We start from the raw sequence: 143754 nt of genomic DNA, 5'->3' as shown, positions 1-143754 counted from the left end.
GCAATATATAAAAGATTCAAAATTCAGAGAAAGTATAATAAAAAGTCTCAAACTTTATGAACAGCACATGCAAAGCACAAAGTTTGAGAGAGAGAGAGAGAGAGAGAGAGAGAGAGAGAGAGAGAGAGAGAGATTGTTAGTGCAATACTACCTCCCAAGCCTTAAGTGAGAGAGATTTACTTTTTGGATATCCCTTGCTCCTACAACAGAATTGATCTCATTTTAGCTCTTAGATATGCTTATTTCTTAACATTCACAACACGACACAAAAAATTGCATTAAGCAGAGAGATACGCACTTCCTATGGGAATATCTTGAGCAATTCCGTCACATTTAAAGGAAAGCTCATCATTGATAAAATTTCAAATTGCCCATTTCATGAAATTTAATTGGTCAGACCACATAATTTGAGCTATAATATGTTTTTAAGTGTTTCATTTTCAACATTGCCTAAGGGATAACTATCATCCTCAATAAAAAAAAATCTTTACTTTGATCATATCTTCGGTTGAGAGGGAATTCTAGGCTATTTTTCAAATAAATAGTTTGAATATCTAATGAATCTTTGAGCTCTAAATTTGATTCCAATCTACTTTTGTAAGAGAAGATGCAAAGCTGTATCAAGGAGATTGGCAAGTATACACTATTGATTCACCACTCACATTACATGTCCAAATTTAAGGTCCCCCCTTAAATGGTTGTTGAGGAAGATGAATTTTCACTACCTCCATTGCTGAGGTATTGTCAAAAGTTTCAAAAACCTTTAATCTATCCCACCTAAAGGAGTTTTGTATTTTGTATTGATCTTATCAGACACCCGATTTGTTTGATAGTGTAAAGCTGGATTAGGTTTTGGTTTAAATCAAGAATTGTGAGGATCCAAGGATTTTCCCACACATCCAAATGAATTGCATTCTTGAAGTAGACTGTGCGTCTATTGTATCTGCTCTCTCTCTCTCTCTCTCTCTCTCTCTCTCTCATTATGAAACATTCAATTAACTCTAAATTGAATATAGACACTTGCATTGGCAATGTACCTTGCTGTAAAAGCTGAAGTAGATGAAGGCAAAAAATAAAAAGTTTGTCATCTATAAATGAAAACGCTTTGCCCCAAATTTGTAATCGACAAACAAGATTACACCAATAGCAATGATTGTGCAACATACTTCAACCACTTCTTGAGTGTTGAGAGGAAAAGACTTCGGCACATGTACTGGGATGGCTAGTGTAGCAGCCCAAAGCGGGTAAATGCAGAGAAAACGAAAAACTGTAAATGACCAGATCTGTCTTGCTTATGAATCTGTGCCTTCATCACGTCTGGAACCTAACTTTCCGAGAAAATCTCCAGCACCAGCCTCTGAGCTATCTTGTTTGCTTCCCTGCATACCAAACAAATTGCTTCCCTGCATGGCCTGATACATTCCCCCAGGTCTCAGACCCATCTGCCCTTGGAAGAATTGCTGTTGCTGTTGCTGTTGCTGTTGCTGGAGATAGTGTTGTTGTTGTTGTTGTTGTTGTTGTTGCTGTTGCTGTTGCTGGAGGTAGTGTGATTGTTGTTGCTGCTGACGCTGATGCTGATGCTGATGCTGATGCTGATCATTCAACTGGAAAGGCAACTTCGGGGTGAAAAGACCTGGTTGCTGCTGAGACATTGTTGCCTGGGGATGCTGCATGAAAAGCCCTTGTTGCCCTGTGGGTTGTGAGGGCATCTGCAAATATTTTAACATGATAAGCACAAAAAAAAATGCTTATCCAATGGTATGTTTTGGAAGGGGATGTATGATTTACCTGAGAAGGCGCTGGTGGCTGTGGATGGGAATCAGCGATTTTAGCTAGATATGTTAAGTTATCCTGAAGTCGGGCTTGATACCTAAATCATTTAAAATGTCAGATGATGGTTAGACAGGTTCACAATGCATGGCTGTGCTGAAGATGATGATCCCAGGAACATAAGCCAACATATATTATCCTTAAAAAAAAACAAAGATTGAAGCACCTTAGTTTTGACTTGAGATTCAAACAAAACAAACAAATCATGCACCTTTAAACACTATTCTGATCCTGAATCTCATGATAATTTTGAATACATTTGAGATGTATTAAATGCTATATAATTTCTAGATGTCCATTGATATTATTACTATGAAAACTAATGGTGAAGTTGATAGGAACTTAAGACATCATATATTCTATGTCTCTGTTTAGATGCTGAAGCACCGACCAAGTAGGAAACGCAAAAGATGGTAAAACTTGTGCAAATACAAGAAGATATATTGCACTCAAATTTCAATATTTCCATGAGTTACCATGCAAATATCATAACTACAGAGATTTGTGTTGATATAGACAGCTCTAGACAAAAATAGGCTTAAAACCCAACAAAACCGTATCTTAGTAACCTTGAATACAGAAGTTCTTTTGACCATGTAACTAAATTTATGGCCACATTGAATAGGTCATTAGTTGCCAAACTTAGGTCTCTTGCCCTTGTACTTGCAGCACCTTTGACTGAAAAGAAAATGGTCTTTGTTCAACAATTGAACTGTCTCATCCTACTTTCATATCTAGTGTTAAATTAGTGGTACATTTAATGTCGAACAAATGCATTCATTCCTTTATATATATATTTGAAATGCATTCATTCATCCTTTCTCATCCTACCACTTATCCATTTTAACAACTAGGTTCAACCTTCATTTTATGGCCATGCAGTTTCATGATTGTAAAACAGTATTTGTAGTAATAGCAAATTTTTTTATCCACGCATAAGCTATACAAGAGCTAGCCTTAAGCATCTTTTGTCCCTGAATATTTACTAATCCCTTGTTATTTCTAGCTTTCTTGAACTGCATGCAATACAATTTCTTAAACTAAAACATTTCATTTTAGGACCTCTCTTTATAGTTTTGAGTGAGCATTTACATCAGCAATGAATTTGTAAGCTGAAAACAACATCATTAGTATATCAAAGTACACCAAAAAAATATCCAACCTGTTCAACCATAAGAAATGGGAGAAAAAAGAAAGTTCAATAGTTAAGTCTTATATAAGAAGAATCCTGCTTGTTTCTCCAGTAGTAGTTCAAAATCTGATAAGCTAGTTGAGTCCATTTCATCTGAAACCCCCACGTAACATAATTACAGAGCCCATCAAGTATGAGAAAATTTATTCCTTGAATTTTTTTGATAAGTGGCCAAACAATTCTCTATGATTGTTCTCATACTTTGGTCTTTCCCAAATAATTTTGCTCCTCATTGAAGATTCATAAGTAAGTTATGACATGTATTGGCCAAGTTTACATATTCAAGTTGGTATGAATGTCAGTGACATATATATGCTAGTACTAGCAATATCAAAATTTTCTGGAGAAGGGAGCTCTGGCTTAAGCCTGTTTCAAACTTTAAATGAGAAGAAGGTAATATATCCAAATATGCATGTTCTTATTTGGTTTTTCTGTCTTTAGTAGGTGTCAGATTCCTATTTTGTTTTTCAAACTTTAAAGAAACCTAATGGTTTAAGACTCAACAAATACACAGTAACCGAGGTGCAGAAGTGAGATGCTGCTGCTTCCAAACAGTAAATGATAGATCTTCTTTTCCTTAACCCCAAAGGAGCGTATAGAAAGTCAAAATAGTTATGGGACACAATTTGACCAACCAAAAGGAAAAAAGAGAAAAAAAGAGAGCCTATGCTTATTAAGGAATTCAAATTTAGCCTGAAACAATCGGCTCACAATAAAAATTTGAAAACAATATGGAAGCTACCATTAAGTGGAATATTAGAAAGAAGCAAAAGAAAAGCATCCTAGTTAGTTTACCACTTACTGGGCACACTCGGCAAATTTTCCCACGTTTTGATTTTCCATTATTGCCAGAATCAAGTCTCTATTCTCGTCCAGGTACTGCACCAAGCATAAGAGATCAAAATCTATAAATGAGTGAGTAAAAGGGAGTTCCTTGTTCAATGCAAGGCAAAGTGAAAATTTCTACTAAGATATCATGCCATCAAAGAATTTTTAAGTTGAAACAAATTGAACTTGTACCAAAACATTTCTGTCCAGACTTCTTTATGATCCAATTCTAAATGATATGAGAAAAATTTAGAAAATTTGAGCTTGTTATAGACAAAACCATTAATCAGATACCAGCAATAAGGAAAGAAACGCGGAGGGCAGTCTTCAAAACATGCTAATATATGAAAATCCACCACTAATGGAGTAATAAGGAGGAAGTGCTAGCTACATCTATGCTATACCCTAAAATAACTGGTTAAGTTACAATTGGGGTTTCTTGTAATCACTTATATAGTCTAGTTCAATCTAGTAAATGCGAAATGTGGGACTCAACACACGCTCGTGCAACACACACTTATCAAATCAATATACATAATCTAAGGAATCACAATCTCCTTACTTAAATTCTTGACGTCATCGTCAGGTCTCACATTGTGTTGTAGTACCCTTGAGCCACATGGTGTTACCAAGTTAGCTCTGATACCATTTGTAATGAGATGATGAAGTGTTATCCATATTTGTTCTATACCCCAAAATGACAAGTCAAATTGCAGTTGGGGAATCACTTATAAACCTCACTTCGGCCTAGCAAGATGTAAGACTCAACACACATGTATCCAATCCAATCCACATAATTTGGGATATTACATGTGGATACTGCATTTGATTGAAAATTCATGCATATAAAAACATTAATAGGAAGTATATAAGTACATAAGTTATATGCAAGCCCACTTGAAAAATCAGATTGAGACACAAATTGCCATATGATGAATGCCTAAACACCTGCATTTCTTGGCAAAAACTGCTTCTTTTAGTGTGATTCACTAAGCCACCCATCAGAATATATATTAAGGAGCTTGCAGTTCCCAATTTCGGAAGCAATACCCACCTACCCAAACAAACTTATAGTGTCACTTTCTGTGCGCCTTCAATACGGACCAGAAAACCACAACCAGTGGTCCTAGATCAATTAAATACAGACCCCCTCACAAATTACCTTTCTCATCAAAGTTACGCAATTGAATAAAAGCACACGGTCCAGGGCGCTGCACGTGAGACAAGACAGTCCAAAACCTCTAGGAAAGAAGTGGATTTTATACAATCAATATATCAAACAGCTCAGGATCATTTTCATGGTTCTTGCATTAACACCTCAACACCCCCAATTAAAAAGAAAAAGAAAAAGAAAAGAGATCACCTTTTAAAAAAAACTAATACCCATCAAGAAAAATCAATAGGACTCATAAGATTTCAACACATAGCTAACTGGGTTCTGACACAACTTGTATCATATTGCGTATCTTACATACATGCACACACATATAACACATACATAAAGACATTGAAAAAAAAGTGTACCTTCTGAATCTGCTCAGTGGTGATATTAGTATTTGCAGGAATTGAAGGTGCAGCATTATTCAACATATCTGGTGATTGCTGCTGCATTTCTGTCCTCTAAAAATAAAACAAAAAACCAACCCTAGACCTTGTTTACTTCAATGGGACCCCCACGCACACCCAGAGCCCACAGGTGAAACTGTTTGTATTATAGAATACTTCTTAGTACTATATGGTATATACTACTACATAGTCGCCGTACTCTACTACTATTTTCTTTCTCAAAAAAAAAAAAAAAAACTACTATTTTATTTATTAAAAATCTCCTGCCAGTGACAATAGCAATAGTGAATAGCTATAGCTTTAGCCCCCCAATAAAACAGTGTTGCCAAGGCAATATTTACTACTTCCAAGACAAGTTGACAAACACACCCTTCCTTTGAAGACACGGTGTCGTTTTAGTGACTCTAATAGTATGTACTGTGTACTATATAAGACTAAAAAACCTGTTGTGCTGTCGTTTTGGTTGGTACGAGTGCTATTACCATTTTATAACATTCAGGCCAGAAACTTAGAGAGAGAGAGAGAGAGAGAGAGAATAAAAAGGAAAAGAAAAAATGGGTTTTGTTCTTCGAGTGAGATTGGCATCGTTCTTCACAGGAGCTGCAGTGGCGTCGTTTCTGGGGCTTTACATTCTTCGCAATGATTACAAGGTTGCCCATGACTCCATTTCCCAACAGGTATAAGCAAAACCCCAAAAGATCAAAACTTTTTTTATATTTGTTGGTGGGTGTCGTTGAATTTTGCTTGTATGAATGAAATTTTCGATTTTTGAATGTGGGTTTTGAAAATTTTTACTTATTTTGTAGTATTTCACAAAACCCATTTCGTGGATTATGGGAATTCTAACATTTGGGAAGAATAGAAATATATATCAAGAAGTGAAGTTAGAAATTAGGTTGATAATTAGTTGATTGATAAATCATGAATTTGCAAATAATAGGAGACTATGCTTGGTGCTTAGCAAGTTTTTTATATCTAAAAAGTTGTATGAATGTGTGGATAAATGGTATGCTTCATTTTGAAGCAAGCTAGATAGACTAGGTAGTTGGGGATTTGGGAGGAGAATGATTGTTGAGACTTGAGAGTTTGAGATAACAATCATTTTGGCTTGCTTCCAGATAGGCTTTGTTTATTTTTTTTGTGCGCTTTTTGCCTTTTTGTGAAACTAGAAGTATGTGGGGGAATTTGTGTGTATTTCATGTTTGTTTAATTTGGTATTAGTATTGGAGGTGGTGAATGTTTGCTTGTCATGGTTCAGTAAAGGCGAATATGTGGCATGGAGTCTGATACTGCATAAAATTCTTACCTTTTTGGAATCCGATTTATGGCATTGGTTTTGTGGTGCACACTGCACAATCAACCAATGGAATCGGATTTTGGACTTGGGTTAGGTTGGGGATCTTCCTCCGGTGCATGATAAAACACCATTTTGGATTGAATAGTATGGATTTGGAAAATTATGGATTTTTAATTGGTGGATTCCACATGCACCCAGTGGATTTTGAACTCATGTCCTCACCTTTCACCTTGCTCTTACTGGGGAAAGAGGTGCAATTTGAGTTAGAGCTCATTGGCTTGGAAAAGTAGGGATTTGGGCAATTAAAAACCAAGCCATGTCGGTAGTAGTAAATGAGTAAACCAAGAGGCTCAATAAAACTGAGAGATGCAATGGTATTTAACTGGTAGCGTTAAGTCATGTTCCTGATGTGTTTTCAACCCTATACCTATATTCATCCTTGGACTATGGAAGTGCTTACTCTTTATTAGCAGTTCCAAATTCAAATTTGGTGCTAGTGTGATTAGGCAATGCATAACTGTGTTTTTAATATAATGTGACTGAAATGATTCATCATAGCATGCCAGTGCCTATGAAACTAAACCATTGAATGCATATATGGAGACATGCATGTATACAGCAATGCAACCTGTAAGAATCCAATTACTTCTTGATAAACAAAACAGGAGTAGATTACTGAAAGAGGCTCTGCGATATAATGACAAACTGCCAAAATTTATTAGTCTTCGTATGAAACTGTATTGGATGTCCTTTTTTTTGTTTATAATGATTTTGAGTGAGATTGTATTTGGAGTAAAAAAAGGAAAAAAAAAAATTGTGCATTAGAAAATTCATTTTGCATCTTTTGTCCCGGCCTAAAGCATGTGGTACAAAGAGGGATTGTTTCCATTTTAGGTCAGTAACGTCTCTTGTATTTTCAGGCTATATGAACCATTCTGAAAATTATTTAGGCGTTTCAATGGGTGGCCTGAATAAAAATGACCTTTGTTCTTTTGTCTTTTGCTTTTCTCTAAGAAAACATAGCAGTAAGGTCTCTGGTTTTTTTTTGGCTATATGAACTATACCGAAATTTATTTTATGCATTTCATTGGGTGGCCTGAATAAAAATGGTCTTTGTTCTTTTGTCTTTTGCTCTTCTCTGAGAACATATTTGTATGATCCTTAATTATTACTCTCTCTCTCTCTCTCTCCAGGTGAATGGCCTCACTGAGTCACTGGATAGACGGATTTCAGCATTGGAAAAGTTGAAAGAAAATGAAACTTCACAAAGTGTGGAGGCAACAGAATAGGTGTATTGAGGCCCACTTTTGCAGTTTGCTGTTATGGCTCCAAGCATTATTTTTCTTAGTATGCAAATGGTTGCTGAGTAGTTAACATCCCGCCACCCCCTTTTTCTCCCCTCCCTCTCTTGAGGAATAATTACTTGTCTTTTGGCATACTTGATCTAATATAAAACTTGAGTTCTTGTGTTTGTATTGGATGAAAACTTCTGCTGAATTTGAATCGTGATGTTCACGGCATTCAAATTGTGTTTGTTGTAGCTTTTGTTCTCAGCAGGTATCTGCAAGAAGTGATGCACCATCTCCATTAGTTATTTTATTTGTGGTTGAGGAGTTGTTTAATGATAACAAAATTGCACTATAAAGTTAACCGCTGCATCTGAATGAGCAAGACATCCCTGAGATTGGTAATGTATAAATAAGATGTAGAAATATTCAGCAGCCTGAATTTATGAATCCTTGCAAATAATCAGTAAATATCTTGAGTTTAATCATGTAGCGATGTCAAATGCTTCTTAAAAGAAAGTGTGGCTGCCTTAAATGCCATGTGATGCACAGTTTTGGGTGCAAAGATGGTGTTAGTTGAGGAATGCAGATGATGTATCCATTTGGGGGCTAATTGTGCTCAGTTCTTCTAAAGACGGAACTTTTGTCACAACTTGTTTAAGTAGTGACTATGAGTGGTTAACAATCGCTTTGACATGAACATAATTACTTTTCTACCTTTCACATTCCATCACTTTATCAAATTGTGGCAAAAGTGGTCTCCCTATACTCTACTGTGGTATCGTATTGCATGCTTTTCAGTTATAAAGTGGTAGTATCTGGATTGTGTACGCCTCCATTCTAGATTATGGGGAAATTAAGCTGGAAATGTATTGAAGGACCAACCTTATCTTTGCATTCTTTGACGGGGTATGCTATTAGCATGTATCTCCTGGATTAGAGGCATCGTCACGTAGGAAATGATCCTAAAAGCTGATGGCTAATTTGTTCATACTTAAGGAGGGTACACCTCAATATCTTATAACCCTTGAAAGCTAATGGTGAATTTGATTGTGTAAATTTCTAGTGAAATTGAAAGAATATGTGAATGATGGAATCTTAAACCTTCAACTTTATATATATAAAGGAAGTTATCATACAAATCCATGGAAAGTTTCAGGAGCAAAGGCCTGAGTGCATGATGCGTGTCAAAGCTATCCTTCTATTTTAAGAAGCTCAGATTCGCTTGCGTTGCAGGAAGGCACAATTTATTAGTGAATTCACTGTTTTTTTTTTTTTTTTTTTTTAATATTGTAATTTTCTTCACATAAAAAGCAACGTGAAAGCTGTAGAAGATTTTGTATCAAATTCTATTCTAAACCCTTGAACTCTGTCTATCATGTATGGTTCTTGCATGCTTATCGTTCATCTTGATAAGAAATGCTACTACATCTCTCATGGAGGGTCTACTGTCTGCCATTTGTTCAGTGCACTCAAGCGCCAAGTCTAACAGCTTCAATGCCTTCTGTTGTTCATCTTCATCCCAGTAACTGATTTCCTCATCAAGGAAGCAAATGCACTCATCATTTTCCTGCAGGTTCTTCCTTGTCCAGGAGACAATATCGAGGCCTTCTTCAAAGCAAGGGTCCACTGGCAATTTTCTGCAAAGAAGCTCTAGTAGAATGACTCCATAGCTATATACATCACATTTCTCTGTCAACCGAGTGGAGTATGCATTCTCTAAAACATAAATGAAAAGCATAAATCAAAGAAGACAGAATGTTAGCTTTTATTATCAATGTATCAAATGTTGACAATAAAATGTAAGTCATTATACTGATTTGTGACCAACCTGGTGCCATGTAGCCTAAGGTTCCTACAATTACAGACCTTGTGGTTGTGGAGCTTGAATCAGAATCGTTAACCAATTTTGCCATCCCAAAATCTCCAATCTTTGGTTCCAATTCAGAATCCATTAGAATGTTATCTGATTTGATATCTCTATGGATAATTTGTGCCACACAATCATGGTGAAGGTAGGAAAGACCTTGTGCAATACCAAAAGCAATTCGATATCTAGTGTCCCAGTCTAAAGACAAGCAGGGATCACTCTGGCGTAGTACATCAAAAAGGGTTCCTCCTGGCATGTACTCGGTGACAATGTAGCCATATCCATCTTTGATGCAATACCCTGCCATTCTTACCACATTCCGGTGCCTAATTAAGCTTAATGTCCTCAGTTCATGTCTAAAGCTTGACTTGGACAAGTCCACCCTCTTGACTGCCCAATGCTTTCTGGAGTTTGCAGATTCTGTGCGGTAAACAGTCCCGTGTTTGCCTCTCCCAATCACATATTTGTCACTCAAGCCTTCTGTGGCACGCATAATGTCTTCAAATTTTAGATCATCAGGTAAATCTTCGGTCATTGATCGACAATCATGAAGAAGAGATTGATCAGGAGTAAGTTTCTTCCCGAGGCCTCTAACCATTAATGTGTAAATTAGAGCACAGAGTAGTGTCACTGAGATTACAACACCAATAATCACACCAGCCAACACTTGCCCCCTTTTATGACTATTTCTAGCTTCAACACAATATTTCTCTTCAATACCAAGCAAGCAAAGTCCTGTGTTTCCAAGGAAAGATCCTGGATATGAAGCCACCAATTTTAACCAAGTAGAGGGGAGTTTTCCTGAGATGTTATTGAATGATATGTTCACAAATGTAAGGGAGATCATGTTGTTTAGTTCAGTTGGTATCTCACCAGAGAAACTGTTACCTGATAGGTCAAGAATTTGTAACTTGTCCAGATTGCCAAGACATGCTGGGATATTACCAGAGAGCCTATTGTTGCTTAAATTGAGAACTGAACTGAAATGATGAAGTGTACCCAAACTGCAAGGAATAGTGCCTTCTAGCATGTTGCTTCCCAGTTGCAATTCAAACAGACTATGTGGAGAAGAGAAAGAGTCAGGAATAGCTCCATTGAATTTGTTCTCTTCAAGGTGAAGGTTTTGCAGTTTTGTAAGTGAGGTGATCTCCAAAGGAATGCTTCCTGAAAGATAATTCTTGCTCAGGTCCAGTTTGATCAATCTTTTACAATGTCCCAACTCAGAGGGGATACTTCCAGCCAGTCCATTGGAAGAAAGTCTCAAGATTTGAAGATCCTCAAGTTTACTGAGCTCTGGAGGTATGGTGCCAGATAGACTATTTTCTGAAAGATCAAGCATTGTTAAATTGCTCCAATAACCTAATGCTGGGGGTATTGTTCCTACGAGCAAGTTATTTCGAACTTCTAAGAAAGATATTCCAGAGTTCTTACTCAAATCAGCTTGTATATTCCCTTGTAAAAGATTGTTACTAAGAATCACCCTCCTAAGAGATGAACATTTTTCAATGCCAATTGGAAAACTTCCATTAAACTGGTTGTTTCCCAGTGCCAAAACCGAAAGATGATTGCCAGTACATATAGTAGAAGGGATTGGTCCAAATAGATTGTTCCCAGTTAAGTCCAATTTAATTAGACCAGGAGAGTTGTTCTTCCCAAGCTTGGATGGCACCTCTCCAATGAGACTATTATGAGCTAAGGACAGGAATGTGAGCCTTTTCAAATGGATAATTCCAGATGGGATTCTACCAGTCAAGCTATTGTTATACACAGCCAACTCCACAAGACTACTCATTGTACCAATCTGTTGAGGAATATGGCCTTCGATATGATTATTGAACAGAAGAAGGACCTCAAGATTCTCAAGATTGCAAATTTCCGGAGGAATTGTTCCTCTGATTAAGTTATTTTGAAGCCTAAGTTCAACAAGTGAAGAACAGTTTCCAAGCTGAGGGGGTAATGAGCCATCAAGCATGTTATCAAAGAGAAACAGATTGTTCAAATCTTTCAAGTTTCCAATTGAAGGAGGAATCTGACCCACCAGCTTATTATCAGAGAGAGCAATAGTTGTTAGCCATTGGCATTGAGCAATTCTTTCAGATAAAGTTCCATTTAGCTTGTTGCTTGAAAGAACAAGCTCTTGCAATCTTTCAAGACCCCACAAAGTCTCTGGTATTTCCCCTTCAATATTGTTTGCATTAAGATAGAGAACTTCAAGTTGCAAAAGACCCTTGAAGATCTCTGGTGGAATGACACCTCCAAACTTGTTATTGGATGCCATAAACATAGTGAGGCTGTGACAGTTGCTCAAAGTATGAGGTAAAGATCCAGAAAATGCATTTTCATGAATCCAAAGATTAGATATTGCACATAAAGGTGAAAAATCTGATAAAGATCCAGTAAAGTTGTTTGTGTTCAAATAAAGATGCTTCATTTTTGGTAGATAGAATAGTTCACTTGGAAGCTCTCCATTCAAATAATTGTTGTACAATCCAATATATTCAAGGTTGATGCAGAGGCTTACCTCAGGAGGAATATTACCAGAGAGAGAATTATAGCCCAAATCAAGCCGTAAAAGTCTCTTTGATTGGAAAATCTCAGGAGGGATTGGTCCTTGGAAGCCATTGTCATTGAGAAGAACAGTATTCAGTTGGCCACAGTTTCCAAGCAACTGAGGGATGCCACCAGTAAAATTGTTGCCACTGAGATCAAGAGAGAGCAAATTTTTATGGAGGCAGAGATAGGAAATGGAATGGTTTAAGACACCAGAAAGTCCAAAGCCTGAGAGGTTTAAGGCCTTGACTTGAAAGCCATTGTTGTGGTAGCAATAAACTCCTGGCCATTTGCAAGGTGAAGTAGGTGAATTGGTCTTGTTCCATGGCAAGAGATTCTGAGAATGTTTGGGAAGGCTATCACGGAATTCGAGAAGGTATATGGCTGATGGAGCTAATGAGACGGACAAAGCTAACATGAACCTAAGAGAGAATAGAACATGGTATGAAAAGAGCAACATGGTACAATCTCTAGACATAGTGGATGAATAAAACGAACATGGTAATTCTGTTGATGAGCTAATGAATTTTCTTCTCATGGGGTTTGGTTGCTAACTCCTTGTATTTGCTATTTGTGGGTCCTGAACGAAGTCTTCATAGTGTTGCTAATGCTAAATGTTTTCCTTCTTTGTTTTTCTGTTTGTATTTCTTTTCCGAGAGGAATATTTGATGTGTTTCCACAACTTTTAAGAAAGCGTGGGAAGCTTTATGTGAGTGAGAGTGGGTGGAAAATGGCAGCAGCTTTAAGAAACATGCACAACATCTTAGGTTGGTCGCACTCTGTGGCACTCAAATCAGAACACTGAGTATATTGCCAAAAAATGATATCAGAATATTGAGAGTGTCACACTTGGATTCAAAGAAAAGTCTCTATGATGGGCCAGGTTGGCGAGCAACAGAGAGAACATGATGAAAACAAACACGACTCTCTCTCTCTCTCACACACACACTTCATTTCATGGACAAAAGCCTTTATGTTAAATTGTTTATGGCATACTTTTCACCAGGATACTTTGATATGGATTAATGTTGAGCATCTCTACTTTATAGTTTAATCTTCTAGATTGGATGCTCTTAACTGTTGAAATGAAAGTGAAGTCTTTAATGGCCATATTATTACTATATGCTCCAGTATGTGTATAGTGGATCTTATGCTGGGTATATTTTGATACTAGGAGCTAGGCCTAGGGTTAGTCTTAGATGGGCTTACAACATAATTAGGCATCTTGGGCAATCAATCAATCAATATATATATAAAAGTAGAGACCTCATGTGGGAAAGTATAACGTTTTGCCAAGTGTCATATTGTATAACATCCTTCTCATTTAGGCTTCCACCTTACCTAAATTTATCATTTATGTCAACCTATTAAGTAATGGCAAATGCATTTATTTCAATGTATTAATAAAATTTTAAGAATTTGTATATATTTATAACTTTACATACTTTGAATTGATATAGATGGATTTAACAAGTCATGGGAAATGTAGAAATAAAATTCAAAGAATTTGTATACATTTATAACTTTACATGCTTTGAATTGATACGGATAGATCTAAAAAGTCATGGGTAAGGTAGGAATGAAAAAAACTTCTCAATTTTCAGCATAAAACTAACTTTGAATTTTATTCTTACATTTCCCATGACTTTTTAAATCCATCCATATCAATTCAAAGTATGTAAAATTATAAGTGTATACAAATTCTTTAAATTTTATTAATACATTGAAATAAATGCATTTTTCATTACTTAATAGTTTGACATAAATGCTAAATTTAGATGAGGTGAATGCCTAAATGAGAAGAATGTCATTCAATGTGCCACTTGGCAGATTGTCATGCTTTTCAACATGAGGTTTTTGCTTATATATATATATATATATATTGATGATTGATTGATTGATGTGGAGACAAATAATATTTGTCCTATTCATTGAATTCAACTCTTGCAATTTTGCATTGAAGTTAGTCTTACGTAGAAAATTGAAAAGTTTTTTTAATTCCTACCTTTCCCATGACTTTTTAGATCCATCCTTATCAATTCAAATGATGTAAAGTTTTAAATGTATACAAATTCTTTGAATTTTATTCTTACATTTATAAATGTATACAAATTTTTTGAATTTTATTAATACATTAAAATAAATGCATTTGCCATTACTTAATAAGTTGACATAAATGCTAAATTTAGATAAAGTAAAAGCCTAAATGAGAAGGATGCCATATAATGTGCCACTTGGCAGAACCTCATGCTTTCCCACATGATGGCAAATGCATTTATTTCAATGTATTACTAATAAAATTCAAAGAATTTGTATACATTTATAACTCTACATGCTTTGAATTAATACGGATGGATTTAAAAAGTCATGGGAAATGTATGAATAAAATTCAAAGAATTTGTATACATTAATAACTTTACATGCTTTGAATTGATACAAATGGATCTTAAAAGTCATGGGAAATTTAGGAATCAAAAAAAAATTTCAATTTTTTGCATAAGACTAACTTCAATGTAGAACTGCAAGAGTCGAATTCAATGAATTGGACAAATATTATTTGTCTCCACATTTGTCCAGTATAAATCTCTATTTCCATTGGACTTAAAAATTAAACTTCCATAATTTTCTCACAATATCTTTGTTTTACTTTCTGAGAGGTATGTTAATTTTTAAAATATTATGTTCGTCTTAAATATTTTGTTTATATTTTATGTATATGGTTTTACTTATGTAGCATTGTAATTTATTTAGACTTATTTTTTCTTATTATGTGCCAATTTATATTTTTGGTTTTCTTTATGATACGTATACTTGGTAAGGATCTATTTTTGGCTACTTTTAGTTCAATTAAAATTGGAGGTTAAATTGTGATATTATTGCATCACTATGACATTATTTTTTCTATTGTTGTATCATGAAATTCTAAAAGTTTTTATAGCTAATTGATATATAAAACATATATAATACAAGAAAGACACGAAGGAGCCAATAGGTTTGTAGGTGACAATTTCACTATGATCTGTTAATATTTCTTGGTTGCATGAGTTAGAGGAATTTTCCCCCCAATGTATTTAGTTTTAGTAGAAAACCTCATAGATTAAGTGTGACTAACAATAATAGTATTCATGAAATCAATGAATCATAAATAATTGTTTATAAAATTTATCAAAATACACCGCGCATCGCGCGGGATATCAGCTAGTTTAATTATAATAGTGTTGCTCACAAATTACGTTGGTCAGCTAGGGATGGCCAAAGCTAGCTTGGGATACAGCATGTCAGCTGAAAATGGATGTATTCAATTTAAGTAGCAGTGCCTATTTTTTGGTTGGCTTTTTTCATTTAACTGTAGTTGAGCTTCAGTCTACCTCAAATAAACTGTATCTTAATATGTTATGCAATTTTTTTCCTTTTTTTAAATTTAGTAAATAATGATTTTACTGCATAAATTAATAGACAAATTGACAAACGAGGAAGAGGTACTAAACCCAACATTACTTTTATATCCCAAATCCTCCAAATTAAAAAAAAAAAATTACATATATAGGCAATCATTTTATTTTATTCTAGTTATGATTGCAAGGGGATAAACATAGCAAAATGACTAGTGCTTCAAGGCACTTACAAACAATTTTTTTTTTTCTAATAATTGTCACCTCCAAATTCTTTCTGAAGCTCTTCAACCACATTTTTGTCGAGTTGGAAGGCCTTGGTGAGAACATCAGGATTAATTGGAGGATTGGATCCAAAGACAGCATCTGCTATTGTGATTACGCCTGCATTTTGGCTACTTAAACCAGAAATGGCAATTGCATTAGTTTTTCCCACGTTTAATTGGAAGTGAATGAGACCAACTGGAAAGACAAACACATCCCCCTTATTTAGAGTTTTGGTGAAGAGGCGATTCTTTGGGTTGGATGTTACAAAACCAACGAAGAGAGTACCCTCCACAACTACTAGAATTTCAGTGCCGCGAGGGTGAGTATGGGGCGGATTTTCTCCATATGGTGCAAAGTCAATTTGAGCTAGGGATATGCCAAGAGTATTGAGGCCTGGTAATGTGTCTACATTCACGGTAGTGACATTTGACCCAACTTTATTATCTGTGTTCCCAGCAATGTTCAATCCCTCGAAGAAGAAATCTTCAGCTTTGACAAGCTTTGGATCCTTGCAGAACTTTCCATTAACGAATACTGCATAAATGAATTTTTGTTATGGACACTTTAAAAAGAATGCCTAAGACTTCGATGCAGAAAATAGTAAGGCCAGGTAGCTAATAATATTTCTTCCATTAATATTTTGGTTAGTGTAGATTGTTCACATGAGAAAAATAATGCAAAAACTTGAAAAAAGAAAAGGAAAAATATGTACCGGCTGATTTGGAGTAGTCCGAGTAGTCCTTAAGTGCAACACAAAAGTCCTGCAGGGGATCGGGGTCAGAGGCAGAGGCAAGAGAGAATGCCAAAGCGAAGAGGGCAACAGTTACAATATAAGGTTTCCTCATATTTCAGGCTAACTCTATCTTCTGTTCTATATATTTTTGCTTCGGGTTAGGGATGAGAAATGTTGCATGGAAAGCATGTCTATTTATAGATAAGACACATTGAATAGGTATATGGTTTACCATACGTCATACGTAGACTTGTTCAGTCTTCCATTATTACCAATTTTATTTTTGATTGCCAAATTATTCTTTAACTACTACCCCATGCCTTAAATTTTCAACAAATAAGACCAGTTCAATGAAAAAAATATTACAATTCTATGTGTATTCAACTAATTGGATGTGACGTACTGTATTTCTTCAAGGGGTTGTTAATAACTTAATATTTTGATGGAAAGTTTGTGTGACTTTTTTTTCTGCCTAAATTAATTATAATGGTTGATAATTACTATTGTAGAACCAATAATTAGATGGATTCAAAGCTAGCTAGGTACGAATGTGATAGTTGTGACTGCATTTCAAGAATATTCTGGATCGTATATGCCTGGGTTTCAAAATTCAGATGCTTATCTTAACTTCAGAGTGTTATCCATTGTCTTTTGGATAGCGTCAAGTTGACAACATCAAGCTATCCAGTCTTCACCTACTCCATGGAAGATAGGTTTCAATAGACTTCAGTTCAGTTTGAGCTTATGGTCAGCTTCGTTATGTTGCAAATCTGATTTAATGAAATTAATTCTGATTGTTAATGCGTTGATTACTCTCAACTTACTCTATTTTTAATTCATTTTATGCCAAAAAGGATAGAAGAAAAAAAAAAAAGATAAAGAAAGTGATAGATTTGGTTGGTCTTCCTAGCTTATTATTCATGGACAAAACTTAAATACAGTTTTTCAATGTGCCTAAATTGAAACACATGTCAATAATCTATATTTACCATTATAGTAGAAAATGTATTATATTTTTTTAAGATAAATTAAATTAAATTCACTTATATAATTGAATTTAATTAAGAAAATTTATTGCATCTAACTAAGAAATTATATCTAAGTTTTATCGATTATTTGACTTTTTTTTTTCTTCTTAATATTCTTTAACCAATTCTATCTTTACTACTTTTCAACTCACATGATGACCAAGACAAATTTGGAGTAGGCGATCTCATTACCGAAACTCAAACAAGGCCCCTGCCGCTTGCATTATATGTAAGCTATCCTTAATGCTAAAGCCACTCTAAATTTTATTACAACAAGTTAACAAATTGACATAACAATCAATGTAATTGATGGATTTCAATAACATAATAAACAATATCATTTTTTTTTGTGAGACATGAATTTATAAAAGTTATATGGTAAAATTTGTATTATTCCTATTCTCTAGCATTAGTCACTTCGAAAAAATCCATTGATTTCCATTTTCTTTTTCTTTTTTCGTTTCTTTAGCAATAAAGAAATAGTTAAAACTTTCAAGTTCAAAACTCCTATATTCTCAAAGGGGCTACACTCTCCAATTTATGCCAATAATTAAATCACTTGAACTTGATTTATTTTATAATTAAAAAAAATGTGCAGTATGAACCATGTCAATTTCAGGATCGAATATTTAGTTTACAATTTGTTATTCATGATGGAAATTAGGTCATATATAAAGAAATTTAAGGCGGCACTATGTATCGTAAGACAGCATGGAAAATTGAAGCACATGACAAAGATTAGGCTAATGATGAGAGTTCCAACCCCTTGGACATGCAGACAATTTTATTCCTCTTCTCATGATGAAAACCCATATATAATATCTCATAATAAATTTCTTGAACACAATTTCCACGTATTTCTTCTAATCCAGGAACAACAAATTCTAATCTCATTTCTATTTTAGAGACTTTTGTCACCAAGACAAAAGTTGTTAAACTTGTCTTTATCTTCAAACTTGAATTCCAAGAAATTATGATTTAGTCTTCTCGATATGTTTTTATCCATATATAATATTTTTAATCACGTAAACAAGACCCAGTAAAAATTGTTGATTAACAAGGCATTACAGGCCAAGGGCCAGCACAACACATGTAACCGATTGTAAAGTAAGTTTTATCGCTGAGAGGGCTGGTATTAGTTCCGTCAAAAAGTGAACATGCAAACGAATGGAAAAGGTTTTGCTGCATACAAGTATGCAGCAATTAGGTGATGCCGCTGTAGAGTAATTATCTGTTAATTTATTTTATGTGTCTGAGTGTATGATAGCCCCTGTAGATTTTATGTCTTACTTTGAATGGATGAAGTTTTCGGTTTTAAATTTGAAGATTTATTTTTGTTAATTTCTGTATCTACTGTGGCTGTCGATCCAAGCTAGACCAGTTTCATGTTCATCTACAATCAATATATATATAAAAGTAGAGACCTCATGTGGGAAAGTATAACGTTTTGCGAAGTGTCATATTGTATAACATCCTTCTCATTTAGGCTTCCACCTTACCTAAATTTATCATTTATGTCAACCTATTAAGTAATGGCAAATGCATTTATTTCAATGTATTAATAAAATTTTAAGAATTTGTATATATTTATAACTTTACATACTTTGAATTGATATAGATGGATTTAACAAGTCATGAGAAATGTAGAAATAAAATTCAAAGAATTTGTATACATTTATAACTTTACATGCTTTGAATTGATACGGATAGATCTAAAAAGTCATGGGTAAGGTAGGAATGAAAAAAACTTCTCAATTTTCAGCATAAAACTAACTTCAACCTTTGAATTTTATTCCTACATTTCCCATGACTTTTTAAATCCATCCATATCAATTCAAAGTATGTAAAATTATAAGAGTATACAAATTCTTTAAATTTTATTAATATATTGAAATAAATGCATTTTCTATTACTTAATAGTTTGACATAAATGCTAAATTTAGATGAGATGAATGCCTAAATGAGAAGAATGTCATTCAATGTGCCACTTGGCAGATTGTCATGCTTTTCAACATGAGGTTTTTGCTTATATATATATATATATATACATTGATGATTAATTGATTGATGTGGAGAAAAATAATATTTGTCCTATTCATTGAATTCAACTCTTGCAATTTTGCATTGAAGTTAGTCTTATGTAGAAAATTGAAAAGTTTTTTTAATTCCTACCTTTCCCATGACTTTTTAGATCCATCCCTATCAATTCAAATGATGTAAAGTTTTAAATGTATACAAATTCTTTGAATTTTATTCCTACATTTATAAATGTATACAAATTTTTTGAATTTTATTAATACATTAAAATAAATGCATTTGTCATTACTTAATAAGTTGACATAAATGCTAAATTTAGATAAAGTAAAGGCCTAAATGAGAAGGATGCCATATAATGTGCCACTTGGCATAACTTTATGCTTTCCCACATGATGGCAAATGCATTTATTTCAATGTATTACTAATAAAATTCAAAGAATTTGTATACATTTATAACTTTACATGCTTTGAATTAATACGGATTGATTTAAAAAGTCATGGGAAATGTATGAATAAAATTCAAAGAATTTGTATACATTAATAACTTTACATGCTTTGAATTGATACAAATGGATCTTAAAAGTCATGGGAAATTTAGGAATCAAAAAAACTTTTCAATTTTTTGCATAAGACTAACTTCAATGTAGAACTGCAAGAGTCGAATTCAATGAATTGGACAAATATTATTTGTCTCCATGTAAGGACCTGAGAATTCACAAACTTATTTAACTTCCTCTTCTTCGTTTATTGATCAGAGATCCTTATACAATAAATTTGGTAGAGAGGGTTCAACAACAAAAAGTCCCCCATCATAGTCTCTTCATTCCTATTTATATTGTTTTCTGCTTTCATCGTAGCCTTACACCTTGCAATCTGCGGTCCCTTCCCCATGACACTTGTCCGTCGGCAATGGAGCAAGATTCTACTTTGCGTTCCACACTGTTCAGGTCATGTCCACATTAATGCGACGGATAGAGGTGATGCTTGCTAATTAATGCGGCCAGAATGGTTGTTGCCGAGCATTTAATGCAACCTTCCAAATCAGCCTACTACATCCAAATATTTGTAACACGTCCTTTATGTAGTTATCGTCCACGCCACTTCATCTTCGGGCACACCCGGAGAGACCTCACCTTGCATACTAAACGTTGGCCCTCCTTTCTTCGGGTCCTAGGGTTCTTAGGTCCTCGGGTCCTCACAACAGCCCCTTTAATACTTGAGTTATTAATCATGAATTAATAACCAAGTTTTAAGTTTTAACTTCTCATACACGCTTCTTACCCTTCTTATATTTTCACACGTATAGACGTCTCTTCACTGCCCCATGATCCGCGTCTGGCGCCTCGTATCCCACGATGAGGCATTTATGGCGTTTGACGCTTCTTTTCCCGCGCACGTTCTACGGTTGGATGAGAAATGTACGGCTCAGATCCCGCTTTCAATTATGAGCGGGAAAGTTACCGCTCTTATCTCTTTTACCCCACCCCTATAAAAGCAAACCCTTTGGCTGGATGTAGCTCATTTTGGCATTCTGAAGGATCGAAAGAAGAGTGAGCTCCCGAGGACCATCTTTAAGCGATCTTCAGAGGTGTGTTCATTTTCCTTTCGTTTCTCTCTATTTGCTTGCTTTTCTCCTCTTACCGCGGGGACTAATGGGTAGGTACGCTAAGCTAGTAAACACGGATGAGGCAAAGGCTGCCTTTAAAAACCGATATAGAATCCCTGATGACGTAAACATCACGTATTGTGAGGAAGAAGAAATTCCACTCGCACCTCGCCCCCCTGAGTCCGTTTTGATTCCCATGATTGCGTTTATCGAGGGGGGCATGGAGATTCCTATGGGTAGAGTAACCAGGGATTTCTTAATAAACTATAGGCTTACCCCCTCACAATGTTCCCCAAACGTCCTTAGAATTTTAGGATGCGTAGACGCGCTTAACCGAAAGATGGGGACCAATTTGACATGGCAAGATGTAAATTGGGTGTACAACTGCCAAAAAGGGGATAGGACTAAATATTACATGAAATGTAGATTCCCTTCCGTTAGGCTGATCTCTTGCTTACCCGACTCGAGTAAAGGGATGGACGAAGATTACCTTGTCGTCTCGGGCAACTGGCATGACGGCTTACACTGTCCTACCCGAGAAGGGACGCCAGGTAGTGTTCCCGAGGACTGACCTGGCATTTAGGAATGACCAAAATTTTCATGTGTTCTTCTTTGTTTAACTTATTCATTCTAACCACTTCATTCCTTATTGCAGACGATTTCCATACTGCTCCGAATTTATCTGCTGTGAATCGAGCTGATCTAAACCGGATTCTTCGGTCAGAAATATTTGTACACCGGGACGGACAACTCCGAGCAGCCCACATTATCCTCAGGTACACACCATCCACTAAGCGTTTCCAAAGCCCGAAGAACGTAATCAGAGCAAGAGATCTACGTTTAGCTCGGATTGACGTTGCGGCCCCTGGATTCCTACTGCTCGCACCTCCTCCTGCAGGAACTCAAGACGCACAGCTTCCAGCTCCTCTTGCGGCCCAGTTACTTTATCCCCCCTTGGACCAGGCTACTAAACTTGTAGCCGAGGAAAGAGTTGATACGCCCGAGCCAAATCCTCCCGAGGTGACCGAGAAGGATTTTGAGGTGTTCTACCGTCCAGACGCTCCTTCCAGCTCCAATCCGTCAACCAGCGAAATGGGTTTTCAAGAGAAGGAGCCCGACCTGTTGGCCTTGCTGCAGGCGCACGCAGGCGATTCTTCGCCGGCGGTTCTGGTCCCACCTCATCCGATCACTCCGGCTACTACCCGTGCACCTTCCTCGGAGGCGACGAATAAGAAACGGAAAAGGGGCCAAAGTAGCAAGCATGTGATAGAAATCGAAGAAGGGGAGAATCTCGACCCTTCCATTAAAGATACCAGGGCTGCGAAAGCCCTTTCCAAGAAAGTTGCTCCTACTGGTTCGTCTAAGGACCCCAGTAGTGAGCCTACAAAGAAGGCGTCAGCCTGGCGACCCAACTTCACTCTCAGTTCGGGCAGTCCTGTTATGGATGATGCGAACCTGAGGGACCCGAAGAAGGGAAGCTCGAGCCTGGTGGCCGAGTGTCTAGAGAAGGCTCTATGCCTTCCAGAGGATATGGCAGAGTTACGATCCTTCCGTAAGAGGGAAGTTTTCTTGTCTTTGAAGCAGGACTTAGCCAAGGTATTTTTTAAGCCTTTGCAAAGTTTATACGTGAGTTTAACTCTTTATTAGGACTAACTCTTTTTTTTTTTTTAACTCGAATACATCATAGGCGGTCCAAGCTTCATTTATGGCTGAGGAATGGGTAGATCACTCACTGGATCTTGCCCGAAAAGCTGATCAGAATGCCGAGGCGGCCGTGAGGGCACAAAAAGAAGCTGAGTTGAACTTGAAAGAGACCCTCACGCACCTGTCCGAGGTAGAAAAAGCTCACAAAACGCTGAGTCGGCCCTGAAAAGCTACGAGTCACAAGCAAACCTTGCTCTTGAGGCTCAAAAACAAGCTCAAAGTAGACTCGCTCTTACTATCGTTGAGCTTAAGCAGGCGCAAGAGAAACTGGCCGCCAAGGAGCAGGAACAGGCCGTAGCGGAACAAGCAGCATACGATGCAGGAATGAAGAAGGCTTCGGATAGCTTGGCCGCCCAACTCAAAGGTGTTGCTAGGGCGTTTTGCTTGGAGGTATGGGGTCATGCATTGGATGCTGCTGGGGTAGCTGCCGATGCTGAACTTTGGGCTCCAGATAATGTTTACTATCCTACAGCATTACGGCTTGCTCCTGATCCCCCCATGCCACCAAGTGAACCAGCTGAGCCTGTTCCTGTTCCTGATTCTTCTGATGCAGCAGCCTCAAAAGGCCCTTCTCCCCCAGCTCAGCCCGTGGAAGGAGTAGTTGAGGGTGATGTGGCTGAAGAGCCAAAAAAGAAGAAAAAAGATAAAGAACCAGAGAAAAGGAAGGACAAGCAGCCTGCAGCTTAGTCATTCTATCATGGTTGTTTCCTTCTTCTTTTTGTTGTTTCTTTACCTTCTTCTCTTCTTTTTTTTTTTAAACGGATGTAAGGGGCCATATGATTGCCCCAGTTTTGTAACAGATATTTGTTAAGGAATTAATATTTAGCTCTTTTCTGATGTTTCATATACAAGTCTTATTACAATGCGTTGCCATTTATTTGTTATTTTGTATGCATCCAAATAAAAGCTTACTTGAATTAATAATCACAATATCACTAGGAAGTGGTTCGTTATACTTGTGTCCTTAAGAAGCACAAAAAGTTTAACCTGAGCACCGTAATCTCACCACTTGACCTTTTTTGACGCTTGAAAAGGAAGGTTGGAGATTCAATATGCTACCGAGCGACAAGGCTTGATGATTTGTTTTATGTTAGTGCTTTAGATATCTGAGATTCCTTAACCATGATCTTGTTAGAATTACAACTCTTGGGTTATGGTCCGAGGAACCAAAGAAGAAAAGAAATTAGTTTAGCACTTACATTTTGCCAGTGGTTAACTTCTCCTAGACTGGTGGCCCATAGAGCCGAGTAAGAACTAGGGTCAGCCTAATGATTGTGTTTTTGCCAGTGATTGGTTGCTCTTAGATTTATGGCCCGAGGAGCCTAACAAGAACTAAGGTCCATTTAACATTTGAATGTCTCTTAGACTTGTGGCCCGAGGAGCCAAGCAAGAACTAAGGTCAGTTTGACACTTGAATGTTTGCAACTGACTAATTTCTCTTAGACTTGTGGCCCGAGGAGCCGAACAAGAACTAAAGTCAGTTTAACACTTGAATGTTTGCAAGTGACTAATTTCTCTTAGACTTGTGGCCCGAGGAGCCGAACAAGAACTAAGGTCAGTTTAACACTTGAATGTTTGCAAGTGACTAATTTCTCTTAGACTTGTGGCGCGAGGAGCCGAACAAGAACTAAGGTCAGTTTAACACTTGAATGTTTGCAAGTGACTAATTTCTCTTAGACTTGTGGCCCGAGGAGCCGAACAAGAACTAAGGTCAGTTTGACACTTGAATGTTTGCAAGTGACTAATTTCTCTTAGACTTGTGGCCCGAGGAGCCGAACAAGAACTAAGGTCAGTTTGACACTTGAATGTTTGCAAATGATGCAAAATTGATACGAATGGAAACCATGCACAAAAGGAAATTCTTTTCTTAATAATAATAACGTCTTAAGTTATTTACATTCCAAGGGCGAGGAATCACCCTTCCGTCCAAATCTTCTAGACGATAAGCCCCTATTCCTGCTAATGAGGTAATTTTATACGGCCCCTCCCAATTAGGACCCAACTTTCCCCAAGCAGGATTTTTTGCTACCCCCACCACCTTTCTTAGCACCAAATCACCTGGTACTAGAGGTCTGGATCTAACTCCCTTGTCGTACGTCTGCTTGAGCTTTTGTTGATAACTACCCATTTTCACATTGGCTACCTCTCTCCTTTCCTCAATAGTATTCAAACAATCATACATCCTCTCATGATTGCAAGCTTCATCATACTGGTCAGACTTCAGGGTGAGAAAGCCCGATTCTAATGGTATTATAGCTTCCATTCCGTACGTCATCGAAAAGGGAGTCTCGCCTGTCGATCTTCGGGGCGTAGTGCGATAAGCCCATAATACATGAGGCAATTCTTCTACCCAGCCTCCCTTAGCATCATCCAACCGTTTCTTCAATCCTGCCAAGATAACTTTATTTGTTGCTTCAGCCTGACCATTCCCTTGAGGATAGGACGGTGTTGAATATCCATTTCTTATTCCCATTTCTGCGCAGTATCGCCGGAAAGCCTTACTATCAAATTGAAGCCCATTATCAGAAATCAAAGTATGAGGGACTCCGAAGCGAATTATAATATTTTTCCAGATAAACTTCTTCACATCCACATCCCTAATATTGGCCAATGGCTCAGCCTCTACCCATTTCGTGAAGTAATCTGTACCGACAATGAGCCATCTCCTATTACCTGGTGCCCGAGGAAAAGGTCCGACGATATCTAAACCCCACTTAGCGAAGGGCCATGGGCTGGATAACGGGTTTAAGTTACCTCCAGGTTGATGTATGCTAGGCGCAAACCTTTGACATTGATCACATTTCTTGGCATAATCTTGAGAGGTTCTCTGCATGCTCGGCCACCAATACCCTTGGGTCATGGCTCTATGAGCTAATGACCTTCCTCCAGTATGACTCCCACACACACCTTCGTGCAATTCCTCCAGCAAAGGTTCCACGGCTTCAGGATGTACGCAAAGCAGGTACGGCCCTGTGTAGGAACGTCTATAGAGTTTTTGCTCCTCTGATAGCCAGTAACGGGGAGCGCTTCTTCGTACCTTCTCGGCCACTGTTCTATCTTCAGGTAGTGTTCCGTGCTGCAAGAAAGTTACAATTGGGTCCATCCAACTTGGACCAACATGAACGCTGTGAATCCGTACTGCCGAGATGTTGGTCAAGCTAGAGGACAATAAATCCTCCACCATAACCATACGTGGTAACTTTGATCCCAGTGAAGTGGCTAGCATTGCTAATGAGTCAGCATGAGAATTATGTCCCCTTGGAACTTGTTGTACCTTGAAACTTTCAAACAAACCCAATACCCCTTGAACTCGTTTGAGATAGCTTTTCATTCGCTCATCTTTTGCCTCAAACTCCCCATTTACTTGCCCTACTACCAATCGGGAATCACAATACAATCTCACTACCTTTCCTCCCAAGTGTTTAACCATTTGGGCGCCCACTAAGAGAGCCTCGTACTCAGCCTCATTATTAGTGGCTGAGAATCCCAACCTCAATGACTTTTCAATGACTAGCTTTTCAGGAGATATTAGCACGACTCCAATCCCGGCTCCCCTTCGATTTGACGCCCCATCCGTGTAGACTTCCCAGGGAGTGACTTCTTCCAACCCAATGGACATTATTGTCATCATGGTACCTCCGTGGTTAACCTGACATTCCGTGAACTCGGCTACGAAGTCGGCAAGGATTTGCCCTTTGATAGCTGTCCGAGGCATATATTTGATATCATAAGCTCCCAGTCTGGTTCCCCACTTTGCTACCCGACTCGTGTAATCCGACTTCCTCACGATAGCCTGTAAAGGCAATTGTGTGAGTATTACTACGGTGTGAGCTTGGAAGTAATGTGGCAATTTCCTTGTCGCATGCACCACGGCTAGAAGCGCCTTTTCCAAAAGTAGGTACCGCTGTTCTACTTCCTGTAAAGACTTGCTGACGTAATATATCGGTTTCAGGACCCCATCATCATTCCGTACTAAGACAAGACTTACGGAGTAATTCGTGACAGCTAGGTAAGCATATAACACTTCTTCCTTCTCGGGTGTTGATAATATCGGTGGTCTGGACAGGTATTGTTTTAAGTCTTCAAAGGCCAAGTCGCATTCACTAGTCCACTGGAAATCTTTCCATTTGTGCAAAAGGCGATAAAATGGGCGGCACCTGTCTGCAGACCGGGATATAAACCTGTTCAAGGCTGCAATCATTCCCGCTAACTTCTGCACCTCTTTCGGATTCTGAGGGGGATGCAAGCTTAAGACAGCCTTAATTTGATCAGGATTAACTTCAATTCCCCGATGAGTAATCATGTACCCTAAAAACTTTCCCGATCCCACTCCAAAGGAACACTTTGATGCATTCAAGCGTAATTTATACTTCCGTAACACCGAGAAGGTCTCTTGCAAATCAGTCAAATGGTCTTCTGTTCTCTTACTTTTAATGACCATATCATCGATATACGCTTCCATATTATGCCCCAATTGCGCATCAAACATTCTGGTCACCATTCGTTGATAAGTGGACCCTGCATTCTTTAAGCCAAAGGGCATCACTCGGTAATGGTAGTTGCCATTAGGAGCACGAAAAGCTGTTTTCTCCTGATCATTTAATGACAAAGGGATTTGATGATACCCTTAGAATGCATCCAAGAAGCTCATTCGGGGGTGCCCCACAGTTGCATCCACCAGTTGATCAATTCTGGGTATAGGGAAAGGATCCTTGGGGCATGCCTTATTCAAATCTATAAAGTCAATACAAACTCTCCATTTTCCATTCTTCTTTTTTACCACGACAGTATTGGCCAGCCATTCAGGATAGAAGATCTCCTTGATCGCCCCGGCTTGCTTTAGCTTACTAACTTCCTCCTTAACTGCTTCGGCGTGCTCTTGAGATGCTCGCCGAGGAGGCTGTTGTCTAGGCGTCGCACGGGGGTTAATATTCAAATGATGGCAGATAACTTCTGGATTAATTCCTGGTACGTCATAAGTCGTCCAAGCAAAAACATCAATATTATCCCGCAAGAATTGGACCAATTCTTCTCTTTCCCGTACCGGCAGCCTAGATCCGACCTGAAAATATTTTTCTTCATCTACCCCAATAACTATCTTGGTTAGCTGCTCAGCAGAGCCTTCATCCTCATCTAGGCCGACTCCCCGAACAGTCTCCTTTAATTGCTATGATGTCTCAAGATAGTCCCCTTCCAAAGATTCTCGGCTTGTTCGAATAGTGGCAGATGTTAGACATTGCCTGGCTACCATTTGACTGCCATGTAATATTCCCACGCTTCCTCGCACAGGGTACTTCACCATTACATGTAAAGTAGATGAAACTGCCTCCATTGCATGCAACCAAGGTCTAGCCAAAATGGCCGTGTAAGGAGAGTATGCCATAACAACTATGAAGTTTACTTGCACTTCAGAACCCTCCACCTGCACAGGCAGCCTAATCATTCCCCGCGGTATCACCTGATTTCCATCAAAACCGATCAACGGATGGTCGTACTTTTCCAAATCCTCTTGTTTCAACTTCAACCCATTGAATAGGTCCGGATACATAATCTCGGCACCACTTCCATCGTCCACCAAGACCCGTTTCACATCGTATCCCCCAATACGCACCGTAACGACCAGGGCGTCATCGTGAGGTTGAAACGTGCCTTCTTTATCCTCATCAGAAAATCCCAATGTGGGCGTCGCCGAGGACCTCATTCTTTTATTTGCTTGATGAGTCTCCTTTATGCCCTCGTTCCCACACTTGTTTTGAACAGTCATGACCCGAGAAGGTTGCCCCAATTCTCCTCTCGGCTGGGCCAAGATGACGTTAATAGTACCTAGAGATGGTTGAGGGGCCTGACCCCAATATTTCCGAGTGCCTTGCTGGCCCCTTTTCTCGTCCGGATTAACCAATAAGTGATTGATCTTTCCAGCCTTAATCAAGTGATTCAGATGATCGCGCAACGTCCGGAAATCCTCCGTAGTGTGTCCCTTATCCTGGTGGTAATGGCAGTGGAGGTTTTGATTTCTCGTAGATGCATCTCCACTCATTTTGTTAGGTGGCCTAAAATATGGCTCATGCCGAATTTTCTCCAGTATGTGATGCACGGGTTCCTTAAATAATGAATTAACTAGAGGAGACTCGGCGGTCCTCGGATAGCTTGGAAAATCTCGTCTAGGCCGACTACCTTGAAACCCTCCTACCCGAAGATCCTTTTTCTCCAGGTACCCCTTCATTTTTGCTTTGCTCTGCATTTGATCTTCTTCCACCCGTTTATACTTATCTATCCGGTTCATGAGCTGACGCATATCTATCGCGGCCTTCATTGTCAAAGACCTCCTTAACCCGTGCTCCGCGGGAAGACCCACCTTAAAAGTCCTCACGGCTACATCTTCCACATCCCCATCAATTTCATTATACGTTTCCCAATATCGGTCAGAATAAGTTTTAAGTGTTTCCCCCTCCCTCATAGTCATGGACAATAGAGCATCCAAGGGTTTTGGAATCCTAGTACAAGTTATGAACCTTGCTCCAAATGCCCTAGTCAACTCCTCAAAAGACCTCAGAGAACCTTCTGCTAAGGCATCAAACCACCTCATAGCCACGACCCCCAAACTGGATGGAAAAACTCTGCACATCAATGCCTCATTATTCGAATAAACGGCCATCTTCTGACTAAAATGACTAACATGCTCTACAGGGTCAGTCCTCCCATTATACATAGTAAAGATGGGCTGTGAAAACCTACGAGGTAGCTTTGCCCTATTTATCCTGGCCGAAAAAGGGGATTTGGAAATTTGCCTCAGGGCTTTACCCATTGCATCACTCCCGTCATCACGATATATCCCATCTGCATCAGGCATCCTAATTTCCTTCTGCTGTTTTGCCCTAACGTCTGAAGACACACCGCCACGGGTACCACTCCGAGTAGGTTCGAGTACTGGGGGAACCCTTCCTCTGAGGCTTGCTCCCGAACTGTCACTGGAAGAGCTAGTAGTACTTATACGCCTCCGCTTCCTACTATCCATGCACTTGCGTAGATAAGCTATTTCAGATTGCATCTGTTGCAATACCTCGTCACGAGACATCTGTTCCTCAGTCAGTGATTGTCGCTCAGCCCCTTGAACGCCATCATGTGCTCTCACCACTTCTGAGATATGTCCCTTTCCTTTGTCACGCTGAAGACTTACCGCTACGTCCCTGCTTCGTGAACTTACTAATTCCTCCCCTTCTAGGTACGTTTCAGCCATCTATTCTTATACTACGTTGTTGTTCCCACAGACGGCTCCAATTGTAAGGACCTGAGAATTCACAAACTTATTTAACTTCCTCTTCTTCGTTTATTGATCAGAGATCCTTATACAATAAATTTGGTAGAGAGGGTTCAACAACAAAAAGTCCCCCATCATAGTCTCTTCATTCCTATTTATATTGTTTTCTGCTTTCATCGTAGCCTTACACCTTGCAATCTGCGGTCCCTTCCCCATGACACTTGTCCGTCGGCAATGGAGCAAGATTCTACTTTGCGTTCCACACTGTTCAGGTCATGTCCACATTAATGCGATGGATAGGGGTGATGCTTGCTAATTAATGCGGCCAGAATGGTTGTTGCCGAGCATTTAATGCAACCTTCCAAATCAGCCTACTACATCCAGATATTTGTAACACGTCCTTTATGTAGTTATCGTCCACGCCACTTCATCTTCGGGCACACCCGGAGAGACCTCACCTTGCATACTAAACGTTGGCCCTCCTTTCTTCGGGTCCTAGGGTTCTTAGGTCCTCGGGTCCTCACACTCCACATTTGTCTAGTATAAATCTCTATTTCCATTGGACTTAAAAATTAAACTTCCATAATTTTCTCACAATATCTTTGTTTTACTTTCTGAGAGGTATGTTAATTTTTAAAATATTATGTTCGTCTTAAATATTTTGTTTATATTTTATGTATATGGTTTTACTTATGTAGCTTTGTAATTTATTTAGACTTATTTTTTCTTATTATGTGCCAATTTATATTTTTGGTTTTCTGTATGATGCGTATACTTGGTAAGGATCTATTTTTGGCTACTTTTAGTTCAATTAAAATTGGAGGTTAAATTGTGATATTATTGCATCACTATGACATTATTTTTTCTATTGTTGTATTATGAAATTCTAAAAGTTTTTATAGCTAATTGATATATAAAACATATATAATACAAGAAAGACACGAAGGAGCCAACAGGTTTGTAGGTGACAATTTCACTATGATCTGTTAACATTTCTTGGTTGCATGAATTAGAGGAATTTTCCCCCCAATGTATTTAGTTTTAGTAGAAAACCTCATAAATTAAGTGTGACTAACAATAATAGTATTCATGAAATCAATGAATCATAAATAATTTTTTATAAAATTTATCAAAATACACCGCGCATCGCGCGGGATATCAGCTAGTTTATATATAAAAGTAGAGACCTTACATGGGAAAGTATGAGATTTTTCATGTAGCACATTCCTTGAAATCCTCTTTATATATTCAGGTTTTCACCTCAATAAAGTTTGCATTTATATCAAAGTATTAGTTAGCCAATAGAGTAAATGCATATACTATTAAATATTTGTTATATTAATTATTTTTAGTGATGCATTAATTATTAAGTATAACAAAACTTTGATGGCATTTTTAAAGATTTATATGAGAAACAATTGATTTGAAATTTGTTATTTTTGCTCAAATTTGGCTGCTTTTGCATCAATTGAATAAAAGTCCAACAAAAGGAAAAATAAATTTAATAACACAATCAAGAATATAATAAAAATTAATTGAATGATAGTTGCATTTTTATTTTATTGAAACACTATTTGCATTTTTTAGTAGACATAAAACATGTGTATCTGTATTGGTCACTATATCATGCAATTTTAAGTTTGTAAACACATATGATATGATTAAATCACTACACTAATTTGTCTTTCTATTTTGTTTAGAAATTAAAATACTAGAGATTAAAATTTTTTACAAAGAAAATTATTGAAATTTTTTTTTTCTATTGATAGTTGGTGGTGGGGTAATTTTAATCTGAGTGTCTCTTGTGGAACACCAAGAGGTCTTAACTAATTGAGCTCTCTTGATGAAAATTATTGAACTATTGAAGGAAACTAATAACAACTAACACCGAAATGTGATTTTAATATAAGACTATATTTAATCTTTATTTGGTTACATAGTGCATGGCAGAGAACACACGATAATAGTAAACAAATTTTTTGTTTTAATCTACTTAATTTTTTCTAATAAAACTCTTTAAAATATCATAAATATGTGTAAGCTTTCATGATTGACACATGGAAAGACAATTCCCGCAATTTATTTTCAGACACAGAAGAAAATGTTTATTGTTGAGATCACTTTTTTGATGATGATATGCAAAGAAAATGACCATAATTTATTCTCAAATACCCAAAAAAATGCATGAAGAAAATGCAGACGTTTATGGTTTCAAATTTTTGGATGTGTGTAATATTGATAAGTAGTTTTTTTTTTTTTTTTTTTTTTTTTTCCAGATTGCTGTCAAAATAGTAAATGCATTGTAAATGTCTAATTGGTCAAATACCAAAAATGATAAAATTATATATTTGTAAAAAACCAAAATCAAAGTAAACTCAACACAAATATAATTAAAGTTCAATTGGTTAATTTTTTTTTTTCTTGCGTATTTCATTTCAAACAAAGTTCATTTTCTTTGGTAGAATAGCAATGAATGAGCCTCATCTACGTAAAAATTCTGGGTTGGCTGAAGTGATAAAGCCCCTCGGTCTTTCATTGCCATCTTCTCAAAAGATTGTCGTTAGTCTTTCGTTTTCAAATTCTTGACTTTGTGTATTATCTATAAATCTATATACCAAAACTTTAACTAGATTCCATTGGCCTCCAAATAATAACTTATTGTAGCTTTTTCCTTAATATGTGGGTAGAACCAGAATTTTAAAGCAAGACCCAACAAAAGCAGAATAGAGAAAGATAGTGGAAGTTATTTACTGTTCTATCAATACATCAGATCCCATAACCTTTTTTTTTTATAAATTTTTTATACAAGATAGAATTTCTACTCTATCTTAATCTAATTGTATATGTGTGTGAAACTCCCTCCTAGAGACTTGAACCCCGACCTTTGCTCCCACACTCGCCCCCACACTCTACAAGTATTTATACTTGTGGAGTGATCACTGCACTAGATCCCATAACTTTTGAACTTAATACAATATTCCTACAACGAAGCGTGATATATAATTAACCATTTAGGAGTGCCAAATGGGCGGGTTGGGTGTGTAATTACCAATTTATGACTCGTTTATATATAAATTGATTATTCATTACCAACCTAACCCATTTAATTAGTAATACACTCATTTAATCCAATATGACCTAAATACCTCTAAGAGCATTCCCATTTGCAATTAAATGGAAAATGTAGGGGAAAAATACAATCAAGGCACAAAAAGGTGTTGGCAACCGGACTTGTAAAATGCCAGAATTGCAAATTTTTTTACAATTGTGCTACTGTGCCATTATAATGTAGGATGACACTGTAGCACAATTGTAAAAATTGTAATATATTTTAATTGATAAAGTGGAAGAGAGACATGGGAGAAGAAAGAGAGAGAGTTGTATTGAAATATATTATATTATTTTAGTAGGTAATATATATTATTTTATTGAGTAGAATAGGAAAATAAAAATTGAGATGTTGGGTGTGTTGTAAAATAGTATGGTATAATTGATAAAGTAACTTTTTGAGATAACAAAATAGGATAAGATACAATTTTTCATTGCAAATGCTCTAAAAAACTACTTGAATACCTTCTTGACCTCCAAAATTACCAAAATACTCTTAAATACCTAAAATGACCCAAATACCCTTGCACTTCCAAAATTACCAATATATCCTTGGACATAAAAAATTATTCCCAAATTCTCTAAAATGAGCATAATATTGCCAAAATCTCAAAAATGAGCAAAATACCCATGAAATATAAAAAATGACCAAAATACCTCCAATATCTCTAAAATTACCAAATATGCTCAAAAACCACTAAAATGACCAAAATATCCCCAAAATTTCTAAAATAAGCAAAATACTAATAATACTTCTAAAATGACCAAAATACCCCCGATATCTCTAAAATCACCAAATATGCTAAAAAACCACTAAAATCACCAAAATACCTCCAGAATCTCTAAAATGAGTAAAATAGCCCCCAAAAACCTCTAAAATGTTCAAAATATCCCTGAAACCTAGAAATGACCAAAATACATCCTAAAACCTAAAAATGACCAAAATATTCCCTAAACCTAAAAAATGACCGAAATACCCCCCGAAACATAAAAATTACCAAAATACCCCGAAAATCTAAAAGATGACCAAATTACCCTTGAAACCTAAAAAATTAACAAATTACCCTATAACCTAAAAAATGACTGAAATATTCCCAAAACCTATAAAATGACCAGAATACCGTCAAAACATTTAAAATGACCAACATACCCCCAAAAGCTAAAAATGAATAATGATATGAACTCCACCAACAATTGTGATGAAACTCGATAACAATGATGGTTTGGAACCCCAAGATCGTGTAGACAAGATTTGTTGAGCCTTGACCCATCATCTAATCAGATGAAAAACCAAGACTACGATGGATTGAAAACGCCACACCAAGAATTCCTAAGAAACTCTCAAGAATCAAGGTGATAAGTTTGGTTGTTTGAATGCCACAAGAATAACTTGATAAGTTCAAGAGTTCTTTTAAGAACCAAGAGGAACACAAGACCTCACAAGGAGAATAATTTTCTTAAAACCAAAATTTGATTTTTAAAATTCGTACTACCCATCTATATACCTGGAACAACCCTCCAAGAATAGGCAAAGTCATAATTACAACTTTAAAAACAGCACAAAAATTAACCTAAACAAGTTCCCACGTTTTTTTGGATTCTTGGACTTTTAAAGGCAGTCAAATATAGCTAAATGACTAGATTTAATGTATTTTAACACCTTTTAATGGCCAGACCATGCTAGGTGCAAATTTACATGCTAATTAGCCTCTTTAATTGCTTTAATGACATGGACTAAGCCTTGATTATTATCTGAGCCCATCTTGGTCTTTTCAGAATCAGCCCAATTCTCTTGGACTAGCCCATTTAGTGCTTCCTTGAAATGTTTGGCTCTAAGTCTTGTAATTGGGCCACTAGGAAGTGACAAAGGGTCATGTGCAAATTCAACTCCATTTCCACGTGTATGATCAATATGACCAGCTCCTTGATTTGCATCAACTAAAATACCCCTCGAAACCTAAAAATTACCAAAATACCCTTGAAATCTAAAAGATGACCAAAATACTCCAGAAACTTGTAAATTTACCAAAATACCCCCCTAAATCTAAAAATGACCAAAATACCCTAAAACATAAAAAGTGATTGAAATACTCCCGAAACTTATAAAACGACCAAGATACCCTCAAAACCTTTAAAATAACCAAAATAACCCCAAAACCTTTAAAAAATGACCGAAATACCCCTGAAACCTAAAAATGACCAAAATACCCCCTAAACAAAAAAAAATGACCGAAATACCTTTAAAACTTAAAAAATGACTGAAAGACCCCCGAAACCTAAAAATGACCAAAATAACCCCAAAACCTAAAAAATGATCGAAATACCTATGAAACCTGAAAAATGAACGAAAAACCCTCGATACCTAAAAAATGACCAAAATACCTTCGAAACCTAAAAAAAAGATCAAAATATCCTAAAACCTAAAAGATATTGAAATACCCCCGAAACCTAAAAAAATATTGGTTTTGGGAGTATTTTGGTAAGTTTTTAGGTTTAGTGGGTATTTTGGTAATTTTTAGGTTTTGGGGGTATTTTGGTCAATTTATAGGCTTTAGGGGGTATTTCGGTTATTTTCTAGGTTAAGGAGGTATTTTGGTAATTTTCTAGGCTTCATGAGTATTTTGGTTATTTTTTAAGTTTTAGGAGTATTTTGTTAATTTTAATGTTTTAGGGGTATTTTGATCATTTTTAGGTTTCATGGGATATTTTTGTTAGTTTTTAAGTTTTGGGGGTGTTTGGGTCATTTTCTAGAAATTTAGAATTTATATTGTTTATTTAAATTTTATATGGTTTTTAGTGGGTTTATCTATTAAGACCCATATAATTAATTAACTTAATGGGTTTTTACCTATATAACCCAAATATTCAAATGGATTGGGTTAAGACTTATCCAAATAAGGTGGGTAATAGGTGGATTCATGGATATGGATAAAAATTGCCATCCTTAGTCGCCACTCACAGTTTAACATGTATGGTAAGATATGAAACCTATTTGAGCTTAATTGTCTACAAGGTAAATAAATGATAGAACTAGTTCCACAACTCCATTGTGTTACGGTCCATAGAATTAGTCCGTGAAAAGGGAGAGGCCAGAGGGGTAAGGGAAGAACAGTTTTGATTCTATTCCTGTAATAGAATGTTGTGTATGAAATGTTGGAAATAATTCAATTGTCTTATATATTTACATGGTAAAATTACAATCCCTTATAAGCCTTAAACTCTAAAACTACCGTCTGTCCAATATGTTATTTTCATGCACTATGCAAATGATTTTCAACAACTACATCCAAAATTTGATCAAGGGATTAGTGTGGTTGCTGGCAATGTAGACAGTAACTTTGCTTCCTATTCATGACTGGGTTATTCTGGCCCGACATGCCGAAGAACCATTTTTGTGAGGCCAATTGTTAACACAAGGTAGTTAACTTGCTCAGGATGAAGCATGATAGTTTGATCTTTTGGTTGCCACACAATACAAGCATAAACCATGTTTTTTTACCATGTGAATATGTGATATATCATATATGTAATTTCTCTCCTTCAGTATTTTATCCATGTGCAGCAGTGTAGTTTGCTGGTGGAATCTGTGTTGCTGATGAAGAGATGAACATTCTGTGTTCATTCTATCCTTCATACTGATTATTCTGCAGATCTTTCCCTTCGTGCTGTTGCAACACAATTAAGCCACGCTTAAATCCAACACAATTAATACGTTTTCCTAGTTTCTGGTCCAGATTAACTTTTTTTTTTCTTCAGCAGATTTCTTATTATACACCTATAATTGCATTTCAACTTATAGAATAGAGCCATTGTCAAGATACACCATGTCATAAAGGTGAAGAAGGTGAAATGGTGAAAAAGGATCATTTTTCTCACTAGGAAAGTATTTGAATTTCGTGTATATACCTAAAAATGCATAAAAGTCAAAACTAAAAGACTAATGCAGGGAAGTCTGTTTTACACGACAAGGCTACTTGTTCTCCGGAGTAAAATTTCTTTGTTGCGAATATTGATATATAATTGAGAGCTATCTGTAAGTGTTTTAAGTACACAGGTACACTATTTTGTAATCCATTAGTCAAGTTATTAATTTTGATTTAAAGAATTCATGTTGGTGGATTGGATTTGTTCTGTGGATGATTCATTGACTCTTGACTTCTTATGACACTCCTAGTTAGATACTTCCCAAGCAGAAATTAAATGGTTGCTCCAATTCATTCAACATGCTTCTATTGAGACTTTTATCTCAATGCACAGACCATTTATTGTGAGGCTACTATGTCTGTCAGGGTTCTCCACTTCTCCTCTCCTCTCATTCATTCAAATTTTTTTATTTATTATTATTTTTTGATAATGGAGAAGGGGGGTTTGAATTCTATGTCATAGTTAAGAATAGCATAAAGTTAATATTTAGCTATATGGCTTTTAGCTATTCTTCTCTCATTCTTGTATGAGCTTTCTTCGTATTGTAAGTTTTAGTTAGTTCAATTGATATAATTTATTATCATTGAATAAAAAATATGAGGTTTAAACTCTTATTTATATTTAAAAAAAAAACTAATTGATATTTTAGTTTGATAATAAAAAGTAATTATCATGAAAATGATACCAAAGGTTAAAATTATATAATTATCACACCATATCACTATAGCGATTATTGGACAAAAATTGCTTAAAAAAATTTGGTGTTCATACTTCATACGCCACAATTCCTTGTAAAGTGAGCATGCAATTTCTTGAATAATTACTTGCAAGAACATCAGGTTCAAAAAAAGGGGTGTGGCTTGGTCCAGTGCACAAGGACCCAAGTCTCTCCCTAAAAAGAGAAAGCAGGTCATGTATATGACTATTTTCCATTCCTCTACAAACATTATCAAAAAATTTTAGTCAGTCCTATTTCTGTATAATATTAGGCCTATCAATGGATTGGCCTATCAATGGATTGGAATTTAATCTAAGCGTATTTGAAATCTATATTTTTTAATAAATTTGAATGTAGAATAAATATTCTTAACCAAAATTCGTCTTTTCCTATTCTTAAATAAATGCACGAAAAGGAACCAAACGGATTGAATTGGACTAAATTAACCGAAATATTACGCTAATATAGCTCAACCAGATTGCAATACTAAAAAAATATTATGTTTTAGATCTTAGAAAAAGCTTTGATTGAATATTTTAGAAAGGTATTGATCCAGTGACTTGATCAACATTCAAAACCGATCAAAAACAGTAAAAATAAGTCAAATATCGGGTTGAACCAAAACCTAAAGCAAAAACAATATTTTGAACCATGATTAATTTTATTACTAATGATCCTCCCTAGTTACTTAGGTCCAGTTGCACATATATCAACATGTTTATTGCCATTGTTCTTTCTAATCATTTTCTATTTTACTTTTTTAAAATATTGTGTAGATGGATTGGAAATTGAGAAAGGCCTAATAATAGAAGGGATATAGGATTAAATTAAATGACATGTGCCCCACTCTTTGATGACAACAGCCCCTAAAGAAAGAGAATATGGTAGGACAAGTAGGGTGGCGCCGTGGGGACATTGTGGTAAGGGGATTTTTTTCCTTTCACCACCCAAAAGATGACATAGGAACATGGGGTTGGGAACCAATATTCGACAAAGTTCAAAGTTGTGGGCTCGCTTGCCGAGGTAAACAATTCAAAATGGCTTCTACTACTACTATGCTAGTCTCCAAATTCAATAAATGCATGATTGATTTTTTTTTTTTGACAAACCGACTTGTTTTATTCAATATTTTTATAGATATGGAGGTGTAAAATCTTCTTTTTATATTCTTGTAAAATTTTTAAAAAATTAAAGATTAATAGTGATATTATCAATAAAATTTTAAATTGAAATTTTTTATAGTTTAAAATTATGTATAAAATATAAGTTTATAAATAGTAGAGTAAATAACATCTGATTGACATAAAATTTAACATATGTATTAACAGCGTAAAGAACATGCAATTCAAAATTTATATTAATTCAAAGGTTAGATTTTTAAAATATGTATTAATATTTATTTCATTAATTAAAAATATTATATTAAATTATTTTGTAGCTAAATTTTGTTCGAAACAAAAATTACTTATCCAAACCCTTGGGTTAATGCATGGGTGATCTTAATCCCCCTTCGTTAACACGTTCATTATCAAACATTTCCTGACCGTCTGATCCAGCATCAATCAAGACAAAGAGGTGCAGTACAAGTCACGTTTCCAACTCTCGAAGTTTGTAGATACTAGATAGTAATAATAAATAATAAATAAAGAGAAGAGGAAAAGGAAAAGGAAAAGGAAAAGGAAAGGTTTTTGAAGACAATAGGAGATAAGAGAAGAGAAGGAGTAGTTTGTTTTTGTGCATGCATTTGATATTGATAGGGACAGCCCCCATTTGCAGCTACAGCTGTCTCCCTTTACAACCCCACCAATTTTTGGACTCTCATCAATGCTAGGCTAGAGAGTCCTAATCCTATTTGCCTAGGTGCCACGCCTTTCCCTTCCCATACTTTCCTCAATCTTCCTTGGGAACCTACAACTCCTACTCTATCAATTTCTATCTTTTTGGTCTCTCAAATTTCAAAATTGTTATGAAAGGGAAAGTTAATGGATTGATTTAAAAAAATAATTAATAATAAAAAGAGTTTTATCAACAGATATTTTTAAATTAATTGTTAATAAATTATAATAAAAAAATTTATTATTATTTTTATAAAAAATATAAAAAATTATCGATAATATTTATTTTTTTATTATTTTTCTAATAAAAATTTCGATTAATATTTCTCTAAAAAAAATTAATTATATATATTTTTCATAAAAATAATATTAATTTTTTTTAAAATAACTCATTAATTAATACCTTAGGAGCATTTATTAACTAAACCTAATTATTAATGAGCAATTTAAAGAGGAGCTCAGGAGCACACTTTTCCTACATTTTCTATATTTCATATAGGTAAATTCAACTTAGGTTCTTATTTTCAAATGAACATTTACTACTCTAATGGAAGTGGCAACATCAACTTGATGTTGGACCTGTTGGTGAGGAATGTCATGTAGTGAACGCTAAAGATCTTTTAATGGAATGAAAAGTGAAAACGGTGGAGTGATGTCGACTTGATATTGTATAAATCTAAGTTTTTTTTGCATTTGCATTGATTTCCAGCAATATTTCCTAAATAATTAACATTAAATTTTAAAAAATATAAAACCCTTTAAAAAAAAAAAAAGAGTCAATTTGGTGAAAATTTCGGTTACTCAAAGCGTGCCAATAGTTATTATTAACTTTTTGGCCATAAAAAATTGTTACTTACATTTCTATATCATTATATTTGCCTTTTTGATATGTAAAAGTATTCTATGTTCTATATTTGCCTTTTTTTTTTTCTTCAGAGGAAATTAAGCTCACTCTAGAAGGAAATGTCGGTGAATCCAACCCACATACACTCATTTTCGAAAGGGAGATTGATGTACAGTTTAAACCAAAAATGTCTTCGGCACATGAATAAGTTTGTAACATTGATTGATGGGCTTAGTATCAGTCTAGTTCCCTCCAACATTTCCATGTAGTGGGTCCCATGTACTTTCGGAGTCTACATATTATGAGAGTCCACTTCATGTACAATGCACATAGACGATATTGCTTCTATAGCTCTGGGTATATATACATGAGTCTTCCCCTTTATATAAGGGTGGACTCTATAAGAAGTATGATATATTTTTTGCTCTTTATAATACAAGATTACAAAAAAAAAAAATGCACACAATATATGAATTTTTTTTTTGAGAGAGAGTTTCAACCTATGGCGTTCGTTTTTGATAATTACTTTTTTTTTATCAGACTAAATCACCAATTAATTTTTGGTGTAAGTATTGAACCCCAGATTTCTTATACAACTATCAAATATTTTACCAGTTGAGTTAAGTGTAACCCACTTAAAGATATTTTTCTATGATGTCTAAATAAGCAATATGGAGATTTTGATCAAAGACAAGATAGAGTTCATTCTCCCTATAGCATGAGATGCAATCTTTTCTCAGACAAATTCTATAAAAACCTTGCAAAAATTATCAACGGTTATTGGTGGTGTGGGGAGTAAAAAGACCCTGATGGGGATGTGGGCCTTTGGGCCATGCTAAGGAAGGTCGACCTGCTCTTGAGTTTAGAACCTGTTAGTACTACGGGTCGGCCCATACGCCGAGGATCCGAGGATCCAGCCGAGGGTGAATTTCCTTTCGGACGGACACCGGAGAACCCGGGACTTCATGGTAAAGGTTAGGGAATGACACGGTCAAGACCAATGGTTAAAGGGGGTGAACCCTTGAATGTCCTAGAAGCACCGATGTTAGAGAAATACCAAAGATAAAGGCTGCCACCTCCACATTAAAGACCCTGCACCTACCACCCTGGCCGCATTAATGGGGAAGTGACACATGAACAGTGGAAGGGACACTTCTGGTTACTATTCAAAGGCACTGAGAAAGGAAATATCTAGGCTAAGGGGGAGTTGGGGCAACACGTGTACAAAGTATCAAAAAGATGAGTATTTAAGAAGCAACCTAGAACAGGAATGGGGGGCTCCGTTTTTTGTAATCGAAAAGAAAAAGAAAAAAGAGAAAGAGATAATATAAGAACAGCTCTCGGCTTACGTCCGAGCAGGTTGATTTACAATATTCCTTGTTGTTTTCAAGTGTTTGCAATCTTTGGCTTGTCATTTAATCCTCAGACACTTCTAACCTGGGTTTCAAGCCCACACTCTACAAATTCATATTGTTTAAGGCTCATTGGGCCTGAGCCCGTAACTGTTCTTGGGGCTAGGTGCAATTGTGCACTTACAATTGGCGCCGTCTGTGGGAAATCTAGTCTAGAAGAGGTAGGGATATTATGGCAGGCTTAGGCTCTCACCATGCAGAGTCACAGGGATCACAACCGGAGGACCATTTCGAGTGTCTTGAACATCGAAGGGATCGTGAGGGAAGTGTCCATACAGAGTACCCAGGCGCCAGCCACACTCATGGTGGGGGTAGCGCCCCCCAGGAGGACGGTTCTAAAGCCATGTAGAAGGAGATCAACCGTTTAAAGAGAAAGCTACGCCGCGCCAGACGTAGACCTTCATCATCCTTACCTAATCCTTCCTCGGAAGAGGATAGGCGAGCTGGCTACAGTTCGAGATCGTGCTCACCTGTCAGCTCAGTGTCCTCCGGTGAGGAGGACGACCGGCCAGCTCGCAGACGCAAGAATCTTCCTTCTAGGGGCTTAGGCAACGACGCTATGAGTAGGGCGTTACACCAACTCTCCAAATCTCCGTTTTCACAGAGGATTGAGAGGGGGAGGCTTCCTAGGAGGTTCACCCAGCCCACCTTTACCATCTACAATGGCCGGACTGATCTGGTGGAGCACGTGAGTCACTTCAACCAGAGGATGGCAGTGCACTCTCACAACGAGACTCTAATGTGTAAAGTTTTCCCCTCCAGCTTGGGACCTGTGGCTATGAGATGGTTTAACGGTCTCAAATCGGGGTCTGTAGGCTCATTCGGGGAGCTAACTAGGGCATTCGCTTCGCGGTTCATTACGTGTAGCAGAGTCCCTCGGCCATTGGACTCGCTGCTATCCATGGCCATGAAGGAAGGGGAGACGCTGAAAGCATACTCCGACCGATACTGGGAAATGTTTAATGAAATAGATGGTGATTTTGATGAGGTGGCGCTTAATACCTTTAAGGTAGGTCTTCCTACTGACCACGACCTAAGAAAGTCTTTGACGAAAAAGCCCGTCCGCAGCGTACGCCGCCTTATGGATCGTATTGATAAGTACAAAAGGGTAGAGGAAGACCAGCAGCAGGGGAAGGGAAAGGAGAAGGTTATCCCGCAGGAGAGAAGGGATTTCAGGTCGGACAGATATCACAACAACAAGCCGAGGAGGGATTACTTCGGGCAATCCGTCTCGGCAGCACCTCAGGCTGTAAATACTGTGTTCCGAGAACCAATGCATCAGTTACTAGAGAAAGTTCGTAAAGAGCCCTTCTTCAGATGGCCCAGCAAGATGGCAGGAGACCCTGCGAAAAGAAATCAAAACCTCTTTTGTCAGTACCATCAGGATATGGGCCACACTACCGATAACTGTCGGACCCTGTGGAACCATCTGGAGCAGCTCGTCAGTGAGGGAAAGTTGAAGCAGCACTTGTGTCAGCCCACTGGGCAGGTCAGTCAAGTTGGCTCAAACAACCAGAGGAACAATTCATCTCGGCCAGCATTGGGAACAATTAATGTTATCTTCGCTGCACCTGGTAGGACCAGCTCAAGTCCCACTAGGGTGATGGCGGTTTCCCATCCTCAGGCCGAGGATGTGGGTAGCAGGCCGAAGAGGTTGAAGGGCACTTTGCCCGTCTTAGGTTTCTCCGAGGAGGATAAGGTAGGGACTATCCAGCCCCATGACGATGCTCTTGTGGTCACCCTCAAGATAGGGAACTATGATGTGAGAAGGGTAATGATAGATCAAGGCAGCGGTGCAGATATCATGTACCCTGATCTATTTAAGGGGCTAAGGTTGGAGTTGGAAGATCTAACTCCTTACGACTCGCCGCTTATAAGCTTCGAAAGGAGAGCCGTTGTGCCGAAGGGACAGATCCGTTTACCCATTCAATCCGGCTCAGAAACGGTTGAGGTGGATTTCATTGTGGTTGACGCGTACTCTCCATATACAGCCATCCTCGCCAAGCCCTGGCTGCACGCGCTTGGGGCTGTCTCCTCTACCTTGCACGTTAAAGTCACATTCCCCTCGGGGGAATGTGTTGAGGAAATCCTCGGCAGCCAATCGGTAGCCAGGCAGTGCATATCGGCTGCGGTACTACATCAAACAGAAGCCAAGTCTTCGGCTTTAATCACCAAAGACTTATAGCAGTTAACGGCTCCTGATTCATCTGGAATGGTGACAGGAGATGAGACACATTGCGAGGAGTTAGAGAAGTTTCCAGTAGCCGATGACCCAGAGAGATTCTTCCAAGTCGGTGTACTTTTGCCACACCAAGAGAAGATGGAATTGTTAGAATTCTTGAAGGACAATGTTGATATTTTTGCGTGGGATCCTTATGAAGCTCCAAGCGTGGATCCGGGCTTCATTTGTCATCACTTAAATGTCAACCCAGCTATTGTTCTGAGGAGGCAGCCACCTCGGCGATCTTCCAGAGAACATTCTGAGGCTGTGAAGGAAGAGGTTCTTAAACTCAAAAGGGCGGGGGCTATCAAAGAAGTTTTCTACCCCGAATGGTTGGCTCATACTGTTGTTGTTAGAAAGAAAAATGGAACGTGGAGGGTATGTGTGGACTTTACTGATCTGAACAAGGCCTGTCCTAAAGATTCGTTCCCAATGCCACGTATTGATCAACTGGTGGATGCCACTGTCGGACATCCTCGGATGAGTTTTTTGGACGCCTTCCAGGGTTACCACCAGATTCCCTTGGCCTTAGAGGATCAGGAGAAGACTGCCTTCATTACACCGACGGGGAATTATTATTATAAGGTCATGCCATTCGGCTTGAAGAATGCTGGGGCTACCTATCAAAGGATGATGATCAGAATGTTCGAACAGCAAATGGGGAAAACCATTGAAGTATATGTGGACGATATGGTGGTGAAAAGCAAAACAATACCCTCACACGTGAAAGATTTGGCCGACACTTTCCAGATACTGAGAAAGTACAAGTTGCGCCTCAACGCCTCAAAGTGCTCTTTCGGCGTGGGGTCTGGAAAGTTCTTGGGATACATGATTACTCATAGAGGCATAGAGGTAAATCCGGTGCAGGTCAAGGCTATTCAGGACTTGCAGCCTCCTCGGAACCCAAAAGAAATTCAAAAGTTAACGGGAATGATTGCCGCCTTGAATAGGTTCATATCTCGGTCAGCTGACCGGTGTCGTCCTTTCTTCCAACTGTTGAATAAGTGGAAAGGGTTTCAATGGACCGAGGACTGCGAGTTAGCTTTTCAACAGCTCAAGCAATATCTTTCTCGGCCACCCATTCTGTCTCGTTCGGAGGCACATGAGATTTTGTTTGCTTATCTGGCAGTGGCCGTCCACGCGGTTAGCTTGGTCCTGATAAGAGATGATAACGGGGTGCAAAGACCGGTATATTACGTTAGTAAGTCTTTAGGTGATGCCGAGGTGCGTTATCAACCCTTAGAGAAAGCGCTCCTGGCCGTGGTTCATGCCACGCGAAAGCTTCCCCATTATTTTCAGTCCCACACAGTGGTTGTTCTGACCCAATTGCCTCTCAAGGTAGTGCTGCGTAGCGTCGACTACTCAGGAAGGATAGCAAAGTGGGGGACCATCCTGGGGGCTTTTGATGTTAAATACAAGCCTCGCACCTCGGTGAAGGGCCAGGTCCTCGCTGACTTGGTGGCGGAATTTGCCGAGCCATTGCTGGAAGAAACTCTAAAAGAGGCCCACATGGGTGAAAAATCAGTTGGTATGATCACAGCTGCGGTATCTCCGATTTGGGAAGTGTATGTGGATGGGGCAGCTAATCAGAGAGGGTCAGGTGTTGGACTTGTCCTGACGTCCCCCGAGGGAATTGTTTTCGAAAAGTCTTTGAGATTGGCGTTCTCGGCCACTAATAATGAGGCCGAATACGAAGCGGTCTTGGTAGGCATGAAAATGGTGCATAGAATGGGTGGAAAGGAAGTCCATGTCTTCTCGGACTCTCAACTGGTGGACAGCCAGGTCACGGGGACCATGGAGGCTAGAGATCCAAGGATGCAAGAATATTTGGCCCAGATCAAGCGCCAACAAACTGAATTTGACTCCTTCGCCTTAACTCATATCTCACGGAGCGGAAACACCCATGCAGACTCCTTAGCCACGCTGGCAACGTCCTCGGCTCAAGGTTTACCTAGGGTTATCCTCGTTGAGGATTTACTAGAACCCTCTCTTGTCATTGCCAACGCGCCTCGCATTCATCTAATAAGGCCTGGACCTAGTTGGATCGACCCGGTCATATCTTTTCTTAGGAATGATGTCCTTCCTGAGGACAAATCTGAAGCAGATAAGATACGCCGAAAGGCGCCACGTTTCTGGTTGTCCGAGGACCAGAAACTGTACAAACGATCCTTTTCAGGACCGTACTTGTTGTGTGTACACCCTGACTCAACGGAAGGGCTTCTAGAAGATCTGCATGAAGGGATTTGTGGCAGCCACACTTTGGGAAGATCCTTAGCCCACAGAGCTCTGACTCAGGGTTATTGGTGGCCCAATATGCAAAGGGAGGCTCAAGACTATGCCAGGAAATGTGATCAGTGTCAGAGGTTCGCCCCTAATATTCATCAACCTAGAGGAGTTCTTAACCCCTTTCCGCCTTGGCCCTTCGCACAGTGGGGACTAGACATAGTTGGGCCATTTTCCGAGGGCAACAGGTAACAAAAGATGGCTTCTCGTGGGAACGTACTATTTCACTAAATGGGCCGAGGCCGAGCCCTTAGCAAATATTAGAGATGTTTACTCCAAGAAGTTTGTCTGGAAAAACATCGTCACTAGATTCGGTATACCACACACACTCATCTCAGACAATGGTGTTCAGTTTGACAGTAAGGCTTTTAGGAAGTATTGTGGTGACATGGGTATCATAAATAGATATTCCACCCCAGCTTATCCTCAAGGAAATGGGCAAGCCGAGGCCGTTAACAAGGTCATTGTCAGTGGGCTGAAGAAAAGGTTGGACGATACGAAAGGCAGATGGGTAGAAGAGCTCCCTCATGTTCTGTGGACGTATCGGACCACACCGCGCAGGTCCACTGGAGAAACGCCATTCTCTATGACTTATGGCGCCGAGGCGGTGATACCTCTGGAATCTGGTTTTTCCACCCTAAAGACGAGCACTTTTAATCCAGAGAATAACGCGGGACTCCTGGAGAAAGGTCTAGATTTGCTTGAGGAACGGCGCGAGGCAGCTATGGTCCAAATGGCTTATTATCAACAGAAGCTAAAACAGGGATATGATGCCCACGTGAAGCTAAGGCCACTTGCACCTGGTGATCTCGTACTAAGAAAAGTTGTGGGCACCTCTAAGAACCCAGCTTGGGGTAAGCTAGGACCCAACTGGGAAGGCCCCTATCGCATTGTTTCAGTAGCCGGCATAGGGTCATATCGGCTAGCTGACCTAGATGAAAAAATTGTACCACGCCCATGGAATGTAAACAATCTTAGAAGGTATTATTATTAATAAAATGTGCTTTTGTCAGTGAACATTTTAAAGTTATGAGTATCTCTGACATTTGAAACTATTGTTCTTAAGAATCAAACAGAAACTTGGTTAAGTGTAGTCCTCGGACCACAAACCTTGTGGAAATTGATGTCTTGTCATTTGTTAAACAGAACCTTAGTTATGTTGGGTCCTCGGACCTCCTACTTTGGAAAAATTAACATTTGAAGCTATTGTTCTTAAGAATCAAACAGAAACTTGGTTAAGTGTAGTCCTCGGACCACAAACCTTGTGGAAATTGATGTCTTGTCATTTGTTAAACAAAACCTTAGTTATGTCGGGTCCTCGGACCTCCTACTTTGGAAAATTAACATTTGAAGCTATTGTTCTTAAGAATCAAACAGAAACTTGGTTAAGTGTAGTCTTCGGACCACAAACCTTGTGAAAATTGATGTCTTGTCATTTGTTAAACAGAACCTTAGTTATGTTGGGTCCTCGGACCTCCTACTTTGGGAAAATTAACATTTGAAGCTATTGTTCTTAAGAATCAAACGAAAACTTGGTTAAGTGTAGTCCTCGGACCACAAACCTTGTGGAAATTGATGTCTTGTCATTTGTTAAACAGAACCTTAGTTATGTCGAGTCCTCGGACCTCCTACTTTGGGAAAATTAACATTTGAAGCTATTGTTCTTAAGAATCAAACAGAAACTTGGTTAAGTGTAGTCCTCGAACCACAAACCTTGTGGAAATTGATGTCTTGTCATTTGTTAAACAGAACCTTAGTTATGCCGGGTCCTCGGACCTCCTACTTTGGGAAAATTAACATTTGAAGTTAATGGTCTAAAGAATCAAATGGAAAATTAGTTAAGTCTTGTCCTCGGACTATAAACTTGATCAAAGTTAACTTCTTATTGTGTCTGGGAGTTAGTGCCTTACCGTTCAATAACTAGGATCTTAAGTTTTATTTCTTTAAAAGTATTAAGCAAATTTATGTGAGGAAGGAGTGGTCCTCGGATCTTACATCCTACTAAAAAAAATGCTACATATTATAAGATTTTAATTGTTATATGAGGTCTTTCTTTTTTAACCAAGGCATTGTTTAAACATATTAGCCATATCACTTTTTATTAAGTTTTTAATAACACGCGAATGACTGCGTGGAGGTTATGATTGTGCAAAACTTGAAGTTAGATTTGTTTGCTCGGCCCCTTTTTGACCATGTACTAATGACAATCTTTATGACCAATATAACAAGAATAAAGTAAAATGGATGCGACATAAATGAGAATCAAACGAAATAGTTCTTCATTAATCACTTAAATGTACATTACATATTTAATCCAGATGTAGAAAAAGAGAAGTCCTAAAGCTAGGTCCTAAGCTTTTGGAGGGGGTCTTGCCGAAAGGTACCGGTGGCCTCGGTCTTTCTCAACTCCGGCTCAAAGGGAGTCGGGACTTGCTTTCCTTTGTCTGCTGTCTTCGTTGGAAGGACGTTGGGTTCCACTTTCGGCTCAAGTCCTTCTCTCGCATCCCCGCCTCCTTCCTTCTCTTTGTTGGAACCCGAAGGTTCGTAGGATCTAGAATTAGCCGTGGGACCATCGGAGGCGGAGCGGGGAGAGTTGACTCGGGGGGTAGGAGTAGCAGCGGGGAGCTTCTTCAATCTCCCGTATCTCCAGGGGAAGCCAAACGTTCTTGAACTTCCTCGCATCCGAGGATAGAGGAACTCCGGCTACGTTTAGGGCTTCCCCGTACTTTCTCGACGACTCCCGGCACAAAGCCGCGAAGGCCTCGGTCAGCTGCTCATCGGTGGTTGCTACCCCTTCCTCGTAGCTCGTCTGCTTGGCAGCCTGTAGAGAGTGTTGGAATGAGCTGGCTTCTTCCTTCATCAGCGCAAGTTCCTTTTCCAAATCCGAGCGTTCCCTTTGGGCTCGGGAGAGCTCATCATCTTTTTCGCGAAGGAGCTTGCGCTGCCCTTCTATCTGGGTCTTCATGGTCTTCAGATTCGCCTCGGCCCCATTCTTCTCTCTCTTTAGATCAGCCACCTCCGAGGTAAGCTTCTCGTTCTCAGCAAGGGCTGTGCCCAAGGACTTCTCAGTCTCCATCCTAATCTCCTGCTCAGTTCTGGCCTTCTTCCGAGTGTCTTCTATGAACTTCTCGGCTACAAAGACCTCCTGAATGGCCTGTAACAAAGTATGATGGAATCAGGAATAGTAAAAAACTTATGAATATTGTTAAAAGTGGAATCTTCCTAAAAAGGGGTAAACTTACCAGCGCTAAGTCCCTTTTTAAAGAGAGGAATAGTTGTGGCTGGCTCATTTTTTCCAAGGTTTCCATGTCCTTGGGCAGCAGAAGAGGGCGCTCCAACACTTCTGCCAAGTGATGGGCATGACCTTACTGGACCGCCCTAATACTAGACTGGCAGGAAATAGGCGCGCCGTCCAATCTTAAGTCAGGGGCCCAGGTGGCCGGTGCTCGGCGCACTTCGGCCACTTCTCTAATCTCCCCGCTTTCAACTGAGCGGGCCCTACCCTTGCCTTTGTCCAACTTCTGCTACTGAACCGGTGGAGGTTGTTGTCGTGGTTTCTTGGGGTCCTTGCTGATCGTCCCCTCGGCCTCCCCCTTTCTCTTCTTTTTGGGATCCTCAGCTGGAAGTTTTGGCTCGGCTGGAGGAGGGGGAGGTGGCAAAGATGGAAGAGCTTGGGATGCCCCCTTCTTCTTCTCGGCGACCTTCGCACCTCTCTTGGTTAGGAGATCCTGCATCCTATCCATGTCTTCCTCGGATTCGTCTTCCGGTCGGGCAACTACAAACCCTACAATTCCAGAGGCCTCGGTGGCTTCTTCCTCCTCGTCAGAAAGTAAGACGAATTGATTCCCTCGAGGTCTTTCGGTGTCTTCAAGTTGGAATTGATCTATCTCTTCGTCTAGTGTATGTGAAGAAGACACCTGCTCTTCTGGAACAACAGTTGCCTGAGAGTGCACGGCGAGGGGAATTGCCGCTATGGGCTGGTTGTACAAAATGGTGTGAGGGGCGTCAGGGAGATCGTGGTCGTCCAAAAAGTGGGGCCGGGCTACGTTTATTCTCCTTCGTCTTCGGTCACCCGCGACTATGGCGTTTTCTATCTCCTGGAAGTCCGAAGAGATGGGAGTGTACCCCAGAATCAGATGAGCAGCTCTAAGTTGTAAGTCCTCGCTGACAAACACCTCGGAGCGAAGCACTCGGTTTAGATCGGCAACGCTGCAGTGGCTCAAGCGTGGACGCACGTGTTGCTTATCTGCAAAGAAAGACGTGAAAGTGAACAACATGGTCAGATTCACACAGCAAGTGATAAACTTAAACAAATATAAATACATGTTAGTGTGCATGTTTGTGAGTATTAAAGGAAGTTGTGAGATGGGGAGGTTAATCCTAAGGTGTCGCACCTGGATCTCCCCACTCAACTGGGCAGTGGAGGCCGTCGTGCCAGTTCCCAGAGACGATCAGGTCGTCATCCTTCATACCTTTGTTGGATTTGGGCAGACAGGAGATTAGCCTAACGACGCTGGAGCGGGATTTAATATAGTAACCTACGTTGGAGAGTTTATGGGACTCGTACAGAAAGATGACATCGTGCCAGGTGAGGTTTAGACCCATTTGCTCGTTTAAAGCATCGACGCTACCCAAAACTCTAAAAGCGTTTGGGAGGCACTGATCGGGACACAACCGGTGGTTGCGAAGGTACTCCCTAGTTACAGGTTTCATTGGGAGGGTCATCCCACCCTCTATAAAGGCTATCATTGGGATGATAACCTCTCCCTCTTTTCTAGAACCGGCCACGGCTTCTGCCGGGCAATATTTTAAACCTACATCGCCGGGAATGTTATACTTGGCTCTGAAGCCTTCCATTCCAGCGGTGGTATCAACTAGACACTTAAACCTACCCATCAGAAAAGAACGAAAGGCTAAACTCTAAAGGGGAGAATATCTACGAGGACAGCCGAGGACTATATCCGAGGAGAAAAGGTTAAGAATAGAGAGAGCAAGAACTTACAAAGTTGAAGGTGTGCAAATTTCCACGGTTTTCTGCAGGTAAAGTATGATTGCTGATGTTTTGATGGGATTAGCCCCTGGGGAATTAAATGAAGGCGCAAGTTCCCGAAGCGTCACGATGTGCGGAAAAGCGGCCTCGAAATTATATTCGTCCTGCCCAAATTTTCGTGGAGTAACGAGGACTGTTGGATACCCATCTCGTCGTTGAACGTGGGGGACAAAGTGTAGCTTACAGCAATAAATGCGCGCGTTTTTGAAAATAAAACCGCCAAGTGGCATCTTCTGGGACGCGAAACGATTTCCACACGTGCAATCACTCACAAAGTGTGTGGAGTAGGTTCTCGTCAGATCAAAACCCTATTTTTCTCCTCGGACGTTGAAAATTAGAGTTTTGAGGGGCTATTGTGGGGAGTAAAAAGACCCTGATGGGGATGTGGGCCTTTGGGCCATGCTAAGGAAGGCCGACCTGCTCTTGGGTTTAGAACCTGTTAGTACTACGGGTCGGCCCATACGTCGAGGATCCGAGGATCCAGCCGAGGGTGAATTTCCCTTCGGACGGACACCGGAGAACCCGGGACTTCATGGTAAAGGTTAGGGAATGACACGGTCAAGACCAATGGTTAAAGGGGGTGAACCCTTGAATGTCCTAGAAGCACCGATGTTAGAGAAATACCAAAGATAAAGGCTGCCACCTCCACATTAAAGACCCTGCACCTACCACCCTGGCCGCATTAATGGGGAAGTGACACCTGAACAGTGGAAGGGAAACTTCTGGTTACTATTCAAAGGCACTGAGAAAGGAAATATCTAGGCTAAGGGGGAGTTGGGGCAACACGTGTACAAAGTATCAAAAAGATGAGTATTTAAGAAGCAACCTAGAACAGGAATGGGGGGCTCCGTTTTTTGTAATCGAAAAGAAAAAGAAAAAAGAGAAAGAGATAATATAAGAACAGCTCTCGGCTTACGTCCGAGCAGGTTGATTTACAATATTCCTTGTTGTTTTCAAGTGTTTGCAATCTTTGGCTTGTCATTTAATCCTCAGACACTTCTAACCTGGGTTTCAAGCCCACACTCTACAAATTCATATTGTTTAAGGCTCATTGGGCCTGAGCCCGTAACTGTTCTTGGGGCCAGGTGCAATTGTGCACTTACAGGTGGTGTCAGGGATTTAAAAGAGAATAAAATTCACTTGTTAAGCTGACCAAACTGTGCATGTCAAAAGTTTCAAAACTACGGGTTTCAAAATATTCGGAGTTTTAATTTGACAATGCCAAAGTAAGGATGATGGGTCTTAAGTGATGTTGAGTGAGGTCTTGAGTGATCTTGATACTTACTATTTGGAAACTTTGACAACCCAACAAAATTAAGGTATTCCTGCTATGTGATAAAAAGTTTTATTCAATTCTTGATTCTTAATTATAGAAACTGTATATCGTTGCATAACTCTGTTTAAAGCCACTTCAACTACATAATTCTTGCTTAGGTTGTACAAACCATGGTTTTAAAAACCAAATCAGACAAGCTGGTTCAATTGAGAATTGAACCCTAATTTGGTTCAATAATGTTAGGAATGCTATAAGCATATGGATAATAATTGTTGTATTGAGATTTAGTTAGTTAGTTAGTTACAATTTCAAGCATGTTAATCACATTTAGCACATGTTGGAATTGTTAATACACATGGGGAATAATAGAAACAATAGGATGAGGTCATGTGGGCCAATGAGATTAGAGTTAGTCTTCTATAAATACATAATTGTAATTCAATATGAGATATCAATTGAAAAATAAACCAACTTCTTAGTGTATTAGTGCATCTCTCTCTCTCTCTCTTAATCTCTCTCTTTCTCTATGAAGGGTGACTATCTCGAATTAAGTCAATTTCCCTACAATTTCCCTACAATTCATACTCATCCCTATTAGGAACCTTTCCTAACATTCTCTAGGTTCCTAACAAATAAACTCTGTAAAAATATAGTCAATTCAACCGATAATTAAACCCTTTTTTTGGTTTTTTGACTAGTTCAATTTTAAAAACTATGATACAAACAATGTAGTTATTTTTATTTTAATAAAATATTTTGTCAATTTTAATAATAGCTGTGAAAAACTTTTAAAAAAATTACCAATTTTAATCCATTTAACGTGAATATTAAGATTATCAAGTTGAATTAAAGAATGTTAACTAAACTTAAGCCACCTTAATAAAGTAAGATTATTGTAGGTGGGTGGAATGGAGAATGGAAGCCTAAGCGAAAATTTTGACCAACTCAGAGTTCAAACATTCAATAACTCACTAGTCACTAGTTGGGGAGGGGAGGGTTTATAAAAAGGAAACGACCTACGTATTAGGCCAAAAGAACAACCTGTGGGTTGGTTGCAGGCACTCCAACAAGCAAGAAAGTGAGAAAGAACACAAAATATGCTCCAATTATAATAATCTTGTATGAAGCAATATGCGAGATCTATGGCCCCAAGTCTTGGAATTTCTTTAAGTCATTTTGTACCACATAGTATTAGAAATTACTAATTACAACACTAAGTCTATTGGCTCAACATAAAATTATGAAATCTTTATGATTATATATATATTTTTAAATAAAATTGTTAGTCAGAATTCTTTAAATATTCAAGACACATGCCAAGGGAAAACTAATCGAAAAAATGAATTCTTTAAAATACATAATTTTGTATATCATGAGACAAATAGGTAATGTCGCAGTCATAAGGTTTGGAGATATTAGTTGAGAAAATAATTTTTTTTTTGGGTGAAAAGATGCTACTTAGATTTGACAAGTAGTTAAGAGATTAGAGCATTCGAATCTGTTCGTGTAATTTTTTTTTTTTTTTTGTCTATTTTAACATAAGAACTTATGCTTTTTATTTTACACACTCACTTTTTAAAATACCCTGCACCAGATTATTTATTTTACACTACATTTTATTAAAAATATCAAATTTTCTTGATTTTAAAAAAAAATGATTTCTCTTTCTTTATACGCAACAACCATCATTCATTCATTCATTCATCCTTAGGACATGTAAAGAAAAAATAAAGAATAAAATGCAAATGAATCGTATTAGTGTAAAGTTACATAGTCACTTTTGCAAACTTATAATTTCACAATCATATATAGACAAATATAGGTCATTTTGAGACAAAACCGTATAAATTTTTCACATTTTTTTTTTATTATACACTCACTTATATATGAGTACTCTTATAGGATTTTAAACAAAACTTAGGTACAATACCTTAAGTGCTGTTCCTTAGATTCCCCATTTCAAATTGAGCCATGTGGTTACTTAACTAAAAAATACACTTCAATCTCATGAGAAAAAATTCACATGACAGAATTTTAAAAGAGGAACCTAAGGAATAGCACCTAAGTACTGTACCTAAGTTTTGCCTTATGATTTTTTATTTTCCTTTATTCTTAAAGGCCCGTTTGGTAATGTTGTTCTAGTAACATTGTTTAAGTATTATAAAAATATATGTTGTGTTATTTAAATAACAAAAACTGTTATTTAAACAATACAACTAAACATGGTCTAAAGAACCATTTGTTAATATTGTTCTAGTAATATCGTTTATATTTTATTAAAATATACTTGAATGTAAAAATGTATAACAATACATATAATAATGTTTAAAAACTAAAAACATACCGTTTAAAACCTAATACCAAACCGCCCTAAGTCATTTAAAACATCTGGCGGAATATTAACAAATCCATGCATTGTCAACCCCTATCAAGGACCGATTTCTCACCCAATAAGATCCAAGAAGCCACCAGTAAGTCCATGAGAGGGAGAGCATCTTAAAGAAATGTATCTTTTATCTTTGAACTTCTATTTTAACAATTCCCAATACAACTCCAATCAAAATCTTAAAAAAAATTGTTATTCTATATAGCCTAGCTCAAAGTTTCATCTCTTTGTCATAACACATAGTCCCCACACCTCATGTCTTGTCTTGTCTAAAATCTCGTCCAAACACACCAAAACAAATTACCCACACTCTCTATCATAGAGTTTGGTTCACACTTACCAATCAAAATGCATTTGTCAGAATAGGCATGTTTGATTTTTGGTATATAAAGTCCTAAAGAGAGAGTGGGAGTGGTGGTGGAGTCCAGTTTTTTTTTTTTTGTGTGGCTATATGGGTGTACTATAAAGGGTAATAATCCACGAGACAATTAGTTAGTGCATCACGTCTACGGCCCAGTGGGCCCAATCAGTGCGTTTTTCGAGGCATAAAAGGGTTTTGAGTTTTGACGGTGCTTTTGAAAAAGATGAAAGTACACCGTTATGAAACGCTACCAATTAAGTGCCCAACAACAGATATACTATAAAGAATATCTATCTTATTTCGTGAATATTATAAATTGGTGAAAATGACCCATCCAAAAAAAAAAAAAAAATGGTGAAAATGAATTTCGTTTTTAAAATTTTTTTAGCAAAAAAAAAAAAAACATAATACTTAAAAAGTTATGAGATCTATGAGTTCCAATGTTAATTTAATGGTAAACATCTTTCAATAAAAAAAAAATATTGACAATTTTGTTAATGTGTGCCTTAAGGGCACACAATAATAAATCACTTTTAAAAATATTTTTTCGAGAATTGAAAAAGTATTGACAATTTTTTCAATTTTTGAAAAAATATTTTCAAAAATAAAAGGCTTAAAGGCACACATTAACCGAACAAAAAAAAAACATAAAATATATTAAAGATATATTTTTGATTATCCATATTTCATAATAAATTTCAGTTAATATATGTCATAATCATTTATTTTAGAATTTTTTAAAAACAATTTTAAAAAAAATTATTTTTTTACTTTCTCATAACAAAAATTGTAAATAGTTTAATAATATATATACTATGAACCTAATTAGTCTACGTAAGACCCTTTATAATAAAACACCCTGAAAGTTTTAGTAGTAACAGTCTTATTATATTTTACTACTTTTAGTACAAAAATAAACTAACTATAAATAGATTAGTGACAACTCATATCTTATAGAAAAGAAACAAAGCTCAAATTATTTCATATCTATACCTCCCAAAAAAGAAAAAAGAAAATATATACTTTTAAATTCATCAAATAGGAAAAAGAAGTTTCATTGAGTAGCGGTTAAGAAATTCTTCTCATTGGCCTTGGTTCACTAAACGAATTCCTTCTAGTTATCAAGTCTAGAAACAGCTATAACCATGGTAAGTAGATCACATATATTATTTATCAAATATTTTTCATGTGCTTTAAATTTATTGTATAAGTACACGTAACATACCGTTTATTATAACATAAGAAATAGTACACCTAATCCAAAACAAAAAAGAAATCATGAATGAAGCTTTAGCCCATGTGTTTGCGTAGAAACTATTGACACTCTTAGTCATGTCCATAGAAAAAGAAGGCAACTATGGATGCATTCAAACCTGAGTATATTACATCTTTAGACTCGGCTTAAATAAGTAACGAGAAGTGGTCAGATTTGGTTTAAGCCTGAGTCACCCTTTGACCACTTGTTTGCAGTGGCAGCCCTGTTTGTATTTTTCTAAGGAAAATTAATTTCAATCCATCAAAGTGTTTGAGTTTAATTAAGAAATTTAATACACTATGTCTAAATGATTGTATTTAAGCCTACAAATGTTCCTGCTTTATTTACTCTAAAGGATGATTGCTCTTATTATCAATTTAAGACACTAATCGGTATTTAGTGTAGGTAAAATCCGAACTTTGAATCCCAAATTTTTTAACAAGAAGAAATTTTATTAATTAAGTTAATTAGAACCACGAGAAATACTTTATCTTTATTAACTTATTGACAAATCCATATAGCACAAAATTGCAATGAGGTTGAGATCTTTGAGGGGTGACTGGTAGTTGGGTAATTAATTAAAGTAGCTGATTATTCATATGGGGCTCAAGTCTCAAGCTTGGATCATTAACTAAGAGTTTGTTTCTTTTAAAAATAATTCACTTGAGCTCAACTCATTAACTAAAAACTAAGCTCAATTTATTAAGCAAAACAAATGTAAACAAACTACATTGCCCAATGGGGTGGCTGTTATAAAGAAGGGTGTGGGGGTGCCCTAATAGTACTATTGATCATTGCCCAATATAATAATATTTTATAAATATGGGGCAAGTGGAAGATTTTTAGTACAGGATTTAACTTATATGCATAAAACGATAGGTACCACAATGCTGATGAGAGAGAGAGAAAAAGAGAGAGAGAGAAAAAGTCTTTCTTTTTCTACTTTGTCCACTAGCTAGTATGGTGCGAATGTTGGAAGCATGGAGGCAAAACAAAGGCCGAGGATGGCGGCAACCCATTACTCGATCATAAAATCTCACATCCACTCTACCCCACAATACCACTTCAAAAAAAAAAAAATTGTACCGGATTTGCATTAAAGAGAAAGAGAGGCATAAGAAAATCCCATAAGCATAAAGCTATCTTTTTTATTTTTGTGTGCAGAAACTCAAAAAAAGTTGGTCTGGTAGTACTCTAGAAGAGAGTTATGTGTGTGGTGACTGGTGAGTGAGTGAGTGAGAGAGAAGGAAAGTTGTGGTTTTTCTATTTGTGGAAAGTGGTTTGTAGTATTATGATTAGGATGGATAGCTTAGGCTTTGTGGACAAGGAAGCCAAAAGAGAGACTAGTAGTGTGAAACCGCAAAGCAACAATACTGAGGAGACATTTACTAACAAGGTGATTATGTTTCATCATGGAAATCACCACCGTCCATTTTCATCACCATCACCATCACCATCACCATCATATGAGGTAAAGGTTGGAGATGGTGGTGATGGTCCCACATGTAAAAACAGGTCTATAATAAGTGATGATACATACGATGTTGTTGTTGGTCGTTCTGGTTCTGCTTTTGCTCTTACACAACAACATAGTAGTGGTGGTGCAGGTGTAAGAACTGTGCAGGCTTTTGACACTGCTACAACTCCTCACACCGCCTCCAAATCCCCAGGTTTTTTGTAAATATGTTTTTTTGCTTTTCCTTCCCAAGTCAATGCAAAGTTCAATTTTTTTTTTTTTACCTTCTTGCTGATATTCATTAATTAAAGAGAGAGAGAGAGAGTAAAGGTGGTTTTGTCTGAGACAGGCATTGAAGATATTTGTGTGTTTTTGTGTGTGTAGCAGTGAGGATGGCAGCATCTTTGGGGTTTCCTTTTACAAGTGCACAGTGGAGAGAGCTTGAAAGACAAGCTATGATATACAAGTACATGATGGCTTCTGCTCCCATTCCTCCTGAGCTACTCATTCCCACTTACAGAAACACTTCTGACCCAGCTGCGTCCCACTCTCACCGTAATTACCCTTGTTCTCTTCTCTGTTTTTTCTAACCCTTTTCTTCTTCATTCTCTGCTTATTTTCATGATGGACTGCTCCATTCTTGACTGATCTGATGTGGGTCTTCTTTCTCTTCCCCAACAAGACAAGCACACACGCACATACACTAACACACGCCACCACATACAGTATCCCTATTCTTTTCCTCTTTTGGGTCTCCTGTACTTATCTTTTGGTGATGGGTTGTTTTATTTAATTGCTGTTTGATATGCGTGTGTTTATTATTTGTACTTCTCTCACACAAGAGCAAAGTTTTGCTCTTCACTTTGATATTTCTGTTGTCTTTCATAAATGCTTGTTTTTCTTTTTGGGCTGTTTGAACTTTTATGTGGGTTTCTTAATTTTTTCCTCAGTGTGATTGAATATATGTGTTAAAGTTTGGGCCTTTTGTTTTTCAATTCACTAATTCCTACAATCTTTTAGTGATGGGTTCCCTTTTTTTTTTTTTTTTCTACTAGTTAATATGCCCAGGTTCAACTTTGTGTCTCTGTAGTCTCTACCATATCTTTGAAATTTTACAATCTTTGATTTGTGGCTTAATATTTTGGTGGGCAGTGGGTGGTAGTGGTTTTAATCTGAGGCTGTCGAACAGTACAGATCCAGAGCCAGGTAGGTGCAAGAGAACAGATGGGAAGAAATGGAGGTGCTCTAGAGATGTGGCACCTGATCACAAGTACTGTGAGCGTCACTTACATAGAGGCCGTCCCCGTTCAAGAAAGCCTGTGGAAATTCATACCAAAAATGAAAACATCATCAACAGCAACAACAACAGCAACAACAGCAACAACAACAACAACAACATAATCAAGAGGACACGCCGTGAAGATTATCATGTTCTTCCTACTACTTCTTCCCCTCTTACTATGGCTTATCCTAACCCCACAATCAACACCAATGGCTTTCCATCTCAGTTCCTTGGACCTGCTCAGCCATACCATCAGCCCACTGTTGCATCACACAAGGAACCTTGGTGGGTATTTTTTTTTTTTTTGTTCTTAAATTGGGGTTTCTTATTAGTATTTATCATTTTATGATTCTGGTTTAGTTGTTGGGAAAGTTGGGAAAGAAAAGAGGGGAGAGAAAAAATTTAAGCTTAAGTAAGTTTTGTTGTTTTGAATCTCAAAAATTGAGAAGTTCAAGTTGTAGCATGATGATTGTGTAAGGCTTGGCTTGTTTGATCTTCTTGGGATATTATGTTCAAATCTGAATTGAATGTTTGATGTAATTAGTGTTTTCAATTTTTATAGGGGCTTGGACTGGATGGTGAAAGGAGCATATGTTCCCACGGCTACCTCTGACCAACAATGGTACCCTATGATGGAAACGAAAATGGGATTCACCTCTGGGAATTCTTTCCCTAACACCAATGCTCCTGTCTTCAAACAAAGATATGCAGAGGAGCCTTTGAATCTGAATTTATATGAATGTTTCAGAAACTATGAACATTCACGCAACAAAGATTGCACTTTGTCATTTAATTCAGATATGGTTTCTACACAAAAGCCTGACACAGGAACTACAAGGGGTTTCATTGATGCATGGTCTAATTCAATAACACAGGAAAACATAGCCAACTCTAGCACCATGTGCACTGTCTCACCAAATGGGAGGAGGCTCTCACCATCTTCACTCACTCTATCAGTGGGTGGTGGTAACTCCATTGGTGAAGAAATGGGTAAATTCCCCATGGGGTTAGGCCTATTTGGAAGGGATCAAAGCAACGACAATGGTACCAAATCCCATCTCACAAACTGGCTCACCCCTGCTTCTTCAGTTTCTTCCACACCAGGTGGGCCATTAGCTGAGGTTCTAAGGCCAAGCATAGCTGGGGCAGCATCGAATTCCTCGTCTCCAATTGCCGGAAATGGTGATTCGGGTAGTTCTCCGGTGACTATGGCCTCATCGCCGTCTGGGGTTCTTCAGAGAACACTTCCTTCATTATCTGATAGTAGTGGTAATAGCAGCAGCTCAACCATTGGGAGTTCAGCTGTCAATCCTGAAATGGCTTTGCTCTGGTTGAATTAGAGTGAATTAGGACCATGATCTTCCTAATCAACATGATGAATTATAGAGTTAATTTTTTCTTTCAGTTTGTGATAGGTTCCTTTCATTATGATCATCTTAGTTTTGCATAATTTTTTAGTTGTGCATTTTGGACTGGGAATAGCTTTTGGGGGATATTCAAAAATTCTCTGCAACTGTAAGGTCTAATGAAAGAATATCTGTTTCGGTGTTGCGGTTGGTTGTGTTGACTGACTGTTGACCATGGATTGTTATCTAAATTTTACAGCTTTTTGTAGTGTTCTTCTGTTACTCTCTCGTTAACCCTAGAAGTCAGAGATCACAATCCAGCTGATGGTTCTACCGGGTACCATTGGAGCTGGCATGTGTGTGGCTTCTCCTTTTGTCAGATAAAAATATCTATCTTTGACCCCTCTCTCTCTCTCTCTCTCTCTCTGTGTTTGGCCCACGAGAACATCAATTATTAGTCAAAACTCTGAAATTGTTTTTACAGCTTTTGCCTACAAAAGATGCAGATTGTTTCTTTACCTGATAATTAAATTACAGTAAAATATCATGATGTTGGGCTTTCTGCCTGTAATTCATCCTTCTTATATTTTTTTATTCCTCAAGTAAAATTGGTAATGGATTAAAAAGATTAGCAGGAAAAAGCAAAATTAATAATGTTTGATAATCCCCATCTCTGACCCTGTGTGTGTATAAACTGGAGTAAAAACAATGTTGTGACCTTGTGACTTTGTCTCAGTAGGACTGACTAACCAAGTTTTGAAGTACAAGTAGTCACATGAAAGGGATGATCTCATTCACACCTCTCTCTGACAAACATTTATTCAGACATCTCCAATGGACGAGAAGGTATTCCCTGTTACGGATACATGTTTTCCCAATGGACTCTTCTGGGCACAAGGATATTATGTTTTGGGTGTATACATCTCTGAGCTCTCTCCGTGTGGATTCTACTTGTGAGAGAGCAGAGTGTATACACCCGAAATATACATGATATATAACATGGAATGAAGCACATACTGTGGCTGGCTTGAAGTTTTAATTGCGTTGTTATTTTCATCTGATTTGATCACACCAAATAAAACAATGCATCAAGCTGATGCTTATTATGATCCTTATACTAGCAATTTGAAAAGGGTATTGCTACATACACCCAAATTTCACTTCCACTTGCAAAAAACAATAGGATGTGAAATGCTCGGTGTATTTTTGACGAATGTAGCAATTTTCTTATGTATAATAAATCTAGATACATGATAAATTTCACAATTGTTAAGGGGATAAATTGTGATTGGAATATGATAAAAATGATGTTAGTTGTAGTCTCATATGAAAATGACGTTGCACTAATCACAATTTGCAACTCAAATGGGAAAAAGTCTTAATATATATTTCGGTAGCTTTGTTGATGCATGTAGCAATTTTCTTATGAAATAAAAAGTCTGGATACACAATAAATTTCACAATTGTTAAGGTGATAGGTTGTTATTGAAGTACGATAAAAATGATGTTAATGGTAGTCTCACATGAAAATAATGTTATACTAATCACAATTTGCCCCATTTCACAATTGTTAAGGTAATAGGTTGTGATTGAAATGTGATACAAATGGTGTTAGTGATAGTCCTATATGAAAATGATGTTACACCGATCACAATTTGCGTGTATATATATATGTTGGAACATTATTTTGTAGCTTTGTTGCATAAGAAGAACATTATTCGGTGCACCCAAATATAGGTTTTTTGAATGATTGAATGGTTTGGCCGTTTGCAAACCAAAAAACATAAAAAGCTATATACCTTCCTCATTTTTAATCCTTGCAATATTCGTACGTTAAAAATTCTCATTTTTGAACAAATGTATTTGTTAGAGTTTGTAGACTAGATATGCTGGTATTCTCAAAACATATTAAATTTTGTTTGTATCAGTAAAATTGTGTTAGCATTAAGTATGGGTTAGAAGCAGTCTAATGACGACAAAGTTTCGATCGATTTGCTCAAACATGAAAGTTCATGATACCATTCACTGGGGTTTCAAAACCGACACTAGTTTAGCCTAATGGATGCTTGTCGCTAGGTGGTAGAGTTAGCCCATATTTCTTCCTTTCAAAAAAAAAAAAAAAAAAGATTGTAGAAATTTTGTAAGGAAAAAAAAAACTGGCAATAAATATGTGGGCCTATCCAAATTCCAATGTCACATTGTGGTCATCCTAGTAAAAGTTTAAGCCCAAAGTCTGGTCACTCTCGTACTTATTGAGTAAGAAAGATAAAACGAAGTCGAACTACAATAGCTTTTCTATGATCAATTCTGACCTTAAATTTTGAAATTTTAAAGTGCGTATACTCTAAATTTAGTTTTGTAATGATGTTAAGGTTCTGACCTTTTGTTGTCTGAAAATGTGTAGGAATGGAGCATGGGTAAATTAAGATGGCCATACATTGATTTTTATACTTTATTGTTACGTGAATACTATATGTTTAATGTGGATTCTTTGTGCTTTCGTAGCTTTGTTGTTCCCCCCCAAATGTTCAAAAATTTCCAGTGGCATAAAACACTGTTAAGCAGTACTGTTTGCCAGTGGAAATTGGTTTTGATTAATTTGAAGATGGCTTATCACGACTACGAGTGCATTAGTGCAGTAATGCATTGAACACATTAGGAATTAGGATACGAACACATATTCAAAACTAAACATGTATTCACATTCTTACGAGTCCAGTGCACAAATGCACACCAGACACACATCATCTTTCGGACCTATACCTATATGTTCATATATTTTATCTTATTTAGTTATTTACATTTTTTTGAGAGAAGGGGTTGCCTTCCAAGTTGGAGATCTAACTTTTATACAATTTCTTGAGCTTCACCTTTATTCAACTCTGAAATTTGTCGAGGAATCTTCTTGATGTCTCTTCTCGTTGTAAAACGGGATGTGGAGAACATCTGGATCCTGTCAAACACATGCTTGGTTCTCACTTTTATTGAATAAAGCTGGGCAATTCCCTAAGAAGAATCTCTATGGAACGTTGTTTAAAGATATGGTTTAAAGACTGCTCACTCCACTACAGCAAAAGATCCACTATAAAATATGCAAAGGATGTATTCAGTATTTGATCGACTTTTGAGATTATGATTGTGAAGGAAGGAATAAGGTCATGGAATGAAACACAGCTTACTTAACGGATAATGATGGTCTCACACTCCTAATGTCTACCCTCAATATACATCACACATTATTTTATTAAGTGCTTGCAAAGACACAAAGCCCAAATACACTGCAAACGTGACTTTTACACCCCTTGTGCAATAGGTTTTTCCTTCAAGTATTTATATTTTTCAAAATAATATCCAATGTGCGTAAAGTGTGGACATTAGAAGTGAGAGACAACAATTTCCAATACTAAAAAAGCAAGCATTGATAAAGCATAACAAAGTTAGAGTCGAAGATCCGAAAGCAAGTTTTTTAACCAATGACACTTAATCACAAGACTCTTGACTATTTAAGGTTTTAAATGATGTGCTTAATCAACTCAAATTTATTATCCGATAATTTTATCTTCTCTTCATATTTGAGTACAACAACGCATCAAGTCATATGATTTTTTTTTATTATAATAATTTCTTTCTTTAATTATATTCTTCACCTTTCTTGACTATGTTTTGGAAAATATGGTACAGAAATGGTACTACAACAAAAGTGATGTGTTTCTCAATGATAATGTATAAGTGATTTCTCTTTGTTAGGGTATCAGTGATTACACAGCAGCTCGATGCTTAAACGATTAGGAGGAATAGTTAGGTTGCACACTCAAATCACGTGTGCGTGTGTTGGTTAGCAGGGTGGTGATAACTCAATTTCAAGTTGCAAAGTACATAGTCGTAGCGTGGTTCATGAAATAAGATTGTTTAATTTTGCGGAGACCGAGATATAGATAATTCATTTCTTTTTAAGGACTAATGAGATTGTCTATGAACTAGTTGATGAACTGCACGTAGTTCAACTGGCATTTCGTCCTAGACTCCTAGGTGATGGTGTGACCGTGTGAGTCTGAGACTTCGGGTTCAATCTTGTTTGGATGTGTGAGTTACTACTTTACATAAGCAAAAAAAGAGCATGTCTTATGAACTCCATGAATAACTGTCCAATCATACATTCCCATTCATCATTCTCCTCTCACATTCTCACTTCATCTACCTCAAGTAATTCAGACTCTCAAGTAGAAAATGCATGATGGGCTACACATCATCAAGAGTTTTCACCTCAACCACCTCCTAAGATCATTGGTTGAAGGTAGAGATATTTCATCACCAAAGCTGTCTGTGCAACAAGATGATATGTTTGACCTTTGTTCCATCCCAACATTGCCTCCATTAATGTTCTTATAGCATGGACTCCTCGAGTTATAATCAAAACCGCCACCAGCATTGCCAAGACCACTACATGGGTCAGGAATTGGGAATGTCAAGCGTTTTTTCACTGATGATCCTGTCTTTTCTCTTTCTGGGGTTGAAGGCCTCTGCTTTGGTGCACTTTGTGATCGAAACCGAGCCTTAGCAGATGCAGTAGCAGTCATGTAGTTAGGCATTGCATGGTTGTAAGTGGAGCCTAAGCTTGGAACCTGAGGCATTGGATGATTATTCCTCTGTTCCCTTAAGCATCTAGGACTGGCTGAATGCACATGAAGATGCCTTGTTTTGGATGGGGATGGTGTGATTGGTGAATGGAGGGTGAGATTTGTGTGGGCTCTGTGAACAGGAGAGGCCACAGAAAATGAACTGTGTCTCTGTGGTTGGATTTGGTAGTAGCGATGTTGATGTGGTGGTCTTTGTGAATTGGGAGCAGAGTAGGAGTAAGGTCTATAGGTGTCAATTTCCACAGTTTTTATGGGTTCTCTTTGATCACATGAAACTCTGCCTCTGCTCTCCCATTGCTTCCTTGTTGTCCACTGATCAAGCCATTTGGGCATCTCTTCTGGCTCTTCCTCACTTGCAATTGGCTCTCTACCAGTTCTCCACATCTTTGATGGAATCATGCACAAAATTGTAACAGTGAGCTAAGAAGTGAACTAGTGCAATAAATAATATTCTGAATATGAATATAAGACAAAAGTCTAACAAACTAACTGTCATCAATTATATATAAAAAAATTTAGTGCTAATAACATTCATTGTCACATCGTTTGAAAGTTTTTTTTTTTGGTAAGAAAATAAGTAGCACTTTAGAGGAAGAGGCAAAACCTGGTGATAAAATGCATCAGCCAAGGCCTTTTCACGTTTCAAAGCAGCATCCTTTGCTTTCTGTAACATTACTTGAATCTCCTCTATTGTTTGGGGGTGGTCATCCCAATGGGTCCAATCATCAGCAGTGCTACTTTCATCTCTAGACTGCATAGAGAACTTAACAACCGAATTAAAACATAATCATGCAGAACTAGCTAAAGCTCAGTATATATACAAGAAATCTGAAGATAATTTCACAGTACCATGGATTTCCTTTCAGCAAAATGTGGTTCCCATAAGCTATTTGGTTCACTAATTGCAGAATCTATGCTCCCTTCGTTTGAAAGCTTCTTCTTACGTTGGTCACATACCCGAGCTTGGGCTCTAACCATAGCCTGCATGCACCTAAGTGTCAACTTTGCTCTCTTTCGAACATTGTGGCCCCTTACCAAAGCCTGCAGCTTTACCAGCCCCTTAAGTGCCCGAAGAGCTCTCCTTGCCTTCATGACCATAACCGTTAAGTGTGGTTAAAATTATAGTTAAATGATTGAGTCCATAATTTCCGAAAATTTAAGCTTTTGCACAATTGGTAATTTACCGGGGTCAAACCACGTTACTTTGTCTATAGAAGTACATATTGTAGAAAATAAGAAATAAACTTCTTTCTTTCATTACCAGGTATCCTCTGAAGGTAGTCTGTATGGAAATGGCAGCATAGTGTTCTCTCACAAATATGGAAGGCCTAGTGAGCCGAACAACCTCTACAGCTGCCTGTGCTGTTGCTACTGCCGCTTGAGCAGCAGCAGCAGTTGCCATGGCTACTGCAATGGCATGTCTTTGCTCATCATCTGCAGCCTCAGAAACAGGATTGGTTGCTATAGTCACAGCACTAGTGGTTGGAGTGATAGTAGCTGTGGTGGTGGTTACTGTCCTTGCTTGGCAGTGTTCTGTAATTGTTTCCTGATTCGAAGGCTTTCTGAAAATCCATCTTCGTTTCCCTCTCTTCTGCACAAAACACACAAACAAAATTTTCAACTTTGGTCATCAACATATTCTTACATGCACATTGCAGAATTCAAAAAAAAAGAAAAAGAAAACAAATCTCTTTCACTATGGTTGTTTCAAGTGGGAATGCGTTATGGGGGTACATCTTTTGAAGTAAAGTTTCAAACTTTCAATGCAACATGTTTCTCGAGGACTAATTCTTTTGGTAATGAACAAAGCATAGGAAATTGAAATTTTGTACCTTTTCTTCTTCTTCTTGTTCAATTTCTTCTCTCCTTCTACTGCTTCTCTTCCCATTCTCCTTACTAGGAGACCTAAAAGCCCTTTTAACAGCAGTCAGCCACGAGCTTCCTCCAATTTTCCCCATGAAAAATATACAGTACAGTAAACTCTATCTAACTGCATCTAAGGCAAACCCAAGTTGAAACAAAAACGAAGTGGTGCTTTTCTTTGCTTTATAGCAAGGAACTTACTTTTTGAGTAGCTGGTAACTTTAAATGCAGAAGGCACATGGATATGAATGAGAGGAAAAAAACAAACTATGTAGTCTCCAAGTTGGCGTTGCTACTAATCCATGCATGTGGGAACAAACACTACTGCATCATATAATAATGTAACGTCAATATATGCAGTACACTATATTATATGATAAAAAATTTGAGTGTTTTTTTGTGGCGTGGTAAATACTTTGTGATAGTTTTTACGACAGGCAGTTGTAGACAACATGGAAGAGTGAGTAGCCTCGAGACTGATGAAAGCTGAGAAAAGGGCTAGAGGGAAGGGTGAAGCTTTTGCTTTTTTTTTTTTTTTTTTTTTTTTTTCATGTTTCTGTAAAAAAAAAGCTGTGTAACTATCATACATTCACGCTTAGAGAGGGTTACAACTATTACATTAGATAATTGTGTTCTTTTGGGATTTGGATTTTTGGGAAAGAGATAGGGATAATGCTTGTTTCTTTGGGATCCTCCTATGGTAAAGGAACATGTAAGAGCTCTCAGGCTTATTTTATTAGTATCCAAGGCAATTTGTGAGGTGTTTTTGACATGTTGGTCTTGGACAGTAAAACTTGAAAGGAATTTGAACTTGAGAAAGGCTTACACCAACTTATGATTCTAGGTAGCATCTTATTAATTGTTGAAAGATACAGCTTGTTGATTTGGTAGACCAGTCAAGACTCAAAACTAGTGTTGGGTTCTCTTACTGTTTTCTTTTTTTGGTCTTTCTTTTTGGGCTTTTGTGAATAAGTGGTAGATTAGTTAGCTGCATTTAATATCTATTAAATTATATTCTTAAAAAAATGAAATCAAACTATCTCAAAACACACACATACAGATCAATTTGGGCACATAAATAGAAGTTTAAAGAAAATTAAATGAAAATTGTTGTACATTTGCTTAAGTGGTCCAACAGTCTTCAAAACAACTTTAATTGCAATAACTCATTATTGATACTCTACAAAGACCTCTTATACTTTATTTACATAGGCATCTCAGACTGTAAGCTTGTAATCTAGCTAACCAAGTATTAAATGATAAAACTACAAGATTAGCATGATCTTCAAGCTTGTTCTGAGCTTGTCTTGGGCTCACTTAGAACATCTCCAGCAGATTCATCAAATTTTTGTACTGTGATCAGTGACTTTTACCTTTTAACTACCTACTTTTTTAAATACACTTTCCAACATATTCTCTATCACATTTTCTATCTCATTTAAATATTATTTCTTCATTCATTCTTTATTCTTTTTTTTATCATCATTTATTCTTCCTATATTCATTTCCAATAATTATATTTTTCAATGAAAAGTGTTACATTCACAATATTTTTCGCAATACTTTCACAAGAATCACATCAAAATCTTATGTGAAAAGTTGTTACTAATTCTAATTTGAATCTACCGCTGAAATTATTTTTTATTCATCAATATTAACTAATAACAATCTATTACTTAAAATTTATTGTGAAAATATTGTAGTAACATTTTTCAATTAAGATTTTTTTAAAATTTTTAAAATTATTTTTCCTTTCGTTCAATTCATTCTCATCCACCCATGTTTTCATTTCTTTTCTTCATTTTCTTTTTTCTTGTTTTTCTCCTCTACACATGTGTCCACCTATCTCTACCCACCCCACCCGTTCTTCTTTTTTCTTTTTCTCCCTCACATTCAAGATCATTCCAAATCCAGCAGCTCATTCTCCTTTTTTTTTTTTTTTTTTTTTCTCCAGCTCTCTCTCTCTCTCTCTCTTTGAGAAGCAACGGAGATAAGAGAAAAAAAGAAGCAACAGAGAGAATGAGAGAAAAAAAAAAAAAAAAAAAATCCGGAGGAGAGAGAAAGCTTGTATAATTTTTTAATTAAAAAAATTCAATTGTTAATGTACAGTAGCCCATCAGATTTGATGAGCTACTGTTCATCAGGAAAAAAAATTTCAGGGTTTAGAAAATTCATTGGAGACCATTTTTTGGGTCTCATTCTCTATTATAGCTATTATTTTGTTTTTAGTTACACTATTAGAGATGCTCTTATAATGCTTGAACTCGAACTTTTAATGCAGTAGTTTGAGCTCAAGCTGTCAATCAAGCTCAATTTCAAACTTTAGTCACGTAAAAAAAACATACTGAGACTAAGATGCTTGAGAGGTGCCAAATATATTAACACAGCTGAATTGCTACTATCTGGCATATGCATTTTATGATACTTTTTTCCCAACCTTTAAAACATACTGACTATTTTCGTATGAGTGCTCTGTGATGGAGAAATCAGTTATGTAGAACATATTAAATACAACCAAACTAAAGATACAACGTGAAATCTTCTACTTCTGGAAAATGCAAAGAAAGGAAAACGGTTCAACTGTCCAAAATCATAGCACATCATTTTAACATTATAGTCCTGCAACTTTGACCATCAAGTGTAGTAAATAGTTACTCTATAGAGTACATTGTAGGCAAGCTACTACCATATTTAAGGCTACATTGGATGCTGCTTCACATTTAATGGTTTTTGGTTTTATCTTCTGAGTCGTTAGTGCATTTGGTGCTCCTTGGTCCTCCACTCCTCTTGAGTCTGGACACTATACGGCATAGTGCCTACTTTAGCTTATTCACGTATAGGAAACTAGGAATACTTTTTTTTCTTCTTCTTTTTTTAACCCAAATTTTACCAAACATTGAAGAACTAGATAATATCAATTAGTTCCTATAAGAAGAAAAAGAAAAAGAAAAAGAAGATAATATCAATTAGTTTTTTAATTTGCTTTTTTTTTTTAGTTTAATAAGATGGGAGGATTTAAACTCAAGTTATACATAACATAGAAAAACTAGATAATATAGTAACTTACAAAACTCTTCAAAAATGACTCTAGAACTAAACCTAAGGGCCCTTGTCCCGAAACTTTCTAAGATGGTTTTTTTTTTTTTTTTTTCAATGAAAAAAAGTACATTGCAAAGCCACCAACTCACTGCTACCTTCTTGCACGGTCCATAGCTTGCCTACTATCTAGTTGAAAATAGCTTAGTTTTGCAACCAAAAAAAAAAAAAAAAAAATCCTTAAACATAAACAAAATAAATAATATTTAGCTACAAAATTGATTGTAGCTTTAGGCTACAAATTTAATGTCTTTTTATCAGAGATGAATTTTAACAAATCCACCATTTAATTACTTTTTTTTTTATATCCTTTATACTTGCAAAATTTTTAGAAAATTAAAAATCATTAGCTATGTTATCAATAAATTGTTTAAATTACAAGTTTTTTTAATCTAAAATTATGCATACAATGTAAGTTTACAGATCATGTAGTAAATAATATCCGATTAACACAAAATTTAACATGTGTATTAAGAGTATAAAGAACATGCATGCACAATTTAATGATTAAATTTTCAAAATATATAATAATATTTATTTTATCAAGTAAATTTGTAGTCTTAGGTTGCAACTAGTTTTGTAACTAAATTTTATCCAAACAAAATATAATTAATTAATATATTATTGTTATATGAATTTTCTTATATTAAAATAGCATTTAATATACACGTGAACCACACCACTAACAAAAAGGGACAAATTTATGATATTGAAATAGTCTCAAATATGGACAATTTTTTTTTTTCAAAAATCGAATACCAAAATAAAATAACTAAATTTAGAATGTACAGTTTGTATTTTAATAATTTAGTTTTTGTTATAAAAGGCGTAGAGATATACATGAAAATTCTAAATTGTGGATTCATTTGTTTGAATTAATTTGGTAACTACATACTAAAAGGTAGAGTTTTTTTTTTTTTTTTTTAAATTTTTTTTAATTTTTTTGGGAGAAACAAAGGTTTAGACGAATCATCTATGATTCATTATTATTATTATTATTTTGGATAGATAATACTCATTATTTTGGCAGTCAAACGGAGAAACATGTAGGTGATTTTTTTGTCGGTTTCAAAAAATTTATGTTGTGATCTACAACTATTTTATATTGGTTGTAATTCCATGCCAAATTTAATTGTAATTTCTTCAATCATTTTTTCTTGTATGCATGTGGGTTTTTAATTGTAAGGGGTGAATGTGAAAGAGTGTGAAGACTCAAACTTAAAAAGATGAACAAGTGGATTTCACGAGTATCTCACGAGAAGCTTACCCGCGAAAGAGCCATATGTGGAGTACATGATTGGAAGATGAAGAGTCAAGCTAGCCCAGAGGTTTTTGCAAGTGTCTCGCGGGTAAGGCCAATTCGTGAAATTTTGCTTTACTAAATCTTTACCCATTCTATATATACTCTCATTACCCACATATTGTAAAGAGTACTTTTCAGAGAGAAAACTTTAGAAAATACACTTGAGAGTTAGAGATTGTTATACCCACAATCATTTACACATTTCCTTGTGGTTTTCCTCAACTCCTACTTCTCTATCTCTACATTATTGAGAGGTTGATAACCCAAACACTTACCACACCCATTTCGAGTGTAAAGTGAGATTTTGGTGCTGTTGGAAAGTATTGGAATGAGCCATTTATTAGCAGATGCAATCGGGCTGAATTGCGGGATCTGGAAAGTTAGAGAAGACAAGGTTCCAATAAGCCAGTTGATAGCAGGAGTTTGGAGGGCTCAAATACATGAGGTACACTAGGCTTGGAGGGTATTTTGTTATTCGTGTACTCCAACTTTATTCTCTAGTTGATCGATTTCGACGTGGAGTGTCGCGAAGATGTTTTTCGCTGAGTTCTTCGGTTTTCTCTTCGATAACACGTCTTGGTGTTATCTTGTGTTTGCATCTCTCTTCCCTACTCTTAAGCTTTCATTTTTATTGTTGACAATGGATGAATATGGTTTAGGGTAGTGATAATGGTTGTTTGTGCTTCTTTACTCTAATTCTGCACTTAATATAAGTTAGAGTAAAACCTATCTAGTCGTAATTTCAATTTGGGAGTCTAAACAAGCTCTTGTGTATTTACACAAATCCGAGCTTCCAAAAACCATAATTCTTATAATGGTTTATTAAAAATTGCCCTAAGGGCATTCATTAACATGACCTTACCATTAGGGCATTGGTTTAGGAACCATTTTTAGAAATGTTTTATTAGAAGAATGATAAAACAATAAATGTTAGGTTTTAGATCCCTGTGAACTAGATTGTTTAACCTAATTAATTAACCAAGTGGATACTTAGGCTTATTATTCAAATTTAGGTCAAACAAACATGAATCATTTATATAAAGCAACGAAAATATAAAAAACACAATGATATGATCACCTAGGAAAACCAAACTGGTAAAAAATCTGAAGAAGATTTAACCTAATTATCCTCAAGGTAAAAAGCGAATCCACTAGAGAGAATTGAAGTTAACAATAAGACTTAGACCATTAACATCCTATTGCTACCACATATAGAACTTATTGACAAGACCATTTGTAAGCTTCGAATCTACGGACTCCTTCTCTATTAGGCCTTTGCAACACAAGCACCCACACTTGTGACTTTGAGACTCCAATCAAAGGTTTATCAACACAAATTCTCCTATTTGTGACTCCAAGACCACCCTGGAAGATTAGAACTTCAACTATTGTTGATCTTGATGCAGCAACTTCAGATCTACCTGATCTTGAGATTCTTCAAGGAATAACACCGGTAGAAGATATGAGAGAGCTTTTGGGTATAAAACCCTAGATACAAAAGATGCACACTCTTCTCTCTCTGAAAAGCCTTATAAAAACGTGCTTAGTTTTCATTTATATACTAGAAGAAATAGATTTGAAACTCTAATCCTTAATGGGCTTGAACTGCTGTTTGGGCCTATTTAAAATTTTGTAGACCCGTGTTTCAATCGGTCGAACTAGGCAGATTTCAAATGCTTCTTTTTGCAGCTTGTATGTTCTTGAATCTGGACTTGTATCACCTTGAGTATTGTCTAATAATACTTATAGACTAGGATCTATATCTAAACAAGTTTATGTTTACGGTTTGCCAATTGTTCTAAAATTTTAGAACCTAACAAGCTCCACATTTGACAATTCATGACAAAACTTACATACAAAATGAAATGCTCAAATACAAGAACAACCCATACAATAAAGTGCCTAATTACATCACAAATCCCAATCTAAGACTCCTAACCTAGAAGTTGCAATAAGAGGAAAAATGTCTTGATTAGAATGTACTTGTCTTTCCTGAAAACACTCCAACAAAAACATCACCACATGTGTGGAAAGAAAGACATATAAAAAATAAATAATCAAACTAAAGCAAATAACAAATATGCAAACTAACTCTCCCCCTAAGTTAGATACATCAAAAACTTTTTATTTTCTCCCCCTTACAAAAACAATTTTATCTCCCCTAAATAAAAACAGTTAAAAACCTTTTTCAAATTTCATCTATTTCTCCCTATTTTTGTCATGTATTGACAAAGACAACTCAAACAAAGAGTGGATAGTAAATATACACAACAGAGGATAAGAGAAAATAGAAAATCAAGGAAACACAAAACAATTCAGTTCTATAGAAAATAAAGACAACTTCCCCTATGAAGAGCAACAACTCCTCCTATAAACAACATAGGTTTTAAAAAGAGCTTTCTCCCTTATAAAAATAGGAAAAAATAACACAAGTTTTGGGAAAACAGTTTTGAGGAAAATTTAGGAGGTTGGGAAAACTAAAAAGACACAAACCAAACTTTAAAAAAAAAAAAACTAAGTTGAGAATTCACTTGAAGAAAAATATTATCTCTTTCAATAAAAGCAAATTTGACACTATGTGACTTATAAACAAATGCATGAGAAGAGAAAATATTTGCACATTTATTATCTATCATATCTCTTAAGAAAAATATTTTTTTGTAGGCAGATTTCGAATTCTTCTTTCTGCATCTTGTATGTTTTTGAATCTTGACTTGTATCACCTTGAGCATTGTCTAATAATACCTATAGACTCTAGGATTTATATTTAGATAAGTTTATGTTCACGGTTTGTCAATTGTTCTAAACTTTTAGAACCTAACAATAAATGTTATTGACAGTTTTTTATATTTCCGATAAAAATGACACTAAAATTTTTCTATTATGGTTTATTAACAATTATCTTAAAGACATTTGTTAACATGACATTTTTTTTATAGGAGAATACTAGTATTATATTGACATCATTGAAATACTAAAAACAATAAAAAACTTTATATTTGAAGAATAATCGACCAATGTTAATGCAACCCAAAAAGGTGTGTAAAGCATAATTCATGTCACTGGATCCAAATAAAGTCCATTTATAATTGGGGAAATTGTCAAAATATGCACACACAAAAAGTGATTTAAAGTCATGGGTTTTAGTGCATTCGGGGCCACTTTATACAATAAACACTATCCTTCATAATATTATAGTAGATAAGTTCCGAAGCTTGTAACTTAACAACTCGGTTAACACAAACTACACAGGAAAGATTAAAAACATGTTTCGTTCCATATTATCATGGACCTTTCCCGAAAGACTTTGTCCACCTATAACATGCATACCATATTAGTAATTTTACAACCATAGATCTTTCCCGAAAGATTGAGAGACTTATATACAGAAAAAACGTCAATGTAATGAACATTGACCTTTTTGAGTGGTGACAATAATGCATGAGTCTAGAAACTTTTTCACATTCTCAAACATTCAAGACCCCTCTACAAACTTATCCCCTAGTTTTGGTTTTGCCTATATAATAATATTTCAAATCCCATCTTATTCCTAAGCAAAAACGAATATACCTCTTCCCAAAGCCAGAACTTCAATTGTATATTTTGCATTTCTTCTTGTACACAGTCTCTCTTTAGAAAGAAAAAAAAAAACACTATGGCTTCAACATTATCTTGGTCATGTTCACCTATGCTATCATCATCAAACAAAGCCATGGCTTCAATTAAGGCCAACAGTACTGTGCCTTGTGGCTATGTTGCCTTTCCAATACCAAAGAATTTTGGTAGCAAAAGGGGGACAAGGTTGTCAATGGTGAGAGCTCAGACTGCGGCTGGTGAAGAAAATAAGGACACGTCTCAGTCTGTGGATGTTCATGTCAGTAAGGGAAACCAAGGGACCTCAGTGGAGAGGAGGCCTAGACGGGTGGTGGATATTTCAAACTTTGGTGAGTCTTTCTTTTTGACACAAAGTTTTTGTTTGGTAAATTGACAGTTTGACACGTTTAATTTGCTTGTCTTTTTGTTGTGTCCATTTCTTTCCAACTCAGAAACTGGTGAATTCTAGTGGGTTCTGATAGATACAGACACAGAGTCAGAATTTGATCATCGTGTCTTATAATTAAGAAAAAGGAGGAAAAACTAAAAAAAAGAAAAAAGAAAAGTAAAAGTAATTGGAATTTTTCTGATGATAAATCTTAATCAATTGCTATGTTCTCAACATGAGTGATTATGATCCTTCATTAAACCTGTCAAGTATAACAATTAGTACGCTGATCAATCGAGATAACATGTATTCCACCCACCTAGCACCTTGCCTATTTAACAACAACAACAACAACAACAACAACAATAAATGATAGTAACACGACCATTGCTAAGTAAAGCAACAATAGAGTTTATTTCAGTTGTGCCATGAAATTTGAATTAGCTCTCTCTCTCTCTCTCTCTCTCTCTCTCTCTCTCTCTATATATATATATATATATAGTTTTTAAGCTTATATATTTTGTATAATTATTTTTCCCTTACATTTTGTCATACAATTGTATTTTTGTTAATTTAAAACATATTACTGTATCTTTGGGAACACCTAATTTAATAGATTTTGAAGGGTATTTCGGGAAAGGTACATCTAATTCAATAGATTTTGAAGGGTACTTTGGGTTTTAGATTTTAAAGGATATGTCGTAAACCCGAAACTTCCAAGTTCCATCCACCACAATTGATTCATGGGATTTTTGGGATGTTATATGGGTAAAAAATGGAATAATCTGGCCTATTTCAATGTAAAATGTTTTTTTAGTAGAAAATGTTTTCTTTTCCTGCTTTTGGCATGACGTAAAATGAAAATATTTTCTTATCTTACAAACCGATCCAATACCCCCACAATTGATCCAACCCACTAGATTGGTGCAACCTCGACGGGGTCCACCTACAAAACAACCTAGTTTGCTCAACGCTAACTGCCTCCACCCACAAAACAACACAATTGGTGCACACAACCAACATTAGCTCAACCCGAGTCATGAATTTGGCAAAACCATGTCACAAATTAGCACAAACCTAGTCACAAATTGCCACCTCCCAACGCCAATGACCATTGCTTGCATGTGACACTGCATTGTTGATTCCTATGTGTGAGAAAGAATGAATGAGGGTTGGGGGATGGGGGTTATGCGAGCCCAAGCTGGAAGAGGAGTTATGTAAGAACTTGGTAACTTTTGCTTTTTGTTTTTACTTGGTTGAATAAAGAATATGCCAAGAGCATGGAAATTTACACTTTGCTTAAGTCGTTTTCTTTGTTCAGGTTAATTAGTTATGAGAACCATAAATACAGGTAAATTAGTTATAGAAAGGAAGAGTTCTGCTTCTTCAGATTACATGAACTAGAAAGAATCACATAAAACAGATTAGGATAGGATCTGAATCTGAGGAGAAAACATAAAGCAAAAGACAAAATCAAGGCAAACAAATTAAAGGCTCGTTTGATGATTGTGACACACCAATTATATTATTCCATTTGAAATTAAAGACAAAGCATCAGGTTGTACTTTATAGTTTAATTTTTAGTGGCTGGGCTACTTTTTCAGATTTTGTTTCTCCAATGTCCTTAAAAGAGTGATATGCTATCATCGTGTAGGGTAGCTGGTCAGTATCAAGAAATGTAAAGAGGGAAATTATACAAGGGATTGTAAAGAAAACTTAAATACTCCAATTCAATTTCACTTGTTCTTTACTGTTTTGTTTGTTCCAATACTCAAAGTAGCAAATTTTGTAACATCTTTCTCATCCAATTATTTGGATAGCTAGCTAGCTTTAAATACAAATGTTTCAAAATATATGATCCAAAAAATTAAACAATGTTGCATGCAAATGTTACACAGGTCTCTGGGATCCGTTCTCCCCAATTAGGGCATTGCGGCCAATGCTAGACACAATGGACCGTCTCTTTGATCAGACCACGACATTCCCTGGAGCACACCGGTCAGCATGGGATTGGCAAGCCCGTGCCAATTGGGATGTGGTAGAAGAGGAGAATGAGGTTAAGATGAGGTTTGACATGCCTGGACTTGATAAGGAGGATGTTAAGTTGTCAGTCGAGGACGATGTGCTTGTTATAAAAGGAGAGCACAAGAAGGAAGGTAAAGATAATGACTCTTGGTCTTGGAGAAGCTTCAATTCTTATGACACACGTATTCAGCTTCCTGATAACTTGGAGAAGGATAAGATCAAGGCTGAGCTGAAGAATGGTGTTCTTTACATTTCCATTCCTAAGACCAAGGCAGAACGCAAGGTCATTGACGTGCAAATTCAGTGAAACCAGAACATATATGAGATTTTTGTACTCGTATAAAAATAAAGAAGATTGCGCGTGATAATTTTTAGGTAAAATAATATTTTACTCCTTAGACTCTATAAAGTATAAATAAATAAAAAGTTTTATCATATTTTTTATAATTTTGTTTACGTCATTTTACAATTGTTATATATTTATTGGTTAATAATTTGAATAACATAGATGTAAGGTTACCATTTATACTCAAATTCACAATGAGAAGGGGATAGGCTCAAAAAGCTAAATATAATGAAATTTATAGAGAGTAGGTTTAGAATCTAGGTTTTAGTGATGTTAAATAACTAAGTTGATGGACTTGATCATAACATTACACGCAAGGAATTGTTTATACAAAAGAATTTTATCCTCGGACACAAGCCGATGATGATTTGTAATAACTCTTTTAAAGATAAACTACAAATAAGAATGTTGATGTATATAGTCTTTTCTCTCTCTTTCCCTCCCTTCTTTTGAGCATACTACTTTCCTTTTATAACCTTCACCTTCTTCTAACCCTCTTCCCAAGGTTTTCAGACCTGGATTGTTCAATGAATCGTAAAAGAAAGAGGTTCAAGGTTTTTAAGGTCAAACTGAGGTCGAACTATGATACGTCATAATTAATTTAATAATTATATAAATATAAATAAATATATTAAATTAGTATAAATAGAAAATTTAACTAAAATAATCCAATTAAATATAAATATCTATATTTCAAATATATATTTTCTTTTACAAGACAAATAAGAAATATCAAATTCTAAGCAAATTTAAATACAATATCTATTTATTTATTTATATATTGATTAGTTAAACTTGTAATAATAATAATAATAATAATTAGAGCAATAATAGTACTATAACATTTTATACAAATTTTGACACAATTTACCACGTGTCGAGATGTGAGCAGTAGAAATGTAGACTCATAATTTTTTTTTTCATTACTAACACGGCCATGTGTCAAATTATAGTAAAAATTGTGTAATATATTGTTATACAATAATATTTTTAAAAAAGTAATATTATATACACAAACTATTTTACAACTGACGGTTGATATGACTTTAATATTTTTTAAATAATTATTATAAATAAAAATATAATATTATTTTTCTTAAAAATAGTTAATTCATTTAATGCACCTATCAATGCATGTCAAGTCAGATCACGTTGGGCAGCTGCCCAACTGAAAATTGAAGGAGGGATGTAAATCTAATGGCTGAAATTTGTTTGCTTTTATTAAAAAATTAAAACCTTTCTTCATTCCCAATGTTAGCCACGTGAGGGACTTAAGGAATTCAAAAGGTAACAAAAATCTAAAGAAAGAAAGAGAAACATAGTTCAGCAAAAAAAGAGGCAATTACAGAGCTCCATCAACGGAAAAAAGAAAGAGAAGAAAAAAAAGAAGAAGCAGCAGCAGCAGGAGACGAAGGCATGATTGGCGTTGGCAACCTGCTGACTGCTGCTTCAACTAGACGCAGACCCTGCTTCGTTGTGTGTGTGTGTTTTTTTTTTTCTGAGGAACTTTTTTTTTTTTTTCCTTACAAATCCCTTGTTCAAGATCTGAAATTATCAGATCTCCTTCCGATCTTTGTTCTTTTTCGTGTTCTTTTATTTCTTCTAGATCTGATCATAACTTCATACCGGTTTATTGGTCCAAAACTCACTGAAAAAGCTGAAACAAAAAGAAACCGTACGACGGTTCTTAGAATTGTATGGTCCGGCTACGGTTTGCACGAGTTCATGTTTTTTTTCATAGAGCAGTTCTTGATGCTAAAAAAAATCGCAAAACGGAGAGGTTCGTGGTTTTTTCGGTTAGACCGTATGATCCGGTCCGGTTTTAAAACTATGCCTCTTTCACATATGGGTCAGATTTTTAATTTGGATACTTGTCCCATTCACCGTCCTTCAAATCTTTAGAGGTAGTTACAAGACTGAACTTTGATTCCCATGTAATTCTTTTCTATTAATGTGGCCAAAGAAGCAGTTGCAGTGCATTCAATGCAGTGACGGTAATAACAGCTTTATCTTAAATATTTTTCACCGCCTTCTTCTTATCCTTCATATGTACCATGTATACTCTTATCTATAAGATCTTCTAGAATATTATCTATGGATGCTAACAAGTCATTCTCTTACCTCAGCTCTACGTAGCCAAGGACATACTTTTCCTCGAATCAACTTTTTGAATATACCTGATCAAATATCACTTCTTTACCTATTAGTATTGTTTAGTGTGCTGATATTCTCACATTTTCGGACCATTCAGTGTTCTCGGATTGGACTTTTAGCCCAACGAACACTCTTGGGCCAACTCAACACATATGCTTGAGCCCATTGACCCTACAATAGACATTAAATAAGAGGTAAAATTGTTCATTAAATTTTTTCAAATCGTGGTGTGTGGGGATGAAATGTCAAAAAAATAAATGAGATTATAAAAATTTTCAACTTTATTTCTAATATACTTTCTAAATTACTGAAGAACATCTCATTTTTAGTTATAATGAAAAATATAATTTTTCTATTTAGAGTTTGATTAGTTTTAAGTTTAAATTTTGTATTTTTATATTTAATTGTTGATTATCAATTTAATTAAGTGAATATAGTGGTTGATTTTATTATACTATAAAGTTTTCAATGTCCTTTATATAGTTATTTTTATTTTATTTCTTACTCCTCTTGGCCAGTTTTTTATTTTCCAAATAATGGTTACTATTGACGTTTGATTTAACTTCAATTTTTATTCCATCAATTATTTTCTGATTACTTTATATGTTCCCTCGTTAGTTGTTGTTTTTATAGTTATCAATAAGAAATAGATATCATAAATTATTTAAATAGTTATAGATGTAGTTACATTAATGGTATATCAAAGGTTTTTTTTTTTTTTTTTTCATTTCTGAATTTTCAAGGAAATATGAAAGACATTTGTCTAGTTTGCTCTCAATTAATTAAGATATCTATAATATCTTAACGGAAGTAATAATGAGCATTAAATATTTTTTTAATATATGAAGCGGTTAAGTTAGTGATATGTCAAAGTTAAAATAAAAAATAAAAAAAATTCCAAGGAAATGTAAAAGGCATTTTTTTGAAAAAATAAATGAAAACTTTTTGAATTGTAGAAATATGATTGTTTTAATTACCTTGTTTATAGACTTCATTATTAAGTTATAATCATTTAAATTAAAGTAGACCACACAAGATAAACATGTATAGACGATTTTTTTTGTTTGTTTTTTATTATTCATGAATCATTATTTTATTATTTACTTATAAATATCTAAATTAAAGTTTTTTTTAATCTAAATTAAAATAGATGAATATGTAGAGGTAAAATTATATGAAAAGTTAAAACTATCCAAGATGAACGTATAACCATTGGTAGATATGTTTTATTTGAAGACTAAAAGTTTGCTTGATTGCTTTACCTGAAACTATATAATTATGCAAATATTGTCGCGAATGGTTCCATCATTTGAAAATTATCAAGTTTTGTGGCCTTACATGAACTCATGTTTTGTGACAATCTTTTTTTTTTTTTTTTTTGCCAAAACAACTTAAGAATATTTAAAACTTAAGTTATTACATGTGGTAACTATAAAACACGTTAGTGATATGAAAAATAGAAATGTTTAAATTTTTAAAAAGCATTTTTAGTAGACTGTAATATAAAATATTTTTTTCTCAATATTTTATGTAACTTTTCCCATAAGATCAATATTTTTGGCATCCTTTAAAGATGATACATAATATTTATGAGAAGAAAAAGAAGAAGCAGACATGATGCTAACGCATAATATAAAATAATTAAGTTTACGTTACTTAAATTTGTGGTAAAAAAAATTAATATATCTATGATAAAGGTTTTTATCTAAATGAAATATAGTAGTCCATATTTTTTTAGTTTTGATTCAAAAAGTCCATTCTCAATAGCCTTATAAGACTACAAATTGCTCAATCTATAAGCCTAGACACATTCAAAGAGTGCTATCTAAATTATAAATTATATTATCCCTTATCACACAAATATTTTGATTCTCCTAATGTATGGAAAAGGAAGGTAAGTGTGTGTCTAGCCATTTTCTTGATTTGTGCTACATAAGTATAGAGGATGTGACTGAATTTAAAATATTGAATAAAATAAGATAAGAAGAAAAATAGCAAAAATAAAATATATAACAACTGTAAGTGCACAATTGCACCTGGCCCCAAAAACAGTTATGGGCTCAGGCCCAATGAGCCTTAAACAATATGAATTTGTAGAGTGTGGGCTTGAAACCCAGGTTAGAAGTGTCTAAGGATTAAATGACAAGTCAAAGATTGCTAACACTTGAAAACAACAAAGAATATTGTAAATCAACCCCCTCGGACGTAAGCCAAGAGCTGTTCTTATATTATATCTTTCTCTTTCTTCTTTTTCTTTCTTTTTAGATTACAAAAAAGGGGCCTCTATTCCTGTTCTAGGTTGCTCCTTAAATACTCATCTCTTTGATACTTTGTACACGTGTTGCCCCAACTCCCCCTTAGCCTAGATATTTCTTTTCTCAGTGCCTTTGAATAGTAACCAGAAGTTTCCCTTCCACTGTTCAGGTGTCACTTACCCATTAATGCGGCCAGGGTGGTAGGTGCAGGGTCTTTAATGTGGAGGTGGCAGCCTTTATCTTTGGTATTTCTCTAACATCGATGCTTCCAGGACATTCAAGGGTTCACCCCTTTTAACCATTGGTCTTGACCGTGTCATTCCCTAACCTTTACCATGAAGTCCCGGGTTCTCCGGTGTCCGTCCGAGGGGATGTTCACCCTCAGCTGGATCCTCGGATCCTCGGCGTATGGGCCGACCCGTAGTACTAACAGATTCCAAACCCAAAAGCAGGTCGGCCTTCCTTAGCACGGCCCAAAAGGCCCACATTCCCATCAGGATCTTTTTACTCCCCACAACAACATATATCAAATTATCCAAGTCATTCTATGTAACATAATAACATAATATTATTATATACTATATGTATAATGCAGTAGGATGATATTTAATAATTAAAGAGAATATAATAGATAACAACTTAAAACACAAAACTAAATCACATCAACCCAAGGTAGAATTCTAATTAACACCAAAATTCATCAACTTAAGTATGGATGCAATAAAAAAAATGAAAAACAAATTGAGAGAGAGAGAAGTAACATTTTTTTTGTGAGAAAACTATGCATAGAATGAAAAAGAAAATGTCAAATTTATAGTAATATTGTAAGAATAAAAAGAGTCAAAATAAAAGAAGATAAAATGGTAGAGAATGAATGATATTAAGGTAGAAAGTAGTGGGGAGATGAAGAGGTAAAAGGGAGGGAGGGAGAATTTTAGAAAATTAATAATAAAAATATTGGTTAAAATATAATTTAATTTTTATATAATGAATTTTTTAAGTCACCCTATTAAATGAGAAAATGTTTTAAAAAATATATAGGAAAAATTAGAAACAAAAAACGATAATGACGTGGCTGCTGAGGTGGCTCAACTGAAACGTAGTAATAATAAATACTACGCTTTAGCTTTTAGATATATATAGATATAGACTAGTCGCAGACCCACACTATGCGTGGGAATATATCATTCTCTACAAATATATCATTCTGTTATTATGAGTTTTTTTTGGGGAAAAATTGAGTGTATTTAATTGATATTATTCCTTTTTTATATATATTTTATTTTATTAAGAAGAGCTATTATTCTTTTTTCAAGTGATTTATATTCTTCAAACTTTTGTTATAGTGTGTTATGTTTTCATTTTTTATTTTTACAACTAAATATTTTTAAGAAGATTGTCATGTTAATCAAATCTCATCACAAATTTAAAATTGATATTACTCAAATAATTGATGGAAACATTCAAATATTACAATTGTTCTCTTTGATTATTAAATGTTATCCTATTGCATTATAAAGAATTAAAAACAATATATAAGATTTTTTTTGGGTTCTCTTTTATTGCTAAATGTTATTCTATTCTATTATTGTTAAATGTTATCATATTCTACTATAAAGAATTAACAATAGTATATAAGAATATAATATTATTCTTGTGGGGAGTAAAAAGACCCAAGTGGGCATTTGGGCCCTTGGGCTCTAGCAAGGAGGGCCAATTTGTTCTTGGGCTAAGAACTTGTTAGTACCGTGGATCAGCCCATACGCTGAGGATCCGAGGACACATCCGAGGGTGAGTTTCTCCTCGGACAGACCCAAGAAAACTCGTAGATTTAGTACGAAGGTCTAGGCGGAACATTGGAAAGACTGTTGGTTAAGAGGGGAAAGCCCTGAACCTCCTGGATACACTGATGTTAGAAAGGTATCATGAGCCAAGGCTGTCACCTTCACATTAAAGACTCTGCACCTACCTCCCTGGCCGCATTAATGGGGAAGTGACCCCCTGAACAGTAGAACTGAAACTTTTGGTCACTATTCAAAGGCACTAAGGGAAGAAATATCTAGGGGGAGGGGGTTTAAGCAACACATGGATAAAGTGTCAGAAAATGAAGTATTTAAAGGGGATCAGTCTGTAACTAAAGGGAGGGGATGAAGAATTGTAATCTTTAAGAAAGAAAGAGAAATAATACAGAAGTAGTCATCGGCTCACGTCCGAGGAGGTCTATTTGCAATTATCATTTGTTATTTACAAGTGTTTGCACATCTTAGCCTGTTATTAAGTTCTCAGTATTTCTATTATAGATTTCAAGCCCACACTCTACAAATTTCATTGTTTAAGGCTCATTGGGCCTGAGCCCGTGATTGTCTTTGGGTCCAGGTGCAATTGTGCACTTACAATTCTATTGCATAACATGATTTGGATAATTTGGTGTTTATTATTATATCTTTTTTGTTCTTCTCATCTTATCTTATTCACCATTTTAAATTCAGCCACATCCTCCAAATCATTAAATTATTTATATTTTCTCTCATTTTTTATTTTTAAAAATTAAACATATAATATTTTACTTAAAAGTAAATAAAATTTTCAAATTCTCACTTCCAACATATCTAAGAATTAACTCAAACCAAAACTGAATGTGATGAGAAACTCACAAAACATACCACCAAAATGCATCGACCCAAAGTATCGAAAGTAGAGTTGCAAGAAAAAAAAAAATATATATATATATATATATATATATATAGAGAGAGAGAGAGAGAGAGAGAGAGAGAGAGAGAGAGAGAGAGAGAGAGAGAGAGAGAGAGAGAGAGAGAGCAAAATTGTATAAAATAAGGTGAGTAGAAGAATATTCAAAGGAAAGTGTATAATTGTAAATAACAAATTATCCAAACTATGCTACATAGTAGAATAACATTATATAAAATCATTGGATAACATTTAACAATAAAATAAAATAAAATAAAAAAGATAACAAATTAAAATATAATCAAATGTATCATCCGAAGGTAGAGTTCAACAAAAAAATTCTTCAACCTAAATTAGATGTGCAACAAAGATTAAAAATTCAGAGAGAGAGAGAGAAAGAGTATTCACCTGTTTGTGTGAGCAAAATATAGATAGAATGGAAGAGAGAAAAGCAAATATTTATAGAAAAAAAATGGGAAAAAGAAGAGTCAAAATAAAAGGAATATAAAGGAATTGAGGAATTGTAAGGTTAAGCTATAGTGTAGTGGGGAGAAAAAAAGTTAAAAGTGGGGGAAATGTTGGAGGAAGAGTAATTGTAAGATGATAAATTAAAAAAGAGAAAAATAATTAAAAAGGAGAGATAAAATGTTAGAAATAAATGGATGATGTGGCTCAACAGGAGCATATCAACAATAAATGTTATGCTTTAACTTTTAAACACATATAGATATAGATTGTTGTGAATAGATTAATCTTCATTCCTACTTTTTTTAAATCATAAGCTTTTTATTTTGTTTCAGGTAGTAATTGTATTCTCCCCTGAAATGTCCAGCCTATCATTAATTAGTACATAACATGAGTGTAAATTTGATACATATCTTGGGGTGCCCTCGTAAAGTTGTTATGACTTGGTTAGAATAAGAACGAAATATTTTAATAACCAATTAAAAATAAGTCATTATGATTTGGTTAGAGTAAGAATGAAATATTTTGATACTGATTAAAAATTGGAGTAATATTTCAGGTTTGCTATCCATTAAAATATCAGTGTTGGTGTCCAATAGCCGAGCAGAGAAAGCCTTAGGCAATGTTGTGAGCATGGTGGTCCTGGAAGAATCTTCTTCAAGGTTTGGCGTTTTCTTTAATCAAATGATACTTTCCCCTTGAGACTTTGAAGAGAGAAATTTTGGACTGACTGAATGAAAGGCAATGTGGGCTGGTGTGTGTATAAATTAATAGATATAGATTGGGGAGGATGTGTGTATAAACTATAAACTATATTGGTTTGGAGTTTGGACCATTTGGTTTTGTTTGTTTCGTGGCTAGCTAGGATTAAGATGATGCGTTAGTTTTAGTTGTGAATGGTAAAGTGTAATAAGCAAACATTAAACTTTGCATTGTTGCAAGCCTAGAGGAAAAGGAAGCCTCCTTTGTTTCATGAAAATATCAAACTTGAAGATTTGGCTTGAACATCTTTGCCCAAGGCGTCTCCGAAGGGTTTTTTAGACCATGTGGTACATTGTCATTTGAAAGTGTAAGTGTGCGTTTGTTTTGGCTTTTAGGAGCCCAAAAAATGCTTTTTGCTACTGAAAATCCAAAATGTGCGTTTGGTGTAATTTTGGAAAAGCACTTTAATAGAAAGTCCATTGTTCCAAAACGCTGAGAAAGCCCAAATCGTGAAAGCAGCAAGGAGCTCCATTGCAAAAAAGCACTAAAGCGCATTTCATGTTACTGTTGGAAGTTGCGCAAATTTCCCAAATTGCCCACTGGTTATTCTTAAAAACCCAATTTTATCCCTTTACTTATAACACAATTTTACATGGTGAAAGTGAGCACCACAAATCAAAGATTGCAGCAGCAACCAGAGCCGATCTACAGACCATATCATTAATTCACAAACAAGCTTGATCAACAGTGCAGCCCCAGGTTCCTCTCCTCTATGAAAATTGATAAATTGAGGAGGTGAATGAAACAAACGATGAAGAAGATCTGAAGATGACAAGGGAGAAACAAGAACTTGAGAGCTCTAGTAGCACGGCAAGGGAAAAGATTTAAAAAAAGAAAAAGAAAAAGGAAGATGAAGAGAAAAGACAATGATGAGAGAAAATTGAAAAAAGAGTGTGATTTTGTGAGATTAAAAAGGAAAAAATAAAAAAATAAAAAGATGAGGTGGTCAGATATTATGTGGTGGGGGGGGGGGGGGGTTAAAAGAGTGAAAAAGGGAGCTTCCTAGTTTGCAAACATCTCTACAATATGGTTTATTTACAAAAGAACCATAATTTTTTTTCCCACACAAAGCTGATAATTTTATTTGGAATTTATTTAAAGTCTATATTAAATTCATTAATTCAAATCAGCACTTATTTTTTAATTAAAATTTTATATCATTTACCATGCTATAATATATATATATATATGACAAAGTTTAGTTACAAAATTAGTTGTATCTTAAAGTTACAACCTTACTTAATATCTTTTAATTAGAGGTGAATTTAAACAAATTCATCATTTAATTATATCTTCTTTTTATATCCCCATGCTTGCAAAATAATATTATTAAAATAATTCCAATAATATATTTTTTTTATTGTTATTATTATTAAGTAGTTTTTTTTTAGTAAGTATTATGAAGTAGTTAATTTAAGTATGAAATTAGCTTCTGTATATATATAGAGGCTAATTTACCACTCAAACCGCTACTTTTATAAGTGCTAGCCAAACACACAGCTTTTTCAAAAAATAGATTTTACCTATTTTTACCAAACATTCAGCTTTTTCAAAAAGCTCAATTTCATACCGAATTTTTTAAACCCCCACTTTTGCAAAAAGCACAATATCAAAAAACTGAACCAAACTCACCCTAAGTGAAATCATGGACTTTTACATTAGGTCCTTATTGAATTTAATCTTAATATGAATGTGCAAACTACGTCAAGTATAACACATTCAAAGTCCTTGTCTTGGGCCACTTCCTTGATTTAGCCCTTTTTTTGCAGTTGGCAACACAAGTTAAGAGGAAAAACCTAGATCAAGACTAAAACCACCCAACAAGTGACTTAGAAGTGGCTTGAAATCTTGGTCACGGATGAGGCCCCCTACCCCAAAAGGTCCAGGGTTACTTTCAGAGCAATCATCAAAGTTAATTTTTAACAATCAATTGTGACTTTAGTGGAGAAGCCTAGGTCAAGACTAAAACCACCGAACCATCAACTCAATTGTCTATGTTATGAGGACAAGATGTGATAACTTGTGTGGATAAGAAGGGATGGTGAGAGGTCAGGTTGATTAAAAATATACTTGTTGCCTGTAACATCTCATTGACACTAGATAAACACTAGGATCATCTAATCACTACAGCAAAATTACTCGCTTCCCTCGGAGATGGATTCAAGCTTTGGCTTCCAATTTCTCCTAGAATCAAAAGCATTATTACATGTTTTTTTCTCCAGCCCCGACAGAACATCTTCCACTGATGCTTGCTTTGTCAATAGCCCTTGCAGCTGCTTCTTTGTTATAACAATCTTAATCCCCCTTGCACCGTTGGCTTATTGTCTGTCAGCTATAGAAGACATATTAGCAGGACTAGTAGTACCAACTGAACTCAAACAAGGAAGCAAGTAGTATACTTTGCCTAACTTCAATTCATAATTAGGTGGGAGATGCTCTGAAGCTTCCTTGGATAAACCAATAGCCGAGCTTGAAGTAGTATACTTTGCCTAACTTCAACTCATAATTAGGTGGGAGATGCTCTGAAGCTTCCTTGGATAAACCAATAGCCGAGCCTGAAAAATTCACCAACATATCCTTACAGTGAATGGGTGAACTGAACAGTAAAATCTTTCCATCCATCTTCACAGTCTGTAGAACTTTCCTATGCTTTGCTGTAACATCTGTACTGGGTTTACAAAGAGCATAACTGATGTAGAACAAAATTTACTATTTAATTTTTGTAATTTTGGTATTTTTATGTAATTTTCATTATTTTAGGTTTAGGGTATTCATTTTATTGTTTTTCAGTGCTTTTAATGCTTTTTAGGACAAATTTGGTTCCTGTAATGGTTAGGATTTAATTAAGACTTATTTTAGAATATATATTTTTTTTTGTCAAGTTTTACGGAACCCTTAAATAGACTTTAAAGTCTGTAAACGTTTTTCAGAGATTATTATTAGGGCTAATTATAACTTACTACTTGTGGTTTGGCCGAAATTTATGTTACGTATCCATAGTTTGAAATTTGACATTTTACTCATTTGAGGTTAGTTCAGTTAGGGTTCTATACCTCAGTTCCATTAAAAAATGTAGCTAAATATGTAATCTTGCTCCTATTTTGTCTCTCTTCTCCCAAAACATAAAAAACATAAAAGAATAAAAGAAAAGAAGATCAAAAAGTGAGGGTTTTGTAAACATTAAGAACAAATATTAGTCCCATTTTTAATATTTCCCTAACCCTTTCTTTCTTTGATTGCCTATTTGTAGAAAAGGACAAGAAGGGCATGATTAATCATTACAACCTCATCCAGAAGGATTTCTTGATCAATCTCTCTTCTTGTGTTTTGTTATACTTGCGAAGTCCAAACTTCAGAGTCTTGGATTACCCCATCTACAAGGTAATATATTTTTAGTGAGATTTTATGAATGCTGATTTTGTGTACCATTTTTTTTTTTTTTTTTTTGTTGAGTTTATAACATACGGTTTTGCTTTGATGGAATTTTTTCTTGGATTTCCACATTGACCTTCATTGAGCATGTAAATCTTGAATTTTTTTTTTCAAGTTTTACTTATGTGTTCTTACAAATGTTGATGATCTTGGCAAACTTCTATTTTTCTTATCATGTGTGCAAATTTTAATTATTATCTGGGTGTTCCTCCATTTGCTTCAATCTATTCAAAGTGCCAAAAATTATAGTTGCGATTTCTTTTTTAAATTATAGTTGGAATACTCAAATTTTTTTGTTCAAGCGTGCAAGTGTTAATTATTATCTGGGTGTTCCTCTGCTTGCTTCAATTTGATTTGAAGTGGCAAAAATTATAATTGCGATTTCTTCTTAAAATTAGAGTTGGAATGCTCATGATTTATTTTCCTTAAAAAAATGGCAAAAATACTGTGGTGGATGATTTTTGACCCAGACCAAGTTTGGGCCGAAGTCCCAAGGACTAAAGGCCTTACATACAACATATAAAGGGCCTTGACCAGATCCATAACACAAACAATTAAGTTGGGGGCCCGTTAATTTGCGCTATCCCTCCTCAGGAGGGATAATAGTGCTGAGGATAGCTAGCGGGAGGAGCTCGACCAAGGAGATATGATGCCTCAGGGGAGTCCGCCATTCAAGTATAGGTCTCCTCGCATGGTACAAGTTACAAAGGAGTTGCCACAATGGCGGTATTGGGAGGGTCCACCTCCTAATAACGGATGGGATATGTTGGAACAGTAGTCCAAACCCAGAAGGCCACCCATATTCTAAAAGCGGTTGGACCCATGCAAAAGGAGAAGATTCCCATATTTGCCAGGGCACTAGTTGTAGAATATAAATAGGATAAAATTCAAAGGAAAGAGGTTGGACTTTTTTGGTGATAGAAACATGAGAGAAAGGCAGTAAAAACAAAGTTTTTGGGTAGAGGGAAAGAGGATAAACCTAGTCAAAACCATCATAAGAAACGCTAGCCATCAAAGAACCTCCTCAGGTGGCCTAATAAATAGGCCTCAATAGTCTCAGGGAAGTATCAACCTATCAGCCATTAGTTTAATCCCTTTTAGGGCCTCCCATTGTGAGCTATATTCCAGTTACACTCATAAATAGGCTGCTCCTAAATGGACACTTTGTGTTTTGGTGATTTTTTCTTCTCCCATTTTTTAAACTAAAAAGTGTCATAGAATCATGTAATTCAGTGACATTATTTAGTCTCCCTTCCAAGGAGAAATAGGATTGGAATCCCAATCTCTCTCATTTGTTAAAAATAGAAATAAAATATAAAATGAAGAAGAAAAAGAATTGAAAAGTAAAAACTTTTGAAGTTTGGGTAGGTAAGTTAGTTCAATAAAAGGCTGTCCCACAAGAGCATACGATATGGGCTAAAATGCTAGGTGACCCAATAAGTTTAAGATATTACAAATGTACAATACTACAATCACTTCAAGAGCATTAGTATTGATGGTGCCAAAAAGTTAAATTGCTATTTTTAGTACCACAAACTACAAAATTGGGGCTGCATTGGTGGAGCTAAACAATAATTTTTGCCTCTCAACTACCGTGCATAGCCAAAGTTAGTTGTGCATTGTAGCTTAAATGTTAAAAAAAAAAAAAACATTATTTTATTTGTGTTCACATTGGGTCAGATTATTTAAATAATTTTTTCTCTTCCTTTCTCATTTCTTCCCATTGCAAGCTCCTCTCTCCTCACCCTCTTCACTTCTCCCAAGTTAAATTGCTATTTTTAGTACCACAAACTACAAAATTGGGGCTGCATTGGTGGAACTAAACAATAATTTTTTGCTTCTCAACTACAGTGCATGGCCAAAGATAGTTGTGCATCGTAGCTCAAATGTTTTAAAAAAACATTATTTTATTTGTGTTCACATTGGGTCAAATTATTTAAATAATTTTTTTTCTCTTCCTTTCTCATTTCTTCCCATTGCAAACTCCTCTCTCCTCACCCTCTTCACTTCTCCCACTCTTCCCTCCAATTTTTCTCTCTTCCTCCACCTCACCGACCCATCTCACCTACCCAGCTGCATCCCACCTCTTCCTCCACTCATCACTGACCCAAGCCCCTACCCAGCGTCGTGGGTAGCGGTGTTCGCCATGGGTCGCTATGTTTGACGTGGGTAGCGGGTTTGGATGAGTTTGTGTGATTGGTGTTTGATTTTGCTCGTGGCAACGAGTTTGTAGGGTTTCAGGTTTGGTTTGGTTTCGATGGATTATGGTTGTTTGTTGAATTTCTACAGTGGATTGTGGTTGTTTGGTGTATTTCTGCGGGTTTGAATAGGTTTTAGGTTTGGCTGTTGTGGGTTTGTGTTTGTGTTTTCCGATTTGTTATGGGCAGTGGGCTATGGGTTGAGATCATGGGTTTGTGTTTTTGTTGGCTTTTTTGGTTCTTCTTCCCATAGGAGTTTAACACTTGTCGTGGTGGTGGTGCCGTGAGTTCTTGAAGATAGCGTTTAAAGAAGTTTCACACTTATGGTAGTGGTGGTGGTGGCAGCAGCAGCGGCGTGAGTGGTTGTGGATTAAAAAGCGGTAGAAAGAGAGAGAGAGAGAGAAGAATAGAGAATAATAATAATTAATAAATAAATTTTTTTATTATAGTAGATATATTATTTTATTATGTTGTTTATATTATTTTACTGTGTTGATAACTAAAATAAAACCATTGATGTTGGGTATTTTGTAAAGTAAGACGGTAAAATAGATAAAGTAACTTTTTATGATGCAAAATTGCTAAATTTGTGGTTCCACCAATGTGTATGCTCATTGCTAAAAGCCTAAAACCCAGATGGTGGTGGGTATGAGCGATGGTATGACGAAGGAATATGAAGAAGAATGGGCATTGTGCTTGTTGTCGATTTTTTTTTTTTTACTGGGTTTTGGTTTGAGGTGGAAGGCAGTGAAGAGTGGGTTTGCAAATTGTGTTGGTTTTATTTGGGTTTTTTGATTGCTATGGACTCCAAAACAAGAATTTTTTTTTTATATGGCAAGACTTGGGTTTGTTATTTTTTCTGGGATTTTGAACTTTTCTGGGTTTTTAATTTTTGTTAAGGGACATGAGTATGAGATTTGATTTGATTTATTTGAATGTTGTTGGGTTAGATTAGGAATTTTAATTTTTATCCAGGAGTGTATCAATTGGATAAAAATTAAAACTCCAAGAGTGTACTAGATCTACCATTTAGTGGCGGTTTTGATTTATTGCAGCGGGCAAAAAGCCGCTGCCATATGAGGTTTGAATTCGGGTCAATTGACCGTTATTGGCAAGATATGTGTGCCCTTTAGCGGTGTCACCTATAGCGGCAGGTGATAAGCGCCACTATAGGGCTTCATGTAAAACAAAACATATGCACCTTTTAGTGACGGTTATGACCGCCGCTATATATGTAAAGCTTTAGCGACAGGCTATAAACGCCACTATAGGGTTTCAATTATAACATAATTTTAGACCTTTAATGGCGCTTTTTACCAGCCGCTATAGGTTAAATTTTTTTTCCCTGTGTTTTAAAACCACAGTCCTATTACAAAGAACCTGTAATAATTTTAGTTCTACTGAAACAATACCACAAATGTAACTAATTAATACCATCACAAATGTCTCCAAACTAACATTATATTAACATAGAAATATATTATCAAATACATAACATTATCTACAACCATCATCATAAGATTAACAAAAAAAAATGTGGTCCTTTGAATAAAATAACCTCTCAAATTAAACTAATACCGTAATCAAAGTTCAAAAGTGTTTAAAAATATCCTTTAACACTTGCAAAAAAATGCGGTTGTTCAAATGTAGTTCTTTGTATGCAAAAAAGTCTTTAAACACCAAGATAAAACTTATAAGCTGCTTGGTTGATAGGATGCGGACATTGATTTTTGGAGAGCTGGAGATTGTTGGACCAGAGGAACATCCTACATACAAATTATGATTACTCAATAAATGCATATAAATGGAATAGAATGACAAGAAAATGAAATCTCTCACATACATGCTTAGATTGTATGATTGGAAAGTAGTTCCAATTCCAAAAAAGAAAAAAAGAAAAAAAGGCAATGCATGATTTGAAATAGTGAGAATGTGAGGATTCTGATAAGGAACACAAACATGTACATGAACCAACTAAGTAATTTATATAGACTATGTTTATATCTTCAAGCTAAGGTTATCAATTAGAACCCCTATTTTTCTTGCCATTTGGATTTGAAATAAATAGCACTTGCTAATTGCTTCCATTATATGATAAGTTATAAAGTGTTTTAATGGGAAATATTTTTTCCTACCACACAAATTACCATTATTTATAGAAGATAGAATCATAAGTTCATAACTATCAGACAACAACCACAACAACAAAAAATTATAGAACACTTTCATCATTTGGTTAAGTTTTTGAGCTGTATTATTTTTGGGTCATTCTTGTCCCCATTCGTATGTTGATATGGGTCCAATTCAATAGATAAAATATGGCTGAACCTGACATGAACATGATAGTTGCATGTAGGCCTCACACAGTAGCCCACCCAATAGTTTCAGGTTCAGCCCTCAAAAAAAGTAGTTCGTGTACTTTTTTGGTGATCTAAACAATCAGATTTAAGTTATAGTTAAGGATACATATTGGTGACAAACCATTTCATAGATGGGGCCTAAATCATATTTGAAGCAACAAGAATTTCAGAAAGCTTATATACGCTTTCGGTTATATGCCTTCAGACTCTTCACACAAGAATTCAAAACACTCAAATATATAATTAAATCATACAAATTTAAAAAGCTTAGATATAAATAATAATAATTTTTTCTCCAGTAAAAAAAATTATAATAACAAGGGATATTTATCTGCCAAATCCCAATGCTACAACAAAAAAACTCCATAATAATTGACTTTCAATTCACAACACAACCATGCCAGAATATAGAAAATAGTTATCTATGCTATTAGCATGCAAACTTTGCTCCATGCTGGAAACAAAGGGTATAGCAAAACTTGAATTAACATGGAAACTCTAAATACACAACACAAGCAACCAAGCAAAGGGTAGTACACTTGAACCTTCCTTTGAAGCTTCCTTTTTTAGTAGTAAGTTACAAACACACCCACTGAGACTTGAATCCACAACCTCACCCTCCACCTTGCTCTAACAAAAGGAAGTAGCACCATTTGAGCTAGACCTCATTGGCATGGTACTCTTAAAAATTTAATTCTATCTAGAAGAATGCTCTCAAATAAGTAAAAAATATCACAGATTAATGCCACAATATTAGCTTATTATGCTAAAAGAATGACAATATAATACAATTGATCTATTCAAGTACATTTATAATTCTTGGAGGGGGTTATTACATGGAAGATGCAACTTCCAAACAACAATAGGAATAAAAATTGATACCATCACAACCAAAACAAGAGATTATCGTAATAAATGTTTAATGCGGTCGTCAAGAAGACCATATATAATTGGAGTGAGATGTAGTAGAGTATAAACAAGGAATGAGTTCAACTAATGGACATGAGGCTACTGGACTACATGCAAAGTAACATGCATGTTCGTGTGTGTACTCTTATGGTCGATAACATTAAGAGAACATAAATGGTCCAATAGTACACAGAGATGAGCAAGTGGACCATAAAATTAGGACAATAATGATATAGAGTAGTGCTTCAAGAGTACCATCTCATTGATGTTAGGGTCCCAATATCCAATTTATTTGCATGTTATAAATAATTAAATTGTTTAATTATATGAGACTATTTATAAATGAACTAATGAAGTAAATCTATGATTGTTGCTGTCCTTGTGTGTTTTGTATAAGATGCAGAACTAGATTTTCCAACAATTGACACAGTTGATAAAACGATACAATTGATGAGGATTTTTAAGATAGTATAAGCCTAGCCATGGTTAGTAAATTAGGATCAGGTACACAAAATCAGCATTCGTATACCAAACACCAATCCTCGGATTGTTAGAGGGAGAAGAAAACAAAGAAATTGAAAATAAATTAGGGACATCATCATTAGAGATAATAAGAGTAAAGACAACTGACATGGTTTATTTTTATATAAAGAAGTCCAATGCTTACGCTAGTAAATTTGTTTAGCATCAGGCAAATTGAACATAACAAAAAGAGTTCCAATGCTTACGCTAGTCCAATGCTCACGTCTAGTGATTCCCTCTCTTTTTTTCTTTGCTCCTTTTTTCTATTGTAATTTCTTTGTTGCTTGGTTTTCTCTCTTGTTTCTCTCTGTTTTCTTTTTCTTGTATTTTCTGAGTTGCTTTGTGTTTTTTAGGCATAGAGTAGCCTTTCGTATATATATCATTCTTACTTATTAAAAAAAAATTGAACATAACAAACCGCCAAGAAAACAAAAGGAAACAAAACAAAAACAAAACAGATTGCAAAACAAGATATAATATATGATGAAGCCGAAAAAATCACCAGTAAGTTGCAAGCACTCCCAAACCAAAACAACACCTGCAAAAAGAAAAGAGAACCTAACAGAGAGCACCGGTATAGTGCTGGCCAAAAACCCTTTAAAGGTCAAGTTAGAGTCTTTTTCACAACTCTAAAATGCCAAAGTCGAGTTAATTATGCATACCTTGGTTTATGAGGGCTTTTGGGTATTTATAGTAGTGTAAGGCCGAAATATACACCTTGGCGAAGAAGTACTTTCCTACTAGGAGAGTAATTTGTGGGTTTTGCATATCTATTAGAGTTCTTTTCCTTATAAGAATCTTCTCAATTAGGGCTAAACGTGTATCTCAAGAATTCTCATTATGGCGTATGTGTAAAGGTCAAACAAAACCATATCGAACTTATCGCGAGATACAAGTTGATTCTAACTAGAAGTGTATGAATCCTTATCAATACCGACGGATACCAAATGCTACAACCGTCCACTATTCGTCCTTGTAGCTTTTACCCGTCGACCCTCCTTATGTTAACGCCGTTCCGTCGTGATTACTAAAGAAAGAACCGTCTCATATTTGATCCTCTTCAATATATATATATATATATTATAATCATTTAAAGTTTTCTTTCATGACAATTTAAATAATTTATTGACTACAAAAAATATCTAACATATGATCAGCTAGCACAGTGGAAAGTGTAAAAGCTTCATTAAATGCAATCCAACTTTTGCATAAATTAAACCACATCTAATTCAAAGCGAAATCACACCGACCCAATTACAAGCCTGAACATTTTGCCTGATTTCTAAATCATTCTCATGTTTCAGATGCATATTGCATCATCATAGTCATTATCATTGACTATTTGCTTTAATTGTTTTTGTATATTATTATTTAAATTAATACAATTCCCTAGTTTCATACAATTTTAATGTGGCCAACCACTACTCACCAAACCATGGAACATCCAATTAGCAAAACAAGACATCATTCTTTGTTCCATTTTTTCCCAAAAGGATTTTGTGTTCAACACACAAAGTGCAACACGCACGTACAAGATAGTGCATAAATCACCAGGTAAAGGAAAAGAGAGCACAGAAGGAAGAAAGAGTAGTACCTTAAAGGAGGAGAGGAAGTCGGAGACCGATGAGGCACAAAATTGGACATACGTGGAGGCAATGAGAATCTCCTTGTTGCCGAAGAAGGATTCATTGATGCTCTACAAAATGCACGCACTAGTGTGGATCTTCCAGCAACCGCAGTTGCCATTTTGAAATGTCTTTCTCTTCCTCATAGTCTTAGAGTTGGTTTGGTACAACAAGTTAAAAGTGTGTTGTTTCTCAATAATTTCTGAATGAAAAAATGCTACAAGAAAAAGTGTTGTTTTTAATCATATAAGCAGATAGTTGATAATAGCTAAAGTTAATATTAGAAGAAAAAATTACCAAAATGAAAAACTATTGTCTAATTGATTTGCCTATTTCCCTTTTTTAACATTAATAATAATTTTTAAATTAGTTAGTGTTATGTATTATTAATACAAATATTAAATAATGTTTAAAATTTACAAATGAATGAGCTGTGTTAACACAAAAACAATCATCTCATCATCTTCCAAAGAAAAAGTGTCTTGTGTATGGCTACTAATTGGTCCGCCATCAATGTGTGTCACGTAAAACCTCATCAAACAAACAGAGCATCAGGCCTCTAATTCACTCAAAATGCAGCATTAAGATCCAAAACCCAAAAGAAAAATAAAATTTTTGAATTTGAAACCGTTAAATCGCTTATTGGAACAATACAAAACCAAAGAGGTAAGCTGTCAAAAACTTCTTTATCGGCAGTAAAAAGAAAAAAACTTGAGTAGAAAAATGTCAAATGAAATTTGGGAAAATCAGAATGGATAATAATAGGACATCAAGTCAATGTATTGGGTCACCCAATTTGGACCACAAAATCCACAACTCAGTACAAGTGTAGAAATTTCTACTTGCAACTTTGCAACACTCAAAGGGACTTGTTTTCTACTTACAGACCCATTTAACACATTGATTTCCTTAATACAATACAATGTATGTAAGTAGGAAAAAAAAAAAAAGTGATTGCAATTATCATTCCAACCAAGAAAGCAGCTTTGACCCTAAATCTCAATGAGTGCCATTGTAACACATCTACAAAGAAAACAAGTTCAATATATTTAAGTTGATAAAATTTTCAGGTAAAACTCTCAGTGAAAAAACCCATTAGTTTTGAAGCTAGTAATTGATCATACCAGCTTTTAAATTTAAAAAATAAAGAAATGAGAAGTGGGCTTTTGAAATTAAGGCTGCGTTTGGTTTAACGGTAAACCAATTTCAGAAATGATTTTCCCCGTTTGCGTGTGTTTGGTGAGCACAAAAAATTTGGTCAACTGAAATTGTTTTCCAGTTTGACCGTAAAACAACCCTTACACGCTGGAATTGGTTTACCGTTCCTATTTTACCTTCAAATCACGTTTTCCACGGAAAACAGAGAGAGAGCACGAAGAGAGGGAGACAGAGAACGAAGAGAGGAGAAAGAGAGAAGTGCCGACGAGCTCGCGCCGGCGAGATCGAGCCCCAAGCCCAGACGAGCTCGCGCAGGCGAGATCGAGCCCCAAGCCCAGACCAGCTCGCGCCGGCGAGACCGAGCCCCAAGCCCAGACGAGCTCGCGCCGGCGAGATCGAGCCCCAAGCCCAGACCGAACCCCAAGCCCAGACGAGCTCGCGCCGGCGAGATCAAGCCGCGAGATCGCTACCACGCCGACGAGCTCGCGTCGGCGAGATCGAGCCGCGAGACCACCGTCCCAAGCCCAAACCCACCTCCGTCGTTACCAACTGGCCGCCGTTACCGATCTCTCTCCCTCAATCTCTCAATCAATCCGAACATTGATCTCTGATTTTGTTGTTGTTGTTGCGGTGGTGTGGGTGGTGGTGTTTTGGTGGTTTTTGTGTTGTGTGGTGCTGGTGTGTGGGTGGAGGTGGATTTTTCTGTGGCTGCTGTGTGGTGTTGTAGATTTTTTTGATATAAAATTTGTTTGGAAGATGAGAAAATGTGAGAAATCAGTAAAAAAATTTGCATTTTCAGAATATTACCAAACACCTGAAAATATTTTCCAAAGTATTTTTTAAAATGCCACCAAACACCTAAAAATATTTTCCTTTCCGGAAAATATTTTCTTTTCTTGAAAACATTTTCCGGAATTGCTTTACTGTCGAAACAAACGCACCCTAAATTGACAGACAGAGAGAGAGAGAGAGAGAGAGAGAGATAATTGATTGTTTTGTACAAACGTTTGAATTGTGTAAGAATTATTTGGGTCGATGGGTATAAGAAGTCGACAGGCTGAGTTGGGTTCGGCCTTGTCGGTGCTGGGCTCGGCAACGCTGGGCTGGTCTCTCCTCGTCGGCGCCGGTGGAGCTGTGTGTGTGAGTGTGAGTGTGAAGATCTGTGTGTGTGTGAGAGTGAACGTGAGAGATAGAGAGAAAATGAGAGAGAATTTTGTGTAGTGTGAAATGAAATATTGGTGGGAAAAAAAATTGTTTTGTGTGGGAAATGAAAAATTGTTAGTGGGAAATGAAATTTTATGTGGGCAAAGTGATGAATTAGAAATGTGTGGAGTGTGGACTTAACTTGTGACCTTTTTTTTTTTTTTAATTAAAGAAACGTGTGGTCTAAATGATACTAACTTGATAAGTTTGTCTTTTTATTAAAAATTAATGATAAACTTTTGCTAAAAAAAATACTAATCACTAAAATGTTCCTCAAAACAAAAATTAAAAATTACTAATGGAGTAATTACGGTAAGTATTTTTAAAAGGAAAATTAATTAGAATTTAATGAATTAGAATAATAATATCTTAAATTAAGATTAGATAGTGTATTTTATTAAAATAAATAGAAAGAGATAATGATAAATTAATGAATATTCATAAGTAACAGATAAAAATTTACAAACTAGTGAATTTTTTAGGGAAGAATTAATGGATAAACACATTCCTAAAATATAGGTAAATTTGATCAAAATACTCCTGAAATCTCTAAAATGACAAAAAAAATACCTCTTAACTTGTAAAATGACTAAGATACTCCCGAAACTTCTAAAATGACCAAAATACCTCTAAAGCCACTAGAATTAGCAAAAATTCAACAAAACCACAAAATGACCAAAATACAAAAAAAAAACTCTAAAGTAATTAATATACTCCTGAAATCGCTAAAATGACACACACACACACACAAAATTCCCTCAAATCCTTTAGAATGATAAAAAAAAAAAAAAAAAAAAAAAAAATTGACACCTCTAAAATGACAAAAATACCTCGAAATCAATAAAATGACCAAAATACCCCGAAACCTCTCAAATGACCAAAAATACCTTGAAACCTCTAAAATGACCACACAAAAAAAAAAAAAAACCCTAAAACCTCAAAAAGACAAAAATAATCTCAAAACCTCAAAAATGAGCAAAAGTACCAATTGATGAAATTTGACACCAATTAGATGACCAGATTGAGAGAACATAGCCATATAGGTACACAACACATGTGCATCATGCACCATACTTAGATTTGAAAACTAACTGTTGCATTCGAAGAGTATAATGAAAGGTTAATTCTAGTAAATTATAGTCACAATCAAACGGTTGGATTTAGAGAAAGGTGTAATCAAAGTTTAGTTAAAGTTGGTCAAATCCAGTCAAACTTAATAAATGGTCCCGAGACCACTGCACTTGGTGAAATTCATATTCATATCTTGATTATTGGGATTGAAGAGTACGGTGACATATTGGTGTTGGTAAAATTTGAGACCAATTGGATGGTCAGATTGAGAGAATATAGTCATACAGATACACAACACATGTCCATCTCGCGCCATATTCATATCTTGATGACATTCATATTCATATCTTGATCATTGGGATTGACGAGTATGATGACATATTGGTGTTCATAAAATTTGAGACCAATTGGATGGTCAGATTGAGAGAACATAGTCATATAGGTACACAACACATGTCCATCATACGCTATACTTAGATTTGAAATCTAATCGTTGCATTCGAAGAGTGTAATAAAAGGTTAATTCTAGTAAATTATTATCACAATCAAACGGTTGGATTTAGAGAAAGGCACGGTCAAAGTTTAGTTAAAGTTGATCAAACCCGGTCAAACTTAATAGATGGTCCTAAGACCACTAGAATTAGTGAAATTCATATTTAAATCTTGATCATTGGGATTGAAGAGTATGGTGACATATTGGTGTTGGTGAAATTTGAGACCAATTGGATGATCATATTAAGAGAACACCATACAGGTACACAACACGTGTCCATCACGCGCCATACTTAGATTTGAAATCTAACTGTTGGATTTGAAGAGTGTAACGAAAGGCTAATTCTAGTAGATTATTGTCACAATCAAATGGTTGGATTTAGAGAAAAGTGCGGTCAAAGTTTAGTTAAAGTTGGTCCAACCCCATTAAACTTAATAGATGGTCTCAAGACCTCTGGACTTGGTGAAATTCATATTCAAATCATGATCATTGGGATTGAAGAGTATGGTGACATATTGGTGCTAGTGAATTTTAAGACCAATTGGATGGTCAAATTAAGAGAACATACACAACACATGTCCATCACGCGCTATACTTAGATTTGAAATCTAACCATTGGATTTGAAGAGTGTAATGAATGGTTAATTCTGATAAATTATGGTTACAATCAAATGATTGGATTTAGAGAAATACGCAATCAAAATCTAATTAAAATTGGTCAAACCTAGTCAAACTTAATAGATGATCTAATCCAATTTTATATCCTAAAAGAAATTCTCATTTATATTATTTTCTACTACTGCTAAGTTTTATTTTTATTTTTTAATACTTTGAAAATTTTAAACAGGGAACACCCAAATAGCTCTGTAAATTTAGCATAACACAAACAAATTCACAATTTATTTGCAAAATTCCTTAAGACCCAATTCAAGTATTACGAATACAATTTTTTTAAAAAAAAGACTAATTACCCAAAAAAGAAAATATGATATCATTGAGATTAAAAAAGAAAAAAAGAACTAATTTTCACCTTGCTTCGTCGGTATCGTCAATGGCAAAAGCCAAGCTTTTGGCTTCATCCAAGCCTTGATGGCTATTTTTGGGGCTTCAATCGGCTAGCAGCGGCGGTGAGTGCTAGTAGAGAGAGAACCAATTTGGGTTTTGAGAGTGAGGATGCATGGCGGTGGTGGGAAGATCGATATCGTTGGGTTTGAGAGCGACAAGAGATTTTGAGAGTGAGAGAGAGTGTGTTTTTTTTAGAGGGAGACAAACAGACGAGGAATGAAAAGGTTGGGGGGCTAAATTGATAGGCTTAAGCGAGGGAAAAGACAAAAAAACAGAGGAAAAAAATTGGACCAAAAATGTGTTTTGGCAATTAACAGCGTGTTTCGATTGAGTGGAATAGGATGTAAGAGAAGAGAAAATTACTTTTGTACCCATAGATTTTTGTTACTTTCTCTATTTCATTAGGACATAAATGTAAAAAAAACATCCATTTTTCTTTTCATTTCTCTTTTATTTGCAACCCAAACAAAAAAAAAAGTTTAGCATATATATTTTATTCTTTTCTTTTCCCCTTCCCTCCTTTATACCAAACATGCACGAGAGAAACATTTTTTTTTTTCCTTTCTTTTCCCTTTCTTTTTTCTTTTCTCTTCCTCTACTTACAACCAAACATAGCCAAACACAGAGTAAAAAGTCTATTGCGGCAATCACCCAACCACCACTATAACTAAGAAAACATGCTACAAAAAGGCATATATTGTGGCAATTTGGTACACCACCGCTATAACTAAGTCAAATGCCGCTAAAACATAGTTTATTGCAGCATTTTTGTATACCGCCACTATAGAACACTGCAAAAGGCTATATCTATTGCGACAATTCAATAGAAAGCCACTATAACTAAGTCAAACGCCGTTAAAACATATATATTACAGTGGTTTTATATACCACCACTATAGTACGCCGCAAAAGGCTATATCTATTGCGGCGGTTCAATGGAACACCGCTATAACTAAGTCAAATGTCGTTAAAACACATATATTGCAGCAGTTTTATATACCGCTACTATAGTACGCCGCAAAGGCTATATCTATTGCGGCAGTTTAATGAAACGCCACAATATATCTCATGCACAGGAGCGGTTCAAAAAAGCGCCGCAATATGTGACATATAGCTGCAGTTTTTGTGACCACCACAATAACTCATTTTTCTTGTAGTGATCCTTCGGTTGAAGGAACCAAGTTAGGAGAGTTCAAGGACTTAGATACTACATCATAGAAAGCTTTCAATCCTCTCCATGCAATATGGATCGAGTAAGCGTTGCTAGTGGAAAATGTTTTTTTTTTTTAATCTTTAGTCGATGCCCTCCATTGTCATCCGTTAGTAGATCAAAAAAGTACCTTGCGTCCTTTAAGATTGACTGAAAGTTGTATGAGCTGAGTTTCTAGGAAAACCTTTCATATGGAGGTAGAATGTTCTAGTAGACAAATATAGTATACATTATAAGCCTGTCATTTAATGGCAACCACATATAAACAATGGCAAGACTTAGGTACAGTATTTAAGTGTTACTTCTTAGGTTCCCCTCTTAAAATTCTGTTATGTGGATTTTTCCTCATGAGATGGAAGGATATTTTTTTGTTAAGTAGTCACATGGCTCAATCTTAAATGAAAAACTTAAGGAACAACACCTAAAGTATTGTATAGTGGATAAACAATATAAGGATAATTTATATAGTGGGTAAACAGTATTAATTTTGGGTTTTCTTACTGTTTTCAACTATTAGAAAACCCAAAATTTACAGCCAACACTTAACCAATCAATCGTAGCATCACCATTAATATCAACCAACAATACAGGCTCATAGACTTAACACCAAACACCAAAATCAACCAACAATACAGACTTAGACTCATCACAAAAATCAACAATACTCATTGCCAAAATCAACCTACAATATAGGCTCATTGACTCATATAGGCACATGGACTCATCTCCAAAATCAACCAACAAGCACTTACATGATCAAAGAAACTAATATATTACATAAATGAGACCTACAAAACAAAACTCAGACACCAAAAAACCAACAAAGTTCATAAGCCACACAAGATTGGGTTATTCAAAAACAAATACACAAGATAGTTCATCAAGAAAAAAAAAATACAACAAATTGGATCCTTAATATTTGATCCATCTACAATCTTTGCCTATAGTTTAGAAATTCGAAAAAAAAAAAAAAAAAAAAAAAAAAAAAAAAAACCTCAGTTATGATACTGTGACCCATATTTTCTTTGGCTTTCTTTGCCTACTTCGAATGGGGTTTAGTGTTATTAGAAGTTGGTGTTGAAGCTTAAGAGGAAATGTGGTTTTGTCATTTGTGTAAAATTGGAAGTTGGTATTGAAGAGTCAAGAGGAAAGGTGGTGTTACGAAGTTGATACTAAGGAAAAGGGGTGTTATATCTTTTATTGAGAATCAACAAGTGGTTATGTTACGGACAAGAAATTTAGACATAAAAAAAATAAAAATAAAAACGTGGTTTTGGTGTTATTTGCTTTAGTTCACTGATAAGAGAAAGTGTCAATTAAAGTGAATGATATACAAGTAAATTTGCGTGCATGAATATCTTGGGTCAATTCTAACTATTAGAGTTTGTATATGGGACTAGATATGGCAAAACGGGTCAGAATTTTCTGATCCAACCCGACTTGACCCGAAAATATCTTATCCAAACCCGATTTTTGTGACCCGAAGCAAAAACTGGTTGACTTGTGACCCAACCCGTGTTTTTTGAGGGTCAACCTGACCCAACCTGCGGCCCGACCCGACCCAAACTCGAACCATTTTTTAAACTTATTTTTTTTGGTAAAAAATAAAATAAAATAAAGACAATATTGGTTTAATTGTTTGTTGTGAGCTTTAAGAAAAAATGGTGACATTTACATAACTACATGCAAATTAATTGAAAGATAAATGGTTGAGCATTCTATAATGAGTAAAGATTTTTAGATATCAAATAACAAAGTACATGCCAAGATAATCTGATTGCAATAGAGTTAAAAATATAGATCTAAAATTGTAGACATGTGTGAGAAACATTTACTAGTGTGAAAATAGTGAAGCCAAAGTATCAAATTACCATAAATTATGAATGCTTAGACCTATTTTTTAACAATTTATGTCCAAAATAAACGACTTTTCAAAATAAATTATGATATTTCCTAGAGTGTTTGTTGCTTAACAATAATATGATATTCATAAAAGAGACAATATATAAATAAGTAAACAATCAAACTTTAATGTATATCTCAAATTGAAATACAATGCCAACCATAATTGATAATAGATTATAAAATTAATTTTCAAGATTATAAATTTCTTATATGTTTTTATTCTTTGTCAATTGAGTTATCTAATAAGTCATTTGTAATTTTGTTTTATATTTTGGAATGTTGATATTGTGTAGAAATAAAACTTGTGTATTTGTTTTACTTATCTTTGTATTTTTTTTTTTAAGATAGCAATGTTATGATTTTTATAATTTTAAAATTATTGAATAAGTATTAATAAGTTTAACTGATTTCATTCTTGATATAAATGATGAATTCAAAGTAATGTATTTTACACTAAGTAATTTATTGCATGACTTTCCAAATGGCAAATACATGTGAAAAATACAAGTCAACCCGACCCAACCCGACCCGCAACCCGATTGACCCAAACCCGTTTTTAACCCACTTAAAATGACATGTTTTTGACCCGCAACCCGTTTGACCTGCAAACCAATTGACCCAACCCGCCCATTTTGCCATGTCTATATGGGATTGTGCTATAGGTCATTCATGTAAATATTAGGATAAGCTACAAGTAGTTTAGTTGTGTAATGTAGTTAGTTATATAATTAGTTTGTTGAATACATCTGTCAAGTTTGTTAGGTTAGTTAGTTTTGATTACAACTTTCCCGTCTCTAGTCTATGTATATAAAAGGGGCAAAGCTTGATTATTGTACATACATTTTCATTCAATACAAAATTCATTCACTCACTCTCTCTCTCTCTAAACTACAATTCCACCATTGTTGAAGTTGTGTGATCTGTATTCTAACATAGTATCAAAGCAGAGCTAATTCAGAGAATCTTCAATTTGGTATTCTCTGAGATTATTAGTTCAATTACCTAGTTCCTTTTCTTTGCTTAGTGCTTTCTCGTGAATCAAGTAAAAATTTCTCGATTGTATTTCTCTTGTTTCTGCACTGAGTTTTCACTTCTAAATCTTGATTTCTTTCTACATACAATAGCAATTGAAATTCTTGATTTAGGGTTTTCAGTTACTATTTAATGGATTGTGTTATTGCATCATCAATTGCCAAGATCTTGGGTTGGTTCTTGATCCTCTGTTTAATCAACAAGTTTCTGAGTTGATCCTTTGTAATCGAGTAGTTTGGTTTCTGAAAACAATCCTTGATTGTTTTCTCATTGATCTATGGTTGTATTTGTGTATCTTGGTTTCAATTGCCTCTGTTCTTGATTGAATCTTGGCTTCAATTGCATCTATACTTGCTGCTTGATTGCAATAGAAGATGGTACAGAGTACTTCTAGTGCCTCTAACTCTTCAACCATGGGAGAATGCCTCTAGTCCTTATTATCTATCTAATAGTGATAACCATGGGATGTCACTTGTGGTTCAACACCTCACTAAGGAAAATTATAGTGCTTGGAGTAGAGCAGTTCTCATCTCTTTGGATGCTAAAACCAAGATAGACTTTATTAATGGTTCTATACCAAAACCATAGTCAATTGATCGTCCATGCTATGCAGCTTGGTGCAAGTGCAATAGCACTGTTTTGGCTTGGCTATTCAATTCAATCTCTAAAGATTTACAACTTAGTGTTGTGTATTTCAAGACAGCTAGAGAAGTCTGGCTTGATTTGCAATATAGATATTGATGAGTAGCGCATGAATGGTCGTCTCTAACTCGCAAACCGTCTATAACAATGACGAGTAAAAATGCAGACAAGTGTGAGCACATTAATTCCAGACAGTATTCAATGATTGAGTGATAAATGAGCACGAAACTGTTATCTCCGTCCATATGATGTGCAGTTAAAGATCGGTTACTGACAGCAAACGTAGGGATTAAATGGCCATCATTGAGCATTAAATCTACCAGCTACAGTGTAACGTTAGACTGAGCATTAATTCAGCATAAGGCTATATAAAGCCAGGAAAAACAAGTAAAAGGGGACAGATTTACACATTACAGAATTGAGATTCCTAAATAGTTGAAGCTAACTTGAGTATCGGAGAGTCCTTGGCATGCTCCAAACTGGTGTCATTATCTATTTGGTGCTTTCTCTTTCACAGGATATCAGGTCATCTATCGTACCGATGAAGAACATGCTGACGAGGTGAAATCGTGCTTCATCAGTTTGCCACCATCTGTGGGAAATCGACCTTAAGCTGTTGAACTCCCTGCTGACTAAGTTCAGTAGAATTGATGGACTCAAACACTATTCCTCCACCAAATTCGGTGGTAATGGCTCAGCAAACCTAAGCACTAACAACTAATGTGCAAGAATTGATGAAACAGAAAGAAGACTTGAAGTGAAAGGCGGATCCTGAGGGCACGAGTCTGTCGCAGTTTCGGCGTAATTGCAACGACAACGGCAACGAAGCTCAAAGCCCAGGAATAGCAAAAGAGAAATTTCAAAATACACCACGCACTCAATTCATGGCAGTGATTAAATGGTGAAGAACATGAGAAAAAAGCTAGAAGAGGTCAAAAACGCCATGAAGGGTAAGACCGCAGTAAACCTTGACGACATGATCAAAAGAACAGACTCACCCTTCACTACTGGCATTCTAGAGTGCCCTTTGCCTCCCAAATTTCGTCTACCTCAACTGGAGGTTTATGATGGCACGAAGGACCCCTTGGATCACATAGGGGCATTCAAGACAATTCTAAGCCTCTAGTAGACCCCAGATGAAATTATATGCAGGACATTCCTGGCCAACCTTAGGGGAGTAGCAAGGGTCTGGTTCAGTAAACTGCTAGCGACATCTATTGCAAATTTTGATTAGCTGAGCGACTCCTTTGTTCGTCATTTCATTGGGGGTCAACAACATAAGAAGTCCACCTCTTACCTGTTAACTGTGAAATAGCAGGAAGGGGAAACCTTAAGAGAGTATGTAAAACATTTCAACAAAGCAGTGTTGGAAACTGATGAAGCGGACGACCAAGTGATAATGACGACCTTCCAAGCAGGGTTGAACAATCTTGATCTTGTTTTCTCTCTAGGGAAGACTCCTCCAACTTCAATGACATACTTGTTGTTCAAAGCACAAAAGTACATGATGGGGAAGATGCACTAACTGCAAAGGGATTGACGGGTTAGCGAAAGAAAGAAGAAACCGTTGAGCCCCAAGGCAAGAAGAGAGATCATAAGGATAATCTCACAAATGCGAAGACCAGCAAAGGTGGTTCTAGTATGATATTTTATTATTTTATTTTGACCTAAAAAGAATTAACACCTCAACAATTGTGAAAATAGTGTGCCAGTTTGTGGTGTTAATATTTTATTATAATGTGAAACTGAGCAAATTGGACAAACAAAAAATAATATAGCAAATCTACTACAGCTTTATGCATTCACCAAAAAAAAAAAAGGCCAACAAAATAATGAAAATTAAACAAACCAAAACTATTGTAACGAAATTAATATTGCTTTTCCCATTTACTCTTTTTATATATATAAATATACATTGCACTTACAATGTAAATTTATATTGTAAACACATAAAAATTGGCAAATATTGTACATATTTGCAAAATTTGTACAATTTTTTTTTTTTTTACAAATGTATATAATATTTGTCATTTTTTGTGTGTATACAATATAAGCTTACATTACAAGTAGAAAGTAAACATATAAAGATTCTTAAAAAACACAAACAAGCAAACAAACAGAACAAACCAATGCACTGTAGTATTGAGCACTGTAGCACTAACTCATTGGCTCTTTTTTATATATTGTGGTGCTTGATTAGTTAGCTGCATTTAGTATCTATTAAATTATGTTTTTAAAAAATAAAATCAAACTATCTCAAAAACACACGCATACACATCAATTTGGGCACATAAAGAGAAGTTTAAAGAAAATTAAATAAAAATTGTTGTACATTTGCTTAAGTGGTCCTACAGTATTCAAAACAACTTTAATTGCAATAACTCATTATTGATACTCTATAAAGACATCTAATACTTTATTTGCATAGGCATTTCAGACTGTAAGCTTGTAATCTAGCGAACCAAGTATTAAATGATAAATTAAAAGATTAACATGGTGTTCAGGCTTGGTCCGAGCTTGTCTTGAGCTCACTTATAATGCTTGAACTCGAACTTTTAATCCAAGTAGTTTGAGCTCAAGCTGTCAATCAAGCTCAGTTTCAAACTTTATTCATTTAAAAAAAAAAATACGGACTAAGATGCTTGAGAGGTGCCAAATATACTAACATAGCTGAATAGCTACTATCTGGTATATACATTTTATGATACTTTTTCCCAACCTTTAAAACATACTGACTATTTTCGTATGAGTGCTCAGTGATGGAAGAATCAGTTATGTAGTAATATAAATACAACCAGACTAAAGCTACAACATGAAATCTTCTACTTCTGCAAAATGCAAATAAATAAAAAAACGGTTCAAGTGTCCAAAATCTTAGCACATCATTTTAACATTATAGTCCTGCAACTTTGACCTTAGACCATCAAGTGTAGTAAATAGTTACTCTATAGAGTACATTGTAGGCAAGCTACTACCATATTTAAGGCTACATTGGATGCTGCTTCACATTAATGGTTTTTGGTTTTATCTTCTGAGTCGTCAGTGCATTTGGTGCTCCTTGGTCCTCTACTCCTCTTGAGTCTGGACATTATACTGCATGGTGCCTAATTTAGAGTATTCACATACAGGAAACTAGGAATACTTTTTTTTTCTTCTTTTTTTAACCCAAGCTTTACCGAACATTGAAGAACTAGATAATGTCAATGAGTTTTTTTATTTGCTCTTTTTTTTTGGAGGGGGTTAATAAAATGAAAGGATTTAAACCCAAGCTCTACATAACATAGAAGGACTAAATAATATCAATAAATTACAAAACTCTTTACGGACAAAACTTTTTACAAACCATAGATCTTTCCCTAAAGATTGAGAGTCTCATATACAGAAAAAAAAAAAGTCAATGTAATGAACATTGACCTTTTTGAGTGGTGACAATAATGCATGAGTCTAGAAACTTTTTCACATTCTAAAACATTCAAGACCCCTCTACAAACTTATCCCCTAGTTTTTGTTTTGTTTTGCCTATATAATATTTCAAATCCCATCTGTTTCCTATGCAAAAACGAATATACCTCTTCCCAAAGCCGGAACTTCAATTGTATATTTTGCATTTCTTCTTGTGCGCAGTCTCTCTTTAGAAAGAAAAAAAAAAAACACTATGGCTTCAACATTATCTTGGTCATGTTCACCTATGCTATCATCATCAAACAAAGCCATGGCTTCAATTGAAGCCAACAGTACTGTGCCTTGTGGCTATGTTGCCTTTCCAATACCAAAGAATTTTGGTAGCAAAAGGGGGACAAGGTTGTCAATGGTGAGAGCTCAGACTGCGGCTGGTGAAGAAAATAAGGACACGTCTCAGTCTGTGGATGTTCATGTCAGTAAGGGAAACCAAGGGACCTCAGTGGAGAGGAGGCCTAGACGGGTGGTGGATATTTCAAACTTTGGTGAGTCTTTCTTTTTGACACTAAGTTTTTAGTTTGGTAAATTGACAGTTTGACACATTTAATTTGCTTGTCTTTTTGTTGTGTCCATTTCTTTCCAACTCAGAAACTGGTGAATTCTAGTGGGTTCTGATAGATACAGACACTGAGTCACAATTAGATCAACCTGCCTTATAAGGAAAAGGAGGAAAAACTAAAAAACATAAGAAAAGTAAAAATAATTGGAATTTTTCTGATGATAGATCTTAATCAATTTGCTATGTTCTCGACATGAGTGATTATGATTCTTGATTAAACCTGTCAAGTATAACAATTAGTTTGCTGATCAATCGAAATAACATGTGTTCCACCAACCTTAGCACCTTACCTGTTTAACAACAACAATAATAATAATAATTGATAATAACACGACCACTGCTAAGTAAAGCAACAATAGGGTTTATTTCAGTTGTGCCATGGTATTTGAATTAGCTCTTTTTTTTATATATAGTTTTTAAGCTTATTTGTTTTGTATATTAATTTTTTCCTTACGTTTTGTCATACAATTGTATTTTTTTCAACTTAAAACGTATTACTGTGCCTTTGGGAACACCTAATTCAATAGATTTGAAGGGTATTTTGAGTTTTAGATTTTGAAGGGTATGTTGTAAACTCGAAGCTTCCAAGTTCCATCCACCACAATTGATTCACGGGATTTTTGGGATGTTACATGGGTAAAAAATGGAATAACCAGGCTTATTTCAATGTAAAATGTTTTTTAGTAGAAAATGTTTTCTTTTTTAGTAGAAAATGTTTTCTTTTCCTGCTTTTGGTATGACGTAAAATGAAAATATTTTCTTATCTTACAAACCGATCCAATATCCCCACACATGATCCAACCCACTAGATTGGTGCAACCGCGACGGGGTCCACCTACAAATCAACTTAGTTTGCTCAAAGCTAACCGCCTCCACCCACAAACAACACAATTGGTGCACAACCACCATTAGCTCAACCCGAGTCATGAATTTGGCAAAACCCTGTCACAAATTAGCACAAACCTAGTCACAAATTGCCACCTCCCAACGCCAATGACCATTGCTTGCATGTGAGACTGCATTGTTGATTCCTATGTGTGAGAAAGAATGAATGAGGGTTGGGGGAGGGGGGTTATGCAAGCCCAAGCTGGAAGAGGGATTTGTGCGAGTCAGAAAATGAATTTCCAAATATTTTTTTGTCAAGCATTTTACAAGTTTTACACATTTTTTTGTCATAAAAAAAATATTTTTAGGTTTTATCAAGATTTACAACAAAACAAGCACCGAAAAATATCTAGAAAAAATATTTTATAATAAAACAAACGGAATGTCAAGCAAAAAGTTAATTCAAACACATACTTGTTTGGTGTTCACAAAAGCATCACTTAGGAGTATGAAAACTTAGGTCATAATTAAAGACTAAGGAGTAGAGAGACATCTCCATGAAATTTGCTTCTTTTTTCCTCTCAATTCTTTTCAGTTAAGAACTAGGGAACTTCTGTTTTTTGTTTATACTTGGTTGAGTAAAGAATATGCCAAGAACATGGAAATTTACACTTTGGTTAAGTCGATTTCTTTGTTCCAGGTTAATTAGTTATGAGAACCAAAAATACAGGTAAATTAGTTATAGATAGGAAGAGTTCTGCTTCTTCAGAGAATATGAACTAGAGAGAATCACATAAAACAGATTAGGATAGGATCTGAATCCGAGGAGAAAAGATAAAGCAAAAGACAAAATCAAGGCAAACAAATTAAAGGCTAGCTCGTTTGATGATTGTGACATACCAATTATATTATTTCATTTGAAATTCAAGACACAGCATCAGGTTGTACTTTATAGTTTAATTTTTAGTGGGTGGGCTACTTTTTACGTCCTTAAAAGAGTGATATGCTATCATTGTGTAGGGTAGCTGGTCAGTATCAAGAAATGTAAAGAGGGAAATTATACAAGGGATTGTAAAGAAAACTTAAATACCCCAATTCAATTTGACTTGTTCTTTACTGTTTTGTATGTTCCAATACTCAAGTAGCAAATTTTGTAACATCTTTCTCATCCAATTATTTGGATAGCTAGCTAGCTTTAAATACAAATGTCAAAAATTAAACAATGTTGCATGCAATTGTTACACAGGTCTCTGGGATCCGTTCTCTCCAATTAGGGCGTTGCGGCCAATGCTAGACACAATGGACCGTCTCTTTGATCAGACCACGACATTCCCTGGAGCACACCGGTCAGCATGGGATTGGCAAGCCCGTGCCAATTGGGATGTGGGAGAAGAGGAGAATGAGGTTAAGATGAGGTTTGACATGCCTTGACTTGATAAGGAGGATGTTAAGTTGTCAGTCGAGGACGATGTGCTTGTTATGAAAGGTGAGCACATGAAGGAAGGTAAAGATAATGACTCTTGGTCTTGGAGAAGCTTCAATTCTTATGACACACGTATTCAGCTTCCTGATAACTTGGAGAAGGATAAGATCAAAGCTGAGCTGAAGAATGGTGTTCTTTACATTTCCATTCCTAAGACCAAGGCAGAACGCAAGGTCATTGACGTGCAAATTCAGTGAAAGCAGAACATATATGAGATTTTTGTACTCGTATAAAAATAAAGAAGATTTCGTGGGGTTTTCTTTTTTTTTCTTTTTTTTTTTTGCTTTTAGTCATGATTGTTGTGAATAGAGTAATCTTCAATCCTACTTTTTTCTAAATCATAAGCTTTTTATTCTATTTCAGGTAATAATTGTATTCCCCCTTAAATGTTCAGCCTATTATTAATTAGTACATAACATGAGTGTAAATTTGATACATATCTTGGGGTGCCCTAGTAAAGTTATTATGACTTGGTTAGAATTAGAACGAAATATTAATAACCGATTAAAAATAAGTCATTATGATTTGGTTAGAGTAAGAATGAAATATTTTGATACTGATTAAAAATTAGAGTAATATTTCAGGTTTGCTATCCATTAAAATATCGGTGTTGGTGTCCAATAGCCGAGCGGAGAAAGCTTTAGGCAATGTTGTGGGCATGGTGGTCCTAGAAGAATCTTCTTCAAGGTTTGGTGTTTTCTTTAGTCAAATAATACTTTCCCCTTGAGATTTTGAAGAGAGAAATTTTAGACTGACTGAATGAAAGGCAATGTGGGCTGGTGTGTGTATAAATTAATATATAAACTATAAACTATATAGGTTTGGAGTTTGGACCATTTGGTTTTGTTTGTTTCGTGGCTAGCTAGGATTAAGATGACGCGTTGGTTTTAGTTGTGATTAGTAAAGCGTAATAAGTAAACATTAAACTTTGCATTGTTGCAAGCCTAGAGGAAAAGGAAGCCTAGCTCCTTTGTTTCAAGAAAATATCAAACTTGAAGATTTGGCTTGAACATCTATGCCCAAGGCGTCTCCGAAGGGTTTTTCAGACCATGTGGTACATTATCATTTGAAAGTGTAAGTAAAATCATGGACTTTTACACCAGGTCTTTATTGAATTTAATCTCAATATGAATGTGCACTCTACGTCAAGTATAACACATTGAAAGTCGTTGTCTTGGGTCATTTCCTTAATTTAGCCTTTTCTTCGCAGTCGGCAACACAAGTTTAGAGTTTAGAGGAAAAACCTAAATTAAGACTAAAACTACCCAGCCAATGACTCAGAAGTGACTTGGAATCTTGGTCAAGGATGAGGCCTCCTACTCCAAAAGGTCTAGGGTTACTTTTGGAGCAATCATCAAAGTTAATTTTTAACAATCAATTGTGACTTTAATGGAGAGGCCTAGATCAAGACTAAAACCACCGAACCATCAACTCAATTGTCCATCTTATGAGGATAAGATGTGATAACTTGTGTGGATAAGAAGGGATGGTGAGAGGTCTAAGTTGATTAAGAATATACTTGTTGCCAATAACATCTCAATGACATTCTTTGTTCTCATTCATTAAAAATATGACAATAACATCTCAATGACATTCTTTGTTCTCATTCATTAAAAATATGTGTTGGTTTTAGTTGTGATTGGTAAAGCGTAATAAGCAAACTTTAAACTTTGCATTGTTGCAAGGCTAGAGGAAAAGGAAGCGTAGCTCCTTTGTTTCAAGAAAATATCAAACTTGAAGATTTGGCTTGAACATCTATGCCCAAGGCGTCTCTAGAGGGTTTTTTTGACCATGTGGTACATTATCATTTGAAAGTGTTAAGTAAAATCATGGACTTTTACACCCAGTCCTTATTGAATTTAATCTCAATATGAATGTGCAATCTATGCCAAGTATAACACATTGAAAGACGTTGTCTTGGGTCACTTCCTTAATTTAGCCCTTTCTTCACAGTCGGCAAGACAAGTTTAGAGTTAAGAGGAAAAACCTAAATCAAGACTAAAACTACCCAACCAGTGACTCAAAAGTGACTTGGAATCTTGGTCAAGGATGAGGCCTCCTACTCCAAAAGGTCTAGGGTTACTTTTTAGACCTTTTGGAGCAATCATCAAAGTTAATTTTTAACAAACAATTGTGACATTAGTGGAGAAGCCTAGATCAAGACTAAAACCACCAAACCATCAACTCAATTGTCCATGTTATGAGGATAAGATGTGATAACTTGTGTGGATAAGAAGGGATGGTGAGAGGTCTAAGTTGATTAAAAATATACTTGTTGCCAATAACATCTCAATGACATTCTTTGTTCTCATTCATAAGGATAAGATGTGTTTGGATACTGTTTATTTTGCTAAAACTAAAAAATTATTGCTGAAAGTATTGTAGATAAAGGTAAAAATTAGTTGAAATAGTACAGTGGAGCCCATAAATAGTGCCAAAAAGTACAGTGGGGCCCATGAATAGTAGTAAAAATAATTCTCATTTTTCATCCCTACCCAAATGCACACTAGGACTCGATTCCCTCCTCCCTCGTTGTTATAATTATTGAATTATCAAAGAAAAAAACGTGGATAATGAACACGTAGTAGAGTGGATTAATTACGAAAGGGGAACTTATAGCACAATGCAAAAGGATTGTGTGCATTTCCACATGAAAAACAATAATTTTTTAAGGGCTTTAAGTTGCCATAATCAATTCCAAACTTTGAGTGATGCGACAGGTTACCTAAATTTATTCTTCTTAGATCAAAAGGAATAAAATGTTTATAAACAATGAAATCATGAGGTTATAGGGATAGCTGATAAGTGATTGCTCAATAGGCCTTGTTAAGTAGGATAGTTTCCCCATAAAAAATTTATAATTTATACTCCTTCCGTCCCAAATTGTTTGGCCTGTATTTCATTTTGGAATGTCCCAAAATTATGTCCTATTTGAAAAGTCAAACACCATTAATTTACTAACATCCCCATTATGCCCTTAATTTATTTGTGGGAGCATTTTTTTTTAAATTAAAAAAATTAATAACCTAAATTTTGAAATCCACTATACATGTCATATTTATTCAAATTTAAAATTTTTTTTTTTTAAAAAAAAAACCTTCAACAAAGAAAAACAAATTTGTTTAGAGATAAGGTAGTTAATGATGTTTCCCTATATAATTGGGTTTTTCTAACTAGGCCAAACAATTTGGGACGGAAGGAGTAAATTAATGAGGGAGTGTATGTTAATTTTGATATTTTAATGCATTTTATCATCCAATCAATCTATTAAATTATTAACTTTAATATTAGTTTTGGGTGCTAGGGTAACTAGTGTAGATTAATTCAGAATTTAGGTGTTGTTAAAAGGCGTTAATTACAAAACTTTATACTTTGAAGTAAGTAGAATAACCCCAAAATTTAAAGTGATGGCTGCAATTAATTAACCCTGAAGGTTTTGTGTGTGTGGAGAATCAACCCTAAATTTTTTTTTTTTGTTTTTTTTGAGATAGTTAAAATATACTGCTAACCTGTAACTCAAACCCTTTCTTCCCTGAACCCTCAAGCATTTTGTGCATGCTAAGTTGCTGACCTCTAATCAATATTGTTTGCTGAGAGTGTAAGAGTATTCAGACTTATACCTAACAATGTTTCAGCAGAGTGTTTCTCAATTATGGTATAATTTAATCCATTTAGTGCATTTGAGTGGTAAACTATATAGATGTTGATTTTATATATATATATATATATATATATAAAGAATGATTACACAGGTTTCCAAGGCCAACACAGCTGTTTCAGTATGATTGGCATGGATTACTTCTAAATCTTGCAAAAGGCCTTGCCATTCATCTTCTTCATATGCCCTTATATTTTCTTTTGAACCAGACAAGTTTTTAGTCCATTATATAAATTGACACATATTCTCATTATTTTATGTAAATGGTCTGATTGCTATAGAAAATTTGGGTTTTAAATTACAGAAGATATCATTCTCTATAGTCTAGCCTAAGCAACTTGTATCTGTATTCTCTTATCTATAGTGTATTAAAACATTTCTTTCGGCCACATACATTATAAATTACAAGATTTGTGACATGAGAGGGCCCAATTGACCTCAGATTGATGCCCTTCATGAGCATTCTTCAATAACCATACCTTCCTTTACCATATAAAATGAAAAATTATGTTAATGACCACACTTTCAGGATGAAGCAGTTATTTCATTCTTTTTTTGACTACCTAAATTGTTTTCATATTAGTGAAGGAATAACTAATAAGTGCATGGCAACCACTTGCATAGTAGGAGTAGTAGTTAATTATCAACTCGTCCCTTGCTGATTACTAAACATGAACCTAACACAACAACTTCAGAAACATCAATACAAACATGCCTATACAAGAGTTTCAACATAAAAAAACATGTTCAACCAAAGTGGATGGGAACATTTCTCATATTTTTTGTCTTATAACAATAAACATTCTGTCTGCCTCTTTTCCATTTCCATGGTTACATGTTTCAGTGAAGTTCATGGTTAGATAAACACTAGGATCATCTAATCACTACAGCAAAATTACTCGCTTCCCTCGGAGATGGATTCAAGCTTCGGCTTCCAATTTGTCCTTGAATCAAAAGCATTATTACACGTTTTTTTCTCGAGCCCCGACAGAACATCTTCCGCTGATGCTTGCTTTGCCAATAGCTCTTGCAGCTGCTTCTTTGTTATGACAATCTTAATCCTCCTTACACCATTGTCTTTTTCTTTGTCAGCTATAGAAGACATATTATCTGCAGGACTAGTAGCATCAACAGAACTCAAACAAGGAAGCAAGTAGTAAACTTTGCCTAACTTCAATTCATAATTAGGTGGGAGATGCTCTGAAGCTTCCTTGGATAAACCAATACCTGAGCCTGAAAAATTCACCAACATATCCTTAACAAGAATTGGTGAACTGAACTGTAAAATCTTTCCATCCATCTTCACAATCTGTAGAACTTTCCCATGCTTTGTTGTAACTTCTGTACTGGGTTTACAAAGAGCATAGCAATTACCCATGTTGCTTCAAAGAGACAAGAAGAGAGAGAGAGAGAGAGAGAGAGAGAGAGAGAGAGAGTTTGTAGTTGGGGTTTATGAATGTGGTGCAAAGGGAACAAGGTATTTATATATAGAGAGAGGTATTGTCTGTACTCTAAAGTGTCTAAGAAATAGTGAATGCTTTACATGTGGATGGGAACAGTAGAAGAGTATCGTTCTGTTGATATATACTGAAAAAAAGTAATTGTGAATTTGAAGGAAAAGGAAAGAGGCAGTCAGGTTTAAATTGTGTAAAGAAAAGGAAAAGATAAAATTGTCAACACGCATGCAAAAGAGGTCGGTTTAGTGGAAGTTAACGCATTGCATCGCTCACCTAAGGGTGGCCTGCCTTCGGCTCAATTTGCAATTTTGTACAGCAAAAAGCCCAATGTTGTCTGTGTCAATGAGACCCTTTTGCTGTAAAATGAACTCCATGACTGTACAAGTGTCATGGCATAACAGGTTAGGCACCACTTTAGACTAAACTAAAGCTTGTCACTATGGGGGGTCGTGGGCCAACGAGTATCTTCATGTTCAGATTTTGGGTAAAAAAGAGGTTGGTCTCAAAGATAATATGTACCTTATTTTTACTGTTATATATAAAAAATATCTTGGCTATAGACCACCACTTTTAGTTTAGTATTCTTATATTTGTCTATAGTTGCATCGTCCTTAATGTTTTGGTGATGTCAAAGAAGCATTACTACAATTTGTTTAGGTTCCTTTCTGTGATGAAAGGGTATAGAAAAATATGATAGGCTTTTCAAGTGGGGATTAATCCACTGGGACTATTGTGCATGACCCTCCATGTTTTAACTCTTTCCACAGGTCCAAGTTGCTTCCTACTACATATTTGTGTTGACTGATATAAGTCTTTTTGTTTGATTTGTTATAGTTCTGAGGTGCAGTTGACACTACATGGTTTAGGTCACCTCAGGTTTATAGAATATGGTTTAGGTTTTTAACATCGGGCTATTGGTTGAGCGGTGCCTCTAGTAAGTTGTTAAATGGGAAGGTAGCATATGTTTTATATACAACACATTGATAATCAAAGTCTCCACATTGTGGATATCAGTTAGCTCAACTGATAAAGTCTCTAATGATTGTATAAAATATATGGGGTTCAATCCCCGCTTACACCAAAAACTAATTAATGTCTTGATCTGATAATAAAAAGCTATTATCATAAGCGGACGCCATAAATTGAAACTCTTTAAAAAAAAAAAAATTCTCAGCGTTGTTTGTTATGAAAACAAAACATATATTATCTACAACTTAAATGCTTTGATATAATTGATGAGAAATAGGAAGAGATGTTACTATGTGTTGTTATTTATTTTTTTGAACACACTATAGTTATTTATAATACCACACATAAGTGAAAATTCCATCAGTTGCACAAATAAGCAATCATCCTTTCTATATAAACAACCAAATGGTACGAAGCTAAGAGAGACAACACTGAAAAAATAGGCACAACTCTTTGGCAATAAGCTAAATTGGGCCCACTATGGGACATACTCTATTTGGGTTTCAACTTGGTCCAATATATCTAACGGAACAAAATGTACACTTAATTGAATCTGGGTATTTACCACCAGCGAGTCCCCATACCGTATAGATGAAATGAAATGAAAGAAAGAAAAATAATATTTACCACCAGCGAGTCCCCTTTTTTATTCTTAAAAAAAAAAAAATTGAATCTGGGTATTTATCCAAATATATATATATGGGGGTTTCAGCAAATATATATATATATATATATATATATGTATGTATATATATATATATATATGTATGTATATATGTGTGTTTTTAAGAACTTGATAATGGAAATACAATCAAACATTGAATTAATGATCAAGAACAGCTAGAGCCTTGTATCTCAACTAACAGCTCTTTCCTCTCCTCTCTTTAAACCATCAAATTATGAAAATATTTATCCCATGCATCCGATTTGTAATATATAGATAAGTCATCTGATAATATATAGGACTCACGGATGTGTAAATCCCACCAAATATTCAATACATATATTAGAATCAGAATGCATCAGATATGTTCTTTAAAATTATAAATAAATAAACTTCTAGATATCTTTGATATTTAAAAACCCATCCCCCGATCCCCAATAGTTTTGCTATGGAACAATTAAAACTAATTCAAATTGGCACTAACAATCTTATAGAACGAATATTAAAGCAATCTATAGTCAATACGCAATATAAACAAAGAAAAATGCAAAGCACCATCATTTGCATTGGATGCAAAGATTATTATACAAAATATAGTAATTTATATTTGTGACCCACTAAACCTAATCTCAATATTCAATAATAAACTATAAGCAAATCTAAGTGCTTTTAGTGCTCGTGGGTACTGTGGGGCTTTCCACTAAAGAGAAATGCCATTATCACATGTAGGAAAAATAAGGAGAAATCGAAAGACAAAGATTACACCTATAATTGCTTTTGTTGACTTCCCTAAGTATGTTGCAGTCAACACGCATCCAAATACGGCGGACCTCAAAGGCTACCACTCATTCTAGCCTTCCTATATATCTTTTTATTTTAACCCTTTGATATCAAGTAAAATTTTAATGATAATAAAGTTTACTTTCAATCCATGGCAATTTATAATATCACATGTGTGTATATGCATGACATATTAAATTATTTAAACTAATCATATAACTTAATAAATAGGTTATGTGATGAAAAGTATATATAAGTTGTCCTCGAAATCAGTTTGGAGGTAAAACTTTAGAAAATTAAAATTACATAATTAAATCTAAACCATGAAATTGAATATCTCTATTTTGAAACAAATAGAGAAGATGTCGATTGGGATGAACTCTTCTTTGATACCATTATAATTTTTTTTTTTAAATATAATAAATATGTACTTTCTCCTCTCATATAAAAAACAAGCTCCACAAGAGAAGAGAAAATATGCATGCATTACCCTCTTAGAGTATTTTTATAATTAATCGACAATAATATCTTGGTCAACCATGTGGTGCATTTGCATTCATATAAGACAATTACATTGGCTGGCCGGTGAAGGTAGGCATTGATCTGTAGCCTATAGGAAATATCCCACAAAATGGAGAGCCCTTGACAGTTGAGAGACCGGGGTTGCTTATGGAATTTCAGGTTGAAAAATGAAGAATCCAAAGTGAGGAAGGCAATTACGTTTTCGTTTTCACTATGCTATAGCCGAAAGAAACAACTCCTTTTGCTATTCATGTAGTAAAGTACATCAAAAGAAGACAAGGTTGTTAGATTGGTGGGCTTTGTAAGTCAATGAGGCCACTGTTTTCAATCTTGCTACACAAGGAGAAATAGTATGGGACCCCTATGTTTGTACAAAAGCCATTGTTGTGCACCTAACATATCATCTTCATCTAGAGGCATCTAATCTTTCTCTATTCTCCTAGCCCATGCATTCACAATAGTAAAGTTCATTGAATGACCCATTTTCCTCACCTGAAATTATTGATTTCACAACTTGGAACCCTCTTTTTCTTTTTTGGTGTGTATGTGTGACCGTTTTCTGTATCTTTTTCTCTTTTTTGAGTCAAAAGTGATAGCATTTTTCTATTTCATTCTTTAAGAGTACCACCCCTACACGTTTAGTTTTCTTCCTTTCCTTTTTTGTGTTTTTGACGGTCTCCTGAGTAAGCTTTGGGGTTGTTTTCTAATGGGTTGTTAAAGAATACTATTTCTAGTACTATATGTGTTTAGATACCGTTTATTTTGTTGAAACTGAAAAATTATTGTTGACGGTCTCATTGAGTAAGCTTTGGAGTTGATTTCTAATGGGTTGTTAAGGAATACTATTTCTAGTACTATATGTGTTTAAATACCACTTATTTTGCTAAAACTGAAAAATTATTGTTAAAAGTACGGTAGATAAAGGTAAAAGTTAGTTAAAATAGTACAGTGGAACTATGAATAGTACCAAAAAGTGCAGTAAGACCCATGAATAATAATAAAAATAAACTAAATAGTGAAATAATTTTCATTTTTCATTCTAACCCAAACTCACGCTATGAGTCTGCAACTTTAGCTAGCTAACCATCATGGCATTATCTTGAAGGGCAAGTTATTAAAAGTCTGCAATACACCCATGGAAATTTTTGACATAAAGTGGCGAATCCCTCAAAAACAATCAAATCCATGGAGGCCTAAATTCATAAAAATTGTGTGTATGTGTGTGTGTATATATATATATATTTATAGCAAAGGTTTCCTCCAAATTAGAGTAAAGGATTCCTTTATCCTATTATATGACAATTCAAATAATCATTCATGTGTATTTCTTTTAAATGACTTATCTAAACAATTTGCGTGTGATAAGAGCCGAGTTTAAATTACTAAAAGAAAATATATTTAAGTCAATTTGAGATGACAAGTCTCCTTAACATTAGTGGTAGAAGGAATATGATGACTAATATTTCTACTTGACTCTTATTATTCATTCTTCTCTTAAGTAGTCATATGTATAAGCAATGCATCAAGAAAGTTCAAAATACAATGAATTACTTATCCCAACTTAAAGTCTGTTCTAACAACATGACCTTTAAATAAGTCATGTGATTAAATGTATACATTGATAGTAATAAGTCAGAAGAATTTTTGACAGTAAAATTTTGTCTATTTACTTAAATCTATAGTGTATAATTCTCAGAATTAATTTTCTCTTGCCTAGAGTAAGCTATGGGGTATCTTCTCTCAAAACCCAAAACCTAGAGCGAGCTGTGATTCGAGTGGGTTGGTAGAGAAATTCTGTATCTACTATGTATGGCTATGTGTCGAGAAGTCTATCCCTCAACTTGAAGGACATGGCAAGGGAACTTTAACAAACATGAAAAATGTTGTCAGTAAAATTGAGAACCCCTCAAAGACAAACATGATTCATGCACGTCTAAAATCATGAAGAATTGAGGTTTATAAATTATATATTCAAATGCATTCTCACATGTCCCAATATATATTATATCTGCGTGTGTATGTTTTATGATTGCAATTCTAATTGGGTTTAATAATCGTCAAAATCTCTCTCTCTCTCTCTCTCAATTAGAAAAAATTTTATATGTACATATAAAATTTGCATTGGCATTATGATGAGAAAATCAATGAACACAACTTTTGTACTCCAACTTTGATATAACTAACTGTGGGGGGAGAAGAAAAAATAATAAGTTCATATGACTAACTGTTTAGTTACCAAATAATGAACAGATAAAGGATTTTGTTTCAAAAACACAAATCTTCTCAAAAATAATAATAATAATAATAATAATAAAGACTGTTTTGGAGGCTTTGATTTTCCATAAAATGATTTATTTTTATGTGGGTCTGTTGCCATTATTTGCTCTTTCCAACACCATAGCACCACAAGGTAAGCAAGGCTGTGGCCGTGGCCGAGGTGGCCATAGCAGAATTATTTGTGATGGGGCCAAAAAAAATATATTGTTCATTCAGTGCTCCGTGCTCAATGCTCAGTGCTCACCCAGTTACCACCACATACAGAGGTAGAAATTTAAATTCTGAGTATAAAATCTTATAAGTTTGACCATCAACATCAATGGAATTGAAAAAATAGAAATAGTTAATAAGTTTGGTTGGTGGGAGTCATTATTGTACCAAATCTATTTGTTGCTTATACAACATTTTGCTATATTCTTATTGGGCTTGCTAAGTCGTAGACAAAAGACTGGTACTTTGCTCTCACTGCACAGTAATTTGGAAGAAAATAAGAGGGGGGGGAGAAACAACAACCAAAAAAATTTTAAATTATAAATTTCACTATTCAACATTGATCGATTTTGTCTTTTTAGTTTCATTTTTTTCCTATCAATCATTTAAATTTAATTTGGTTTCAGTTTAGTCTTTTTGTTGTGTTTAATCCATTCTTACAGTTAATTTTAGTATTTTTCACTTTCTAAAATGAAGTTGTTTTGATGGATTTAACGGAGAGGATCAGATAAAGCCCGCATTGGAAGTTAAAAAGCTGAAATGATAAAAAGATAAGACTTAAAAAACTGAAATAAGTAGAGAAACTAAAATTCATATGATGTATAGGAGAAAATTGCCTAATCCAACCATCTGACCATTTTGATATGATCCTCAATTCTCCAGCATCATCTGCATGTAACAAGTAATTGTCACACACAGTCTTAAACTTTTTTTTTTTTTTTTTTTTTTGAGAGAGCGCACACAATCTAACTGCAAATGAGTGACTAAAGAAATTAAGCCTAGATAAATAGAATACAAAAAGTTATGTAGGGAATATAATTCTAGGAACTTAATTAATAGAATCAAATATAGAATATGTAAAATTGGGGTAATAATTCTATTGTAGGTTCTAGTTAGCTCAACCAGTAAAGTCCTTAATGGTTAAATAAGAGGTTAAGGGTTCAATTTCTATCTACATTAAAAACCGATTGATGTCTTGATCTGATAATAACAAACTATTATCAAAAGTAAATGTCATAAAACTTTCTAAAAAAAAAAATAATTCTATTGTTTTGCAAGAAAATAATATAGAAGGACTTATAACATTTATTTCTCATCGTCCACTACCACTACCACTACAAGCACTTTATTTTCATTTTTTTATAGTCTCTGATATGCATTTGAAGCTGGAATGAACTCATAGTCCACTGTGGTCTTGTTCTCTGTAATCTCACATCTAAGCCCATTTAATTGGTCATACAAAGCCCATGGAATGTTTATAATCATTCCTATCGTTGTCACTTTTGTGTTCTTCTGAAGGCCATTGTTGCATGGAAGGCCCATTTTTTAATCTCTAGTTGATTTGTTCAATTCATAAACTGGTTATGGACCAACAAGATATTCATAACTGGCCAGCCTATTACTATTTTTTTATGTTCTACTTTATTCTCCACTAAGTACAAATTATCATGTGTTTATTTTTTTTTCATTTTAAACTTTAGTTATTTTATAATAAAAAATTAAACAAATACATGCAAGTTGTGATTGATAGAACATAAAGTAGAACGCAAAAAATGCTACAGAAGATTTGTATTCTTTTTTCTTCTTCCCTCTTTTTAACTAAAAAGTGTTAAGAGTTTCGTAATTCAATAACATTGTTGACCTCCCTTATAAGGAAAACTAAAGTTAGAATCCTAATCTCTCCCTCTCACTCGTTAAAGAAAAAAAATGGTTAAAACTTTTGGAGCTTGGGTTGGTAGTAAGTCCAGGTTCAGTTAAAGGCTCTTTCCCACAAGAGTATGTGATATGGTCTCAAATGCTATCTAACCCAACAAGTTTTTTTTTTTTTTTTTTTTTTTTTTTTTTGAGAAACAACCCAACAAGTTAAAGTTAGTCCAATCACTTCAATCAACTCCACTATGCTCATCTTTCAGCCAAACAAGCTTAATATTTCTAATGAAAAAAATTATTTTAAAAACAAAAAGGGAAAGAAGAAGAAGAAGAATCTCCTTCCCATTCATACTAAGGTAAAATTAAAAAAATTAAAAAGACTGCAATTTAGCAGGTTAAGGAAACAATTTTTCTTCTTACCAAAGGAAACAATTTTTCTTCTTACCAAAGAAAACAAGTAATGTAGAAGATTTTTAAGCTTGCTCCTGTGTGCATTTCGATTTTCTTCTAGTGGAAGCATATTTCAGGACATTAAATCTTCGCCATAATTGAACCATGATAGTGCCATCTGGTGTGACAAAGAAATCACGGGGGAAAAAAAACCATTGTAGATATGGAAAGTGAGAAATATCAAACTTTTTTTTCAAAAGAAAAATGTATATATCAACATCGTGATTTGTCTATTGTGCAACGATGTCATGTCAGTGACAATCTTGATTGGGCATTAGAGTTTGCATCAAGTTAGAGAGAATTGATGGATAAAAAATAACAAATAAAAAAGTCGGTATTGTCCAGTTCTCTCATGGGAAAAAAAATGTTGGTTCAACCCCGCTCTCTATTGTAAGGAAAAACAAAACAAAACAAAACACAATGAGACAAATATTTTAGACTTATTAAAACGTAATTTCAAACCTAAAATTCATTCATTTAAGGTCATGAGAATATACTTATGCTTTGTTTTTTTTCCCCATATTTTATGACGTTTGTTTCAGCACAAAATGTAGATCAAAGAAAACATTTTCTGTGGTCACCATGAAAATAAAAAACAAATAAAATGAAAATTAATTTTTACTTTTTACTTTTTAATAGAGGAAAATGTTTTTTTATGAATGTTACACACTCGATAGGCTAGTACAAATAATTTACACATCAAAGTTACTCTTACAAGTGTAACACCTCTCTCTCTCTCTCTCTCTCTCTCTCTCTCTCTCCTACCATTGATCGTCATTGAGTAGTGGTTGATAGACCATTAATTAGTGTTGACCAATTGTTGACTTTTTCCAAATGAAATTTTTTATTCATATCATTCACTTTCTCACTTTTTTTTTCTTTTTTCTCTCTATTTTTTATGTAGAGTCCAAGTTTGGGTTTTGTTTTCCCATTTAAGACTCTAAAAGGCCCAAATAATAGAAAATGGCTTCTCATTTGGGATTACTTTTTGCTAGTGAAAGCTTTTATTAATATAATTAATTAAAATCGCGTGAAATATTAATGATTTTCTTTGTGAATTAAATAACATGAAATGATTTCTGGCTAATTATTAGAATTGCAATCAAACATAAGAAAAAGATCTTGTTTTTTAGAAAATGCATCCGATAGAGCATGAGCATTTTCTTCATTAATTTTAATGTTTTTTTTTTTTGTAAATGTTAGTGAATTTTGAATACATTTTACCAAGAGCCTTAAAAGCATTACCTAATTCTCTACATGTAGATATCGAACTAAGGTTTGAATCTCTCTCTCTCTCAGACTTGGGTGTCATACTCGTCACTTTCTTCCTTAAAAGGGTTTAACAACTCTTGCATTTCCATCATAAGGCTAAACTAGCTTTTCATGTTCCCACAAACTAAAATATTTCATATGCAAAGCTGTCTTCATTCAATGCAATGCTAATAATTAGGCTTAATTGTAATGACTCCAACTCATGATGACACTTATATTATAAACAGTACTAGAGCCAAACACAAAAAATGATTTTTTAATTAAAAACAAAGATACTGTTAGTAATCTAATAAATGTTTGTTAAATATTTATATTCATATATAGTGCATGTACTAGAAATAGAGCAATGTTTTGAAGGTAAAAGAACAATGAGAGACGTGCTTCACATAGCACAACCAAATCAGCAGCAAGTTCTTAGTATATGCAGCTGTTCAATCATAATAGAAGAAGACTGTCAATGAATCTTCCTTCTCTCTCCTAATGGTCCAAACCCCACAAATGGCACCACATTAAACATTATATTCTACGCGTAGTAATAAATTATACTTTATTACTCACAATAATTTATGTGCTACACTAAGAGAAACAATATTATACTAACATGGAAAACGAATATATGAATAATATACTCTAAGTAATGGAACAGATGGGAAAGAATGAAGATAGAGAAAGTTGAATACAGCAAGGCACGTATCTTTGGACCCATTAAAAGTATAGAAAGCAATGATATGGCAAAAGATAATTATGGAAACCAAAGCTCTTTGAAATTTTATTGGAAATTTCTTGCACAGTTTGCACCTTTTGTCTTTTGCCCACTTGCTTTCTTTCTTGTTGTTTCCTTTTCTGCTTTTTTTTTTTTTTTTCATTTTCTACAGCTACTTGATATTGGAGTTCACATAATAAGTCCTTAATATACACGTAACTTTTATCCTATATTTTTCATTCTTTGAGGTTTTTCCCTTTATTTCTTTTGTATTTTGCTTTCTCTATCTCCTATATTTTCTAGCCTTTCTAAATAGCATGATTAGTATTTCTTGTTAAGGGTATCTTTCTTGTGGGATCTAAAGGGACGTGATGATGGAAGTCTTAGTATGCTTTTAGCTAGAAATAGAAGAAGAACAAGAAGCACAAGAGTACATCATCAAGATCACATATTTGTGGAAAAAGTTTTCCTTGAATTAATTGTGATCATCAAGTGGTTTCTTTTCTTTCTGTCTTCCTATCCCTTGTTGGCTTTGTTTTGGCTTCTGGGGTTTGGTTCTTATCAAAGTTCTCACTTGTTTTTAGTGTCAGAACTCAGAAGAGGTTGTCTGAGCCCTTTGTATCTCTTGGTATTCATGTCTCAACAAAGGCAAAGTAAGATGGTTGGTGCAAACAATGTCTCACAGTTTGGTGACACAACCTACACCAAGATCTTTGTTGGAGGATTGGCTTGGGAGACTCAAAGGGATGGTGTGAAGCGTTATTTTGAGCAGTTTGGAGAGATTCTAGAGGCTGTTGTGATCATTGACAAAAATACAGGAAGATCAAAAGGCTACGGCTTTGTAAGCCAACTTTGTTCAATAGCCTTTATGTATATATTACATATATATATAGCATGATTTTTAAATTTTCATGCTTGAATTTTAATCTCTGATTTGATTTTTTATTTAGGTAACATTTAAGAATCCAGATTCAGCCATGAGAGCTTGTCAAAACCCATATCCTGTAATTGATGGAAGAAGAGCTAATTGTAACCTAGCTGCCTTTGGTGCACAAGAGAATTATCCAAACACTCCTCAACGAGGTTGGCAATTTTCTAGTTTTTATTAACAACTTGTTCTAGGTTCTGATGTTAATCTCAGTCTAAATCTATAGCCAGTTGGTTAATAACTGTATGTTTGATAATGTCAATAATCAGGGAAAGTTTCATAATCTTGTATCTAAGAGTTTGACCTATATATATGATATTATATCATGTACTTATATATTCTATATAGTATTTATTTGTTATTATTATTTCCCATAAAATTTGCAGGAATGGAGAAATTCAGGCCACCTTTGAGAACTATGACACCAGCTCCTTTTCAAGGGACCTCCACATATTTCCATCAACACATCCCCCAATACTCATTTCCATATTCAGCATATGGGTAAACATAATATTCAAGGAAAAGAAATTATAATCTAATTTACTATATGATAAGTAATGTTAGACATATTTCAAATTTTATTAGATATGTCTTACAAACGTGTCATCAATAATTTAGACATTTATTTGTTATGTTGTTGAAGTGGCACCGATCACATTTATTGTCGCATCAATTTGTAATCTTTCTATAGTAAAATTGATAAGAAGTTTTAAAATTTACCTTACTCAATTTTAGCAACTTCTGAGTTCTGAATGTTTCCCCTTAAAAATTCAGGTATCCTGGTTACCCACAAGACATGTTAGCAATGGTTAGTTTTTCCTTCTTTTCTTTTCTCACCCCTTCTCCCACCCCCCCCCCTACACACAAAAATAATAAGTATTGATAAGTTCATGCTTGCTTGTATATAGACATAGTCATTGCAAGTTTTAATTCAAAAACAGTGTGTGGGTGTAAATCATTACAATGTGTAGGGCAGGCAATAGTTTGCATCTTAGTTCTTACATATACAAACAGACAACTAATTTATCATATCAACTTTTGATGTAAAGACAGAATCATTGCAATGCACTTTAACGACTTTAATTTTGAATTTACTTGTGTTTGTGCAGAACTATTACAATGTATATGGTGGCCAACAACAGTTACCATCTTATTACGCCTATGTAGGATCTGGGTCTCCTGGAGTCTATAATTATTATCCATTCCAAGCTCAACATGGACACAGTACTAGTAATCCACTGCAGCACAACCCCAAGAGGGTCATACAGCATCCTTACTTGCCTCAGCAACACCGTGCACTTGGGGGCCTACAATTTACTACTTCAGTTTCCCCATCATCAACCTCTACCACTGGTTGAGTCTCTAACCAATGCTTCAATGTATGATTGTATAAATAAATAAAAAAGTACATCTTGTAAACAACTCTTATATATGAATGCAGAAAATTCAGGCACAGCAACAATTGCTGCAGCTGGAGTGCCAGGAAGTGCATCTGAGCAGAATTCATCAGCATAAATTTGATGACAAATATTTTCATACATGAAAAGAGTAGAAGGGTCAATAGAAACAGCAGAAAGGATTACAAAGAGTCACAGATACCAGACAAAAGAAAGGAACAGGATTTCATTTTTAAATTCCAACATCAACATGCCTAAGAAGAAGTAACTAAGGATAGGGAGACACTAGGTAGTTCATTCATTGGACAGGTGATTGGGACCTTAGAGACTGCTCCACTAATCAAACTAGGCATATCCAATCGTTCATTATCCTCTCATTTTTTTATTAAACAGATATTTTTCAATACCAAAGCCTTTAGCTTTCTTTTTCTTCTTGACTTGCAATTTACTACTATAGTTATCCATCTATGAATTGATTTTGATACACCATTTTTTTATCTGTCATTTTATATTGGTTCAGGAGACTGCTTTTATATAGTAATAAGCTGTCACTTTAATGGCATGCTCAGATTAGCTTCGGTATTTGCTTTTTTTTTTAATATTTTGACAGTTTCTTATGATTATAATTGTACGTTAAGAAGTTGGATGAAGGCCAACAAAGGTTGCCTTTGTACCTCTTGTTCCTTAGAGCTCTCCATGTGCCAAAGTGTCTTTACAGTCACTTTCCTTTGACCTCTTATTCTGCATCATCTAACTTTTTGGAAATTTCCTTTTGGGATTAGTATGTGTGTCTCAATCCAAGGGGTTTCACTCTGTGTTTGTGATCCATTAAATTTGGGTGAAAGCCTGCTGAAAATCTTTGGGGGCATATAAAAATGTGGTAAACCAATCTTGATGCCACATGCTTCGAGATGCTCACAAGAGAAGAATCAATCTCTATGGAAAATGATTCCAAACTTTTCCCATAAGTTGTAGCTAGTTGCCACTTGACAATAGTGGGAATCTTGGTGTAATATGTAGTCTTTGAAACCATCCATAGTTTCCTCATAATTGTCAAAATAATAAAAAGGAACATCAACCCCCATTGAGGTAACACAAGAAAGCTCTTCTTAAAAGGCCAATCTTTTTTTCCTAGATATATATATATCTTGTCTAGGAAAAAAAGATTTCTATAAATGTTCACTCCCCAATTTAGCTTTTTCTTGAGCTTAGCCTCACTGTTTTTTGAAGTACAACTGTACTTTTACCTGTTTTCATCAAATAAGCAAATCAATAGTATTTTTTAGATTCTAATCCTACTTAGAAACTAGGAATTCTAGTTGCGACAGTGAGACAATAATATTCAAGAATCAAAAGAGTGCATGAATGGTATCGACCTTAACTTGGGTGGTAAAAACCTAACTTTTGCTGAATAATAGTAGCCAGAGGAAAATCATAGGTGCTTTGTCAAGGAACTTGCCCAGCTGACTTCTGATTAACTACTAAAACTTTTGATTAATCATTTACAAATCACGTTTTTGTTTATTATAACTACTAAAACTTTGCGGTTGACCAGCTATAGTTTTAGAAAAAATTATTCCTCCCAATTAGTCAACTACTTCATGCCAGAAGAATAATATAAGATGAAAACAATCACATGCTTCTGTAATGTGTTATATAGATATTTAAAAGTCGGAGGCAAAAAATTTTCATTTATTAAGCTGACAAGTTGTAATTGAAGCAATATCACTTATATACCGTCTATAAATCTATGTAACTAAATTTATTGTATTTGGGATCAATAATCTTGCGTCAAATTTAAAGTTAAAGGAAAGATTAAATTACACTTTCAAGTTTAGGGTTGTTTTCATTTTGATCCCTTCTTAGGCTACCAAATTTGATTCTAATCTCAAATTGTTTAGTCCTTCCATCCAATTCATAATTGATATAGTAGTTAAATGCCAACAAAATAACATCATCTCTCTCTCTCTCTCTCTCTCTCTCTCTCCTAATGGGCTTTTTTTTTGCAAAACTTTTAATGGCTAAATTAGCTAGTCATGGATATAAACGAAAATACTGTTTTAAAAGACACCGCCAATAAAATAATCTCAAACTTTAGAAGTGAAAAACATATTTTAGTCTTAAAAACAATAAAAGACACCACCAATAAAATACAAAAGAAATTACTATTCCCATACGACTGCTCTCTCTCTCAAAGTGGGGTGCAAATACAACTATTATGAGTGTAATAATAAGTTAATAACCAAAGTATTTGGTTCGCCACTAACGTAGGAAAAAGAAAAGAAATTTTTTAAATATCTCTTATTTTCCCTTTGTCTGGCTAATAAATGAAAAAAGGAAAAAGAAAAGAAAAAATTCCCTTCACAAATCTCAAATACCAAAATGCACTCTCCCAAAAAATTGAGATCCTTTTTCCCCTTTATTTTTTCTTAGTTTCTCACTTTCTCTACATATAAATTATATAATACCCAAATGACCAAAAAAATATAAACTATATAATTTTCTGTCATTCTCTCTCTCTTCTTTCTTTCCTTTTTTTTAATACCTATATTTTCTCTCAATCCAAATACCAAAAGGAAATTTTAGCATCTAGATGATTGTTAAAAATCACCTCCACATTTGCCTTGTATTGACTGCAAAATCCACTCTCTTAACCAAGCATACATTGAATTGACTTCATGCAAATATGACTATGTCCTGCCCATTCTGACTAACACTCTTTACATGTCAAGCCAAAGGGACAAACTTAAACCCGTCTAGTAATCTGTTATAGTTCCTTGAATTGAAAATCATGCTGACTGATCAAAACAAATTTGACTTCAGCATGTAGTACCAACTAAGATCAATAATGTATTGAGCAAAGACTATAAACAAAGGAAGTTTGAAAGATAATAAACATAGACCCTCTTAGCGATTAGCAATTGGATTAGAATTTGGACATGCACAGTTTGGATACACTGCACAATAGTTTGGTACAAGCTTTCCTAACAAAAGATTTTCAGGAAGTTGGTGCTATTGGTAGCAAAGATAAGTGGTGGTGATGTTGAATAAGGTAGCAGTGGCAGTGTGATGGTGATTCAGTGGGGTGGCTAAAAAAGGTGGTCATGGTGCTACTAGTGGGAAGGGGTAATGGAGCTGCAGTACTGGTGATGATGGTGGGAATAGTGGTTTGGACTGTGACAATGCTTGTGGCCTAAGTTCACAGTCGAATAAACACATTCAAACTCATCGACTGGATGTTTTTGTAGAAGACAACGTAGGGCCAGCCAGCAAGTATTAAGGAAGATTAGAGCAAGGCAGGGACCTAAGTAAACTTTCACACCACCAAAAGAACACAATGAAAGATCATGAAGAACAGGATGTAAATAGTTTCTTCCAAGAATTTGCAGTTAGAACATCCGACCAGCATTAGTTTTTCTGGGAACATGCTTACAGAATTCATCACCTTGTGCAACATAAAGTTAAGCCATCAAGAGCCTCAAAATCCCATCCAACTCTACAAGGTAGACAAACCCATAACCCCTCTAGGTAACAAAGATACCTGATTGCGATGCAAAGAACAAAAGGATAGATATAAACTCCACAAGTCCCTTAAAAGTAATTCTGTAACTATGTATATATGTAGATATAAACTATCAGCGGTAAATGAGTCCGGAAACATGGAAAGATGATTCAGTGCATCTGGGGGCGAGGAACACGAGGCCGCACAGGCGTCTTTGACGGGCTTACCCTGCATACACATGACATAAGAATAATTTCAGAAACTTCGGAAGAAGAAGCTGAAATGAGAAAAACATAAAGTCAGTTACTTAAAAAAGCAATCTGCCAAACCAACCTTATTGGCAACGATCCCAAAACGACACCACTACAGTTAAGAGCTGCAATTGCACTTTCAGCCTGCAAGAGTTAAAAAACACAAAAAGAACAATTACTCTTATGCATAGAAATGATCCATAAGAAAATCAAGCCAAAAGTAAGACAAGAGAAGACTTCTGGCACACTGAGTTGCAGCAAAACTGCAAAAACATCCGATATCAATCACTAATATAATCTACAAGTTCAATTCTTAGAAGCAAAATTCCAACATTTATAAGAAAAAATGTAAAAATCTTTTGAGGTTCCACAGCCAAAGGCATGTTCACTATTTGCATATCAACTTATTTCACTAGGAAAACAAAAGCAAGGGGCCAGGCAAAGGTTAAATGGAAATAAAGAGACCAGAAACTGGCTTGCAGCACAATGAAGGCGATGTATATGGTCTGATAACTCTTGAGAATTCTCACAATCCATAAAACAACATCCTTTTGGAAAAGCCCCAATTATTTTAATCATGACCAAATGTAGAAGACAGAAGATAGACTTTCTAGTCTCAAGGCATGGTAATGTGGAAAGGGGAATCAAGCAAAGATTGTGTTGGTAGCAACATAACAATTAAGGGCATTGAAGGAGAGGGAGGTGTGTGTGTGTGTGTGTGTGTGTGTGTGGGGGGGGGGGGGGGGGGTGGGGAAGGGGGAAGACCATACACTTGAGAATGTCTCAATCAGATTCTAATTTGGATCACTTCAAGGACTCTTTTCACTCATAAGCCAAGTTAAAGATGGCAATGCTATATAAATAAATATTTATTGGTACATAGCAAACATCTAATGGATCTAGAACTATTGACCTTAAACTCCATTATTGAGGGAGGAGGAAATACCATACGAGCTAAAGCTGTTGGCTATGCTATATTTAATAATGTCTCAAGAAAATCCATGTAGGGAATAGTTACAAGAGGCCACTTGTGACAATAGAAACCATGGGTAATTTTAAAGGAATCAGTAATCCAATATCATCTTTCAGTTTAGTTAAAACATTAAAAAAAAAAATTAAAAATTAAAAACAAAAAAGATTTTGATTATTGAGGGTAAAGTTGCCTACCAACCACCTAACCTAAACCCCACAAAGGCAGTGGATACAAACTTTTTTAACATAGTCAATTAGAAAAAAATTTCAAAAACTAAAGAAAAATAAAACATTGGCAGCAATTATATATATCCATTCAGAAATTAACTCATAGCCATGCTGATCCAAGTCAAACCCACGGAGAGATGCTATAAAACCAATGTCTAGGACTGGGCAACAATTTAAACCAAGAAAACCCATATGCAGGGTATATTTAACAGGACAATCGAAATGTTTTCCCTATGAGAGGAAAAAGTAACTCTATTCATCTCTTTTTAATAAGCAGGGAGGAATAAAAGCAAGTTTTGCCATGAAATTGAGGGGTGAATAAAGCACAAAGCATAAACAGATTGTATACTGACACAAACGTTTTTCTTCTTTCAAGCTTTTCAGAATTCCATCCCATGAAAGGTGTCAAGATGTTTTTTTTTTAAATAAATAATTAAATAATAATAAAAATAAAAATATATATTTTAAGATGGAAACAGCTAGGCAAACAAGAAAAGAGCATCCACAAATTTTTTTCTCCCTCACTTGTTCCCAAGTAATATATCTATTGGGAAAGATGTTATAGAAAACTATAAAGCCAGTTAGTTACAACACATTGCTAGGCAATCAAAAAACACATTGCAAAGATGAAAATGATGAACTAAGTGACTTAACAAATGAATGTTTTAGGAAGTTAATGGTGACACCAACCACAGAAAAATAAGTAAAACATAAGATAAGTGATTGCAGTAAATACAGCACTTTTGCTCAAAGTACATGCAAAGAAGTAGGCACAGCCCTGTTAACCCTGTTTACATCCTCTAATTAGCCCAACTATTATCACATGATTTCTCACTACAAATTGTATACTTTTTAAGAGGTCCAAGAGCCAAACTCCTATTTTTGCCCAAAACTCCTACTTCTACACAAAGTAGATACCAAAGAGCTAGATGTCTCTACAGCTGCTAAGACCCCAAGACATCCAGCTACAATTAACTAAATCCTGATGCTCCTCAGCTGGGAAGCAAGGACCAGGATGCATTTGTTGAGCTTGGTGCTTACTAATGGTAAGTTCCCACAACTCAGCTACCAGACAATAGGATGAATTCAAAGTCTTCCATTGGTGAAGAAAAGGCTCACTCTGCCAGGTGTATGCTGAAGAAACTTTAAAAGGGATGGGTCTGCTTGCTCTTCGGACTTGCCGAGAAGGAAAGAGCCTTTTCAGTGCCCTTGGTATGGCAATTTCCAGATGCAAACTGCAATGACTCTGAAAAGCAATGGCTTCTAGTCTATGGCTCAAGGGATCAGCAACTCCAAAGGCCAACATACTATGCCATAAGCAATAGCTTTATCAATTCCACATTAGCAGCTCCACAGGCCTTTCATTACCTCTAGGACTGAAAATCTGCCACCGATAAGCCACATCCTACAACAAGCTTCTACTAATACCATTTACACTCAAGAGACGCACTGTACCACATTCTAAAGGGGAACATAAGTCAATTTCAAATCCCCTTTCCTATGGCAAATCACTGGATCTCCATTCCTCTCATTTATCCAAAGTTGTTCAAATTCCACCTAAAGTTACTTCCTACAGTTAACAGTCCATAAGATCCTAGCAATGATTTCCCGTGACCCCAACAAGCAGGGAGTTATCCAAAAAATGTGATGATGGAGTCAAGGCAAGCAATTAAGTGAGGTCTAGGAGCAGCAAGGATATGCAACCCGGTTGCTTTAGTGCCCAACCTCAGACCAAGTGTAATAAATGCAGAACTACCCAAATAATGTCTAGGGCCAAAAGTACATTATGTTAAGGCTGTGATGATTGAAACAACATAAGATTACCAATGACTTATTGGGGAAAAAACGATATTACTGTGATTGAAGGTCAAGAACTGTTTGGTACCATCCCAACCATTGATGACTCATCTCATTTTCTTGTTGCTACATCATTGCTCAAAAAAACAAACGAACGAACGAACAAACAACAAACTTATAAATCATCTATTAAGTGCAACACTTCCAATTAAAAAAGTCAAGATTTGAAACCATGAGAGAGAATCAATCCTCTACCTTCTCTATCTCTCCCACCATCTCCAGATTTTTTTATTTTTTTTAATAGGTCCAATTGCCACTCAATTTGCCATTTTAGCATGGGAAAATGCCGTTTTCTCCAATGACTTCCCATTAACTGCATCTCTTATTAGTGCAGACAGCAACTACAAGTGAAAAGCATGCATTCTTCTAGTCCAAAATAGTTAAAACATATTTTCTTGACTTCAGTATTTTCCAATGTCAAATCACTAATAACAATAACCATGCTGATTTCATAATCTTATGGTTCAAATCCAAAAAACTCCCATTCTCCATGTCTAATAGCTCAGCAACAACACTTGTAGTGTAAGAATCCTTCCATCCACAACTTAATAAGGATGTGCTTTGTGGTGTTAATCTATCTATATCTATATATTACTAAAAGCTGAAGCGTAACATTTAATATTGCTACGCTCACGTTGAACCACATCAGCAGCCATGTCATTTCTATCATCCATTCTAAATTTGTCCTACAATTTTAAAATAGTTTTTATCAATTTTAAAATACTGATAAATATAAAATATTTTCCAGCCCTATCTCCACCATAAAGACCGCTTCTTATAAATTTTATTCCACCATAAAGCCCAAACCCAAAGCCTTTTCAACTGAAACCCTTTTAAAACCGTTTGTTTTCACGGTTTCAACTTTTTGTTTTGTTTTCCTATTGTTGCACGGTTTCAATTTCCTCTCCCCACGTTTTAGTTCTTTCCCCTTCCCCACTTTTTGTTCTACGGTTTCACATTTAATTCATGCCAGCCTATCTTCCTCCTGACGGCAGCCTCTCTGTCTTCCTTCCTTCCTATCTTGCTCTCCTCACAGTACTATATAAATACTGACAAAAGCTGGATGATTCAGTTGAGGTATCTCTCAATCCCAATTTCTTTTGTGGTCCATTCTTTTGCTTGTTACATTCTAAAGATGGAGCACATATGAAAAATAATGATTATAATCCCATAAATCAAGTATAAAAAGTTTGAATAGGATTCTTACAATGCATAACAGATGCCTATTGTCAGGTCATCTACAATTTTGTGTGAACTGCTGGAATAACCCCAGCCCCAACTTTTAAGAATATTGAAACAAAATTGTGCATCTATAATTCTATATAACTTTAAAAAAACTATAAAATTGTACCACACCATTTGGGCAAGTTGGTATCTCCCCAAGCACCAAATGCGTGGGGAACAGGAGGAGTGCACGGTTTCAAACTGTAGGGACAACATATTTAGTATGTAAACATTTCTAACCATCTAAAAACCTATAAAATTGTATATCTATATGACCAAACAACATTTCCATAGGCCATCCACATATGGCCTCATTTAACAAGCTCTTTTTTAACTTCAGTATCATATCTTCGTCACATGAACTCGTTCAAATAGAATCCAACTAAAGAAACATATCCAGGGTAGTTAAAAATTAAATAACTAAGGCTTTCTAATTTTAAGGAAACGCTTACTAAATGCGACAAAATTCTCTTAGAGTGCATTGGTAAGCTTTTTTGGTAGCTTATTTAACTTATTTGCTCATATACAGCTATTAAAGCCTAACTTTTGCCAACTTTCTATAAATAAGCAAAAAGCTAATCTGAACACACATTTACTAGTGAAAATTAAAATTGTTTAACCATCTATATCAAAACTTCAAATGTTGAGCAATGAGATTGAGAACTCATAAAAGCCTATATGGAACCATCAAAAAATTAGAAACTCCTTTCCCTTGCCACTAAGTGTTACACATTTTTATGTCTCATAGGCTTCAAATAAAAATTTGACCAAAATACATGGTTGGTCCCTAAAGGTTACCTGTTGAACACTTAATAGTCCCTAAAGTTTCAAAAATGAGTGCTGTTGGCCCTTTGTCTACTTCCATTAGTTTTCTTGTCTGTGTCTAATGGAGAAATGAGCTGGCATTTTTTAATGACATAACAGCTTGAGTAACTTGTTGGCTGGGGTAAAAGAATCGGTTCAAGCCTAAAAGTGTACATGTTTAATTTTTTAATAAAAAATTAGTTGTCATGTCATTAAAAAATACCACCTTATTTCTCCGTTACACATAGAGATAAGAAATCTAAGAAGGTAGACAGAACAATAGCACTCATTTTTTAAACTTTAAAGACCAACAATGCATTTCAGCCTAAACATTTTGAAGATTCAAATTCCACAGTAGCATGGCTGTTGCTTTTTGCACAGACAAATGGATACACCCAAGACTTTTCTATATTTTTCTTCACAATACATACTAATTTCCATTGTGAAGAAAGTTGTGCATGCTTCTTTTGCAGTACTAGAAAGTTGTGCATGCTGAATAATATTCTCAATGTATTTAAGGGTTCTCCAAACATGTAATATATAAAAAGCACTCTAACAAAGAGATGTGAGTTCAAGTTACTAAAGGACTTTTTTTTTTTTTAACCAAAAAGTTCATGGGTAAACTTTGGATCAGAAATGCTGCAAAATGACAAGCTAGGACTGTTAATATAACTTCAAAAAATATGAGAGTATCGTGCCTATCTGCTCTCAAACAGTTAGAATGCACACAAGTGCTAAATAGTCGGCATACAAAGATCAAGGGCTTAGAGGCAATTACCACTGTGAACTCAACAAAAGCAATACGAGTTGAATGATGATAGTCTCCCAGTAGCCTCAAGCGTTGAACCTATGCAAGGAAATAATGTCCAATAAGACATAGATACGAGTTCAAGAACAAAAAACAGTTTTGAGGTTCATGACACAAGGAACTCTACAAACCTCTCCACAAAGTGACTCAAAGAAGAGTTTAACATCTGCTTGGGTGACCTGCATTGAACGAAGAAAGAAATAAGAAACATATGAGCCAGTTATTTGAGGCCAAGAAACAGGTGCATAATGGCCCTTAATTACATCAGAATTACAATAGATATTTCCAAAACTACCTTCTTGTCAATATTTGTACAATAAATAGTTCTTGAGCACATCTCCCGTTCATCCTCAGACTAACAATCATAATAACACCAGTAAGCCACAAAACAGAAAAGAAATATATAATTAGAACTAGAAATGGTCAGTTTCTAAGACTGAGAATAATTCATCATCTGAAGAGAGGCAGTACAACCAACATTATATGTAGTCTCACCCTTGGCAAAAATGTTGGGTTGACTGGTGAAATTGCTGTTTTAGAAGGCAGAACTCTTACTGGGTAGTATCCTAGCACAGTACCTGACAGACTCAATGCAGCCCTTGCACCCTCTGCAAGCACATTACAATTAATCTGATATAACAAGACATATATCCATGAATGCATATGAAGTACAGAATGTTATAACAATAATACCTTCATCAGTAAACTCAATAAAGGCAAAACGGAGAATGGAGTTAGGATCACCACAAACACGACAATCAACAACCTTTGGCCAAGAAAGATAGAAGACAATCATAACCATAATCCATCATTATATAATCAAAAAATGATACATGTGACCAAAATGAAACACTTACTACCTGGCCGCAACCAAGAAAGAGAGCTGCAAGCTGTTCTTCAGTAACCTATATGAAAAACAAGAGAATCAAATTTCAAAGATGAACAAAGCAAAACATAGATACAAATGAACATAAGTCCATATTTTAGACAATGCAAAAGCCAGATATAAGTATAAAACTCCTTACCTGTTGATCAATGTCAGAAACATAAACAGTTCTCCTAATCATTGCCTCTCTCTGCGCCGGAGTCATTCTACCATTCATCCTTCGCTTCCCCTGAATATAGCCATTCTTCCTCTACAATAAATCAATGAAGCAAAACCATCAGCTAAAAACAAAGTACAACATAACCAAAGTATGATGATAAAAGAATTAACCAAGAACCATAACACACTGCAAACAAACTTGTATCCTACTTGGTTCCTGAGAAAATGTGTAAAAGAAAAAAATAATAAATTTTTTACGGCTTTTGTGTTACACTAACACAATACAACACCCTCAAAATTCCACAGCCACATAATTGAGTTTTTTCATATTTCAGAAACCAAACGTATGAAAATAAAAGACACATACTTTTGGTAAAATAATAGTCAAAACGTTATTATCACTACTTATCATCCATTTTCTCAGCAACCAAACAGCCTCTAAAAAAGACAGTAAAAACAAAAATACATACCCTTCTACTCATGAGTCCGTTGGCATTGCCAAAATTAGTCAGTACAAAATTGTTAGCATATCCAAACCCACCAGCACCAAAGTATCCATGATTGTTAGCAAGAGAAGGAGGCACAAATTCCTCAGCCAAAGGATTCAACTTAGACAACAATTCCTCCAAATCCCTCATATCACTCATCTCCCTCTTAAAATTCTCACTCTCATCCTCTCCATTCCTCACCACCAACCCATTAGCCATCTCATACCCACCATCAGAACCAACACCAGTAGACTTCACCAGCCCCATCTGCTGGCCCTTGACCCCATTGGAGTCAAACCCATTTGCCATCTGACCCATCTGAGCCTTGTAATTCCCTGTGTCCACTGAAAAATTCGTTGCTGCTGGTTTTTCCTTCTGATCACTCTTGTTCTCCACAAAATCATTCCTGGGTTTTGATTTTTCAAGATCATTCTCTGCATTTGAGCCCTCCGATGATACTACAGTAGTAGTATTCTCAAAATTTTGACTAGCATTCTCAGCAACCGCCATGATCACCCCCCACACTTTGTATCAAAATCTGTTCTTTTTATCTTTCTCAGATTTCTCTGTAATAATTATGTATATAACTGATCAGAGGACATAACCCCAAAAAGAAAACAAAAAAAAAAACGTCAAAGATACAATTTTTATCAAAAACCATCAGAATATATAGCTCATTAAAATAATACATACCTGGCTTATCTAAAGCATTTCCATTGAAATAACACCAAACCCACCTCAGGATCGTTTAGCACAAAAAGATTAGAAACCCAGAAACCAAAAAAAAGTGAAGATAAACAACAACAAAATTATATAGTCTCTGTAGATTGATAAGAAAGTGGCAGATATGAGATATGAAACAGAGCACAACTTTTCTCTTTTCTTTTTCTTCTTTATATATATTATATATACATATAAATCTTTGTTTTACTGAGGATGTTTCTACAGAGAGAGAGATGAAATGGGTGTGTTTTTATTATTCTTCGGATCGTCCGTTCGAGCTGCACTGCCTTTTTGGACCTTCTCTTTTTCTCACAATGTCCCAAAAATTGATGATGCATATAAGGGAGGAAGACCCATAAAATAATAAAATAATAAAATAATAAAAATCCAATCTTTATTTTGTATTTTCTCAGATGCCCCAATTAACAACACAGCATGTTTCATGTCATGCATGACATAGTGCATGTACCATAAATGAGCAGAGCCACATGCTTGAATTGGTAACATAACTCAGATATTTGGTGCTTACTGATTATTAGCCTTGAAGAATATTGGATCAAGAGGTATATTCCATTAGCCATATATTAGGTAAAAACAATTACTGTACTACTTAAAAATAAAATAAAAAATAAAAAATTACTGTGCTCTGTAATTGTATCAAATTTTTTTCCTTTTTTTTTTTTAGTAAGTCAATAGTTGTTTCTCGGCAAAAAATTTTAAAAAAAAATAGTAAGTCAATGTGGTTATAACAATGGAACAGAGGAATTTAAACATTAGATTTTTTTTATATATAATAATGTTGCTTATGTGATTTTAGTCTTTATCATCAAATTAAAATACCAATCGATTTTTGGTATTGGAGGAGATCAAATATCAGATCTCTTATTCAACTATCAAAAATTTTACTAGTTGAGCTAACTAGAACCCATCATTAGATTTTTTATTGACAACATTATGAGGTGTCATCTCAATTATAAGGTTTTTGAA

At 35.4% G+C, this 143754-nt stretch overlaps 11 protein-coding genes, 1 long non-coding RNA gene and 1 pseudogene across 20 annotated transcripts; 5 read left to right on the top strand and 8 right to left on the bottom strand.

The window, feature by feature from the left end:
* Positions 1 to 1068: 1068 nt before the first annotated feature.
* Positions 1069 to 5653, bottom strand: LOC142618705 (GRF1-interacting factor 3-like). 2 transcript variants are annotated; one of them, XM_075791694.1, is made up of 4 exons: positions 5375 to 5653; positions 3825 to 3901; positions 1789 to 1870; positions 1069 to 1709 (listed from the first exon to the last, which is right to left on the bottom strand). In XM_075791694.1, the coding sequence occupies exons 1-4, from the start codon at positions 5459 to 5461 to the stop codon at positions 1293 to 1295; spliced, it is 663 nt and encodes a 220-aa protein (XP_075647809.1). In that variant the 5' UTR covers positions 5462 to 5653; the 3' UTR covers positions 1069 to 1292. The 2 variants fall into 2 exon arrangements, with proteins under 2 accessions (XP_075647809.1, XP_075647811.1); XM_075791696.1 differs by having other exon boundaries at positions 3825 to 3927; positions 5375 to 5490.
* Positions 5654 to 5879: 226 nt separating this feature from the next.
* LOC142620013 (uncharacterized) lies at positions 5880 to 8371 on the top strand. Its single transcript, XM_075793447.1, has 2 exons — positions 5880 to 6093; positions 7907 to 8371. Exons 1-2 carry the CDS (start codon positions 5971 to 5973, stop codon positions 8000 to 8002), a joined length of 219 nt encoding a protein of 72 aa, XP_075649562.1. The 5' UTR covers positions 5880 to 5970; the 3' UTR covers positions 8003 to 8371.
* Positions 8372 to 8487: 116 nt separating this feature from the next.
* Positions 8488 to 13067, bottom strand: LOC142620012 (uncharacterized). The gene is made up of 2 exons (XM_075793446.1): positions 9831 to 13067; positions 8488 to 9718 (listed from the first exon to the last, which is right to left on the bottom strand). Exons 1-2 carry the CDS (start codon positions 12955 to 12957, stop codon positions 9354 to 9356), a joined length of 3492 nt encoding a protein of 1163 aa, XP_075649561.1. The 5' UTR covers positions 12958 to 13067; the 3' UTR covers positions 8488 to 9353.
* Positions 13068 to 15852: 2785 nt separating this feature from the next.
* Positions 15853 to 16949, bottom strand: LOC142620963 (germin-like protein subfamily 1 member 14). The gene is made up of 2 exons (XM_075794285.1): positions 16791 to 16949; positions 15853 to 16612 (listed from the first exon to the last, which is right to left on the bottom strand). Exons 1-2 carry the CDS (start codon positions 16921 to 16923, stop codon positions 16062 to 16064), a joined length of 684 nt encoding a protein of 227 aa, XP_075650400.1. The 5' UTR covers positions 16924 to 16949; the 3' UTR covers positions 15853 to 16061.
* A 7322-nt stretch (positions 16950 to 24271) lies between these two features.
* On the bottom strand, positions 24272 to 30423 carry LOC142620093 (uncharacterized). The gene is made up of 6 exons (XM_075793523.1): positions 28435 to 30423; positions 27865 to 28344; positions 26947 to 27777; positions 25774 to 26835; positions 25084 to 25683; positions 24272 to 24292 (listed from the first exon to the last, which is right to left on the bottom strand). The coding sequence occupies exons 1-6, from the start codon at positions 30421 to 30423 to the stop codon at positions 24272 to 24274; spliced, it is 4983 nt and encodes a 1660-aa protein (XP_075649638.1).
* Positions 30424 to 58039: 27616 nt separating this feature from the next.
* Positions 58040 to 61471, top strand: LOC142621338 (growth-regulating factor 7). 3 transcript variants are annotated; one of them, XM_075794657.1, is made up of 4 exons: positions 58040 to 58787; positions 58961 to 59128; positions 59726 to 60140; positions 60418 to 61471. In XM_075794657.1, exons 1-4 carry the CDS (start codon positions 58409 to 58411, stop codon positions 61193 to 61195), a joined length of 1740 nt encoding a protein of 579 aa, XP_075650772.1. In that variant the 5' UTR covers positions 58040 to 58408; the 3' UTR covers positions 61196 to 61471. The 3 variants fall into 3 exon arrangements, with proteins under 3 accessions (XP_075650772.1, XP_075650773.1, XP_075650771.1); XM_075794658.1 differs by having other exon boundaries at positions 58958 to 59128; positions 59768 to 60140; XM_075794656.1 differs by having other exon boundaries at positions 58041 to 58787; positions 58958 to 59128.
* Positions 61472 to 65302: 3831 nt separating this feature from the next.
* LOC142618936 (protein IQ-DOMAIN 17-like) lies at positions 65303 to 67876 on the bottom strand. Of its 3 annotated transcripts, none has more exons than XM_075791991.1 (5): positions 67671 to 67876; positions 67100 to 67426; positions 66688 to 66924; positions 66443 to 66601; positions 65303 to 66222 (listed from the first exon to the last, which is right to left on the bottom strand). In XM_075791991.1, the coding sequence occupies exons 1-5, from the start codon at positions 67794 to 67796 to the stop codon at positions 65461 to 65463; spliced, it is 1611 nt and encodes a 536-aa protein (XP_075648106.1). In that variant the 5' UTR covers positions 67797 to 67876; the 3' UTR covers positions 65303 to 65460. The 3 variants fall into 3 exon arrangements, with proteins under 3 accessions (XP_075648106.1, XP_075648105.1, XP_075648107.1); XM_075791990.1 differs by having other exon boundaries at positions 67100 to 67429; positions 67671 to 67875; XM_075791992.1 differs by having other exon boundaries at positions 66443 to 66589; positions 67100 to 67429; positions 67671 to 67874.
* Positions 67877 to 75409: 7533 nt separating this feature from the next.
* On the top strand, positions 75410 to 78554 carry LOC142618365 (small heat shock protein, chloroplastic-like). Its single transcript, XM_075791286.1, has 2 exons — positions 75410 to 76044; positions 77981 to 78554. The coding sequence occupies exons 1-2, from the start codon at positions 75756 to 75758 to the stop codon at positions 78412 to 78414; spliced, it is 723 nt and encodes a 240-aa protein (XP_075647401.1). The 5' UTR covers positions 75410 to 75755; the 3' UTR covers positions 78415 to 78554.
* Positions 78555 to 88814: 10260 nt separating this feature from the next.
* On the bottom strand, positions 88815 to 100224 carry LOC142618364 (uncharacterized). The gene is made up of 3 exons (XR_012841271.1): positions 99987 to 100224; positions 97793 to 98040; positions 88815 to 89332 (listed from the first exon to the last, which is right to left on the bottom strand). It is a non-coding gene; the product is annotated as an uncharacterized LOC142618364 (long non-coding RNA).
* Positions 100225 to 111114: 10890 nt separating this feature from the next.
* On the top strand, positions 111115 to 114295 carry LOC142620179 (small heat shock protein, chloroplastic-like; annotated as a pseudogene).
* A 4186-nt stretch (positions 114296 to 118481) lies between these two features.
* Positions 118482 to 118964, bottom strand: LOC142620092 (uncharacterized). The gene has a single exon (XM_075793522.1). The coding sequence runs from the start codon at positions 118962 to 118964 to the stop codon at positions 118482 to 118484; it is 483 nt and encodes a 160-aa protein (XP_075649637.1).
* A 9725-nt stretch (positions 118965 to 128689) lies between these two features.
* Positions 128690 to 131447, top strand: LOC142618393 (uncharacterized). Its single transcript, XM_075791315.1, has 6 exons — positions 128690 to 129381; positions 129491 to 129623; positions 129855 to 129969; positions 130243 to 130276; positions 130578 to 130821; positions 130910 to 131447. The coding sequence occupies exons 1-6, from the start codon at positions 128929 to 128931 to the stop codon at positions 130981 to 130983; spliced, it is 1053 nt and encodes a 350-aa protein (XP_075647430.1). The 5' UTR covers positions 128690 to 128928; the 3' UTR covers positions 130984 to 131447.
* A 2761-nt stretch (positions 131448 to 134208) lies between these two features.
* LOC142619276 (polyadenylate-binding protein-interacting protein 12-like) lies at positions 134209 to 143098 on the bottom strand. 4 transcript variants are annotated; one of them, XM_075792334.1, is made up of 11 exons: positions 142738 to 143098; positions 142027 to 142631; positions 141537 to 141647; positions 141369 to 141416; positions 141205 to 141277; positions 141007 to 141119; positions 140807 to 140866; positions 140643 to 140690; positions 140482 to 140550; positions 134701 to 134762; positions 134209 to 134595 (listed from the first exon to the last, which is right to left on the bottom strand). In XM_075792334.1, exons 2-11 carry the CDS (start codon positions 142552 to 142554, stop codon positions 134538 to 134540), a joined length of 1170 nt encoding a protein of 389 aa, XP_075648449.1. In that variant the 5' UTR covers positions 142555 to 142631; positions 142738 to 143098; the 3' UTR covers positions 134209 to 134537. The 4 variants fall into 4 exon arrangements, with proteins under 4 accessions (XP_075648449.1, XP_075648451.1, XP_075648450.1 ...); XM_075792336.1 differs by having other exon boundaries at positions 141372 to 141416; XM_075792335.1 differs by having other exon boundaries at positions 142027 to 142610; positions 142738 to 143081.
* Between the last annotated feature and the right edge of the window lie 656 nt (positions 143099 to 143754).

Source organism: Castanea sativa, chromosome 12, assembly GCF_040712315.1.
Source record: "Castanea sativa cultivar Marrone di Chiusa Pesio chromosome 12, ASM4071231v1".
Classification (NCBI taxonomy): Eukaryota; Viridiplantae; Streptophyta; class Magnoliopsida; order Fagales; family Fagaceae; genus Castanea; species Castanea sativa.
The sequence above is the reverse complement of the archived record's forward strand: the minus strand, read 5'-3'. Positions and strand labels throughout refer to the sequence as shown.

Bases quoted from the DNA above. Each gene is read 5' to 3' on its own strand.
- LOC142619276 (XM_075792334.1), bottom strand. From the start codon at position 142,554: ATGGCGGTTGCTGAGAATGCTAGTCAAAATTTTGAGAATACTACTACT. The intron at 140,691-140,806 runs GTAGTTTTGGAA...CGTTCAATGCAG, and splicing joins GTACAAATATTGACAAGAAG to GTCACCCAAGCAGATGTTAA. The intron at 134,763-140,481 runs GTAATTGCCTCT...TAACTCTTGCAG, and splicing joins CTTTTGTTGAGTTCACAGTG to GCTGAAAGTGCAATTGCAGC.
- LOC142620093 (XM_075793523.1), bottom strand. From the start codon at position 30,423: ATGGCTGAAACGTACCTAGAAGGGGAGGAATTAGTAAGTTCACGAAGC. The intron at 25,684-25,773 runs GTGAAGAAGTTT...TTTGATAGTAAG, and splicing joins CCAATATTAGGGATGTGGAT to GCTTTCCGGCGATACTGCGC. The intron at 24,293-25,083 runs GTAAATAACTTA...AAGGAATCTCAG, and splicing joins TGATTCCTCGCCCTTGGAAT to ATATCTAAAGCACTAACATA.
- LOC142620013 (XM_075793447.1), top strand. From the start codon at position 5,971: ATGGGTTTTGTTCTTCGAGTGAGATTGGCATCGTTCTTCACAGGAGCT. The intron at 6,094-7,906 runs GTATAAGCAAAA...CTCTCTCTCCAG, and splicing joins ATGACTCCATTTCCCAACAG to GTGAATGGCCTCACTGAGTC.
- LOC142620963 (XM_075794285.1), bottom strand. From the start codon at position 16,923: ATGAGGAAACCTTATATTGTAACTGTTGCCCTCTTCGCTTTGGCATTC. The intron at 16,613-16,790 runs GTACATATTTTT...TCATTTATGCAG, and splicing joins GGACTACTCCAAATCAGCCG to TATTCGTTAATGGAAAGTTC.
- LOC142618365 (XM_075791286.1), top strand. From the start codon at position 75,756: ATGGCTTCAACATTATCTTGGTCATGTTCACCTATGCTATCATCATCA. The intron at 76,045-77,980 runs GTGAGTCTTTCT...AATGTTACACAG, and splicing joins GGTGGATATTTCAAACTTTG to GTCTCTGGGATCCGTTCTCC.
- LOC142621338 (XM_075794656.1), top strand. From the start codon at position 58,409: ATGATTAGGATGGATAGCTTAGGCTTTGTGGACAAGGAAGCCAAAAGA. The intron at 58,788-58,957 runs GTTTTTTGTAAA...TTGTGTGTGTAG, and splicing joins CACCGCCTCCAAATCCCCAG to CAGTGAGGATGGCAGCATCT. The intron at 59,129-59,725 runs GTAATTACCCTT...TTTGGTGGGCAG, and splicing joins AGCTGCGTCCCACTCTCACC to TGGGTGGTAGTGGTTTTAAT.
- LOC142618393 (XM_075791315.1), top strand. From the start codon at position 128,929: ATGCTTTTAGCTAGAAATAGAAGAAGAACAAGAAGCACAAGAGTACAT. The intron at 129,382-129,490 runs GTAAGCCAACTT...TTTTTTATTTAG, and splicing joins GATCAAAAGGCTACGGCTTT to GTAACATTTAAGAATCCAGA. The intron at 129,624-129,854 runs GTTGGCAATTTT...TAAAATTTGCAG, and splicing joins TCCAAACACTCCTCAACGAG to GAATGGAGAAATTCAGGCCA.
- LOC142620012 (XM_075793446.1), bottom strand. From the start codon at position 12,957: ATGAGAAGAAAATTCATTAGCTCATCAACAGAATTACCATGTTCGTTT. The intron at 9,719-9,830 runs GTTGGTCACAAA...TTTATGTTTTAG, and splicing joins CTTAGGCTACATGGCACCAG to AGAATGCATACTCCACTCGG.
- LOC142618705 (XM_075791694.1), bottom strand. From the start codon at position 5,461: ATGCAGCAGCAATCACCAGATATGTTGAATAATGCTGCACCTTCAATT. The intron at 3,902-5,374 runs GTACACTTTTTT...TGCTTGGTGCAG, and splicing joins CCACTGAGCAGATTCAGAAG to TACCTGGACGAGAATAGAGA. The intron at 1,871-3,824 runs GTAAGTGGTAAA...TAAATGATTTAG, and splicing joins AAATTTGCCGAGTGTGCCCA to GTATCAAGCCCGACTTCAGG.
- LOC142618936 (XM_075791990.1), bottom strand. From the start codon at position 67,796: ATGGGGAAAATTGGAGGAAGCTCGTGGCTGACTGCTGTTAAAAGGGCT. The intron at 67,430-67,670 runs GTACAAAATTTC...TGTTTTGTGCAG, and splicing joins AACAAGAAGAAGAAGAAAAG to AAGAGAGGGAAACGAAGATG. The intron at 66,925-67,099 runs GTAATGAAAGAA...ATGGTCATGAAG, and splicing joins CTACCTTCAGAGGATACCTG to GCAAGGAGAGCTCTTCGGGC.
- LOC142620092 (XM_075793522.1), bottom strand. From the start codon at position 118,964: ATGGGTAATTGCTATGCTCTTTGTAAACCCAGTACAGAAGTTACAACA.